Raw genomic sequence first — 122,085 nt, 5'->3', positions numbered from 1 at the left:
TCCCTTCCTCTTCCAACCCTTGGGATTCCTTGATTTTGGCACCAGGCCAGACACATCAGGGTCTGGCAGGAGTCAAGGGCTACTAGACCCAGGGGTCATGGACTGGCTCTGATGTACTACTAGCCAGCCTCCCGTTCCAGGTGTGACACTGGGATGGAGAAATGACACTGGCACATGGAACCTCTTCCCTCAGGATAACTGTAATATAAGAGGCATATGCAGGGAAGGAATAGCAAATGCCAGGGAACATCTGTACAGAGTGAAGGGAGGGAGACATCAGGGGTAAGTTTTTTTTTATAAACGCACAGAGTCATAGGGGCCTGGAATTCCTTGCCAGGGATGGTAATGGAGGCTGAAACATTAGGGGCATTTAAGAGACTCTTAGACAGGCACATGGATGGAAGAAAAATAGGGTTACAGGGTAGGGAGAGGCTAGTATATATTTTTTTTAAGGAATATATGGGCCTGCACTGAGTTCTATTGCATTTTGTCCAATTGTTTCATTACCAGTAAATCAGAGCCCAGCTGACTGAAAACATTCCTTTCATCTCCCTGCTCTGTCTGCAAACCCATTTCAAAACAATTGATTCAGTCCCCCCCCCAATCTGCTTCTCACAGTCGATGAGCCTCTCAGAAAGGATCAGCTGCCCCTCCATCAGGGGGAAATTGAAGGGGAATGCCCCCCTTTCATTGGGATCACTCTGGGAGATCTTGGACCACTGCCACACAGCTGATGGAGAGAATCGAAACTACTCTCCCTTGGAAACAGAAAAATGGGCTCCAGTAAATGAGTTTCTGCTCACTGCAGGAAGAGACAACATTCAGACCAGCCTCTCCTATCAGTTTCACCCCCTCCTCTCTGGGCTATTGATTTTCTTTTTTGTATTTTGTCTACATTTCTCTCTTTTGTATACATACCTTTTTATTCCTGAGTACAGTTCATTATAGTGTGGTATGGCTACTGCTGAGAAATGGATGGGAAATCACTCCACAAGACTAAAAGGAGTGGCAGAGAGGATCACTGGAGTCTCCTCTCTCTCCCTCCACCCCCCCCCCCCCCCCCCCATTGACTGATCTACCCAGATTGTGGTGTGTGGCAGAGATGAAAAACCATTGAGGACCCCCTTCCACCCTGTACACAGCATCTTTCAGCTGCTCCCTTCGGAGAAGAGATCCAGGAGGATCAGAGCCTGGCCACCAGGCTGAGGAACAGCTTCTTCCCACGGGCAGCGAGGATGCTGAACGACAGAAAGAACTGCTCACACTGACCCTCCAAGATTTTCATTTGTACAAAACCATATTTATTTGTACAGATGAAATATTTGTCCTGCACATGTATTGTTTGTCTGTATGTGTTATGTCTGGGTGTGTGTCTGCATGTTTTGCCCCGAGGACAGGAGAACGCTGATTCACTGAGTTGTACCTGGACAATCGGAGTTCACAGTCACCTATAAGTAGAAATTCTCCCTGGCCCACAGGAAAGAAGGGATTCTGAGGGTGGGATGTGATCCCACTCGACAATAAATCTAACTCCAAAGACACCCACCCCCCCACCAAACAGGCCATGCCCTCTTCACTCTGCTACCATCGGGAAAAAGGTACAGGAGCCTGAAGACGAGCGCTCAGCGGCACAAGGACGGCTTCTTCCCCGCTGCATCAGATTATTCCTGAATAGAACCATGGAACCGGCCCCTTCGGCCCTTCTAGTCTGTATCGAACCATTTTTTTTTGCCGAGTCCCACTGACCTGCAGCCAGTCCATTCCTCTCCCATCCACAATGAATTAAGCACAGACATTACCTCACTACTGTAATTATTTCTTTAATCTTGCATTTACGGAATTGGAATTTGTAGGAATTTTCCACCTTGTTCTGCTGCATTTTCGGGAGATTCGGTCCTGAACTGGAGGACACAGAGCGGCCGGAAGGCGGGAGACCCGCGGCCGCGAAACACTGACATGTATCAGTTGGCGCTTGACGTCACGGGGAAGCCTCGATGACGCGCGGAGGAGGGGGAAGGAGAGGGCGGGTTTCCATTGGGGTGCCTCCTCCGCATGGGGGGGGGGTGGTGGGTAAGGAAGGTGGAAACCCACCTCCAACACCGCCCACCCCCCTCCTCCCTTTCCGGCAGCTGGTGCTCTGCGGCAGATGGAGGAGAGAAGGGGATGAGGAGGAGGCGGTGAGGGAAAGAAGGGGATGATGGAGGAGGCGGTGGGGGGGGGGAAAGAAGGGGATGAGGAGGAGGCGGTGGTGGTGGGGGGGGGAAGAAGGGATGAGGAGGAGGCGGTGGGGGGAGGAAAGAAGGGCATGAGGAGGAGGCGGTGGTGGGGGGGGGGGGGGGGAGAGAGAGAATGCATTTTCACACCAGCATTCCACTCCGGTGTATCTTGCAACATCCCTGCGGGACAGGTTCCCATCACGGGGCAGCTTATCATGGAAGATCTGCGGACAGAACTGGGAGATGGGGGGGGGGGGGGGGGGGGGGAAGAGGCTGGGGTGATGTGAACGTTCTCTTCTTCCCGCAGTGAACCCTACTCATTTACTGAAGCCCCCCTTTTTCTGCTTAAGAGCCAGATTACCCCATTCTCTTCCATCAGCTGCGTGGCGCTGGTGTGTCTGCGGACACTCGGGAACCCAGAGCACGGTCCGAGATCTCCCAGAGTGATCCCAACGAAAGGGATACCCCCCCTCCCCCCACACGAGAGGTCTGCGAGAAGCCTTTCAATTGAGAGATCAAGGAAGGGGGGGGGGGGGCTTTCCTCACTTAGCTGGCTGTGCTGCAGTGTTTGGTGACACCCGCAGACGCAAGGTAATACCCCGAGGGGGAAACAGCTGCCCTCTCCTGCCGGAGTCGTTTTCCCCTGTCCACCCGAATCCACGCAGCTCCTCCTCAAACTTGGGCTGCGACTCCTGCAGGAACGGGCACCTTTGAAGGTTCCCTCCCCACCTTGCGAACCAAACACTCCCGGGATGGGGGCGTCAGTTGTACTTACATCTTAAGATGTTCCTCTGCTCCAACTCCTCCAGCGAGGGTCTCTGGCTGAGCCTCCTGCCGAACACAATGACAATGGAATAATGCACCATGTTTGTACCCCTGGGGAAGGTATCTCCTGTTCGCGGGCGATGGTGCTGCGCCTGTCGGCTTGCACTGACCTCACTGGCAAGAGCCCGCACTCGCTTTATATAACAGCGTGGCCACCGCTGCCGGAAGAACGGGAGAGGGAAGGGGGCGGAGAGGAGAAGTCTGCAGCCCTCTCGATCACATTATGTATCCGCGTGCTCTCTCGCTGTAGCTTTACTGGAATAATACGCACTGCACACCCCACCTTCACAGGAGGCTTCCAGATTATTTTGCAGAAATTCGACATTGCATTTGTTGTGACGGCGGCCACCCGTTTCAATTCCCCTGTCCCATTCCCCTCGGCCACATGCACTGCCAGACTGAGGACCACCGTAGGCTAGAGGAGCAGCACCTCACCCTTCAGACTGGGCGCCCGCCAACGTCGACTTCCCCGCGGGCACATGCAGTCGGAGCGCCTCCCGCTTCTGGAGCCGCGCTGTGGGCACCTCAGGGGCAGCTCCAGGCACCTCAGGGGGCAGCTACGGGCACCTCATTGCTGCTGTGAACTCCAGCACTAAAAAATTAGCACTACACCCCCTGGACTTCTCTGACTTTCGTTAAACCCCAACCCCACACCCCTTAGTGTCCTCTCCATCCACAACCCCCCCCCCCATCTCTCCATTCCTTGTCTTCCTTTGACAAAGACATGATCAATTCTACCTCTCCCCTAATCATATCCAATTAACCCTTTTTATTGGTCTGGATTCCTCCCCCAGCCGGCACTGTCTGAATTCTGATTATTCCTTGAAGAAGGGCTCAGGCCTGAAACTCAGCAACATATCTTTGTCTCCTATGGACTCTGAAAAGACCGGCTGAGATCCTCCAGCATTTTGGTGTGTTTTTACTACAATCGCAGCATCTGTAGCCTTTCGTGTTTCACTTTGCCCCATTGGAACAGGCTTCGTCCACTGTTGGGAGTAGGGGAACAAGGTCTGGTGGTGGGAGGAGGAGGGGGTTTACAACAAGGTTGCCTCTTTCCTCTCTCCCCACCCCCCCTTCAGAGAGGTCTGGAATCAAGGGGCGTAAGGCTCACACAAGACCTTGCCTCTATCTCCCCCACTCCTTGGCCCCTGGCAGGCAGTGTACCCAGAATATTGGTGCAGATGGCTGGGATCCTAACTCCTGCTTCTCTCATTCTCTCCGTTTCTCTGCCAAATCTTCCAGTATTTCCAGCATTTTCAAGGGCTCTGTGTCGATAATACTTATTGTCGTATATACAGATATTCCAGAATTCTTCCTTGCTTGAACCCAGGTCCCCCAAAAAGCCACGACAGGTGTACCATGGAGAGCATTCTGGCTGATTGCATCACTGCTTGGGTATAGAGGCGCCAGCTCTCAGGACAAGAAAAAACTTCAGAGGGATATTAACTTGGCCTGCAACATCACTCCATTGTGGATGTCTACATGAGGCAGTGTCTTAAAAAAGTAGTCTCTATCTTCAAAGACCCCCACCACCCAGACCATGCCCCTTCATTCTGCTACCATCGGGGAAAAGGTACAGGAGACTGAAGACGTGCATTCAGCGGCACAAAGACAGCTTCTACCCCGCTACCATCAGATTCCTGAATGATCAATGAACCCCACTCACTGCCTCACTTTGACGCTTCATGTGCTATTTTTATTTATTGTTGTAAGGTGGTTTATATGAACGTTTGCCCTGTGACGCTGCCGCAAAACAACAAATTTCATGACTTGTTCATAACAATAAATTCTGATTCTGAAAACAGCAACAGGACCATCTGTGAGAAATATTCGGCAACTCCACAATGATCATAAGACACAGCAGCAGAAGTAGGCTATTCAGCCCATTGAGTCTGCTCTGCCATTCCAATATTCTTCCACTTAGTCCCACTCCCCAGCCTTCTCCCCATAACATTTGATCCCCTGACTATTCAGATAGTGATCAATCGCCGCATTAAATACATCCAATGACCTGGTCTCCAAAGTTGCCTGTGGTAGCAAATTCCAGAGGTTCACCACCCTCTGGCCAAAGACATTCCTTCACATCTCTTTTTTAAATAGGTGCCCTTCAATCCCTAATGTTGTGCCCTATCATGGGAAACAACTTAGCCACATCTCCTCTTTCCAGACCTTTCAACATTCAAAATGCTTCCATGAGGTCCCCTCTCGCTCTCTGAGCTCCAAGGAGTACAGTCCAAGAGGCATCAAATGTTTCTGAGGTGCAGTGGCAGATTACCTACCTCCTGGGCCCAAGGCTAAGCTTTAGTAAGGCCCACCCCCCCCCCCCCCCACGACCTTGCACCCCTTCCCCATAGTCCCCACCCTTTGTTGAATAGAATAAAGTAAAATTGTTCCATTTATTGGCCTTCACATATTCCAAATCTATCCACTGGGAATGTGCAGGCAAATGGGACTAGAGGGGCCTAGATGGCCTGTTTCCATACTGTAATTGTTATATATGCTGGGAATACACTAGTTGCTGTCTGGTTGGAGGTGGGGAGGAAAAGCTTCATTAAAATCAAATAAAACTTGACCTGACATAAGCCGTCTGCAAAGTAAACCTCCCATGAGCCGGGCTCTGCTACCAGAGGTGGACCACAGACTCGCACACAAATGCAGGCACTGATTGACATTCGGCTTTGGGACCGGCGGAGACCGAATTGATAAATGGGACCGAGACCCTGCTGCTGATTGACAGGTGGACCCAGGACTAACGCGAGCCCATACTGACAAGTGGTTACACGGGTGTACCAGTGGTTGTGATGGGCCCCCTTACCTTCTGGGCCCCTAGACTTCAGCCTGCTCAGCCCAATGGGTAATCCGCCACTGCTAAAATGCTATTTCCTTCATTCCAGGAATCATTCTTGTGAATCTTGTCTGAACCCTCTCCAACGCCAGCACATCCTTAAATAACGAGCCCAAAACTGTACTCCGTACTCCAAGCGAAGCCTCACCAGTCGGTGCCTTATAAAGCCTCAACGTCACAACCCTGCCCTTGTATCCTCCAGCTATGAATGCCAAGATTACCCTTGGCTTCTTCACCCACTTCAATGACTGCCTTTCCAAACTAACCAATTGCCAGGATGGTTTATATCCAGTGAAACACATAAGTCTGCAGACTCCATGATTATAGTAAACACAGAAACGTTGGAGGAACTCAGCAGGTCTGACAGCGTCCGTAGGACCCAGCACAACTTCCCAAGCCTTGATCTGATTCACCAAGCAACCTAATAGTGAGAGGGCCCGTCACATGGTTGAGTTTGGTGAGAAGTGTTTGTATACTAGTGGAGTAAAGGGTATGAGAGGAGAACTTGGCAACATTGATTGGAAGCGAACATGAGCAACACTAGCTGGAGATTCTGAGATTTAAATTTAGTTGCACAGCACGATAACAGGCCCTTCCAGCCCACTGGTCCGTGCTGCCCAAATACAGCAATCAACCTACAATCCCTGTATGAAAGGAAACCAGAGCACCTGGCGGAAACCCACACAGACACGGAGACCATGTACAAACATCTTACGGACAGCGGCAGATTCAAACCCGGGTCACTAGTGCTGTAACAGCAACCAGAACCAACACAATATTCCAAGTGTGGTCGAATGCAGTGGTTCTCAACCTTTCTCTTCCCACTCACACCCCACTTTAAGTCATCTCTAGGGCATCAGTGCTCTGTGATCAGTAAGGGATTGCATAAGGTGGGATGTGAGTGGGAAGGGAAGGTTGAGAACCTCTGCTCTAGACCCAATTGTTACTGAAATATTTTGCTTGAGAAAAATTGCCATTGGCCCATTTCCTTTGGGGTTATGAAACCATGCACATAATGAGTCAATGAGGGACGATTAAAACAGTGGTTTTCAAAGTTTTTCTTTCCACCCACATCCCACTTTAAGCAATCCCTTACTGATCACAGAGCCCCGATGGCAGAGGGATATGTGAGTGGAAAGAAAATGGTTGAGAACCACTGCTCTAATTAGAGTTTTATAGAGGTGCAGCATTTACCTCACGACTCCTGAACTCAATCCCTCGAGTAATGATGGGAGAGAGGGTAATTATCCAATCGGAGAAGGGAAGGGAAGGGGATGGGGTTCTGGAGGGACAGCGAAAGAAAGAGACGGGAGGAGGAGGTAATCGGAAATTGGAGAAATCAATGTTAACGGCATCTGGTTGGAGAGTGCCCTGGCAGAATAAAACTTGTTCCTCCAATTTGCGGGTGGCTGTGGTTTGTCAGTGCACGAGGCCGTGGACAAACAGGCCGGCAAGAGAATGGGGCGGGGAATTGAAATGGCCGGCCACTGGGAGATCCACACTGTTGTGCCGGACAGAGTGAAGGTGCACAGCGAAGGGATCTCCCAGTCTGCGCCCGGTCTCTCCGATGTAGAGGTGCTGCTTCGCTTGGAAGGGCTGTTTGGGCCCTGATTGGTGGTGAGGGTGGAGATGCGGGCACAAGACTGGCACTTCCTCCATTCCCAGGGGTGGGTAACAAGGAGGTGATTCGTGGCCTTGGATCTTGGCACTGGAAGTATCTGGCTGAGCACCTGAAGGTCACAGACCAGGTGCTAGTAAACAGGATTGGTACAGATGGCTTCCGGCAGCCAGGAACAGGCACCAGGATTCGTGTCAGATCATAGTCCAGATTCAAGATTCCTTTATCGTCATGTAATAATACTGAACATCTAATATTACACAAAATAAAACATGAGAGTCTGCAGACACCATGGTTGAAGTAAAAAGTCTCCAACAGTGTACTTGATAAAGCAAAGATAAAGTTACAAATCCAACGTTTCAGGCCTGAGCCCTTCTTCAGGGAATAAGCTGAATGAGCCAGAAGCAGGAAATCTCAGAATTCAGACAGTGCAGCTGGGGGAAGAATCCACACAAGGGGTTCACTGGAAGTGATAAGGGGAGCGGTGAGAATTGGTGTTGTCCGTGTGAAAGGAGATGGAGAAGGGAGAGACAGAACTGGGGAAGGTAACGGGGGAAGAAGTGGGGTGGGGGGTGCTTCACGAAAATCAGAGAAGTCGATATTAATGCCCTCCGATTGGAGGGTGCCCAGACGGAAGATGAGGAGCCGTTCCTCCAATTTGATGGTGGTCTCAGTTGGGCAGTGCATGAGACCATGGACAGACATGTTGGCAAGGGAATGAAGTGGGCAATTGAAATGGCCGGCCACTGGGAGATCCACGCTATTGTGGCAGACTGCACTGGCTTCTCTTAAAACCAGCAAGGGTTTGGGGAAGATCACATGAGGTGTGGAAATGACCGTGTCCGTGAATCATCAGCCATGACTCAGCTGACACCTTAGGAGTCACATGGTATCAGCAACAGGTGATGGCTGGGAGAAAGGAGGAGAGGTCCCAGCATTACCATGCTGCAACTCTACAAATCTCTGGTGAGACCACACTTCGAGTTGTGTGTTCAGTTCTGGTCGCTTCATTAAAGGAAGGATGTGGAAGCTGTGGAGAGGGGGCAGAGGAGATTTACCAGGACGTTGCCTGGATTGGAAAACAAGTCTCATGAGGCCAGGTTAGCAGAGCTGGGACTTTTCTCTTTGGAGAGAATAAGGATGAGAGGAGACTTGATCAAGGTCTACAAGATTTTGAGAGATGTAGATAGGGTGGACGGCCAGTGCCTGTTTCCCAGGGCAGGGTCAGCAAACACCAGAAGACGTGTGTACAAAGTGAAGGGAGGAGAGTTTAGGAGAAATGTCAGAGAACCACAGAACGCTACAGCACAGAAAGCAGGCCATTCAACCCTTCCAGTCTGTGCCGACCATTATTCCCCTAGTTCCACTGACCTACCCCCATTCCATAACCCTCCATCACACAACCCTCCCCTCTGTCACATACCCCCTCCCCTCCATTACACACTCCCTCCACCCCCTCCCCTCCATGACACACCCCTCCACTCCATTACACACCCCTCTTCTGTCCATCACACACCCCTCCCCTCTGTCACAAACCCCTCCCCTCTGTCACACACCCCTCCCCTCTATCACACCCCCTCCCCTCTATCACACCCCTTCCCCTCCATCACACACCCCTCCACTCCATACAACCCCCTCCCCTCCATCACATATCCCCTCCCTTCCATCACACATCACCTCTCCTCCTTCACACATCCCTCCTCTCCATCACACATCTCTCCCCTCCATCACACATCCCTTCCCCTCCATCATACACCCCTCTCCCCCTCCATCATACACCCCTCTCCCCTCCATCACACCACCCCTCCCCTCCATCACATCCCCTCCCCTCCATCGCACATCCCCTCCCCTCCATCACATACCTCCTCCCTTCCTTCACACATTGCCTCTCCTCCTTCACACACCCCTCTCCATCACACACCCCTTCCCTCTGTCACACAGCCCCTCCCCTTTGTCTCACAGTCCCTCCCCTCCATCACACACCCCTCCCCTCTCCTCCATCACACATCCCCTCCCCTCCATCACACACCCCTCCGCTCTATCACACCCCTCCCCTCCATCACACCACCCCTCCCCACCATCACACACCCCACCCCTCCATCACACATCCCCTCCCCTCCATCACACAACCCTCCACTCCATCACACACACCCCTCCACTCCATCACACACCCCTCCACTCCATACAACCCCCTCCCCTCCATCACACACCCTCCCCTCCATCACACACCCCCTTCCCTTCATCACACCCCCTTCTCTCCATCACACCCCTCCCCTCTGTCACACATCCCCTCCCCTCTATCACACCCCCTCCCCTCCATCATACACCCCTCTTCTGTCCATCCGACACCCCTCCCCTCCATCACACTCCCCTCCACTCCATCACACACCCCCCTCTCCTCCATCACACACCCTCCTCCCCTCCATCACACACACCCCTCCCCTCCGTCACACATCGCCTCCCCTCTGTGACATCCCCTTTCCCGTCCATCACATCCCCCCCTCCATCAACTCCCCGTTCTCTCCATTGACTCCAACACATCCCCCCCACTCCATCAAACATCCCCCTCCCCTCCATTACCCACCTCCATCCCCTCCATCAAACTCACACACACACACTCACATACACACACACACACACACCATCACACACACACACAAACCATTTCACAAATACACATACACACTCACATTCACACTCGCACAGTCTAACACACACACAACTTCCCCCTCACACACAAACAAATGCAAACACACATGCATTCACTCACACACGCAAACCACTCACACACATGTTCTCTCTCTCACACACACACCCCCACACCTACACAGGCACATACAGGCAGTTGCTCACACACACACACACACACACACACACTTAGAGACACATAGACAAACACATACGAACCATGAACACGCACACAAACACTCCCACACATCGAGGAGTGAGTGTGGGAGCTCCTGGCCGCACGTGATCTCTCAGCCGATCACCACCTCATTCTGAAGACAGAATGTACCGAGGCTCGTGGTGTCAGACTGCTCAGCCCAGCTGCCTGTCTAGCCCTGTGACTCCCTGCTGTGTGAATCACCTCATTCGGGGTGGGGAGTGTGCCCTCAGACTGCCTGTGTGGGCAGATGGCAGGAAGCTGAAACTGAAAGGCTGTCAAGATGCAGCCTTGGTGATTACATGGACCTAGTTACGCTGCCTTCTCCCGAGGCGCTCTCATGCACATTATCATAATAGCAGGCATTACGTTTACAGGATGTCACTGAATCCATTAAAAGCTTGCAGTCAATCAGCCGCTGACGTTGATAGAGGCTTGACACCTTGTTCAAACCTTGCATAAAAGCCTCCCTTTATTCTTCCACGAGTGCTGTGGGTCGTAGCTCCCACTCAAAGGACTGAGTAAATTAGCTCACACTGCCAGAGCTGAGGTGCTTGCAGAGGAAGCGTTTCGTAAGGACATCAGAAACAGGAACAGGAGTTGCCCACTTGGCTCGTCCAGCCTCCACCATTATTCAGACAGATCCGTCCCTGGACTCAGCTCGCGTTTCAAGCCAAGTCAAGTCTAGTTGATTGTCATCTGATTGTACAAGTACAACCCAACGAAAAAGTGTTTTCCGGTCCTCAGTGCAAAATGATGCAGACACACAACCAGACATAACACACATCCAGTCAAATAATACATCCATAGGACAAGGAGTTCATCTATATTCATAAATACATAAATATTGTTTTGTAATTATGAGAGTCTCGGGGAGGGTCAGTGTGAGCAGTTCCTTTGGTCGTCCACCATCCTCACTGCCCGTGGGAAGAAGCTGTTCCTCAGCCTGGTGGTGCCGGCTCTGATCCTCCTGGATCTCTTCCCCGACGGGAGAAGCTGAAAGATGCTGGGTGCAGGGTGGGAGGGGTCCTCAATGATTTTGTGCATTTTCTTTAGACAATGATCCCAGTGGACCACGTCAATGGGTGGGAGGGAAACGCCACTGATCCTCTCTGCCACTCCTACGGTCCTGTGGATTGACCTCCGATCCATTTCTCTGCAGCAACCGTACCCACACTGATGCAGCCGGCCAGGACGCTCTCGATAGAGCTCCTGTAGAAGGTTGGCATAAAGGTGGGTGGTAGCCTTGCCCATTTTCAGTCTTCTCAGGAAGGGCTGTCGCTTTTGTGCCTTCCTGACAAGTGAGGAGATGTTGAGGGTCCACGATAGGTCTCTAGTTTAGTGAACCCAAAGGAATTTGGTGCTCTCCACTCTCTCTACCACAGAGCCATTGAAGTGTAGTGGAGGGTGGTCGTTCCTGGTCCTCCTGAATCCACAATCATCTCCTTCATCTTGTCCACGGGCTTTTCCACTTCCTCTCTGTCATCCTTGTTGCTGAAGAGGCCAACGACTGTGGTGTCGTCTGCAAACTTGATGACTCTATTGTAGCTGGATCTGGTGATGCTGTCGTGTAGCATGAACAGGAACCCTTAACTGCCCTGCTATGCCCAAATCGATCTATTTGAGTCTACATTTAACCAAGCGCTTGGGGGAATGGGGGGGGTTGGGGGGGGGGCGGGGAGTTGCTGATCTTCCAGTACAGTTGACAGGGAAATGCAGTTTAAAGGCAATGGAAAGAAATAGATTTGGAGTTTGAAAATTTTCAGCTGACATCAACCATAAACTCCCAGAATCCTAGAACATTACAACACAGTACAGGCCCTTCAGCCATGATGTGCTGACCTATGTGAACTCACTCCACAACTCTGGGGCGGCCCGGTTAACATAGAGGTTAGTGCAATACTAGCATTAGTGACCTGGATTCGAAACCACCACTGTCTGTCAGAGGTCACACTTAATTTTTTTAAAGTTTAGACATACAGCAGGGTAACAGGCCCTCTTGACCCACAGTCCACTCCGCCCAATTACACCTGATTCACCTACAACCCCCGTATGTTTCGAAGGTTGACAGGAAACTGGAGCCCCCCGCAGTAAACCCACGCAGACACAGGGAGAATGCACAAATGTAAAAGTGATTGGGAGGCGCGGTTAGTGCAACGCTGTTTCAGCGCCAATGACCTGGGTTAGAATCCCGCATTTTTTGTAAGGAGTTTGTGCATTCTCCCTGTGTCTGCGTGGGTCTTCCCCCGAGGGGGGGGGGCGGTCCAGTTTCCTATCACCCTTCGAAACCTACCAGGGTGGGGGGGTTGTAGGTTAATTGGAGTATTTGGGCATTGCAGGCATGTGAGCCAAAAGGGCCTGTTACCGCATTGTAATTAAAAAAGTGGGATTTGAACCCCCCTTAAATTGTGGATCATGCTCCAGGAGACTCTCGGATGAGGAACAGTTGCTCCCCCTCCACCATCAGACTCCTCAACCACAAACTCGATCAGGGACTCATTCAAGGGCTCTGACATGCATTTTATTGACTTTATTTCCTCTCTGTATTGCACAGCCAGTTTGTTGACATTTCTTCATTTGTTTACACGAGACCGCGCCCACAGGAAGAAAGAATCTCAGGGTTGTACGTGATGTCACATATGAATTCTGACATAAATCTGAATCTAACTCAGTATTACAACCTGTGACCATTATCCAAAAACAACAGGCCTCCCTCAGATGCAGGATTACAGCCACAAATTATTGCTGGACTGATCAGGGCTTTCAACCAACATCTTCAAGTTCAGGAATGGCGCTGACTGTGTACGGTGCTGGGTGTCAAAAACTGTTCAAGTGTGCCTTGTTAATACACCTGAGCAAGGGTGTAGGCCCGAAATGTTGGTTACCCATTTTAATTTAGTTTTACTTTACTTACAGCAGGGGTAGAAGCCGATTCCAGCCATTTACACTCCAATTAACATCCAACCACATACGTTTTGGAGGGTGGGAGGAAACTGGAGCTTCCGAAGGAAACCCAGGCAGGCATGGGGAGAACGTACAAGCTCCTCATAGACAGCATCGAAATCATACTGGGGTCGCTGGCTTTGTAACAGTGTTGCTCTGACCGTGCCGCCTTACTTCTCAGGGAAGCTGTGTGACCTGCTAAGTTTGTCAGACATGGCCTTGTCTCAATGTGTAGTCAGACCAATGAACTGTGTGCGGGCGGCACCATTAGAGCAATGGTTAGCGCGACGCTATTACAGCGCCAGCGACCTGGGTTCGAATCCTGCGCTGTCTGTAAGGGGTTTGTACATTCTCCCTGTGTCTACGTGGGTTTCCTCCAGGTGCTCCAGTTTCCTCCCTCCCTTCAAAACACACCGGGGGTTGTAGGTTATCGCGTGATCCCACCACTAGACACATATTCCCCTCTCCTCACCTCTCCACTTTCCACAGGGACTGCTTCCTCCATGACTCCCTCGTCCACTCCTTCTTCCCCACCAATTGTCCCCTTGCGTCCTACCCCTGTGACCGTAGACGTTTGTGCTTCATTCGGGTTGTAGGTGAATGGGGGCATTCAGGTAGCACAGGCTCCTGGGATGGAAGGGTCAGTTACTGTGCCGTACGTCTAAAAAATGCCTCCCAGTGCTGTGAATGCATTCTGTGGAGGAACGTTACCATGAAGCCACTGTCCTGTCTGCAGACCTGTGTCCCACGTGGAGCTGGGGGAGGGGTTATGCACTCCCCCCACCCACCCACCATTGCAGGGACACAGTGGATCAGGCAGCGTGTGTGGAGAGAAGCAGTCCATCAGCTCCACATAGAGACGTGGCAGGGAAGGAGCCTTACCTGTTGAGCTTGTTGCCGATCTGCTTACGCAGCTCCGTCCACTCCTCGCTGGATTTCTGGGGCAGGATGTTCTTCTCCTCCAACTCTTCCTTGGTCGGACGTCTCTGGAGTTTGTTTGCCAGTGTGTCCCTCCGCCGGGTCTTGATCGCCAGGGCACCTGCCGGATGGAGAGGGGGGAGAAGGCTGCAGTTATCCAAATAAGAGCGAGATGGGAGATCTCGGTCGGAGAACACATCAGTCGGGTGCGGGGCTGAGGCAGGGAGGGGAGGTCTCCACTCAGAGAACATGCCAACTGGGATTAGGGTTTGGGGAAGGATGGGAGGTTTGAGCTCAGAGATCTAAGTGAATGGGTGAGGCAAGAAGGTTCTAGCTCAGAGATCTGGGTGAGGGGGTGAAGGAAGAAGGTCTCAGCTCAGAGATCTGGGTGAAGGAGGAATGTCCCAGCTCAGAGATCTGGGTGAGGGGGTGAGGCAGGGAGGTCCCAGCTCAGAGATCTGGGTGAGGGGGTGAAGGAAGAAGGTCTCAGCTCAGAGATCTGGGTGAAGGAGGAATGTCCCAGCTCAGAGATCTGGGTGAGGGGGTTGAGGTAGGGAGGTCCCAGCTCAGAAATCTGGGTGAAGGGGTGAGGCAGGGAGGTCCCAGCTCAGAAATCTGGGTGAAGGGGTGAGGCAGGGAGGTTCCAGCTCAGAGATCTGGGTGAGGGGATGAAGGAGGAGGGTCCCAGCTCAGAGATCTGGGTGAGGGGGTGAGGCAGGGAGGAGAGGATTTAAAGCAAGGTGGTGGCACTGAGCCTTTGCAAGGCATTCGTTAACCCACATATAGAGTTTTTGGAGCAGGTTTGGGCTCATATTGAAGGAAGGGTGTGTTGGATAGGTGGTTTATGATAATAATCCTAGAGTTAACGTATAAGGAGCATTTGATGGTTCTGGGACAGTACTCCTGGAGTTGAGAAGGTAGGATGGGGAATCTGAATAAACATACTGAATATTGAAAGGGCTGGATGGACTGGATGTGGAGGAGATGCTTCTAGTGGTGGGAGAGTCCAGGACCAGAGGGCACAGTCTCAGAATAAAAGAACAGGCCTTTAGAATGAAGACGAGGAAAAGTTTCTTTGGCCAGAGGGGGGTGAATCTGTATTATTCGCTGCCACATACGGGCATGGAGTCCAGGTCACTGGGTAGATTTAAAGCGGAGGTTGACAGGTTCTTCAGTAGTGAGGATGCCAGATGTTGTGTGAAAAAGTCAGTGGGGCGGCACGGTTGGCGTAGCAGTTCGCGCAACACCTTTACAGCGCCAGCGATTGGGATGGGGGATTGAATCCCGCATTGTCTGTAAGTAGTTCGTAAGTTCTCCCCGTGTCTGCGTGGGTTTTCCCCGGGTGCTCCGGTTTCCTCCCTTTGTTCCAAACGTACTAGGGGTGTAGATTGATTGGGTGTAATTGGGTGGTACGGGCTCATGGGGCGAAAGGCCTGTTATGTCTAAATAAAAGGGACCAAAGCATTTACTGTTTAAAGACTCCTCGTCATCCTCTTCGTCTGAGCTGTCTCCACACTGCATGCTGTCGAAGTCACTCCCTGCCAACCCGAGATCAACCTCGTTGGGGATGAGCACCACGGATGGGGTGGGTCCCAGCTGAACCTGGCCTTCCTCCGTCTCCATGCCCAGTTCCACCTCTGGTCTCTCGCTGCTCCCAGCATCCACCACGCCGCTGCTTGGAGAAAGGCAAGGCAGTCAGGAAGGGTGAGGGAAAGGGGAAGGGTCTCAGGCAAAGGTCACATGAACAGGCAGCAGTGAGTGTGCAGAAACCTCACTAACATTGGGAGTTCCGACAGCTCTCAGGGTCCTGAACCTCCCTGCACTGCCCTCACCCTGACCATAAGCTGCAGATTTTTGCAGATTCACCACAGGAGGAGAAGCAGAGGAGGCGACCGTACAGGATGGTGACCACGGCAGTGGACCAGTGAGTGGCTCTGAATGACCCACACAGGCTGTGGGAAACTTGCGGTTGGGGTAACCTGCAAGAGTTGTAGGCTGCCAGAGACTGGCTCAAGGGAACTGGGTATCGGAACCTGTATGGGTTGACTTGCTTGGATAGCAAGCAGAACAAAGGTTTGTACTGTAACATGGTGGATGTGGCAATAAGCAACTCAATTCATAGAACATAACACGAACGTTGGAGGAGTTGTGGATGGCACTGAAGTTGTCGAAGGTTACAAGAGGATGACAGGATGCAGAGTTGGGCAGAGAAGTGGCAGTTGGAGTTCAATCTGGAAAAGTGTGAGGTGATGGATTTTTGGAGGTCAAACTTGAAGGCAGAGTATGTGGTTAAAGGTTGGATACTTAACAGTGTGGAAGAACAGAAGGATCTTGGGGTCCAAATCCATAGACCCCCTCAAGGTCTCTGCACAGGTTGATAGGATATTTAAGAAGGCCTATGGGATGCTGGGCTTCATTAATAGGGGGATTGAGTTTAGGAGTAGAGGGGTCATGCTGCAACTCTACAAATCTCTGGTGAGACTACACTCAGACTATTGTGTTCAGTTCTGGTCACCTCATTACAGGAAGGATGTGGAAGCTACGGAGAGGGTGCAGAGGAGATTCACCAGGGGGCTGCCAGGATTGGAAAATTATGAGGCAAGGTTGGCAGAGCTGGGACTTTTCCCTTTGGAGTGTAGAAGGATGAGAGGAGACATAATAAAGGTCTATAAGATTATGAGAGGCAGAGACAGGGTGAAAAGCCAGTCCCTGTTTCCCAGGACAGGAACAGTAAACACCAGAGGACGTGTACAAAATGAAGAGAGGGAAGTTTAGGGGACACGTCAGGGTTAAGTTTTTTGTACACAGAATTGTGGGGGCCTGGAATGCCTTGCCAGGGATGGTGGTGGAGGCTGAAATATTTGGGGCATTTAAAAGACTCTTAGGTATATGGATGGAAGAAAAATGGAGGGTTATGGGGTAGGTAGGATTTAGAATTATTTTTGAGGAATATATGGGTCAGTACAACTTTGAGAGCTGAAGGGGCTGAACTGTGCTGTAGAGTTCGATGTTCTATGTAATTCCCTTCTAAAATCATCTATGCTCAGAAAATGATGGTGGGCATTCACTTTATCTTGTGATTTTATAATCCCCTCACCTCAGCATCCCGCGCTTCAGAGAATAAAGTCCAACTTAACCTGGTCCTCCCCCCTCCCCATCACTCAAGCTCTCCAGTTCCGTCAACCTCTCAGTGAATCTCCCCCACTCTCTCCAGCTTAGAACCATGGAACATTACAGCACAGAAACAGACCCCTTTTGCCCTTCTAGTCTGTGCCAAACTATTTTTTTCTGCCTAGTCCCACTGGCCTGCACCCAGTCCATAGCTCTCCATACCTCTCCCATCCATGTATTTGTCCAAATTCCTCTTACGTGATAAAATTGAGCCCAGATTCACCACCTCAGCTGGGAGCTCGTTCCACACTCCCACCACTCTCTGTATGAAGAAGTTCCCCTCATGTTCCCTTAAACCTTTCCCCTTTCACCCTTAACCCATGTCCTCTGGTTTGTATCTCACCCACCCTCAGTGGGAAAAGCCGACCTACATTTACTCTGTCCCCCTCATCATTTTAAACTCCTCGATCAAATCTCCCCTCATTCTTCTACACTCCAGTGAATAAAGTCCTAACCTGTTTATCCTTTTTCTGTAACTCAGTTTCTGAAGTCTGGGCAACATCCTAGTAAATCTTCTCAGCACTCTTATTGATATCTTTCCTGTAGTTAGGTGACCAAAACATCACACAACTGCCTCATCAATGTCTTATTGATATTATCTGTGTGGCTGGGTGACCTGAGTGAACCTACCTTGACAATGCACCTTGGCCTGATGTTGCCCCATCCTGGGACGTATCCATCATTCCATCAGTGGTGCCAGGTTGGTCATGTTGGGTGGGGTCAATGGAGGGGCCACTCGCCCGCTGCTCAGGATCGGACAGCGCCGCGTGCTGGGACCTTTCCGCATCAGCGTGGTCACCGAGGTAATCTGCAGGAGGAAGCTCGACCACCTGCGTTCCACTGGAGCCGCTTTGACCTGGGTGCAGAGGAGAAGTTCGGGAAGAACCATCAATAAGGTCCGGTGCCGGGGATGGCTACGATGTCCCATGGAATTTTGGAGTTGGCCATGGACAGAGGCTAAGATGGGGGCTGGTGAGCCGATGCCAAGTTGGAGAGTTTCTCCAAATGGAAGAGCGCATCTGCAATCAGATGGGACGTGGTCATCAACCAACTCCCGAGACCCCCTCCTGCACACACAGTGACCTAGGGCATACCTGGAACTGCTCCACACCAGGACTCCACCTGCTCCAGGTATATCCACAGAATCCATGGTGACCACCAGACACACATTCCATAAGACCATAAGGTACAGGAGCAGAAGCAGGCCATTTGGCCCATCGAGCCTGCTCCACCATTTTATCATGAGCTGATCCATTCTCCCACTCAGCCCCGCTCCCCGGCCTTCTCCCCATAACCTTTGATCCCCTGACTATTCAGATATTTATCAATCTCTGCCTTAAATACACCCAATGACCTGGCTTCGACAGCATGGTAGCAAATTCTAGAGGTTCACCGCCCTCTGGACGAAGAAATTCCTCCATATCTCCATTTTAAATGGGCGGCCTTCAATCCTGATGTTGTGCCCCTTTGTCGTAGACTCCCCTACCATGGGAAAAAAACCTTTCTACATCTACTCTGTCCAGGCCTTTCAACATTCAAAATGCTTCTATGAGGTCCCCTCTTATTCTTCTGAACTTCAAGGAGTCCAGTCCAAGAGCCGTCAAACGTTCCTCATACGCTAATTCCCTCATTCCAGGAATCATTCTTGTGAATCTTCTCTGAATCCTCCCCAAATGTACCCCATACTCCAAGTGAGACCTCACCACTGCCTTATAAAGCCTCAGCTTCACATCCCTTCTCTGACATCCTATCCCTCTAGATATGAACGCCAACATTGCATTTGATTTCTTCACCACCAACTCAACCTGGACATTAAGCTTTAGGTCATCCTGCATGAGGACTCCAAAGGCTCTGTGAACCTCCAAATTCTGAATGCTCTCGCCATCCAAATAATAGTTGGCCCTGTTATTCCGTCTATCAAAGTGCACGACCGCACACTTTCCAACATTGCATTTCATTTGCCACCTTTTGCCCATTCTTCTCATCTATCTAAGTCTCTCTGCAGCCTCTCCATTTCCTCCTCACTACCTTCCCCTCCAATTCTCTTTGCATAATCTGCCAACTTGGCCTCAAAATCTACACCAATCCCATTTGGTTCCCCTCACATTCCCGTCAACTCCACCAGGTTCTCCACCTACACACTGGGGCGGGGGGGTGGGGGTTAGCATCCCGGGACCCGAGTTCCTATTCCCCTCCTGGTGCCTTGTACACACCATCCTCTGGACCTACATATATGTTCTCCTCTGGAAATGCTGTACATGCCATCCTCTGGCCTTGTGTGCACATCATTCCCCTGGGCCCGTGTACACACCACCCTCAGGACCCAAGGACTATTCTCAGGATCTGTGTACACATTAAGCTCAAATCCTGTGTACACACCACCTTCAGGACCTCTTTGATAGGCTGGGTTTCCTTTCCTGCCTGCAGTGACGAGGAGGGAACTGATTGATATCCTGGGGCACGGATCAGGTGGATGGTGGGCACTTTCTCCCTGAGCAGAGGGTGTAAAGCTGCAGGACAGTTCAGAGTAAAGGGTTGGGCAACATTCAGAGAGAATTTACTGAAGAATCCTTCTCCCGGGTGTTTAAAACTAGAACACACTGCCAAGGGGGTGGGGACAGAGACAGAGACCCTTGTGACATTTCAGAGGTGAAAAGACAAATAGAATCCCCAATGCAAAGACCAGGTTGTTGGGTGTATTTAAGGCAGAGGTTGGTAGGTTCTTGATTAGCCAGGACATCAAAGGTTATGGGGAGAAGTCCAGGCAGTGGGGCTGTGGACTAATGGGAATAGCGGGATAGACTAGATGGCCTTGATGAAGGCCATCAAGACTAGATAACTGAATGTCCATTTCTGCTCCAATGTCTTATGGACTTATCTACAAGGCATGTGCATCGTGTGATGGAGCTGTGTTCTTTATGCTGGGGGTGTGTCCCAATGTCCCGTGGGTACCTGATTGCCTCCCTCCACCAGCGCTCTCCACCACTCCAATGGCACTCGTCCCCAATCCATCCTCAAGGGGGTAGGGAGCAGGAATGCACCACCATCTGCAGGTTTCCCTCCAAGTCCCTACTCTATGGTGACTAGGTGAGATATGGCTGGCCCTTCATTGGGCCGGGGATCCTGGGAAAACCTTCAGCAGTGGTCCTCAGAGCTGGCTCTCACCCACCTTCCCTGGGGCGACAAACGCTGGAGTGGCCAGCGACACCCACGGCCAGAGGGCTTCTCTCCCTCCCACCCCACTCTTCCCTGAGCCTCCGGCACATTATGTGGGCCCAAGCCAGCGGGTCAGCTTACTCTCCTCGTGTGGGCTCCTCTGTGTTGGATTGGGGAGCGCTGGAGAGGCACCAGGATTGTCGACATCCTTTTTCTCAGCAGCACTGATTTCGCTGGAGCCATCGTAGTCAGTGGGCACCGGCGCTTGTGTTTCCCTCCAAGGGTCGCCGACCTTTCCACAAGGATCACGGTCTGATGCCCCTGCAAGGTGAGAAGGTTGGTGAAAAGAGAAATGATTACGAAAGCCAAGAGTCAAGTCAAGTTGTGCAGCATCTTCGAGAGATACATAGACCACCCCACACACTGCTAAGAATCCTGCCATGAACCACAAGTCAATTTATCCAATTGTACAAGTACAACCCGATGAAACAGTGTTCTCCGATCCTCGGTGCAAAACACGTAGACACACGACCAGACATAACACACATACAGACAAACAATACACCTGCAGGACAAGTATTTTGTCTGTACAAATAAATAAATAAATATTGCTTTATGAATATGAGAGTCTCGGAGGGTCAGTGTGAGCAGTTCCTTTGGTCGTTCACCATTCTCCCTGCCTGTGGGAAGAAGATGTTCCTCAGCCTGGTGGTGCTGGCTGTGATCCTCTTGGATCTCTACCCCAATGGGAGCAGCTGAAAGATGCAGTTTTGGTCAACTTATTATAGGAAAGATATCAATAAGACAGAAAGATTGATCCTCAGAGACGTTGACACCCAGGATTTCGAAGTTCTTGACGCTTTCTGCTGCTGAGCTCTCATTTCCCCTGACCTCCTCCTGAAGTCCACAATCATCCCCTTAGTTTTGCTGATGTTGAGGCAAAGTTGATGCCGTTACACCATTCAACCATTTGATCTATGTCCCACATGTACGTTTCCTCATTGCCGTTTGTGATTCTGAAGACAACTCTGGTGTCATCGGCAAATTTGTAGAAAGCTTTGGAATTGTGCCTGGCCACACAGTGCTGGTCGAGAAGCTACAAACTTCAGGCCTCTGTACCCACCTCCGCAACTGGATCTTTGACCTTCTCATCGGAAACCACAGTTAGAGCAAATTGGAAGCAACATCTCCTCCTCACTGATCATCAATCCAGGCCCACCCCAAGGATGCGGTGCTTAGCCCACTGCTCTACTCATTATACATGAGCGTCAGAGAATGAGGGGATAATTGATACAAGTATTAACAATTATGAGGGGCATAGACAGAGAAATACAGGTCGGCTTTTTCCACTGAGGGTGGGTGAGATACAAACCAGAGGACATGGGTTAAGGTTGAAAGGGGAAAAGTTTAGGGGGAACATGAGGGGTAACTTCTTCACACAGAGAGGGGTGGAGGTGTGGAACTAGCTGCCAGCTGAGCTGGTGAATGTGGGCTCAATTTTATCATTTAAGAGTAATTTGGATACGTACATGGATGGGGAGGGATGGAGGGAAATGGACTGGGTGCATGTCAGTGGGACTAGGCAGAAAAAATAGTTCGGCACAGACTGGAAGGGCCAAAGGGGCCTGTTCCTGTTCTGTAATGTTCTATGATTTTATGCTGCATGCAAGTAGCAAATAGGAACATAGGAAGTAGGAACAGGAGGAGGCTAAAAATGGCCCATCGAGCCTGCTCCGCCATTCAATACGATCATGGCTGATCTAAGGGCTGATCAGAGGGTGGAAGGTGGGGGGTAAGGCAGTAATTGTGGTGGGGGGGGCGCATCACTTCAGAGTTATACAGCAGAGAAACAGGCCCTTTATCTATCCAGAACCCATTGATGTCAATCCCATTCTCCAACACTTGGCCTGTAGCCACAATACAAAAAGCAGAAAAAGGCCATTGGGCCCATCAATTCTGCACCAGTCGAATCATGGCTGATATATTTTACCTTCTCCTGCCCTCTCCCCATATCCTTTGATACCCTCTCTAATCGAGAACCCATCAACCTCTGGTTCAAATCCACCCATTGACTCGACCTCCACGTCTGTCTGTGGCAACAAATTCCACAGACCACTGCCCTCTGGCCGAAGAAATTCCTCCGCATCTCTGTTCTAAAGGAACGTCCTTTTATTCTGAGGCTGTGCCCTCTCCCCCTAGACTCTTCCACCACTGGAAACAATTTCTCCACATCCGCTCTGTCCAGCCCTTTCAATGTTATGTGTTGTTTTGATAAGATTCCCCACCCCACCATCCTTAAAATTTAAATTGTAAATGTTGGCATTCAGCTCTTTCGGCCCACGAGACTGTGCTATCCAAATAGCCTTCAACCCTTGGTACATTTCAAACAGTGGGAGGAAACCGGAGTCCCCCGGGGGAGAACATACAAACTCCTTGCAGTCAGTGCGGGATTTGAGCCCTGGTCCTGATCGCTGGCGCTGTAACAGCATTACGCTAACCGTGCCACCTTTCTGAATGCTGGTTAATTTATTAAAGTTCAAAGTTTGGATTTTTTTGTCAGAGAACATACAGTGCATGGCATCACATAAAACCCTGAAATTCTTCTTTCCTGCGGGCAAGGCAGAATTAATTTCTTCTACACCCTTCCGGGCCCCGGCAGTTAGGGGAGTGGGTGTTCCTTCAGAGGTCCTGACCAACAGCCTGTCAGGCTCTCTGGGGAACCTTATTGGTTTTTTTTAGAAGTACAGTGTGGTTCAGCTCATGAGGCCATGCTGCCCAATTACACCCAATTAATCTACAACTCCCAGTACGTTTTGAACGGCAGGAGGAAACCGGAGCCCCCTCCCCAGGGAAAACCCATGCAAACACAGGGAGAGCGTACAAACTCCTTACAGACAGCGCAGGATTTGAATCCCCGTCCTGATCGCTGGCGCTCTAACCGCTACACTGTACCGCCCTTCATCAAGGTACCTGGAGGAAGGACTCAAGGTCGAAACACTGGCTATGAATCTTTATGCTGTTGACTTTGAACAATAACTCAGGAGCGACCATGATGGGAGGAAGTTACTGGAGGGTATTCCGAGAGAGGATACGCATGGACTTGGATGGATGAGGGGCCGATCAGGGATCGTCACCACAGGTTTGTATGTGGGAGGCCATGCCTCAGAAATTAATTTGAGTTATTTGAAGATGACCAAGGATATTGATAATGCAAGACCACATTGAATGCACAGAAGTTCCTGACTCTACATTTCATCTAAAACACAACTCAGAGATCTCTGGTTTAACCTTCTGCAATTTTTGTGGCGTGGGGTACAGGTGCTGCAAAAAATTGTTTTGTACCAACTGATATCCAGTGTTAATAATCGCCTTCTTGCTGTCCCGGCATATGGCGGACCAGTGTCACTCAGGAATTGTTGTTTCTCGCTCTCACTCCCCTCTCTCTCACTTTATGGAGACCCGGTTTTGGGCTCTTGTTTCACCACAGGAGATACATAACCGAAATGAATTTACACGTGATTCAGCAGCGGGGGCCTAATTTGTCCCTCAAAAAGGATCTTAATTGAAGGGAGCATGTCTTGTTTCAGAAGCTTGGGTAGAATTAGGGGACATTTTGAAAAATATTACAGGGGTGGAGTATCCGCAGGACCCAGCCTTGTTCCTGCTGGGGAATATTATGGACACGAGTCCGAGACTGTCCAAACACCAAACTCAATTCGTGAAGGTCGCCTTGGCGGTGGCCAGGAGATGCATAACGGTTACCTGGAAATCTGACTCTCCACTAAGCACAGCAAGATGGAGCGCGGAGATGCAGAGCCATGTTCCCCGGAGAAAATTACTTACAACTTTAGGGGGAGATATGGCTCCTTCATTGAGGTGTGGCAGCCATATCTGCGATATGTCGATGCGCAGGTAGGATTAGCCTTCCCAGGGCCTTTCTCAATAGGAATAACAGGCTCTCACAGGCCCTGGAAATACTGAGAATGAGGAAACAATTTGGAAGTCCTGCTGGCTCCCCCTCCCCTTTGATTTTCTCTTACGGATAAGGTAGAGAGGGTGCAGAGAAGATTTACTAAAAAGTCGCCTGGGTTGCAGTATCTAGAATACGGAGAAAGATTGAGTAGATGGGGTCTTTATTCATTGGAGCGGAAAAGGTTGAGGGGGGATTTGATAGAGGTATTTAAAATTATGAGGGAAATAGAGTAGATGTGAATAGGCTCTTCCCTTGAGGGTAGGGGCGATTGGAACAAGGGGTCATAAGTTAAAGGTTAGGGGGCAGAATTTTAGAGGTAATATAAGAGGGAGCTCCATTACTCAGAGAGTGGAATGATCTTCCGGAAGAGGTGGTTGCGGCAGGGTCAATTCTGTCATTTAAGAGGAGGTTAGATGAGTACATGGATGTGAGGGGGTTGGAGAGTTATGGACAGGGAGTGGGTAGGTGGAACTAGTGGAGATCACTAGTGGTGCGGACTAGAAGGGCCGAGATGCCCTGTTTCCGTCCTGTAATTGTTATGTGGTATTGTTATTTGTAATAATTGATTTTTATGCTTTTACCTGGGTTGAAGTATGAATAAAATTTTCAAATGCTGGAGAAACTCAGTAGGTCAAAGTGTCCTTTATAAAGGTTCCATTATTGTCACATAACACTATATTTAGAAGGGAACATACATGAAATTGTTTAACTCTTGTCGACCGTAAGGCAGCCAGAGAGTCAACACTTTGTCCAGCGCCCCAAGCCTGAGCCTGCTTAGTTTCTGAGATCAGACCATCCCAGGCGTATTAGGTGTTGATAGCAAAGATAAAGAGGTGTGGCTAATGCTTCGGGCTTCAGCCATCTTTGAGCCTTCCTAATGTTTCAAGCCAGATACATTAGTTATGTAACGAGGTAAAACACGGGATTCTGTGGGCACCGCAGTTAAATGAAAAAACACACAAATGCTGAAGAAACTCAGCAGGTCAAACAGTGCATTGACGAAGGGCTCAAGCCTGAAACGTTGATTCTGTATCTTTACCTGTGCTACATAAAGGCAGTGTTTCACCTGCAGACTTTCTCCAGCACCGTGTTTTTACTTCAATCACAGTGTCTGCAGACTTTCACTCAGACTCGAATATTTGGATTTCAGCCAAGAGATTCAAAAATGTTCGATGGCGGGGGATGCGAGGTGAGAGATCAGAATGGATAGAACATTGGCTTCCTAGGAGAGAGCGAAGCGTGATGGTGGAAGGTTGTTGGTCAGACTGGAGGCCTGTGACAAGTGGTGTGCCACAGGGTTCGGTACTGCGCCCATTGGCTGTCTGGCAGCTACATGAATGATTCAGATGAAAATGTACACGGCAAGATTAACAAGTTTACCGAAGATACGAAAGTGTCTGGTATTGTAGAGAGTGAGGACGTTTGCCAAAGATGGCAGCAGGATCTTGATCAGGAGGGAAGGTGGGCAGAGTGGGATTTAATGCAGAGGAATGAGAAGTGTTGCATCTTGGGAGGTATAAAATGGGTAGGACCTACACAGTGATTGGTGGGGGTCTGGGGAGTGTGGTAGAGCAGGGAGATCTGGGGGAATGTTGTCGAACAGAGGGATCTGGGGAGTGTTGTAGAGCTGAGGGGTCTGGGGGAATGTTGTGGAGCAGAGGGATCTGGGTAAGTGTGGTGGAGCAGAGGGATCTGGGGAAGTGTGGTGGAGCAGAGGGATCTGGGGGAGTGTTGTAGAACAGATGGATCTGGGGGAGTGTAGTGGAGCAGAGGGATCTGGGGGGGAGTGTGGTGGAGCAGAGAGGTCTGGGGGAGTGTTGTGGAGCAGAGGGATCTGGGGGAATGTTGTAGTGCAGAGGGATCAGGGGAGTGTGGTGGAGCAGAGGGATCTGGGGGAGTGTGGTGGAACAGAGGGATCTGGGGGAGTGTGGTGGAGCAGAGGGATCTGGGGGAGTGTGGTGGAGCAGAGGGATCTGGGGAGTGTGGTGGAGCAGAGGAATCTGGGGGAGTGTGGTGGAGCAGAGGGATCTGGGGAGTGTTGTGGAGCAGAGGGATCTGGGGGAGTGTGGTGGAGCAGAGGGATCTTGGGGAGTGTGGTAGAGCAGAGGGATTTAAGGGTACAGGTACATAGTACCTTGAAAGTAGTGTCATGGATAGATAAGGTGGTCAAAAATGTTTAAACACATTGACCTTCATCAGTGAGAGTACTGAGTACGGAGGTTGGGAGGTCATGTCACAGTTGTATAAGATGTTGGTGAGGCCTCACTGTGGTTTCATTTTGATGTTGTCAAGCTGAAGAAAGATGTTGTCAAGCTGGAGAGGATGTAAAGATATTTTTCCACATGGGGAGAGCCCAGGTTACCCCCATCGGATGCTGGGCATGGGTATTGACGAGCCGCAGTCTCCAGAAGGTTCCCACTCTGTAGCGGTCAGCGTCTGAACCTCTGGTTTTAGCTTTACCCATTCCTTGTGCCTCCACTGGTCCATTCCCCTCCGCTGGCTCAATTCTGACGGGTATGTCGTGCACCGTGCATCCATTTGTGAAGGTCACCTCCGAGCCTCCGGCTAACAAGAAAGAGAGGAGAGTTTAATAGAGGCTCCCCGTGACCCAGCTGAAGCCACAGGTAACAAGGCAGCGAGCGAGAACTCCCATTTACTTGGACATCACAGCAGGTAGTGTCGCTGCCGAGCAGAGCCAGACACCCAGGTTCAGTCCCAGCCTCGGACGCTGCCAACACAGTTTGCACATTCCCCCCGTGACCCCCCTCCCCACCCCAGGTTTTCCCCCCCAGATGCTCCTGTTCCCTCCTACCTCCCAAAGATGCGTAGGTTCATTGGACATCAGTAGTCTAAGTGAAGGATAGAATCAGGAGCGGGGAGGGGGTGGTGGTGAAGAAGAATGGGGGTGGGAAGTGGTGAGAAAGAGTTGATGAGAAAGTGTGGAGTATGAAGAAAGATAAATAAAGGTAAGGGCTTTGTGGTCGCCACAGATCTGATGGGCTGAATGGTCTGTTTCCTTGATGTTCAAATCACAGCAATGTCTTTATGGTGAGGTAACTGGGTCTCACAATGGAACTTTCAGGCCAGAACTGTACAAATATTCGTGGAAGGGCGTGGGCAGCAGGAATAGGATTCTGGAATGGCCAGGGAGCAGAATGACCTCTGTCCTAACCAGGGATTCTTTGCCCAAGAGACTGGGTGCCTTTCATTTCACTGAACTGAGAACCTCTCATGATTTCGACTGAAAAGACGGCTCGATTGGACAGTCACTGGGAAGCCCCAGAACAGAGACGCCCTGTTCTGAGACAAGTTTATTGTTCTCTGTGTTCTCTGGTCCTTGGTGCAAAACTCGCAGACACACAACCGGACAGGACACACATACAGATGAACAATGCATTTGCAGGCCAAGTATTTTATCTATACAAATAAATAATAAATATTGTTTCATGAACGTGAGAGTCTCAGAGGGTCAGTGTGATGTGTTTATCAGTCATTCAGCGTTCTCACTGCCCGTGGGAAGAAGCTGTTCCTCAGCCTGGTGGGGCTGGCTCTGATCCTCTTGGATCTCTTCTCCGATGGGATCAGCTGAAAGACGCTGTGTGCGGGGTGGAAGGGGTCGTCAATGATTTTGCGATCCCTCTTCAAACAACGATCCTAGTGAATCACGTCGATGTTGGGGGGAGGGAGACTCCAGTGATCTTCTTTGTCACTTTTATGGTCCTGTGGATTGACCTCCAATCTATTTCTCTGTAGCAACCATCCCACACAGTGATTCAGCGAGCCAGGATGCTCTCGACAGACCTCCTGTATAAAGTTGACATGATGGTGGCCAGTCGCCTTGCCCGCTCAGTCTTCTCAGGAAGTGCAGTCTCTGTCGCACCTTCCTGACAAGTGAGGAAGATGTTAAGGGTCCATGATAGGTCACTAGTTAAGTGAAACCCAAGGAACTTGGTGCTCTCCACTCTCTCTCCACTACAGAGTTGTTGATGGGTAGTAGAAGGTGTTTGTTCCTGGTCCTCCTGAAGTCCACGATCATCTCCTTCATCTGTCCACGTTGAGACTCAGGTTGTTGTTCTTGCACCATTTCAGGGGATTTTCCACCTCCTCTATGTCGTCATCGTGGCTGATGAGGCCAACGACTATTGTGTTCTGCGACAGTCAGCTCCAAGTTAAACCTGGAATCCAGGAGAAGTTTTCCACTGAGGTTGGGTGAGGCAAGAGGCTGAGGATATGGGTTAAGAGTGAAAGGGCAAAAGCTTAGAACAGAGACGCAGAGGTACCTTTTCAGCCAGAGGGCGGTGAATCTGTGGAATTTGTTACCATGCACAGTTGTGGAGGCTGGGTCATTGGGTGTATTTAAGGCAGAGATTGGTATGTTCTTGATTAGCTGGGTATCAAGGGTTATGAGAAGAAGGCCGGGCAGAGGGCAAATGGATCAGCTCATGATTAAATGGTGGTGGAGACTCAATGGGCAGAATGGCCTGTTTCTGCTCCTATGCTTTAATGGTTTAAGGGGAACATCTGGGGGAACTTCGCACAGAGAGTGAACACATAGCCAGTGGAGAGTAGTGATTGTAGGTTTGATTTCAACAATGAAGATACATGGGAAGAGCATGGAGTGATATGGACTGGGTGGCAGTCAGTGGGACAGGGCAGAATAACAGCTCGGCACAAACTAGAAGGGCCGAAGGGCTGTTTCTGTGATGTCGTATTTCCAGCAGAGAGAATGCAGAACTCACTCCCACTTCACCAAATATCTCCCCAATCATCGGGGTCTGGAACCCAAGTGGGTAAGTTTCACAGGGCAACAGAATCTGGGGAGAAGGGAAAGGCAGAAACAGGGTTGGATGTTATATAAGGGGGATGGAAGAGCACGGAGGGTGAAAATTTAGGACTCAAAGTCGAGCAGAGGCCCCGACTGATGGTTCCATCCCCATTCCTCATTGCCTTAGAGACACAGTTCCGAACCCTTCTATTCCCACCATCGGAAGGACCCACACACGTTGCTTTACCAGTGATAGCAAAGCTCCTGTTTCTTCCTCTCTCGCTGGATGGGTAACTCTTCCTGGCCGCTGCTCCCATTGCGTCTTGCGTTGCCTGTCCGTAGGGAATTGGCATAGTTCTCCCCAATGCCAACCGCGCCCCCCCCCCCCCCCCCCACCCCACACCCTCCTCCACTTCAGTGACCTCCTAGGGTGCCTGGATCAGCTCACAGAGGTACAAGCCAGCAGCATGGCGATGGAGGTGGGGGGGGGGGAATGGGGGGGGAGAGGACGTTAGCTCCAACGCAGCAGGCAGACAGCCACCCCACAGGAAACCTCACTCAGCAACGAAGGCTCCAGGCTTTGCCGATTCACGGCCATGGCCAGGCAGGAGTGATCATTCCATGTTGCTAAGCGAGGATTGACAGTGAATTATTTTGCACTTTAGGCCTGGTGATGCGGATGAGGTCACAATGCCTCTCCTCCGAAATCATATCTCCATCACCCAGAGCAAGGGCAAGGAAGCCTTGCTGCAGCGACATCAGACCTTGGCCCAGCCCCACGTGCAATTAAACGTGCAATTCTCGGGCACCCCATTACAGGAAGGAGGTGAGAATGGGGTCAGAATTACCACCTTCCAACAGGAGAGCTGCCCCTCAGCTCTCTTGCCCACCACTTCTCAGCTTCATCTTATCCTGAGGGAGAAGGACGGGGCTGGTCCTCGGGTTGAGATTCTAAACCGGAGAAAGGCCAATTTTGAGAAGAAAGGATCTAGGAAGCGTGGACTGGGCTAGGTTCTGCTGTCGTTATGTTCAGTAAGTGGAAGGCTTTCAAAGGTGAAATTTTGAGGGAGCAGAGTTTACATGTTCCTGTCAGGATTAAAAGCAAACCATAATAGCACAGAACAGGCCAGTTCGGCCCTACTAGTCCATGCTGTAGCAAATCCCCACCCTCCTAGTCCCACTGACCAGCACCCGGTCCATACCCCTCCAGTCCCCTCCTATCCATGAACGATCCAGTCTTTCCTTAAATGAAACCATATAACCACTTACAGCACAGAACAGGCCAGTTCGACCCTACTAGTCCATGCAGTAGCAAATCCCCACCCTCCTAGTCCCACTGACCAGCACCCGGTCCATACCCCTCCAGTCCCCTCCTCTCCATGTAACGATCCAGTCTTTCCTTAAATGTAACCAATGATCCCGCCTCGACCACGTCTGCCGGAAGCTCATTCCACATCCCTACCACCCTATACCACCCTATTCCACATCCCTATACCCAAAGTTAACAGGTATAGGGAACCTTGGATTTTGAGGGATATTAGGGATCTGGTTTGGAAGGTGGTATAGCAGGTATAGGCAACATGGAGCAAATAATGTACTTGAGGAGTATAAAAAATGCAGGAAAAAACTTAAGAAAGAAATGAGGAAGGGTAAAAGAAGACGTGAGGTTGCTTTGGCAGATAATGCAAAGGAAAATCTTAAGGGTTTTGACAGGTAAGAACAAAGGATAGTAAGGGACAAAATTGGTCCTCTTCTAGATCAGAGTGGTTGGCTTTGTATGGAGTCAGGAGAGATGGAGGAGATCTGAAATGGTTTGTTTTCATCAGTATTCATCAAAAATGTTGTTTGCTCAGTATTTACTCAGGAAACGGGCACAGAGTAGTGGGTAGTAAGGGAAAGCAAGCAGTGAGGTCAAGGAACCTGTACAGATCAAAGAGGTCTCAAAGCAAATAAGGGTGGATCAATCCCAGGGCCTGACAAGATATTTCCTTGAACCTTGAGGGAGGCCAGTGCAGATATTGCAGGGGCTCTGGCAGAAATATTTAAAATGACTTTAGCCACAGGAGTGGTGCCAGAGGATTGGAGGGGAGCACACGTTGTTCCGTGATTTGAAAAAGGCTCCAAAGTAACCCAGGAAATTATAGATGAGTTAGCCTGACGTCAGTAGTAGGAAAGTTATTGCAAGTGGGTAAGAGATCAGATATATTCGGATAGTCAGGGACTGATTAGGGATGGTCAACGTGGCTTTGTGAGTGGTAGGTTGTGTTTAACCAATCTCATAGAACTTTTTGAGGAGGTTATCAGGAATATGGATGAAAAAAAGGCTGTGGATGTTGTCTACATGGACTTTAGTAAGGCCTTTGGTAATGTCCCACATGAAGGTTAGTCAGGAAGATTCAGACACTGAGTATTCATGGTGAAGTAATGAACTGGATTCAACAATGTTGGACAGGAGAAGATAGACAGTGGAGGTGGATCATTGCTTTTTAGACAGGAGGCCTATGAGTAGTGGTGCGAATCAGAGATCGGTGCTGGGACCATTGTTGTTTGTCGTCTATATAAATAAATTGGATCAGCAAAATTATAGATGACACTAAGATTGGAGATGTTGTGGACAGTGAAAGCTTTCATATATGGTTTTTAGACTGCAGGCATGTAACAGCACAATCAAGGAATTTTGTCAGTACGTGGGCAATTTTAGTCAATTTTAGTCAATTCCTGCTCCGCGATTTATCCTGCAGGACCCCTACTATTTTTAGGGGGAAGCCTGCAGTCTAAACCGCACCGCAAAACTCATCTCATGAATCTGACGTCCAGCTGATGACTCAGGGCACGTTGCTCTACATAAAGGCACCGGGACTAACGTGTACAAGAACTTGGGGTGCAGTGTGAATGACCACAAGTTGGGTAATTATGTTAACTTATGTAAAACTGTTCACAGACTTTTCCAACATTGCTATCTAAAAAAACACTACTACTTGAAGAGGGATCTGAACCAGCTGGAAAAATGGGCTGCAAATTGGCAAATAAAATTTAATGCAGACAAGTGTGAGGTATTGCATTTTGGAAGGACAAACCAAGAAAGGACGTACATGGTGAATGGTCGGGCACTGAGGAGTGGGGTAGAGCAGAGGGATCTGGGAATAAAGATACATAATTCCCTGAAAGTGGTGTCACAGGTGGACAGGGTTGTGAAGAGAGCTTTTGGCATATGGCCTTCATAAATCAAAGTATTGAGTACAGGAGTTGGGATGTTATGGTAAAGTTGTATAAGACATTGGCGAGGCCAAATTTGGAGAACTGTGTGCAGTTTTGGTCACCAAACTACAGGAAAGATATCAATAAGAAAGAAAGAGGGCGGAGAAGATTTACTAGGATGTTGCCTGGACTTCAGGAACTGAGTTACAGGGAAAGGTTAAACAGGTTTGTACTTTAATCCCTGGAGCGTAGAAGATTGAGTGGAGATTTGATTGAAGTATTTAAAATTATGAGCGGGACAGACAGAAGAAATATAGATCGGCTTTTTCCACTGAGGGTGGGTGAAATACAAACAAGGGGACATGGGTTAAGGGTGAAAGGGGAAAAGATTAGGGGGAACATGAGGGGTCTCTTCTTCACACAGAGAGTGGTGGGAGTGGGGAACGAGCAGCCAGCTCAAGTGATGAATGCAGGCTCAATTTTAACATTTAAGAAAAATTTGATGGGGGACACGAATGGAAGGGGGTATGGAGAGATCTGGACTGGGAATAGGTCAATGGGACTAAGCAGAATAGTAGTTTGGCATAGTGGAAGGGCTGAAGGCCCTGTTTTCTCTGATGTAATATTCTCTGGCTCTACCTGGGACCTCCTACCTGTTAGCCTGCACTCATCCCCTGCCCCTCCCTCCCTCCTCTCCTCCTACTCCCACCCCTCACCTTTTTATCAGGCGCCTCTTTTATTTTGCTCACACCCGACGAAGGACTCAGGCCTGAACCATGTGTTACCCTCGACTACTTCTGGATGCCGCGAGACCTGCTGAGTTTCTCCAGCACATTAGTGTATTGCCCCTCTCCCCAACCAGGATGTTGCCTGATTCCAAGGGGATGAGCTATGGGCTGAGGTCGGGAGAAACTTGGGTTGCTTTCTTCGGAGTGTTGGAGGCTGAGGGGAGACCTGATCGAGGAGTCGGAGAGTAGCAGCAATAATACCCACCCAGCACACACTCTGTTCTCGTTGCTACCATCAGGAAAGAGGTGTAGGTGCCACAAGACTCGCCCCACCAAGTTCAGGAACAGCTGCTACCCTTCCACCATCAGACTCCTCAATGATAAACTCAATCAGGGACTCATTTAAGGGCTCTTGTGCACTTTATAGATTTTTCTCCTCTCTGTTTTGCACAGTTATTTACATTTATTTATTTGTTTACACGTGTACATTGCATACAGAGTTTTTTTGGACTACCAATAAGTGGTAATTCTGCCTCGCCCGCAGGGTAAAGAATCTCAGGGTTGTATGTGATGTCCTGTATGTACTCTGACCATAAATCTGAAATCTAAGTATAAACCTCTGAGAGGCATTCACAGGGTGAACATTGAGAATCCAACCATGCCACCTTATCCAGGCTTTCTCTCCCATCTTGGTTTGGGAATTTGAGTGGCCCAGGAAGCTCGAGGCACGGCCAAGTCCACCACAGCCTCTGACTTCCCCTGCACTGCAGACATCTAGGTCACGCACTGCCTCAAGTGTAGGCAGGCAACATCATCAAGGACCCCCCCCTCCCCCCCACCGTCACCCTGGTTGTAACCTCTTCTCACTGCTCCCTTCGGGCAGAAGGTGCAGAAGCCTGATGTCCAGCACATCTAGGGGTATGATTTTTTATTTTTTTTTACACAGAGATGTGAGTTCCTGGAATGCCTTGCCTGGGGTGGGGGGATGTGGGATGGTGGAGGGTGGAACAATAGGGGAGCATTTAACAGACTCTTCAATAGGCACGTGGATGGAAGGAAAACAGAGGGGAATATGTAGGTTGGCACAACATGGAGGGCCAAAAGGCCAGTACTGAGCTGCAATGTTCTATGGAGCAGGAAGGAGGGTGCAGTCCCTTGGACCAGCTGTTCAGAGAGGAGGTTTGGCCAGACAGGACATCCCTGTGGGGCAACCCCAGATACTTCAGACACGGCCACAGTTCAACAAGTGAACGGGCTCCCCCTTCTGCGGCACCCGCAGAAGGGGAGGGGAAGGGGGAACACACCCACCGGAAGAGACAGGGTGGATGGAAGGAGAAACTCGACGAGCACAGGAGGAGCTGGGGTGATGGGGAGTTGTCAATGCAGAGTTCCCCGGAGTGACTGACCCCCACCGGGCACCGTGCGAGCCTAGAGGAAGTCGCTGTGGCTGATCTCACTCACTCGCACATGGATCACTTCCTCAGTCAGCCACAGTGGGCAGTGTCAAAGCAGTTCCCCTTTCCCACTCCGTGCAGCCGAACATTTAAAGATACAAGAGCACTCTGGAAAGCACTTGAAACCTGTGCCACAGAATTGCGCCCAATTAACCTTACCAACCCGAAATATTTTGGAGGGTGGGAGGAAACTGGAACAGAAGAGCATAATCAAGCCATTCAGCCCATCGAGTTCGGCCTGGCATTCCATGGTGGCCGATTTACTATCCCTTATAACCCCATCCTCCTGCCTTCTTCCCACAACCCTTGTTTCGTTTCTTAATTAAGAACCCTCCATGGCCGTCTGCAGCAACAGATTCCCAACCCCCTGGGTGAGGAACTTCCTCCTTGTCGCTGTTCTAACGGGTCGTTTTTGTAGTCTGAGCTTGTGCCCTCTGGTCCCGGACTCCTCCACCACAGGAAACATCTTCTCCATGTCCACTCTGTCCAGGCCTTTCAGTGTTTGGTAGGTTTCATAACCCTTTCATTCCTGGGATCATTCTAGTTAACCTCCTCTGGACCATCTCCAATGGCAACAAATACTTTCTTAGAGAAGAAACCTAAAACTGCTCCAAGTGAGGGCTTGTCAGTGCCTTATAAAGCCTCAACATCTCATCCCTGATTTACTCCCAACCATGAACCCTAAATGAAGCGGAAACTTCTTCCCAACGTCCCATTCTTCCATTGATGGAGAGGCGGGTTCACCAAGCGCGGACCATGTTCTCTGGTCTCTTCTGTAAAAGCACAGAAATGCTGAAGGAACTCAGCAGGTCTCGAAGCGTCCAAAGGAGGTAAAGATATATCACTGAGGTTTCAGGCCTGAACCCTTCTTCAAGGTATGGGTAAAAAGCAGGCCGATGTTTGAATTAAAAGGCTGGAAAGAAGGGAAGAAATGGCAGGGGGAGGAGAACAGGACAACAGACAGGCAGGCTGTGATCATAGCAGCAGGTCTACGGCAGATGCCATCTCACTGGCCCTACACAAAGCCCTGGAACACCTGGACAGCAAAGTTGCCTACACCAAGATGCTCTTTATTGACTACAGTTTGGCATTTAACACCTTCATCCCCGCAAAACTGATCAGCAAACTCCAAGACCTGGGACCAACAACCCACTGTGTAATTAGATGGTGGATTTCCTCACCTCCAGACCACAATCAGTGAGGATGGGTAAGAACTTCTCCTCCACAATCTCCATCAGTACCGGAGCACCACAGGGCTGGGTTCTTAGCCCCCTGCTCTACTCACTTTACACCTACGACGATGTGGCTCGGTACGACAATAACACCATCTACAAATTCGCCAACGATACCACAGTAGTGGGTTGTATAAAGGATGAGGATGAGAGAGGGAGGGAGGGAGATCGAAAACTTGGCTGAATGATGCACCAACCACAACCTCGCACGTAATGCCACAAAAACTAAGGAACTGATTATTGACTTCAGAAAGGGAAAGCCAGAGGTGGACGATCCAGTGATCATTGGGAGGTCAGAGGTGGAGATGGTGAGAAAATTTCAATTCTTGGGAGTTACTATCTCCGAGGATCTTTCCTGGAGCCAACACACTAATGGCATCGTGAAGAAAGCACTTCAACTTCCTCAGGAGTTTGCGGAGGTTCGGTACAACACCGGATACCCTAGCAAATTTCTACAGAGGTGTGGTGAAATGTGTGCCGACTGGCTGCATCATGGTCTGAAATGGGGACACCAATACCCCTGAGCATAAAGCCCTGCAAAAGATAATGGACACAGCCAAGGATATCACAGGCATAAACCTCCACACCATTGAGAACATCTACAGGGAGCGCTGCCATCGGAGAGCAGCAGCAATCATCAAGGACCCACACCACCCAGCACACGCTCTGTTCTCGCTGCTGCCATCAGGAAAGAGGTGTAGGTGCCTCAAGACTCGCACCCACCAAGTTCAGGAACAGCTGCTCCCCCTCCACCATCAGACTCCTCAACGACAAACTCAATCAGGGACTCATTTAAGGACTCTTCCTTCTGCACTTTATTGATTTTTTGGTTTTCTCTGTATTGCAGTCAATTTGTTTACACTCATTTTCTGTTTACAGTTCTTTATCAGTTTACATGTATAAGTTGTGTACAGTTATTTTTCCACTACCAATTAGTGTTAATTCTGCCATGACTGCAGGAAAAAGAATCTCAGAGTTGTATGTGATGTCATGTATGTACTCAGACAATAAATTTAAAAAAGGTGATAATTGGATGTGGATAAAAGGATGGAGAGGAAAAGTGAGAATTGAGGAACAACAGCTCATTTCCCATCTGGACACCCTCCAATCGAATGGGATTAATATCGCCTTCTGCAGTTTCCCTCACCAACCCCCATCTATTTATCCCTGTCTCATTTCCCCCCTCTCTCTCTCTATTCCTTTCAATAGAACTATAGAACACTCCAGCACAGAAAACAGGCCATTCGGCCCTACTAGTCCATATCAAAATATTATTCCGTTAGTCCCATTGACCTGTACCCAGTCCAGAACCCTCCAGAATGCTCCCATCCATGTATCTATCCAATTTATTCTTAAAACATGAGTGAGCCCACATACATCACCTCAGCTGACACCTCATTCCACACTCCCACCACTCTCTGTGTGAAGAAGTTCCCCCTCATATTCCCCCTAAACCTTTCCCCTTTCACTATTAACCCATGTCCTATGGTTTGTATCTCACCCACCCTCAGTGGTAAAATCCTATCTACATTTACTCTATCCATTGCCCTCATAATTTTAAATACCTCAATCAAATCTCCCCTCATTCTTCTAAGCTCCTGTTCAACCTTCTTCTAACCTGTTTAACCTTTCCCTGTAACTCAGTTCCTGAAGTCCGGGCAACATCCTAGTAAATCTCTGCCTTCTTTCTATCTTACCAATATCCTTCATGTAGTGACCAGAACTGCTCACAATACTTCAAATGTCACTAATGTCTTATACAGCCTCACCATAACATCCCAACTCCTGGACTCAATACTTTGTTTTATGAAAACCAAGATGCCAAAAGCTCTCTTTATAACCTTATCTACCCGTGATTCCACTTTCAGCGGATTGTGTATCTATATTCCCAGATCCCTCTGTTCTACCACACTCCTCAGTGCCCGACTATTTACCGTGTACGTCCTTTCTTGGTTTGTCCTTCCAAAATACAACACCTCACACTTGTCTGCATTAAATTCCATCGGCCATTTTACAGCTCATTTTTCCAGCTGGTCCCGATCCCTCTGCAACCTTTGAAACCCTTCCTCGCCGTCCACATCGTCTCCGATCTTAGTGTCATAAGCAGACTTATGATCCAATTTAGAACCTTATCATCCAGCTCATTGACATAGAGAACAATCAGGAGGCCACACCGCTCACCAGCAACGGCGGCGAGGTTCCTACTGTGTGCCTTACCCTGACTGGCGATCTCCTTCAGAACACCCCTCTGGATCAACTCCTCTCGACTCTGCCTGGTTGAGATCTTCCTCTCCAGCACTGGAAGGGGAATGGAAGAGTATTAGTGCAGAGGTAGCTCACTGCAACCACTTCACAGGTCTCCTCTACCGCCTGCAGGGCACATGAAGCTGAAACCATGACTTGGACAGGCTTATCCTGGGAAAGTGCAGCACCCATACATGTACACACACACACACACACACACACACACACACCCCCTACACACGCACACATAAGTTCACTTGAACACACGCACATGCATATCCACACATACGTGCACATCTACATCTGCACATGGATACACTTCACACGCACGTGATTACACATATATGCAGACAGACACACATGCACACACATATGTGCACACAGGAACACCATGTACCCATCCACACATGCACATATGTGCACACAAACACACACATGCACACTGATGTGCTCAGACAAATGTGAACAGACATACATGCATGCACCATGCACGCACCCACATAGGTATACATAGATGTGCAGATGTGCACACACACATGCTTTCACACATGTTCATGCACACACAGGGTTGTGCGATGTCACATGCACATACCTGAACACACATGTAAAAATTACATGCATGTATGCACATACACACACGCACAAGCAAAAAGTTCAGCAAACTGGTTCATAGCTTTGAATGAGGATTAACTTGAAACTAATGGAATTATGGTCACTGGACCCAAAATGTTCCCCGACACATACTTCTGTCCCCTGTCCTGTCTCGTTCCCTAATAGGAGATCCAGTATTGCCCTCTCTCTAATTGGTACCTCTATATATTGGTTTAGAAAACTTTCCTGAACACATTTGACAAACTCCAAGCTCTTTTACAGTCTGGGAGTCCCAGCCAATGTGGAAAGTTAAAATCCCTGACTATCACAACCCAGTGTTTTCTACAGCTGTCTGCTATCTCTCTACAGATTTGCTCCTTCATTTCTCATAGACTATTGGGTGGTCCATAAAACAACATTTCCCCCCTCCATCCTGTTCAATCACATCTAAAGCAACGGAAGCCTGAAACATTGAGCTGCCAGCCCTGTCCCTCCTGCAATCAAATTTCACAGGAGCATAACCAGGAACCAGCCCAGCCCAACTCAGGTCAACATTGAATCTATAAGCTGCTGGAGAGACTCATTGTCTCACAGACCATCCGAGAGTTGAAATGGTCACTCAATGATCTGCATTGGACCATCTATCAAGACGAAAGACTGAGGTAATGGGATCTTGCTGTGCCTCCCATCCTGCTGTCTCGAAACCAGCTATTCTCAACCTTTTTTTGGCTAGGCCCCCTCCCCCGTTGTGTGGTATGGGCAAAGTTCGGTGATTTTGAACAGCATTGAGTCTGGACACAGGGTGAACACAGGAAGGATTTCTATTATAAGACACGTAAGGGGATCGCAACAGGGATACCACACACTAATTAATCACACAACACAGTATAATCAGTCACATCGGACTCAATACTATTGATACTAGCAACTGCATCAGAGGTTTTCAGAGGTTTGTTATAACATTGGAAACGGTCTGGTACGGGGACACCAAATACCCTGAGCTTAAAGCCCTGCAAGAGGGCGTGGACACAGCCCAGGACATCACAAGCAAAACCCTCCCCACCACTGAGAACATCTACGGGGAGCTCTGCTGTCGGAGAGCAGCGGCGACCATCAAGGACCCATGCCATCCAGCACACACCCTGTTCTCACTCCTGCCGTCAGGAAAGAGGTGTAGGTGCCGCAAGCCTTGCACCACCAGGTTCAGGAACAGCTGCTACCCCTCCACCATCAGCGCCTCTACTTCCTCAGGAGTTTGTGGAGGTTTGGTACGACATTGGAAACCCTGGCAAATTTCTACAGAGGTGTGGTGGGATGTGTGCTGACCGGCTGTGTCACGGTCTGGTATGTAAAGCCATCCAAAATGTAATGAAAACCTCCCCACCCTCGAGAACATCTACAGGAAATGCTGCCTTCAGAGAGCAGCAGCGATCATCAAGGGTAAAACACGAAAATCTGCAGACACCGCTGTCGGAAGTAAAAACACGATGCTGTAGAATCTCAGCAGGTCAAACAGTGTCTTTTATGTCGCAAAGGTAAAAATACACAACCAACGTTTTGGGCTTCAGTCCTTCATCAAGGTGTGGAAAAATGTTCACAGGCATCCAAACAAAAAAGTAGGGGGTTTCAGGTGGTCTCAAAGGCAGGAGGTGATAGGTGGAGAAGGGAGGGAGGGGACAGTGATCCACACCACCCAGCACACGCTCTGGTCTCACTGCTGCCATCAGGAAAGAGGTATGGGGGCCACAAGACTCGTACCACCAGATACTGGTAACTTACAACAACCTACGGTTATAATAGTCTACCTTACATTCCTTATCTCACGTGGCTATCTAATAGCCCCGATCCCTGTGTAGTGCACAAGACTCTTCCAGCGTTGTCCACAGCTCGTGATCGGAGTGGAGCAGGGCTCGTCTCAGGACCGAAGAGCAAATGAGGAAGAGCAACAGCATGTGGTAGGCTTTCTAGCACAATCAACTGGAGGGGCCAGCCACGCAATCACTAGGTGATTTAAAGGGGCTAGTGGTTCAGATATGCACTAATGGTTGGGTGGAGTCAAAACTTGATTGGCAGGTGATGCGACTATCGGCCAGGTTCCAGATGGAGAGATCACTTGAACCTCCACAGTCCACACTCCCACCAGGTACCAGACAGGGAGATCACGTGACCCTCCACAATCCACATTCACGCTAGGTTCCAGACGGAGCGATCACATTACCCTCCACAATCCATGCCAAGTTCCAGACAGAGAGATCACGTGACCCTCCACAATCCACATTCCCTCCAGGTCCCAGACGGAGCGATCACGTGACCCTCCACCATCTACACTTCCACTAGTGATCACATGGCCCCCCACAATCTAATCTACACTCCCATTAGGTTCCAGACGGAATGATCATGTGACCCTCCACAATCCACACAACACCACCGAGGTCTCTGCTCAAAGTTTAGGGGCCCCCTTCCCTATGAAGCCGTCGAGTGTTGGTTTATTCCGTCCTTCTCTCCAACTGACCACATAAAAACCTTGATTCTTGTGTGAGGTGGAAAGAAAACCAGGCTGTGCCCATCCCCTCACCCCTCCCCTCAACCAGGTGGCACCCATTAACATAACATATAACATAACATAACAATTACAGCACGGAAACAGGCCATTAGGCCCTTCTAGTCCGCACCGAACCAAACACCCCTCTCTAGTCCCACCTCCCTGCACAATGCCCATCACCCTCCATCTTCTTCTCATCCATATACCTGTCCAACCTTTTCTTAAATAATACAATTGACTCCGCCGCCACTATTTCTCCTGGAAGCTCATTCCACACGGCTACCACTCTCTGAGTAAAGAAGTTCCCCCTCATGTTACCTCTAAACCTCTGCCCCTTAATTCTTAACTCATGTCCTAGAAGACAGAGAGTTGGGATAAATGGCTCGTTTTCTGAGTGGCAGGCGGTGACCAGTGGGGTACCACAGGGATCTGTACTGGGACCCCAGCTGTTCACAATTTACATTAATGATCTGGATGAGGGGATTGGATGGAATATCTCCAAATTTGCAGATGACACTAAGCTAGGAGGGGTTGTGTGCATGGAAGAGGGGGATCAGGAAGCTCCAGTGCGATTTGGATAAATTGAGGGACTGGGCAGATACATGGCAAATGCACTACAATGTGGATAAATGTGAGGTTATCCACTTTGGTAATACAAACCGGAGGGTAGATTACTATTTGAATGGCAATAGATTAAGAGATGGGGAAGTGCAGAGAGACCTAGGGGTACTTGTACACCAGTCTCTGAAGGCGAGCATGCAGGTACAGCAGGCGGTTAAAAAGGCAAATGGTATGTTGGCCTTCATATCAAGAGGGTTTGAGTCTAGGAACAAGGATACCTTACTGCATCTGTACAGGGCCTTGGTGAGACCCCACCTGGAGTATTGTGTGCAGTTTTGGTCACCTTATCTAAAGAAGGATGTTCTTGCAATGGAGGGAGTGCAGAGGCGATTCACCAGGCTGATACCTGGAATGGCAGGAATGACTTAGGAGGAAAGATTGCGCAAATTGGGATTGTACTCCCTGGAGTTTAGAAGATTGAGAGGGGATCTCATAGAGACATAAAATTCTGGCAGGACTGGACAGAATGGATGCAGATGGGATGTTTCCAAGGATGGGAAAATCCAGAACCCGGGGCCATGGTTTGAGGATAATAGGCAAACCATTTAGGACCGAGATGAGGAGGAATTTCTTGACCCAGAGGGTGGTGAATCTGTGGAATTCATTGCCACAGAGGGCAGTGGAGGCAGGTTCATTAAATCTATTGAAGAGGGAATTAGATCTATTTCTTCAGTATAAGGGTATTAAAGGTTATGGAGAGAAGGCGGGGACGGGGTACTGAACTTTAAGATCAGCCATGATCTCGTTGAATGGCAGAGCAGGCTCGAAGGGTCGAATGACCTACTCCTGCTCCTATGTTTTCTATGTTAAACCTGCTCTAAAGCAGTAAAGTAGTGTTTCACTTCAGTGACCCTGCTTGGGGCAAAACACTTTGGCCTAACTCAAGCCTCTGATAAGCCAAAGCAGTAAAGCAAGCTCCCAGACGTGACCCTGCAGCCTGTAATCCTGCTTGCAGCCGGACACTCAAATCCCTCCTTTGAGACAGAGTTAATTAACACAGCATTAATTAGCCATGGCTGTGTGGGAAAACCTAATCTGCTCAACAGCAAGTTCATTTCATGTTGAAAATTTACATGTTCAGCAACAAACTGAAATAATCTGGTTTTATCTGTACCTTTTAGCATTATAATGTGACAAAGCCCTATTCTGTCAATTAATTCCATCCATGGATTATCTCTGTCTATACAGGGGGAATTTAATTTGTACCTTAAGAACATAAGACCATAAAACACAGGAGCAGAAATAGGCTGTTCAGACCATCAAGGCCCATCAAAACCAAGGAGCTGATTGTTGACTTCAGGAAGGTGTCCGATCCAGTGATCATTGGGGGGAATCAGGGGTGGGGAGGATGGGCACATTTAAGTTCTTGGGAGTCACTATCTCTAAGGATCTTTCCTGGACCCAACACATCAATGGCATCGTGAAGAAGGCACGTCAGCCCCTCAGGAGTTTGTGGAGGTTCGGTATGACATTTGAAATCTTGCCAAAATTCTACAGAGGTGTGGGTGAAAGTGTGCTGACCGGCTGCATCGCGGTCTGGGATGGGAACACCAGCACCCCTGAGTTTAAAGCCCTCCATAAGGTAGTGGGCACAGTCCAGGACATCACAGGAAAAACCCTCCCCACCATTCAGAACATCTAGAGGGAATGCTGCCGTCGGAGAGCAGCGGCAGTCATCATGGATCCAGCACACACTCTGTTCTCACTGCTGCCATCGGGAAAGAGGTGCAGGGGCCACAGGACTCACACCACCAGGTTCAGAAACAGCTCCACCATCAGACTCCTCAACGAAAAACTCAATCAGGGACTCATTTACGGGCTCTTACGTGTGCACTTTATTGATTTTCTTTTGTATTTTCTCTGTATTGCACAGTCAGTTTCTTTATATTTATTTATTTACATGTTTACACTGTGTACAGTTTTCTTTGCACAACCAATTAGTGGTAATTCTGGCGCGCCTGCTGACAAAGGAATCTTAGGGTTGTATCCGATGTCATGTATGTACTCTGACAATAAATCTGAATCTGAAATCTGAATTAAGTCTGCCCTGCCATTTAATCATGAGCTGATCCATTTCCCCATTCAGCCCCACTGCCCAGCCTTCTCCCCATAACCTTTGATGCTCTGGCTAATCAAGAACCTGTTGATCTCTGACTTGAATGCTCCCAAGGACCCGGCCCCCACAACCGCCTGTGGGAACAAATTCCACAGATTCACCTGAAGAAATTCCTCCGCATCTCTGTTCTAAGTGCCCTTCAATCCTGAAGTAGCACCCTCTTGTCCTAGACTCTCCCACCGTGGGAAACAACCTTTCTACATCTACTCTGTCTGCTTTTCAAAATGTTTCAATGAGATCCACCCGCCGCCCCCCCCACCCCCCACCCCCCACCACACCCCTCCCCCTCATTCTCCTAAATTCCAATGAGTACAGGCCAGGAACTGTCAAACACTTTCCTTATGTGACTCAAGCAAGTAAGTTTCACAGTGGACATACACATTGTACATACGTCTACGGCAATAAACACCTAACTTTCCATAACCGCGCTGTGACAAATTGTAGTGTGAAATGCTGGAGGGGTTCAGCATCATCCACAGGAGGATATAACCCAACCTTTCGGGCCTGAGCCTTTCTCAAAGGTCAGAATTAAAAAGCAGGCAGGTGCCTTAAAGGGCTCAGATTTCAAATTTATTGTCAGACATGACATCACCTACAACCCTTAGATTCTTTTTCCTGCGGGCCAGGCAGAATTACCACTTATTGGCAGTGGGAATAAAACTGGGCATTGCGTAAACAAACAAAGAACTGTTAACAGAAAACGAATGGAAACAAACCGACTGTGCAATACAGGGAGAATAAAAGGAAAATCAATAAAGTGTGCACACGTAAGAGTCCTTAATCGAGTCCCTGATTGAGTTTGTCACTGAGGAGTCTGATGGCGGAGGGGGAGCAGCCATTCCTGAACCTGAGTCTTGTGGCACCTCGACCTCTTTCCTGATGGCAGCAGCGAGAACAGAGCATGTGCTGGGCGGTGTGGGTTTTTGATGATCGCTGCTGCTCTCCGATGGTAGCGTTCCCTGTAGATGTTCTCGCTGGTGTGGAGGGATTTGCCTGCGATGTCCTGGGCTGTGTCCATTACATTTTGGAGGGCTTTACACTCAGGCATATTGGTGTCCCCATTCCAGACCTTAATGCAGTCGGTCAGCACATTTTCCACCTCATGTCTAGAAATTTGCTGGGGTTTCGGATGTCATACCAAACCTCTGCCAACTCCTGAGGAAGTAGAGGTGCTGACGTGCTTTCTTCACGATACCATTAGTGTGTTGGGTCCAGGAAAAATCCTCCAAGATAATGACTCCCAAGAATGTAAATTTGTTCACCCTCTCCACCTCTGATTCTCCAAATGATCATTTCCCAAATGATACCTCTGGTTTCCCCTTCCTGAAGTCAACAATCAGCTCCTTGATTTTGATGACATTGAGTGCGAGGTTGTTGTTGGTGCCCCATTCAGCCAAGTTTTCAATCTCCCTCCTGTACGTTGACTCATCCCTATCCTTTATACAACCCACTACCGTAGTCTCGTTGGTGAATTTGTAGATGGTGTTATTGTCGTACCAAGCAACACAACGGTAGGTATAAAGTGAGTAGAGCAGGGGGCTAAGAACACAGCCCTGTGGTGCTCCAGTACTGATGGAGATTGTGGAGGAGAAGTTGTTACTAACCGTCACTAACTGTGGTCTGGAGGAGAGAAAATCCAGGATCCAATTACACAGTGGGGTGTTGGTCCCAGGTCTTGGAGTTTGCTGATCAGTTTTGCGGGGATGAAGGTGTTAAATTCCGAATTGTCATTGGCAAGGAACATCCTGATGTAGGTGCCTTTGCCATCCAGATGTTCCTGGGGGCCTTCAAAGTGGTTGATATCAACCCCTGGTGGGGGGGGGGGGGTGCTGGGGGGGATGGATCAATGGGACTATCCAAAAGGTTGATAAATGCTTGGGGGTTGAAAGGGGGGGGGGGGGTCAATAACACCGGAGTGGGAATTGATTGAACTTCTGCGGTGGAAAGCAAGGGCGGATCAATGGAAAATATCACCTATGGCAGTGGTGGCCAACCTCTCACGAGAGGTGTCCGCCATGCTGTACTTGGCTTCGGCCTTTGAATAAGTTGAGAGTGAACTGGAGGACGGACTGAGCATAGAAGAAAGATGCATGTGTTATTTGTACCATCGGCAGCGACCCCCCCCATACCCCGTCCACTGCTGCCACCACACCCTCCTGTCCAGCACCATCAGCCCTTGTCCAGCACCACCACCACACTGCCACTCCCCATCCAGTGCTGCCACCCCCTGTCCAGCACTGCCACTCCGTCCAGTCCTGCCACCCCACGTCCAGTGCTGCCACCCCCCGTCCAGCCCTGCCACCCCCGTCTAGCGCTGCCACCCCCGTCCAGCGCTGCCACCCCCATCCAGTGCTGCCACCCCCTGTCCAGCACTGCCACCCCGTCCAGTCCTGCCACCCCACGTCCAGTGCTGCCACCCCCCGTCCAGCCCTGCCACCCCCGTCTAGCACTGCCACCCCCGTCCAGCGCTGCCACCCCCATCCAGTGCTGCCACCCCCTGTCCAGCACTGCCACCCCCGTCCAGTCCTGCCACCCCACGTCCAGTGCTGCCACCCCCCGTCCAGCCCTGCCACTCCCGTCTAGCACTGCCCCCCCATCCAGCGCTACCACCCCCGTCCAGTGCTGCCACCCCCGTCCAGCGCTGCCAACCCCCGTCCAGCGCTGCCAACCCCCGTCCAGCGCTGCCAACCCCGTCCAGCTCTGCCAACCCCCATCCAGCACTGCCATCCCCCTGTCCAGCACTGCCAACCCCGTCCAGCTCTGCCAACCCCCATCCAGCACTGCCATCCCCCTGTCCAGCACTGCCAACCCCGTCCAGCTCTGCCAACCCCCATCCAGCACTGCCATCCCCCCGTCCAGCACTGCCATCCCCCCGTCCAGCACTGCCAACCCCCCGTCCAGTGCTGCCACCCCCGTCCAGCGCTGCTAACCCCCGTCCAGCGCTGCCACCCCCCCCCCCCCCCCCCTCGTCCAGCACTGCCACCATCCAGGCCATGCCCTCTTCTCTCTGCTACCATTGGGGAGCCCTCAGCAGCACAGGGACAGCTTCTTCCCCGCTGCCATCAGATTCCTGAATGGCCCAATGAAAAACAGACACGGCCTGACTTGCACCATTTATTTATTTTTGAAACATGGTTTATCGTAATATTTTCACCTGTGATTCTGCTGCAAAACAATGAATTTCATGACAGGTTCACGATAATCAATTCTGACTCTGAACAACGGGATTTTAATTTGAAAATATGATTTGTTTGTGACAGAGGGGCGATGTTGATTTATTGCCCCCTTCCCCCTGCATATTGTACAGGTGTAATTCTGAGTCCAGTCTGCATTTTTCCATATGCTATTGTTCCTTGAATAAGCTTTTGTAAAAGGAGAAGTTCAAAGCGGGGAGAACTGAGGACGTGAACAATGATGGAAATTGGGGACACGTGCGGATAATGGTTAGAAGAACACTGTTCCCCAGAGCGAACGGGTGATTTTATTGTTGTGGATGGTAACAGCTAAAATAATCAGACTTTTATCTATTGCACAGACAGAGTTATGTCTCCATGCCAACCACCAGGGACTTTGATTGGCCACATAAATTGTTGAAACCCATCATTCAGGTCTCCCAACAGAGAGATGAATCCAGTTCAGTGGACAAACGCGCTGGAGAAACTCGGCCGAGCACGCAGTGAAGGGCGACCGACGATTCGGGCCTGAGCCCGAATCAGGAAAATCTGGCAAGCGCCTGAACATAAAGGTGGTGGGGGGAGGATTGCAGCACAGGGGAACAGACTACCAGTGGATACAGGTAGGAGGTCAGAAGGAAACAAACTGAGATATGACGGGGAGAGACAGAGGGTAGCTCGACAGGAGAAGGAAGGGAAGGAATGGGGAACAGGAGACGGGGGGTAGGGAAAGAGAGAGACTGGGGGAGGGGGGGTGGTTAACAGAAACTGGAGAAGTTGATGTTAATGTCATCTGGTTGGAGAGTGCCCAGACAGAATATTAGCACATGGATGTGAGGGAGTTGGAGGGTTATGGGCAAGGGAGTGGGTAGGTGGAACTCGTGAAGTTTCATGTAAATCAGTGGGGATTAGAAGGGCCAATTTGGCCTGTTTCTGTACTGTAAATTATTATATGATTATACATTCCTTCAATTTGTTGGTAGCCTTGGTTTGGCAATGAATTAGGTCATGGACAAACATGTGGGTGTGGGAGTGGTGTATGGAATTAATCCCTGGGAAGTACACACTCACACACACACACACACTCACTCACTCCCAATCTGTGTCCAGTCTCTCCGATGTAGAGGACACAACAGTGGGAGTGCCAGATGCAACAGACGACCCCCACAGATTCACAAGTGATGCTTTACATGGAAGGACTGTTTGGGGCCCTGAATGGTGCTGAGGGAGGAGGTGTGGGCGTGAACAGGGCATCTCCTGCAGTCAGGGGCAGGAACTAAAAGGGTAATTGGTACTTGGGGAGGGAGGAGTCGACAAGACAGTCATGGAGAGAGTGGTCCCTGCAGAAGGGGGAGAGGGGAGGTGTTGTATAAGACATTGGTGAGGCCAAATTTGGAGTATTGTGTGTGGTTTTGGTCACGTAACTACAGTAAAGATATCAGTAAGATAGAAAGAGTGCCGAGAAGATTTACTAGGATGTTGCCTGGACTTCAGGAATGAAGTTACAAGGAAAGGTTAAACAGGTTAGGGCTTTATTCCCTGGAGTGTAGAAGAATGAGGGGAGATTTGATCAAGGTATTTAAAATGATGAGGGGGACAGACACAGAGTAAATGTAGGTTTGTTTTTCCCACTGAGGGTGGGTGAGATACAAACCAGAGGACATGGGTGAAGGGTGAAAGGGGAAATGTTTAGGGGGAACTTCTTCACACAGAGAGTGGTGGGGGTGTGGAATGAGCTGCCAGCTGAAGTGGTGAATGGAGACTCAATTTTAACATTTAAGAAGAATTTGGAGAGGTACATGGATGGGAGAGGGATGGAGGGCGATGGGCTGGGTGCAGATCAGTTGGACGACAAAAAAAGGTTCAGCCAGACTAGAAGATCTGAAGGAGCTTGTTTCTGTGCTGTAATGTTCTACGGTTCTATGAGAGGGGAAGATGTGTCTGGTCGTGGGATCATGTAGAAGGTGAATCTCACAGTTGACCTATTCTGGGGATGGTTCTCTGGAGGCTTGGCCAGCAGGAGATGGCTGATCCCAAATTGGTTTAGTGGGGAGTGAGCTGAGGGTTGGAACATCCCTCCCTCAATTTGAACTCCCCTGCACCATCCCTTGCTCAGTGCTGAACCCTCCGTCAGCATCAAACCCCCCCCTCCTCCATCATCCCACCCTCAGACCTTCCCTCCAGCCCTCTCTCAGCATGGTCCCTCAGTCCCTCCACCATTCTCCCTCCCTCGGCACTAACTCTTATTCCACCATTCCTCTCTCAACTCATACAATCCCTCCATCCCTCCTGCAACATTGTCCCTCCTTCAGCACTCCACCATCCCTCCCTCAGGATAGACCCCTCCACCACCATCAACATCCCTCACCAGCATCTCCTCCATTTCCAGCTCTTCTGCCCTGGCCCCCTCTGCCCTCAGATGCAACAAACACAGGATTCCCCTTGTCCTCACCTACCATCCCCTCCCCTCCAACCAGCCCCCACATCCAACACATTATCCTTAGTCATTTCCCTCACCTACAACATGATCCCACCAGCAGACACATCCTCCCCTCTCCGGCTTCCATAGTGACCACACCCTCCTCCACTCATCCCTTCCCACAAATCACCCCCTTGGACCTTCCTCTGCCACAGTTGGAAGTGCCTCACTTGTGCCCTCCCTCACCACCATTCGGGGCCCCAAACAGTCCTTCCAAGTGAAGCTACACTTCACGTCTGTCCTCAGGGGTCATCTACTGCATCCAGAGAGACTGGACGCAGATGGGGAGATCATTTCGCTGAGTACCCTCGCTCTGTTCGCATCAGTGACAGGGATTGCCCAGTGGCCAACCACTTCGATCCTGCACCTCGCTCCTGCTCCTGCTTGTCTGTCCATGACCTCATGCACTGTTAAACCAAGACCACCTGTAAATTGGAAGAACACCACCCAACATTCCATCTGGGTGCTCTCCAACTGGATGGCATTAACAATGACCTCTCCAGTTTCTGCTAGCCCACTCCCCGTTCTCCCTCTCCTTCCCATCCCTCTGTCGCCTTTTCTCCAGCTCCTCTTGCCTGTGGATCTGTGCTCCTCCCCCTGCCACTCCATCCCTCCAAATCGCCACCCCCCCCCATTGCAAACATTTTATTCGTCCCTTTCTATATTTTGCCGATACCTTGATGAATGGATCAGGCTCAGTCCCGACATTGGGTTGAACTCTCAGTCTGTCCCTACACTGGGTTGACCTCCCTCAGTCAGTCCTTACACTGGGTTGACTTCTCTCAGTCCGTCCCTCCACTGGGTTGACCTCTCTCAGTCTGTCCTTACACTGGTTTGACCTCTCAGTCCGTCCCTACACTGAGTTTACCATTCAGTCCGAGCCTACACTGGGTTGACTTCTCTCAGTCAGTCCTTACACTGGGTTGACCTCTCAGTCCATCCCTACACTGGGTTGACCATACAGTCTGAGCCTACACTGGGTTGACTTCTCTCAGTCAGTCCTTACACTGGGTTGACCTCTCAGTCTGTCCCTACACTGGGTTGACCATACAGTCTGTCCCTACACTGGGTTGACCACACAGTCTGTCCCTACTAGGTTGACCTCACTCAGACCGTCCCTACTCTGGATTGACTTCTCAGTCCGTCCCTACACTGGTTTGACCTCTCAATCTGTCCTTACACAGTCTGTCTGCCCCTGTCAACCAGGGCATCTCTTGGCACTCTCCCCCCATTCCCAGCTCTCCACTTCCACTTAGAGATCAGAGACCTCTGCCGTTCGTAACATCCACCAATGGTTTGGTTGTGGTGGCCTCTTGCAAACAACACAAAACCTGGAAGAGTTGGGGATGGCGATGAAGGCTGTCCAAGATTTGGCAGGAAATCGATCAGATGGAAACATGAGCAGAGTTCAGTCGAGTAAGTCAAGAGTGGTTGGACTTTGCAAGGTCAAGTGCAAGGGGGAAGATACCATAAATGCGGGATTCACTGAGTCATGAGTGCGGAAAAAGAGTTATCAGGCCAATCTACTACCCATGTGTGGGTCAGAACTGAGTGAGTATCACTGGGTGAATCTGAATCAGAAACAGAATTTATTGACACGAACAAATCATGAAATTTGTTGTTTTGCGGCAGCGTCACAGGGCAAACTTTAATATAAACCACCTTAAAACAAGAAATAAAAATAGCACATGAAACGTCAAAGGGAAGCCATGTCTGTGGTTCATTAATCATTCAGGAATCTGATGGCAGCGGGGAAGAAGCTGTCCTTGTGCCGCTGAGTGCTCGTCTTCAGGCTCCTGTACTTTTTCCCTGATAGCAGCAGAATGAAGAGGGTATGGGCTGAGTAGTGGGGGCTCTTTGAGGATAGAGGCTGCTTTTTTAAGACACCGCCTCATGTAGACATCCTTGATGGAGTGAAGTCAGGTCCCAGAGATGTTTCAGGCCGAGTTAACAGCCCACACTCACATACCACTTTAAGTAATCCCTATGCCATAGGTGCTCTGTGATTAGTAAGGGATTGCTTATGTGGATGGAAAGAAAAAGTTTGCAAACCACTGATTTAATCATCTCTCATTGACTCATTATGTGCAAAGTTTCAGAACTCCAAAGGAAATGGGCCAAGGACAATTTTTCCCAAGCAAAGTATTTCAGTAACAATTGAGTCTAGAGCAGTTGTTCTCAACCTTCCCTTCCCACCCACATACCACCTTAAGCAATCCCTTACTAATCACAGAGCACCGATGGCCTTGGGATTACTTAAAGTGGGATGTGAGTGGAAAGAAAAGGGTTGAGAACCACGTCCATATCTCTCCCATCCACGTACTTGTCCAAATTCTTCTTAAATATTGAAATTGAACCCACATTCACCATGTCAGTTGGCAGCTCATTCCACACTCCCACCATTCTCTGTGTGAAGAAGTTCCTACTAACGTTTCTCCTAAAGCCAGAAGGTGTCACAGGCGGTTGGGGAGACCAAATCATTAGGTGTATTTAAGGCAGAGATGGATAGGTTCTCGTTTAGCCAGGGCATCAAAGGTTTTGGGGAGAAGGCCGGGCAGTGGGGAAATGATTCAGCTCATGATTGAATGGCAGGACAGACTCAATGGGCTGAATGGCCTATTTCTGCTCCTATGTCTTATGGTCTAAACATCCCATTTCACTCTTAACCAATGTCCTTTGGTTCGTATCTCACCTACCTCTATGGAAAAAGCTGACCTACATTTGCTCTGTCTATCCCCCTTTTAAGGTATTTTAAATACCTCGATCAAATCTCCCCTCATTCTTCTACGCTCCAGGGAATAAAGTCCTAACCTGATTAAGCTTTCCCTGTAATTCAGTTCCTGAGTCCAGGCAACATCCTAGTAAACCTTCTATCTTATTGATGTCTTTCCATTTCTCACCTCTATGAATCTTGGGTTTGGCTATATGTGGAGTTTTGTGTGTATTTTTGGTCGCCCCATTACAGGATATGGAGGCTTTGGAACAGGCACAAAAGAGGAGGTATAGCTTATGCTTGGTTTATCGAGACAATCAATCTGACATGGTGATCACTCGATCCCTGGGCCTCAGATTCCAGGCCTGGGACAGGAAAAGGGCGGACAGAGTCTCCCATGGTTGGGCCTTGGAGGGTTCCCACAGCCCCTCAGAAAGAGGAAGGGTCATCCATGGAGGAAGATCCTTTGGGGGGGGGGGAGGGAGACAAGGTTTGTGTAGGGGAAATCGGGTTTGAGGAGGAGGAAGAGATCTGTCGGGGGGGTGAGGAGACATGGGAGTTAAGGAGATCCATGGGGGAGGGGGCAAGGAGATCTTTAGGGAGGAGAGGAGATCCATGGGAGGGTGTGAGGAAATCTGAGGGAGGGGGGAATCTGTGGATGGGATGAGTGGAACTATAGGGAGGGGAGATCCATGGGTGGGGGGGGGGATCTGGGGTGGGGGAAGTGAGATCTGTGGAAGTGGGGAGGAGTTCCATGGGGGCAGGGAGATCTGGGCAAGGAAGATCAGGTGGGTGGGAGCATTTCCATCATGGGGGGGGTTGTTGAGGAGATCAGTGGGGGGAGGAGATCTGTGAGGGGAGAGATCTGTTGGGAAGGAGATCTGGTCAAGGGAGGAGATCTGTTGGGGGAGGTGATCTATTAAAGGAGGAGATCTGGAGGAGGGATTGGGTGGAGCTCCATGGGGGTATGACGAGATCCCAAGACTGCCACTGGGTGCCGGGACACTCACCTGCAGATGTCTCCTGGAACTTCTCGCTGGATTTCTTTTTCCTCCATTTCCACGGCTTGAAAATGTTGGTGATGGTGGACAACTTGCTTCTGCGCCTTGTCTCCGATACGGGAGGGTCTCCGTCCAATATCCCATCATAGTGACTTTCCTGCCTGTTACCTGTGGGTGACAATGGGGATGTGAGTGAGGCCAGAGGTGGAGAAGAGGGAGAGAAGGGGTGGGGGAGGATGGGAGAACAAGGGAGAGAGAGGAAAAAGAGGGTGAATGGGGAAAAGAGGAGAAGGGGAAAGTGAGGGGGAAAAGAGGGGAGAGGGGAAGAGATGGTGGGAAAGAGGGAAGGGGAGGGAGTTGAGGAGAGGGGAGGGAGGGGGGAGGAAAAGATCTAAAGAGGGGAGGAAGATGGTGTAAAGGGGAAGGAGGAGAGAGGGTAAAGGGAGTGGGGAGGGAGATGGGGAAGGAGAGGGGAGGGGAAGGAGAAGGGGGAGGGAGAAGGGAGAGAGAGGGAAGGAAGAGGAAAGGAGTGGTGGATGGGGGGAAGAAGTGAGGAGGGAGGGAGAGGGAAGGAGTGAGGGGGGAAAACAAAATTTTACAACAGCACCAATGGGAGAGTCCTGCATGGATGCATCACGGTGTGGGACAGAGCTGCAAAGCTTTAGACTGGATGTGAATATAGAGGGTCATCAAAAGGGCTGAGAGGATCACTGGGGTCTCCCTTTCCTCTTCTGATGACATTCACATGGAGCATTGATTAATTAGAGCTCAAAGAATGATTGAGGAGCCTTTCCATCCAGCACATCAGGAATAAAGCATGGGCGTAGCCAAATAAGAACTGCCAGGCTGGGAAATTGATTTATTGTCAGATTACAGACATGACATCATGTATAACCCTGAGATTCTTTTTCCTGTGGGCCAGGCAGAATTACCACTTTATTTATAGTGCAAAAAAATAAAACTGTACACAACACATACATGTAAACAGATATCGAATGTAAATGAATTGACTGCAATACAGAGAGAGGGAAAAAAATAAAGTGCACCAGTCCTTAAATGAGCCCCTGATTGAGTTTGTCGTTGAGGAGTCTGATGGTGGAGAGGAAGCAGCTGTTCCTGAACCTGGTGGTGCGAGTCTTATGGGCCCTACACCTCTTTCCTGATGGCAGCAGCGAGAACAGACTGTGTGCTGGGTGGTGTGGATCCTTGATGACTGCTGCTACTCTCCAATGGCAGCGTTTCCGGTAGATGTTCTCGACAGTGGGGAGGGTTTTGCCTGTGATGTTCTGGGCTGCATCCACCACCTTTTGGAGAGCTTTATGCTCAGGGGTATTGGTGTCCCCACACCAGAAAGGAGTAAGGAATCTCAGGTGGAGGGGTGTTATGTGGTATCGTGTATGTACTCTGACAATAAATCTGAAATCTTGCAAACTTGAGTCCCTTATAAATGAATCTGAAATTATCTAAATTATCTCAGAACATTTAAACATATTTTATTAAAATTCTGCTTTTAGTATGTACCTGATTTCGATGTGATGAGTGAGTAATGTATGTGTGTGCACCATGGTCCGGAGGAACGGAATATCGCCAGGTTATGTACAGGTATGTATAGTCACATGATATTTATTTAATTTTAATTTACCAACAGGCCAATAACAGGTGCTTCCAGTCTTCAAGCCCATGATGTCCAAATACCCCAATTATCCTACAACCACCACATGTTTTGAAACGTTGAAATGAATTTATAACGCAGTAGAAGCTGATCCCGGCCATTTAAACCCTTGCCACCCAATTACATCCATATTAACCTACAATGCCTGTACGTTTTGGAGGGTGGGAGGAAACCGGAGCCCCCAGAGGAAACCCACGAGAGAATGTACAAATTCCTTACAGATATTGCCGGATTCAAATCTGGGTCGCTGGCGCTAACCGAACTTGAGGCAACTGTAACACTCCGTCTTCCCGCAGTCACCCCTTTGCACATCAAGGATCCACTCACCTCAGCCTTTAAAAACACACGAAGACCCTGATTCCACCAGACTTAGAGCGAGAGAGCTCAAACATCTCACTAAGCCTGTGTAGCACGTTGAATGACTCAAAGACTTGTTGACTCAGACGAAGGCTTTTATTAACACAAGACTGGAGTGTAGTACATCAAGGTCGACCAGTCCAGATTGACCTGGGTCTGGGTAGGAGCTGCCCTTTATGGGATGGCTACAGCTCTCAGCCAATCACTACTAATATATGTAAATATATACAAATATATACATTGGTGGTAGGATCCCACACTATCACATTCACCCCTTCTTTAAGAACTGACCCTGGAGTGAGAAAAGAGGGGGGTGGGGGTTTAGCAGCCAGTGTTCTTGGGCTGCAGCAGTCAGGAGGCCTGATGGTCTGACGTGATCGCCGTGGCACAGGGATCGGGATGGCTGGCCGAGTATCATCGCTGGGATCCCCGGGTGTGGGTGCAGTTTCGCCTAGTCCACAGTCATTATCATAGGCTGGTCCGATCTGCTGCCGTCGTCAACCGTGAGGTGTTGCTGGTCCAGCTGTCCCGGCATGTAACCTAGGGGAGGATTGGAGGGAGGTTGGGGTTGGAACGTGACAATGTTAAATCCAGCTTGGGCCAGGTCCCTTATTGAGACCGTGTCCTCCCGCCCATCCGGGTATTCGATATAAACATAGTGCGGGTTCACGTGTAACAGTGTTACCCGGTTGACTAGGGGGTCGTTTTTTGAGTACTGGACATGACATCTCAGCAGGACAGGCCCAGGGACCATCAGCCAAGCCGGTGTGGTCATCCCCAATTCCGACTTCCATAGCAACAAGAACATTCGTTCGTGCGGGGTAGCATTGGTAGCAGTGCATAACAGGGACCTGATGGAGTGTAGGGCGTTTGGGAGGACATCCTGCCAGCAAGTGGTGGGGAGGCCCTTAGACCAGAGGGAAAGCATGACCGCTTTCCAGACGGTGGCATTCTCCCTTTCGACCGTTACTGCGCAGGTTGTAGCTAGTGGTCCTGCTCGAAGCAATACTGCGCTCCAGAAGGTACTGCCTCAGCTCCGCACTCGTAATCGAGGACCCCTGGTCACTATGGATATAACTGGGGTACCCAAAAATGGCAAAGATGCTGTGCAGTGTGTTTATGACTGTAGAGGCGGTCATGTCTGGGCAGGGAATAGTGAATGGGAAGTGGGAGTACTCGTCAACTACCGTAAGAACGTAGGTGTTACAGTTCGTCGACGGTAGGGGCCCCTTGAAGTTCACACTGAGATGTTCGAAGGGCCGGATGGCTTTGATGAGATGGGTCTTCTCGGGCCAGAAGAAATTGGGCTTGCACTCAGCACATACTGGGCAGGCTCAGGTCATGGAGTGGATCTCCTCAACCGTAGAGGCCAGGTTTTTGGCCTTTACAAAGTGGGCGAACCTGGTGACCCCCGGATGACAGAGCTCCTCATGGAGTCTCTGCAGTATGTCCAGTTGTACATTGATGCTTGTCCCACGGGAAAGAGCGTCAGGCAGGTCATTGAGTTTGCCAGGCCTGTACAGAATGTCGTAGTTGAAGGTGCAGAGTTTGAATCTCCACCTGGCGATCTTGTCGTTTTTGATCTTACCCCGCTGTTTGCTGCTGAACATAAATGAGACCCCGTGTTGGTCGGTCAGCAGTATAAAGCGCCTGCCTGCGAGGTAATGTCTCCAACGATGTACGGCCTCAACAATGGCCTGGGCCTCCTACTCAACAGAGGGGTTTCGGCTTTTTGGGCCCTAGGCCTGCCGGCCTGGTTTAAGGTGGCTGTCAGTGCAAAGTCGGATGCTTCACTCTCTACCTGGAAAGGTAGATCCGTCTATGGCGTGCAGAGTGGCCGCGGTGATGTCCGACTTAATGTGGTCGAAGGCTGCTCTGGTGTCCGCTGACAAGGGGAAGGAGTTGAACTTGATGAGTGGCCATGCCTTGTCAGCGTACTGTGGGGCCTATTGGGCGGAGTAGGAAATCTCCAGGCAGCGTTTGAGTGTCTTCTGGGTTTGGGGAGGTGGGAGGTCCATGAGAAGGTGCATGCAGTCGGAATCTGGTTTTACCACCCCGTTTTCCATCACGCAACCTAGAATTGCGAGGCGAGTGGTCCGGAAAACACACTTCTTGAAATTATAGGTTAGATTCAGCCATTTCGCCATTTGGAAGAATTTCTCAAGGTTGGTGTCGTGGTCTTGTGGGTCATAGCCACAGATGGCGACATTGTCCAGATACAGGATTGTGGCTGTTGGGCCGGTCTGGTCTACCATCTGGTCCATCTCTCGCTGAAAGACCATTTGTGACACCGAAGGGGACCCTGAGGAATTGATACAAATGCCCATTCACTTTGAGGGCCGTGAAAGGGAGGACCTCCGGGCGGATCGGGAGCTGGTGGTAGGCTGAACGAAGGTTGATGGTGGAAATCTGATTCACCACATCCATGATTTAAGGAAGAAGGTAAGCGCCCCAGAGCGTGAAACGGTTGATCGTTTGGCTGTAGTCAACCATCATCCGCAGCTTCTCCCCGTTCTTCACCACTACCACCTGAACCCTCCAGGGACCTGCGGTATGCTCAATGATGCCCTCGTCCAGCAGTCTGCACACCTCACTTTTAATGAATTTCCGGTCCCCAAAGCTGTACTGGTAGCTTTTAGTGGCAATTGCTTTCCAGCCAGAGGTGAGGTTGGTGAAGAATACTGGAGGAGCGACCCGGAGAGTGGAGAGGCTGCAAGTGGAGCGTCAGGGCACGGGGACTGGTGTGGGCTGTCGCTGGCAGGAGGTCTCATGGTGGAGTGGTGGCAGACAGAGAGTGGAGAGTGGGGATTCCCGTAATGCAGTGTCACTGACTCGAAATGACATTGGAAATCCAACCCCAACAATACCTCAGCACATAATTGAGATAGGACCCTGTAAATCTGATACCCTGAACTTTCAAGGTCACCACACAATACCCTTTGATGCCCGTTGAGTGGGCTCTTGTGACCACTGAAATCTTCTAGTCTGTTGGGTGAACTGCCAGCGTGCATCGTTAGACCAGAACTGGATGAATGAAGCTCTCCATTGAACCTGAATCAAACAGACAGTTAGTATATTGACTGTTCACCTTCATCGTTTCCATAGCCTTAACTAGGGGGTGTGGCTGGTCCTGGTTTAATGTCAGTGATGCAGCAATTGATACAGGGAGTGGGGCTGTTGCCTGTGGAGGGTGGCCTGATGATGTCACTTGTCGCTGGGGGGGCCGTCCGGTGGAGCCTCGCGTCACTGGAGGAGGGCCGGAGCATTGTGGAGCCTCAGCCTGGTGCGCACTACGCTCACATGGTGACGTCTTCAGGGTGGGTGGGCCATCAGCAAGCTGTGGAGGCGGCAGCACTTGTTGGGCAGGAAGGCCAACGGGGTCTGCCGGCGCAGGGACCCAGTTGGAGTCAGCAGCAAGCTGTGGAGGTGGCGGCCGTCGTGGTGCAGGTGGCGGCCGTCGTGGTGCAGGTGGCGGCCGTCGTGGTGCAGGTGGCGGCCGTCGTGGTGCAGGTGGCGGCCGTCGTGGTGCAGGTGGCGGCCGTCGTGGTGCAGGTGGCGGCCGTCGTGGTGCAGGTGGCGGCCGTCGTGGTGCAGGCATTCCATTGGGGCCTGCACGCGCGAAAGTCCCGTTGGACAGGGGGGCCAAGTCAGGGAACGGCGTCATAGCAGCGGGTGTCAGCGGCGGTGTAAGGGCTGATGGTGGCTGCGTGCCATATGAGAGCAGTGTCACAGCGGTGAGGCTGGAGTGTTGTGAGGGCATCGCCTTTCATGCGTGGTGCTTGTGTTGTGATGTCACACGTTACCTCACTCGATCGATTCCTCACTCTCATTGGATGAGAGTTCCAAGGACGAGTAGTTTGAATTTGGGGAAGGAGGGATGTGGCACTGTGCTTGACGGCGACCATTTTGAACCAGCAGACTGTGGTGAAGTGGCCGTTCTTCCCACACTTCTGGCATCAGGCCTTCCTTGCGGGGCACAGGGATTGGCCATGCTTCTCCCTCTCGCAGAAGGGGCCGCGTCGGGTAGTGTGGCAGCGGCGGTGAGGCCATCAACAGGGCGAGAGGAGGCTGTGCTAAATGCAGGCATTCTACTCACATCGTAACAGGGGCCCCAGCCCTGTGTGTAGGTGACCTGCTTAGGGCTGCAGCCTCCATCGTTTCAGCGATTTGAACTGTCTCCACCAGGCTGTCTCCCCCGTGCTCCAGTAGTCGTTGCCTCACTTTGTTGGATCGGATTCCAGCCACATAAGCATCCCAGATGAAGTCGTCGGTGATCCCGGCCACAGTTTTGTTGGTGCATGCACAAGCTCTACCCAGTAACCTCAGTGCCTGGAGGTAGGCTCTGCAAGACTCACCAGGCTACTGCCTCCTGGTCACCTGCATATGCCTGGCATAGACCTTATTCACAGGCTGCTCATAGAGTTCCTTCAGCACCGTGTAGATGGTCACATCCTGGATGTTTTCGTAGCCCCTCATGGACGCCATGGACATTGGAATTAGCAGTTTATCTGCGTTTTTCTCCACGATGGGGTCTGAGAGCTGCAGTTATGTCTCGAAGCACCTCACCCAGTGCCTAAAATCACTCTGAGTAGTAGCTGACTGCGGGTCGATGCTGAAGCGTTCTGGTCGCAGCATTCGCTCCATCCGTTGAAACTTTTTGTTAATAAATTGTCGCGCGTCGAATGACTCAAAGACCTGTTGACTCAAATCAAGGCTTTTATTAACAAAAGACTGGAGCGTATTATATCGAGGTCAACCAGTCCAGACTGACCTGGATCTGGTTAGGTGCAGCCCTTTATGGCCTGTCAGTAGGTGTGGCTACAGCTCTCAGCCAATCACTACTGCTATAGGTAAATATATACACAGTGGTGATAAGATCCCATACTGTCACAGGCTACAGAATTTTAAAAAGATTGAACTTAGACGTATATCACGGTAAAAGGCCCTTCCAGCCCACAAGCCCGTGCCCCCCCAAATACCCCAATTGACCCACAACACCCATACGTTTTTGATGGGAGGAAACCGGAGCCTCCCCCCTCCTGAAGAAAACCCATATAGACATGGGGAGAATGTGCAAACTCCTTACAGACAGTGCAGGATTCGATCCAGGATCACTGCCAAAAAAAGATGCTGTTATAACATTGTGCTAAACGCACCACCCTTGTGATCATTTAACTTGCCTTAGTTGGCTAGTACACATTTTTTTTAAAAAGCAACATGTTCTACTGCAGAACTAACATGAGCATGGTCACACTATGTTGACAAGACTACAAAATATAGCAGCAGATGTAGGCCTTTTGGCGCATCGAGTCCACTCTGGCATTCCATCGTGAGCTGATCCATTCTCCCACTCAACCCCACCTCTCGGCCTTCTCCCCATAACCTTTGATATCCTGACTATTCAGATACTGATCAATCCGTGCCTTAAATGCACCCAATGACCTGGCCTCCACAGCCGCCCATGGTAGCCAATTCCCCTCTGGCTGAAAAAATCCACTCTGATTTTTCTGCTCCTTCAAAAAGAGAAGTAAGAAATCTCATTTGAGCCGCTTGGTATGAATTGTTAAAATTAGGAAGCTGTAGGCTCAGTTCATATTTCCAGGTTAACCTTTCTATAGAAACTCTTGACATTTTTCCTTTCCAAAGAAATATCCTTACATGTTTATTTAATTCTTGAAAAAACTTTTGTAATAATAATATAGGTCAAGTTTGGAAAAGAAATTATATTCTTGGGAATATATTTACCTTAATATAATTAACTCTTCCTAAGTAAAATAATCCATTTTTTAAAATCAAATTTTTTGGGTAATGGCAAATAATTTAGTTTATATGAGATTTTTAGATTATTATCTACTCTAATCCCTAAATATTTAATCCTATCTTTTGGTCACTTAAATTGAGTATTTCTTTGACAATGGCTATAATTCCCTTCTGTAATGGGCATAATTTCACTTTTATCCCATTTTCTCTTATAACCAGAATTCTTACCATATTCTTCCAAATTAAAATACAATTTCTGCAAGGAGGTTTCAGGTGATGTAAAATATATTAAAATATCATCCAATAAATTCAGATGGGAAACCATCTTCTCCCAGAGATTTATTACTCTGTAATGTACTCATTGCCTCTTCCACTTCTAGCTGTGTAAAATGAGCACTCAATTCTGTTTGTTCTTCCATACTCAATCTAGGTAAATTTATCCGAGATAAATATCTATTTTATTTTCATCTTTTAAAGAATGACCTATAAATATAGAATAGAAATTCTTAAAGATTTGTTAACTTCTTGAGGTTTATAACTAATGACATTCAAATCATTTTTAATTATTTTCATTGTTCTTGTCACCTGTTCTGCTTTCATTTGCCATGCAAGTACTTTGTGTGATCATTCATCTAACTCATAATACCTCTGTTTGGTTCTTGTAATCACTTTTTCTGTTCTATAATTTTGTAATGTATTGTATTGAAGTTCAAATGTGTATCACAAAATAACTGAATTTGTCTCTAGTAAAATCTGTTCTATTTAATAATAATGAGTTCAATCTCCATTTATAAACTGATTTCTCTTTATCAGGCATTACAATCGTCATTAATAAAGGCAAAAGATCTGACAAAATTCTTGCTTTATATTTTGCTTCTAATATCTTACCTTGTAATTGTGCTGAAATTAAAAAAATAAATCAATTCTCGAATAGGAATCATCCCCATTTGAATAAAAAGAATAATCCCTTTCTCTGCATGAATTCTCCTCTATTAAGTTCACGTCCCTCACTAATACCAACAAAAGGTGTTAATTGGAAATGATAGGGGACGTGGTAAGAATCTATCATGTCTGTGAGAAAGGAGACAGGGAAGGGAGAGACGACGGGATGGGGGGAGGGGGTTTAAACGAAAGCCAGAGAAGTCGATATTAATGCCATCTGGTTGGAGGGAGCCCAGTCGGAAATGTTGTCCCTCCAATACATGGGTGGTCTCAGTCCAGCAGTGCACGAGACAGTGGACAGACATGTCAGCAAGGGAATGGGATAGGGAACTGAAATGGGTGGCCACTGGGAGATTCCCGCCATTGCGGCGGACGGAGCCGAGGTGTTCAACAAAGCGATGTCCTAGTCTGCCTAGCCTCTCTGACGTAGAGGAGACCACAGCGGGAGCAACAGATGCAGTAGAGTTTACGTTAATGCTATCCGGTCAGAGGGCGCCGAGGCGGAAGACGAGGCAGTGTTCTCCCGGTTTGCAGATGGTCTCGGTCTGGCATTGCATGAGACCATGGAGAGAAATGGCAAGGCCATGGAAATGGCTGGCCTCTCTCATGGGGATCCACGAGGCAACAGACCACAAATAGCGACCTGAGCATTAAAGATAAACAGAATCGCCGTGTCTTTGAAAGTCAGAGACGTCCATTGCAATAAGGTAAGAATTTAACAAATCCAGTGGTCAAACAATAATTCTCCTTCGTGTTGACTCAAGGGGAATTCTACCAAGTAAGACAGCCGCTTTAATCATTTACTACACAGGAAGGTTTGTTTGGCGATCAGCTCCTTGCAATATTTGGTTTTCTAATCAGCACCTTTCAATGCAGCCAACCGATGGATTTACTTAGCAATGATCAAGTGTGACCCCTGCACTCACTCCAGTTCACAGATATTTACCGCATCCGGTGCTCCTGCTGAGGCCTCCCCTACATCGGAGAAACTGGGAGATCGCCTCATTGAGCACCTCGGCTCTGTTCGCCGCAATAAAGTGGCATTGGCCAACCTTTTTAATTCCGCACACCATTCCCAAAGCGACGTGTCCGTCCATGGCCTCGTGCACTGACTAACCAAGGCCACCCATTAATAGGAGGGGCAGCACCTCATATTCTGTCCTGGCAGGCTCCAACCAGATGACATTAACACTGAATTCGACAATTTCCCTTAACCCAGTGATTCTCAACCTTCCCTTCCCACTCACATCCCACCTTAAGCAATCCTTCACTAATCACAGAGCCCCGATGGCCTAAGGATTACTTAAAGTGGGATGTGAATGGAAAGAGAACCACCATGTTAACCCCTTCCCCTGAGTCTCTCTCTTTCCCTACCCATTTTTCTCCATTCCTCAAACTCCCCACCCCCTACCTCTTCTCCGATCAGCTTCTCCCTCATCTACCTGCATCCACCCATGATCTCTTCCCCATTAGCCTGTGATCCACCCCCTTATTAATTCAAGCACCCAAGGGGAAAGAGAAGTTCAGGGGGGGCAGGAGCATAGGCTGATAGGTAGTCATAGCTAGGGCGGTACTGTTGATATGGGGGGGTTACAGTGCCAGCGATCGGGATCAGGGGTCATATCCCACACTGTCTGTGAGGAGTCTGTACGCTCTCCCTGTGTCCGTGTGGGTTTTACCTGGACGGTCTGGTTTCCTTTCATTGTTCTAAACCGTACGCAGGGAGTTGGTCAGTTGGGTGTAATCGGGCGGTGTGGGCTTGTGGGCCGAAATGGTCTGTTACCGTGCTGTATGTCTAAATTAAAAAGGCTGGCTGTTTTCACTTATCCCTGACACAGGTTCCAGGCCTGAAATGTTGGTTATCTTTTATTACCTATTGTTTAACAATTTTGTATCTATAAAGCTGATGCAAAATGAATTTCATGTGCGTGGTCAAGACGACAAATTCTGATTCTGACGCTGCGAGAACAGCTGAACTTCTCCAGCGCGTTTGTGCATTGTGTGGGGGCCACAAGACTCGCACGACCAGGTTCAGGAACAGTTGCTCCCCCTCCACCATCAGACTCCTCAACTACAAACTCAATCAGGGGCTCATTTAAGGACTTACTTGTGCACTTTACTGATTTCCTTTGTTCTCTCGCTATTGCACAGTCAGTTTGTTTACATTCGTTTTCGGTTTAAAGTTCTTTATTTGTTTACATGTTTACACCGTGTCGAGTTTTTTGTTGCACTACCAATTAATGGGAATTCTGCCACGTCCGCAGGAAAAAGGAATCTCAGGGTTGTATGTGATGTGTGTACCCTGTCAATAAATCATGAGCTGATCCATTTCCCCACTCGGCCCCACTGCCCGGCCTTCTCCCCATAACCTTTGATGCTCTGGCCAATCAAGAATCTGTCAATCTCTGCCTTAAACACACCCAATGACCTGCCCTCCACTACCGCCTGTGGCAACAAATTCCACAGGTTCACCTGAAGAAATTCCTCAGCATCTCTATTGACTCTGACAATATATCTGGAAATCTGAAATACTCCCAGCTCCCAAAATCTCGACTCACAAGAGGAACAGACCGCCTTCTCTGACAACACTAGGGCAGCATGGTAGGCGTAGTGGTTTGCGCAATGCCAGCGATTGGGAACAGGGTTCTAATCTTGTGCTGGTTATAAGGAGTTTGTACGATCTCCCAGTGCCTGCATAGGTCTTCCCTGAGGGCTCCAACTTCCTCCCACTGTTCAAAGCGTACTGGGGGTTGAGGGCTAATTGGGTGGTACATCCCAACTCTTGTATTCTCTACTCTGGTTTATGAAAGCCAACATACTAAACGCCTCCTTCACCACCCTGTCCACATGTGATTCAACTTTCAGGGAATTATGTACCAGGACTCCTAAATCCCTTTGTTCCACTGCACTCCTCCATTGTCGACCATTTAACGTGTATGTCTTATTTTGATTATTCCTTTGTGTCGCCTCAGAGTTAATCAGCAGATAATGATTGGAAGTGGAAAGGATCAACCTTGTTGAATTTTAGAGTATTGTGTTCAGTCTGGTCACCTCATTACAGGAAGGATGTGGAAGCTGTGGAGAGGGGGCAGAGGAGATTCACCAGGATATTGCCTGGATTGGGAAACAAGTCTTATGAGGCAAGGTTCGCAGAGCTGGGACTTTTTACGTTAGACCATAGAAGGATGAGAGGAGACTTAGTAGAGGACTACGAGATTGTGCGAGGCATAGATAGGGTGGCATTGACGTTTTTAAGTCAGATTTATTGTCATCTGATTGTACAAGTAGAAGCTGACGAAACACTGTCCTCCGGTCCTCGGTGCAAAACATGCAGACACACAACCAGACATAACACACATACAGACGAACAATACATACGTAGGACAAATATTTCATCTCTAAACATCAATAAATACATATTGCTTTGGGCAAATGAGAGTCTCGGAGGGTCAGTGCGAGCAGTTCCTTTGGTCGTTCACCATTCTCACTGTCCGTGGGAAGAAGCTGTTCCTCAGCCTGGTGGGGCTGGCTCTGATCCTCCTGGATCTCTTCCCCGATGGGATCAGCTGGAAGATGCTGTGTGCAGGGTGGAAGGGGTCCTCAATGAGCAGCTAACAGGATCAGATGGCAGTAGTGGATCAGGCTATGATTGAATGGCAAGACTGAATAGCTTATTTCTGCACCTGTAGCTTTATGGTGCTATCAGTTTTAAAAATCTAGTAAAGAATGCGATCCTGCACACACCAAAACAAACTGGTCACTGTTTACACAACCAGGAGTGAACAGAAGAAATCGGGTCATGGCTGATCTGATCATCGACTCAACTCCACCAACCTGCTTTTTCCCCATATCCCTTAATTCCTTTTGTATGTAAAAATCTGTCCAACTGAACCTTAAGTATGTTTAATGAAATCGCCTCAACTCCTTCCTGGGCAGAGAATCCCATAGATTCATGACTCTCTGGGAAAAAGAGTTTTTCCTCAACTCCATCTTAAATCTACTCCCCTGAATCTTGAGGCCGTGTCCCCTAGTTCTGGTCTCACCTCCCAGTGAGTTGATTTCATCTTAAGTGAATAAATGGATTTACCTTCATCCCGATCAACATTAAAAAGGACCCCCATCACCTTAGTCACAACCTCGTCCTGCTACCTTCGGTCAGAACTCTGAAGACCAGCATCTCTAGGACCAAGAACAAGTTTCCTTCCAACAGCCATCAGGTTCTTGTTACACAATGTTGTTGAACAGGAAAAGTTGGCAGACACTGACTGTGGTTTACATAAAAATGCCAGAGAAACTCACCAATCTTTATGCCTTAAAGATAAGGCTCCATCACCAATGTCCAGGCCTCAACCTTTCGTCAAGGTACGAGCAAAAAGCAAGCAGGGGGAAGGGGCAGTGGGAGGAGCGTTGGTGAACAGGCCGTTCCCTTTCCTGTGCGCCTAGTCATGGCCTTGTGCACTGCCAGACTGAGACCACCTGCAGATTGGAGGAACAACCCCTTATTTTCCATCTGGGCCACCTCCAGCCACATGGCATGAACATTGACTTCACAGCTTTCCATTAAACCTGCAGCCTTCACTTCCTCCTCCCCCATTCCCTGTCCTTCCAGTTGGGCCACCCCCCCCCCCCCCCACCATTACTGCTGTCCCCTCCCTCCTTTCTCCTATCATCTTCTCTGTATCTTTGCCTTTGCTTGAGCTGCTGAGCCTCTCCACCATTTTGTATTTTTATTTCGACCACTGGGTCCATAGATTTTTGTGATTTATTCCTGTTTAACTCTGGGGGGGGGGTGCAAAGGGGGGACTCCCTCCGACATCAACCTCTGCCCGCCTCCTCACCAAAAGTCATTCTGAATCCCGTGCGCACGTTCCTGGAGCAAGGTTCGTACCACACAGCACAGCCCAGCACCCCCCCCAACCCCCCACCTCAGCTCCTGACTCAGAGGTGAGAGCTTTACCCACTGAGCCGAGCATGACAGCTAACCATTAAACACCTCCTGATTCATTCTCACCTGCAAATTCGTAAGTGAGTGCTGCTCTCATAACGAGGTGATATCGGAGTGCAAGGCGAGGAGTCAGAAGGGCTGGCTGTCAAGTGAAATGTCAAAACACCAGTCACGCCATCAAGGCACTCAAAACCCATCAATGCTGCTGGTGGTGAACATCCCAGGCCCTGTCTTTATGCACCATTCCCTGACAATATCCTTCCCAGGACAGACTTTGCCCATAAATCCAGGCCAATCCTGACTTCCTCACGGGGAAGGGGGAGGGGGAGGTCCCACAAACTTTGATCAAGTTGGGGGGCATAGCCAAAATAAAGGTGGAGAATAGCTGCTTCTAAACCATCCTGGTGAACCTCTTCCGTGCCCTCTCCAGAGCTTGCGCACCTTTCCTGTGATGGGGGCAGCCCGAATTGTGCGCAGTACTGACTCCACCGTGTCAGTATTTAAACGGCAGTGAGTTGTTCTGGGCTGGTGAGAGGTGTGGGAAGTTATTTCTCTGAAAGCACTTCGAAGCTTGTAACCACAGTCTGCCCAAATTATTGTTCGGCTTTGAGGAGATTCGATAGGTCACCAAAGACTCTTGTAAACTTCTCCAGGTGGACCGTGGAGAGCGTTCTGGCTGGTTGCATCACTGCCTGGTACAGAGGCACCAACTCTCAGGACAGGAATAAACTTCAGAGGGTTGTTAACTTGACCTGCGACATCACAGGCACCGGACTCCACTCCATCAAGGACATCGACATGAGGCGGAGTCTTAAAAAGGCTGCCTCCATCCTCAAAGACCCCACCGCCCAGGCCATGCCCTCTTCACTCTGCTACCATTGGGAAAAAGGTACAGGAGCCTGAAGACGAGCCCTCAGCGGCACAAGGACAGCTTCTTCCCCGCTGCCATCAGGTTCCTGAATCATCAATAAACCCCAGGCCTTGCCTGACCTTCTCTTCTTTTGGACTAATTTATTTATTTTTAAAAAGTAATTTCCAGCAATGTTTACTCTGTGATGATGCCGCAAAGCAACAAATTTTGGGACGTGTTCATGACAGTAAATTTTAAATCTGATTCTGAATGCTCAGAGGAGCATCTGGAATGGGACACAGAGAACCTCCACTGTTATGAAGCCTAAGATTAGGCTAGTGGCCCACATTCATAGAAGACCTCTTGGTTGGCATGCATGCGTTGGGCTGAAGGGCCTGTTACAGTGCTGTACAACTCCAAGTGCACCTCCTCACAAATGACCCCACCCAGTCAGTCAGCTCCTACACACCTCCCCGCTCCCCCCCCCCCCCCACAGCACAGTGTGAGGACCGCACAACGGCCTCTCAGAACCCACAAACCTGCGGTGGAAGGAAAGAGAGAGAGAGAGAGCGCTACATAAACACAGCTACATTCAGACATCCCACATCGCCTTCCGCAGGACGCGTACTGAAGCAGGGTGTAGCACTGGCCCATCTCTGCACGATCCAGGACAGTCATCCCTGCCAGAAGAATGTCCTGTTTGTACGGGGTGGGCAAATCCGAGGGGAAATTATACAGTTAATGGCAGCGCTGCTGTGCAGGGTGATCCGGGGGTCCAGATCATGGAACAACAGAACATTACAGCCTCGAAAACAGGCCTTTTGGCCCTTCTATTCTGTGCCAAACTATTATTTTTCCTAGTCCCATTGGCCTGCCCCTAGTCCATACCCCTCCCAACCACTGCTCAGTGGCTACATAAGGTGTGGCAGGGTTAACGTAGCTGTTAACACAACGCTATTACAGCACCAGTAGGCTGGATTCAAATCCGGTGCTGTCTGCAAGGAGTTTGAACGCTCTCCCTGTGTCTGTGTGGGTTTCCTCTGGGTTTTCCAGAGTACTCCCACCCTTCAAAAACACATGGGAAGGGGTTATAGGTCAATTGAGGTATTTGAGTGGCCAGAAGGGGCTGTTACTGTGCTGTATGTCTAAATTTTTAAAACTTTAGCATTTAAAACATAAAAATTGGGTGGTAAGGAGGGGCACAGTGTTCTCGACTTCACTGGGCAGAGCATAAGGAGTTAGACTGCACGGAATTCTGGCATCCCATTACAGGATGGATGGGGAGGCTTTGGAGAGAGTGCAGAAGAGAATCACCAGGATGTTGCCTGGATTAGAGGGGGTGAGTGTTGAGCTGTTTTCTTCGGAGCGTCGGAGGCTCTGGGAAGACCTGATCGATTGAAGCTGCCTCTATTGTGTAATAAATCAGGTGGTATAGTACACAAAATTGACTTTAGTTTGCTGTGAGGCAGACAAAGATTCACCATCAGCAGGAATTGCATGGCACCCCTTACAGTCGGAGAAAGAGAAGCAAACGAGAGCCCCCAGAGCCACTGGGTGTCTATGGATTTACCTTCCACTCCCCCCTTTGCTTTGACCAGATTCCCTCCAGCAATAAAGTGGTGCCATCCCCAACACTGCTGTTGACCCCAGTGACTCAAACCGGAATGGAGTCTCTGGGGCAGGGCTGGAGACAGGGTGCGTCGCTGGGACAGAGTAGGGGAACATCTAAATGTCTGTCAATGTCGTGATTGCTGTAAAGACACAGAAATGCTGGAGGAGCACAGCAGGTCTCACAGTGTCCACAGGCAGTAGAGGTATATTACCGATGTCTCAGACCTAAGCCTTTTCTCAAGGTGTGAGCAAATAAAGTAGGCAGGGGTCAGAATTAAAGGGCTGGGGAAAAGGGAAGGAAAGGTGGGGGAAGAGAACAGCTCCACAGACGAAAGGTGCTAATTGGATAGGAGGCAAGGGGAGAATTGATTGGGGGTTTTCGGAGGGTGGGGGGTTGCCTCTGTGAATGCAGAGCTGGGGGAAAGGAGTCAGAGGGATAAGGGAAGAGAGGTAGAAGGACAGAGTTTGAGGAAGGGAGACATGGGGAGGTGGGAGGGGCAGGCTAACAGAAACTGGAGAAGTTGATGTCAACACCATTCGACTGGAGGGCGCGCAGCCTGAAGATGAGGTGCTGTTCCTCCAATTTGCGGGTGGTCTCAGCAAGAGACAGTGGACAGACATGTCAGCAAGGGAGTGAGACAGGGAATTGAAATGGGCGGCCACTGGGAGATCCACATTGTTGCGGCGGACAGAGCTGAGGTGCTCAACAAAGCGATCTCCCAGTCTCTCCGATGTAGGGAAGATCACAATGTGGGCAACAGATGCAGTAGGCGACCCCCGCAAATTCACAAGTGAGGTGTTGCTTTACTTGGAAGGACTGTTTGGGGCCCCAAATGGTGGTGAGGGAGGAGGTGTGGGCGCAAGTGGAGCATCTCCTGTGGTCACAGCGGTAAGTGCCAAGGGAAACATTTGCTCATCTAAAAGTGACTTGTTGAACCTTCCAAGATCGTCTCCAACCCACTGACCTTCTTCAGCATCACTGGGCCATTTGCTCCCATAGACATCTATCTGCTCTTCCACCTTATCCTTTGTCTCAAGTAAAACCTTCAAAAACGTACGGGGACTGTAAGTGTATTGGGGGGAGCACGGATGGGCCCTTAACTGAGCTGTACGTCCAAATTTAAATTTCAGTAACAAGCATTTTCTCATTACAGGAAGGATGTGGAAGCTACGGAGAGGGGGCAGAGGAGATTTACCAGGATGTTGCCTGGATTGGAGAACGTGTCTTTTGAGGCAAGGTGAGCAGAGCTGGGACTTTTCACTTTGGAGCGTAGAAGGATGAGAGGAGACTTGATAGAGGTCTTCAAGATTCTGAGAGGCATTGATAGGGTGGACAGACAGCACCTGTTTCCCAGGGCAGGATCAGCAAACACCAGAGGACGTGTGTACATAGTGAAGGGAGGGAAGTTTAAGGGAGACGTTAGGGGTAGATTTTGTACACAAAGAGTGGTGGGGGCCTGAAATGCCTTGCTGGGGATGGTGGTGGAGGCTAAAACATTAGAGACTCTGAGAGACATGGATGGAAGAAAAATAGAGGGTTACAGCGTAGGGGAGGTAGAAGAAGAAGAAGATATAGGTCAGCACAACATCATGGGCTGAAAGGCCTGTACAGTGCTGTTGTTTTCCACGTTCTATTTTCTCATACCTCATACATTCATGCAATGTACAAGAGTCCATTTGGCCTCTTGAGTCTACTCTGACCCTCATAGCATTTCCATCAGTCCCCTGACTTATTTCCCAAAACCCTCTGCTCTCTCACAAGCTACAAGACGGCAGCACCACTGGACATTCCTCCCTTCACTGGTCCCAAGCCTTGGCTACGCCATTCCAATGGAAGGCGAGGTCTTCACCTGCCTTCTCCATCCCCAGCAGATGCTGCCCGACCTGCTGAGCATTGCCAGCCTTTACCAGAAACCATCGGGGGGCACTGGCTCGACTGAAGGGAGTAGCTGATAATCACTGACAAAGCCAAACAGGTCTGCAATGATGGAACACCATCTAGGTCACTGATTCCCCAGAAAGGAAGAAGCTGGTGACAAATCATGGCAAGTCGCGAGGAATCGTTACCAAAGCAACAGTCCTTAGACTCTTGGAATTGTGAGCAACCTTCGCAGGCAACGAATTCAAACACCAGTTGCTCCATCGAAACAAGGTCAGGCTCTCCTCCGAAACCCTGCCTCACGCAGTGCATGGGTTTCCAGTACACGAGTCTGCAGACAGACATTGAAGCACAGAAATGCTGGAGAAACTCAGCTGTATAGACGACACTTTCCAATTTCTAGTATTTCCCGATTTCAAAACACGTCCTCTTCACAGAAACATCAGCGACGATATTCCGAATTACCATCTTATTAATTCAATAAATCAAACTTCCTGGTTGCAGCTGTAAGTAGCTTTAATTTGTTGATAAAATGGAGAAAGCATTTGCATAACTTCGCTTTGAGATTTTCATAATGATGAGTAAATATATAAATGATATAAACGATATTCAACTTTAAACAGATAGAAATAAACAAAATATGATAAAGACAAATTCAAAGTATCTTGAGCTCACATCTGCCATGATTCTTCGAAGAATGAGATACAAACTCCCCGTACGCCCAGATATTACGACGTAGTAACTTTGGCAACACTACAAACAACAATTTTCCTTCAAGGGATAGTCATAAATTTAACAAAAATCCAAAACACAAGGTTTTAACCTTAACAAGCCGGCCTCACTGCAAATTTTGCGACACATTCTCATGGCAGTCAACCCGATTCTGACAACGAGTTTATTGTCATACACATTGAACAAGGCACACGTGCTCCAAAATTCTTACTTGCTGCAACTGAACAAGTACCTAGTTAAAAAAAAGACCTGCAATAGAAAACCAATCTAGTTAAAAGAGACAGCAAATACATTTAGATCATAAACGTTCTGAGTAATTTCTCATGCAAAACACAGACAACAGTGCAGACAGTCCCTTTGTGGTGTTGGAGCAATCCTTGATTACTGTAGCAAGCAGAGGTTCAAGAGCCTGATCGTTGGTGGAAAGAAGCTATACCCTGTTGAAGGGCTCAAGCCTGAAACGCTGGTTATACATCTTTATCTCTGCTATTTAAAGCACACCTTTCGACCTGCTGAGTTTCTCCAGCATTGCGTCTGCAGATTTGCAGATTTATGTACTCTGGACATCACATACAACCCTGAGATTCTTTTCCTGCGGACGTGGCAGAATTACCATTTATTTATAGTGCAAAATAAAACTTTACACAGCGTAAAACATGTAAACAAATAACGAGTGTAAACAAACTGTGCAAGACAGAGAGAATAAAAAAATAATCAATAAAGTGCACAAGTTCGAGTCCTTAAACGAGTCCCTGATGGAGTTTGTTGTTGAGGAGTCTGATGGTGGAGGGGGAGCAGCTGTTCCTGAACCTGGGGGTGCGAGTCTTGTGGCCCCTACACCTCTTTCCTGATGGGAGCAGCGAGAACAAAGCGTGTGCTGGGTGGGGTGGGTCCTTGTTGATCGCTGCTGCTCTCCGACGGCAGCGTTCCCCGTAGATGTTCTCGATGGTGGGGAGGGTTTCTCCTGTGATATCCTGGGCTGTGTCCGTTACATTTTGGAGGGCTTAACACTGGGGAGTATTGGTGTCCCCATTCCAGACCGTGATGCAGCTGGTCAGCACACTTTGCACCACACCTCTGTAGAAATTTGCCAGGGATTCCAATGTCATACTGAGTCTCTGCAAACCTCCTGAGAAGCAGGCTGACGTGCTTTCTTCACGATGCCATTAGTGTGTTGGGTCCAGGAAAGATCCTCCGAGGTAGTGACTCCCAAGAACTTAAAAATTTGCTCACCCTAGTGGTCCCAAAAAGGTCTGTGGTCAGGATTGGGGTACGACGGAGAGGTTCAAGAGCCTGATAGCTGTTGGTATCAGCGAGAAGAGCTTGCGATCAGGGAACGGCGGCCGAGCCCACAAAAGCAGTTATCACAAGGTCAAGGTGACAGCTATCCTGCAGCCTGGATTAAGGAAGGAAAATTTGTTCCCAGGGCCAGCATCTTGTCATAATTCCATGCAGAAAAACTATTGGGTTTCACAACCTTTGCTGTTAAAGGAATGATAACAAATCACCTATCCCTCTACCACTCCCAGTTTCTCACACCACCTTGAAGTTCAAGTTTATTATCATCTGTCTGTGCCCACACAACAGGTGAAACAGTGTTTCTCTGGTCCATGGTGCACACCCATACACAGTTCACAATGGTCACTGTACAGAAAAATAACATAAAATAAATATGTACGAATTTCATTTATAAAAAAGACCCAAGGTTATAGGGGTACCGTCCATCAGTCTCACAGCCTGTTCTCCAGCCTGGAAGCCCTGATCCTGATGCTCCTGTGCCTCCATCCTGATGGCACTGGGCCAAAGACACTGTACGCTGAATCGCAGGTGGACCCCGCTTTATGAAACTGGAGCGTTCCTAGGAAACCTTTCGTACGCCAAAATGCGGCAAATCGAAGACCCATTCACTAATATTGAAGGGTGTTTTTGTAAAAGCGAAAACCCATTCAAATCCTTTCGTAAAAGCAAATTTTTGTTATTCGAGCATTCGTAAAGCGGGGCATACCTGCATCAATTATTGCCTGGGCCCTATTGAACCAATGCTCCTGGTAAATGTTGATGATGGAGGAAAGGAAGGCCTTTCCAGCCCAATGCTTGGCAGCTACCATCCCACACAACAATGCAGCCGGACAGGACACTCTCGACTGTGCTCCTCAACCTCGATAGGAAATGCAGCCACACCTTCCTGACTAGTGGGGAGGTGCTGCGGGTCTTAGTGGGAAGAGACTGACCTGGCGGCACAAGGCACACGGTGCGATCCCGTGGAGCACAGCGAGACAGGTCAGCTGCCCATTCACCGTCTTGTAGGTGGGTGAGGAGGAGGGGGGGGGGTTGTGGGAGGATGTTGTCGATGGAGGAGCAGTACTGGGAGAAGCCTTCCTGGTTTGCCTCGTTTCTGATCCAATAACTCTCCCCTCTCCACTCTCCCCTTACTCTCTCCTCCCCTCATTCTCACCTCCCCTCTCGACTCCCCTACCCTCTCCTCTTCACTCTCAGCTACCACTCCCCTCTTTGCATCCCCTTCCCTCCCCTCTTCTCTCCCCACCTCCTTTACCCTCTCCTCTCCCTTCCTCCCACTCTTCGACACCCTCTTTTCTCCTCTCCTCTCTCCCCATCCCTTTTTCTCCCGCCTTCTACCACCCCCTCCCCAAATGCTGGTTTAGACATTCTCTGTTCTGATCAGCTGTATTTCCGGGTCCTAAACCCCTGGCTCGGAGGTGAGTGGCTGGCTGCCAATCCAGAGCCAAACAGGAAGTAGGCAAAACCTCAGTAGAGTCAACTGAGCAAGATGCCATCGATAGTGGGGGGGGGGGGGGGGGGAGAAATGGGAGGAGCCAAGGAGATTCTCCTTTACAGTGAGAGGGAGGTGGGATTCAGAGCTTGCAGCCCCCAGGAGATGGTAAATGGGGAAGAGTTAGGAAGGATGCCAGAGTGCCATCAGTGCTCTGTGATTAGTAAGGGATTGCTTAAGGTGGGATGTGGGTGGGAAGGGAAGGTTGAGAATCACTGCTCTGGACCCAATTGTTACTGAAATACTTTGCTGGAGAAAAATTGTCATTGGCCCATTTCCTTTGGAGTTCTGAAACCGTGCACAGAACAAGTCAATGAGGGACGATTAAAACAGTGGTTTTCAAACCTTTTTCTTTCCATCCACAACCCACCTTAAGTAATCACAGAGCACTGATGGAGTAGGGATTACTTAAAGTGGGATGTGAGTGGAAAGAAAAAGGTTGAGAACCACTGGATTAGAGTATTGTGTTCAGTTGTGGTCACCTCAGTACAGGATGTGGAAGCTGTGGAGAGGGGACAGAGGAGATTCATCAGGATGTTGCCTGGATTAGAAAACAAGTCTTATGAGGCAAGGTTGGCAAAGCCGGGACTTTTCTCTTTGGAGCGTAGAAGGATGAGAGGAGACTTGATAGAGGTCTACAAGATTATGAGGGGCATAGATAGGGTGGGCAGCCAGCACCTGTTTCCCAGGGCAGGATCAGCAAACACCAGAGGACGTGTGTACAAAGTGAAGGAAGAAAAGTTTATTAGAGACATCGGGGGTATGTTTATTTTACACCATGAATTATGGGTGTCTGGAATCCTTGCTGGGGCGGTGGGGGTGGGGGTGGTGGAGGCTGAAATATTAGGGGATTTTAAGAGACTCTTAGACAGGAACACGGTGGAAGAAATATAGCGGTTTTTGGGGAGGTATATATAGACCAGTACAACATTGTGGGCTGAAGGGCCTGTATGTGCTGTTGTATTCTATTTTTTTTATATCAAGTTGTATTGAAGCCTCCTTTCCCGGACGTTCTATTCCCTCTGCTAAAGAAGGCAAGTCTTCTTCACTTACCAATCGACCTGTACTGTTCTTCGATGTACAATGGCTCCTCAGTACTTGCTGGGACCACCATTCACGGTGGAGATGGTTTGTTTGGAAGGTGCTGTCTAAAAGGTCTCGGTGTATTACTGCTTTGGACAAGAGGGCACAACCTCAGGACTGAAGGGTGTCAGCTTAGTACAGAGATGCAGTGAAATTTCTTCAGCCAGAGGGTGGTGAATCTGTGGAATTTATTGCCACAGGTGGTTGGGGAAGCCGTGTCATTGGATGTATTTAAGGCAGAAATTGATATGCTCTTGACTGGCCAGGGCATCAAAGGTTATGGGGAGAAGGCTGGGCAGTTGGGCTTTGTGAGAAAATGGATCAGCTCATGATCAGAATTGATTGGCTGAATGGCCTATTCCAGCTCTTGTGTCTTAAAGACTTAGGCTTGTCTTGTAGACAGCACAGACTGCTGCTACAGTGAAGTGGTGGACACCCCCCCTCCTCACCGCCAACCCCCCCCCCCAGATACCAGGCCCCGACGGCGTACCTGGCAAGGTACTGAAAATCTGTGTAAACCAACTAACTGGGATGTTCACGAACATTTTCCACCTCTCACTGGTGCAGTCAGAGGTTCCCACCAGTTTCAAAAAGACATCAAACATCCTGGTCCCCCAGGAACAGCAGAGTGAGCTGACTCAAGAACTTTAAATTCCTGGCTGTTTTCCAGCAAGTGGGAGGCATTCAACGGTGAGGTGTTGAGGCTGCAAGGTTTGCACGTTCCTACCAGGATTAAAGGCACATTTAACAGGCGTAGGGAACCTTGGTTTTCAAGGGATATTGGTGATAGGATTAGGAAGATAGAGGTGTATAACTGGTAGAAGCAGCAAGGAGTAAGGGAGGGACTTGCAGAGTTTGGAAAATGTAAGAGAATAATAAAGAAGGAAATCAGGAAGGGAAAATGAAGGCACAAGGAGGCTTTGGCAGATAGTACGAAAGGAAATCTGAGGGGTTTCTACAAGCACATTAGAGTAAGAGGATAACAAGGGACAAAATGGGTCCCCGAGAGGATCAGAGTGGTCAACTTTGTGGAGTCTCACAAAATGGGGGAGATCTTAAACAGTGTTTATTGCATCAGTATTTACTCATGAAACTGGAAGAGTGTAGAAAGGAAGGAAGGGAAACAAAAAGAAGGGTCATGGAACAGATGGGAGATTAAGGAGGAGGAGGTGATGCTGCCTTACACCGAATAAAGGGAGACAAATCCCCTGGGACGGATAGGATATTCCCTCAGACCTTGAGGGAGACAAGTGTTGAAATTGCAAGGGGCCCTGATGGATATATTCACAATGTCTTTAGTCGTGGGAGAGGTGCCAGAGGATTGGAGAGTAGTTCATGTTGTCTTACTGTTTAAGAAAGGCTCAAGAGTAAACCAGGTAACTACAGGCCAGTGAGCCGGACGTCAATAGTAGGTAAATTATTGGAAGGAGTTCGGAGAGACAGGATATCTAGGTATTTGGACAGCCATGGGCTGATTAAGGACAGTCAGTATGGCTTTGTGCATGGTAGGTCATGTTTAATGAATCTTGTAGAGTTTTTCAAGAAAGTTACCAAGAAGGTAGATGAGGGAAAGTCTGTTGAAGTTGTCTACATGGACTTCAGTAAGGTCTTCAACAAGTTCCACATGGGAGGTTAGTTCAGAAGGTTAAGACACTAGGAATGCATAGAGGGGTTGTAAACTGGATTTGAAATTGGCTGAGTGAAGAAGACAGGGAGAGGTGGTGGATGATCTTCTCAGACTGGAGACCAGGGATGAGTGATATGCCTCAGGGATCAGTGTTGGGACCATTGTTGTTTGTTGTCTATATCAATGATCTGGATGATAATGTGGGAAATTGGATCAGCAAGTTTGCAGATGACACAAAAATCGAGGTGTAGTGGACAGGGAGGAAGATTTTCAAAACTTGCAGAGGGATCTGGACCAACTGAGAGACTGGGCCAAAAAATGGCAGATGGAGTTTAATGCAGACAAGTGTGAGGTGTTGCATTTTGGAAGAGCAAACTGAGGAAGGACATTCACAGTAAATGTTAGGGCACTGAGGAGTGCGGAGGAGCAGAGAGACCTGGGGATACAGGTACATTTTGAAGGTGATGTTGCAGGTCGACAGGGTTGTAAAGAAAACTTTTGGATCTTGACCTTTATAAGTCAAAGTATTGAGTACAGGAGATGGGATGTTATGTTGAAGTTGTATAAGACTTTGGTGAGGCCAAATTTGGAATATTATGTGCAGTTCTGGTTGCCAAACTACAATTTACTAGGTTGTTACCGGGTCTTCAGGAGTTGAGTTACAGGGAAAATTAGACAAGTTAGGACTTTATTCTTTGGAACAAAGAAGAATAAGGGGAGATTTGATAGAGGTTTCCAAAATGATGGACAGAGTAAGTGCAAGTGGGATCTTTCCACTGAGGTTAGGAGAGATAAATACAAGAGGACATGGCTTTAGACTGAAAGGGGAAAGGTTTAGGGGGAAGTTCTTCACTCAGAGAATGGTGGGAGTGTGGAACGAGCTTCCATCTGACTTGGAGGGGGCGGACTCGATCTGAGTTTTAAGAATAAATTGGATAGATACATGGATGGGAGAGGTTTGGAGGGAGAAAGTTATTGGGACTAGCTAAACAATAGTCAGCGCAGACTAGAAGAGCCGAATGGCTTGTTTTCTGTAGCATTCTATGGTTCAACATCTGAGTATCTGTCCTGGGGCCTCCATGTTGATGCGATCATGAAGAAAACTCGCCAGTGGCTGTAGTACATGAGGTGTTTGAGGAGAGTCACCAAAGACTCCGTAAACTTCCAAAGATGGACCGTGGAGAGCATTCTGGCTGGTTGCATCACTGCCTGGTACAGAGGTGCCAACTCTCAGGACAAGAAAAAAAGCTCCAGACAGTTGTTAACTCGGCCTGCAACATCACAGGCACCAGACTTCACTCCATCGAGGACATCTACATGAGGCGGTGTCTTAAGAAAGCAGCCTCTATCCTCAAGGACCCCCCACCCCCCCACCCCCCACCAACCAGACCACACCCTCTTCACTCTACTACAATTGGGAAGGAGGTACAGGAGCCTGAAGATGAGCCCTCAGCTGCACAAGGAGAGCTTCTTCCCCGCCTCCTGAATAATCAATGAACCACAGACACTGCCTCACTTTGACTTTTCGTACACTATGTTTATTTATTGTTGGAAGGTGGTTTTTATTAATTTTTGCCCTATGGTGACGCTCCCTACAAAACAACGAATTTCATTATTTGTTCATGACTATAACTTTTGGTTTTGAGGTATTGAAACAAGAGCATTGTCATTTCCAACTTTGCTGACTGGTTAATTTTGACAAATTAGGAAGTCCTTGCCTCAGCAATGAACATGGTCACATTGGCAGACACAGCCATGGGGTCATAGGAGCTGAGGCCAGGGTGTTGATGCAGCTGAGAGGATGCATCAGAACCGTCACGAGTCTGCCTCACGCCCGAGTTACTAATTCGGCCTGACGTTGCACTGCAGTATCGAAGGCCTCATCTGCTGCGGCTAAACAGGAAGCCCAGGGTCAACTGCACCCATCAACTGGCCCTCCTCAAATTTAAATTCCTGCAGTCACCATCTAGGAGGACATCTCCTGGACCCAACACATGAACGTCGTTGTGAAGGAAGGACATCAGCAACTCTTACTTCTTCGAGCATTTGTGAAGGTTCAGTATGACAGCAGAAACCTTGGTGTGTTGGAAAGCGAGCTGAATGCCTGCATCACGGCCTGGAATGGGGACACCAATACCCTGGACCTTGCACACAAACCCTTCCCCACCAATGAGAACAACTACAGGGAACGTTGCCTTCGGAGAGCAGCAGCAATCATCAAGGGCCCACACCATCCAGCACACGCTCTGTTCTCACTGCTGCCATCAGGAAGGGGTAAAGGGGGGCCACAAGACTCGCACCACCAGGTTCAGGAACAGCTGCTACCCCTCCACCATCAGACTCCTCAACGACAAACCGTACGTATATTAAGTACAGTTGTTTTTATTACCAATAAGTATAAATTCTACCTGGTCTGCAGGGAAAAGAACCTCAGGGTTGTGTGTGAGGTCACGTATGTACTCGGACAATAAATCTAAACTTTGAAACGTTACCCCTTACTGAAAAATACAAATCATTTATTCACCGGTCTGACTTGGGATCTTGCTGGCAGTGAAAAGCAAATTCTTTCTCTGCAATCCACTGACGATTCTCCATTTTACACTGGGCATCACAATCTTAAACCACAAGGAGAATAACAACCTGTCTCAGTGGGACCAGCTGCTGAAAAGCTCCACGGGTCAACAGAGCAACTTTCCACAGGCATTAGACTCCAAGTATAGAGTTGAGATGTGATGTTGAAGTGGTATGAAACTTTGAAACACGGAAGTCTGCGGACGCTGCGATTGTGGTAAAAGCACAGAAATGCCGGAGGAGCTCAGCAGGTCTCACAGTGTCCATTGAAGGACCATCGGTAAAATATCTTTATTCATACCTTGAAGAAGGTCTCAGACCCAAAATGTCTTTACCTCCTATGGACACTGCAAGAGTTCCACTAGCATTTCTGTGTTTTTACTGGAAGAGACATTGGTGAGGCCAAATTTGGAGTATTGCACACATTTTGGTCACCAACTATATAATCTCTACAAGATTGGTTAAACATGACCTACCACCCACAAAGCCAGATTGACTAACTATTACCAGTCCTTATCTATCCAAATCACTGGAGATCTACACTTAGAATATTTTTCAACATTTTCCCCACTACTGGCGTCAGGCTTACTGGCCGATAATTTGAAACTTTAGCTATCCCCCAATCCTCCGGCACCTCACCTGCTACTGTTAGGGCCACTACAATTTCTACACTCATCTCCCTCAATATCTTGTCAAGCCCTGATAATTTATCCACCCTTATTTGCCTTAGGATAGTATGCACCTCCTCCTCTGCTTAGCCATGGATACCCGCATGGGCCCCAGTGACGCCTACTTTTTGTTGGCTGCATGGAGCAATCTATGCTACAAGACAACACAGGCAAGGCCCTACAACTCTTCCTCCGCGACGTCGGTGACCACCTTGGTGCTGCCTCATGTTCCCACGAAGAGCTGGTTGACTTCATCCACTTTGCTGCCATCTTCCACCCTGATCTCAGATTCACTAGCCACATACTCTCTTTCCTCGATCTCTCCATCTCGGGAGGTAAACTCTCGACAAACCCACCAACTCTCACAGCTACCTCAACTACACCTCTTTCCACCATGTGCCCTGTCAGGATTCCATCCCCTTCTCTCAATTCCTCCGTCTCCGTCCATGCCAGATCATCAGGCGAGGAGGAGGTTGTGCGTTGGCTGAGCAATGGGGCGGGCAAGTGCCTAAATCTTATTTACTGGTCAGGTTTTATTGGTAAGGGACCTATAAAAAGAGGGGAGGGACAAGGAGCGGCCCAGCGAGTGAGCGGCGCAGCAAAGGAGTGGGACTTCCAGGCTTTAGCTCAACAGGCTTCGGCGAAAGCAGGCGAGGAGAAAGGAAAGCTGAATTATTTGCCTTTCTTATTAAGTTTAATAAAGAATTCAGAGTCCTGCCTATGGGGATAGTGCTCTGTTCTGTGTGTCAGATGAGGGAACCATGGGTGACTTCCATCCTCCCTAGTGGCCACATCTGTGCCAGGTGCACCGAGATGCAGTTCCTTAAAAACAGAGTTGGGGAACTGGACCTGCGGCTTGATTGGGAGAGTGAGGAGGAGGTGGTTGATAGGAACTTCATCCTCCCCAGTGGTCACACCTGCACTGGGTGCATCAGGATGCAGCTCCTTAAGGACCAAATTAAGGAGATGGACCTGAAGTTCGTTAGGGAAAGTGAAGAGGTCATTGACAGGGAGCTATCCCAAGACTAGAGGTATTGGGCAAGTGGGCAACAGCCAGGGGAGGGAGGAAAAACGCCGGGATAGTGGAGAGCACCTCTATGAATGACTATTCCTCTCAGCAAAAGGTATATTGTATTGGATGCTGTTGGGGGGGGGGGGGGGGGGGGACCTGACAGAGGATGGCCACAGTGACCAGGTCACTGGCACTGAGCCTGGCACCATGGCGCAGAAAGGAAGGAAGAGGACTGCAGTGGTCATAGGGGACTCCATCGTCAGGGGGACAGACAAGGGATTCTGTGAGCCTGAAGGATACACCCACATGTTGTGTTGCCTCCCAGGTGCCAGGGTGCGAGATATCTCAAATCGGGTCCAGAGTATTCTGAGAGGAGGGGGTAAGCAGCCTGATGTCCTGGTACATGTGGATACCAGTGACATAGATAAAAAAGGGGAGGAGATCCTGAAGGGGGATTACAGTGAGTTAGGATAGAAGCTAAGAGACAGGGCCTCCAGGGTAGTGATCTCGAGATTGTTACCCGTGACGAGTGCAAGTGGGGGCAATAATGGAAGGATCAGATGGATGAATGTGTGGCCGAGGGGCTGGTACAGAAGGCAGGGGTTCAGATTCTTAGACCATTGGGATTAGACTTGACCTCTACAAGAAGGACGAGCTACACCTGAACCCAAAAGGGGCCAATATCCTGGCAGGCAGGTTAATCGAGCTGTTGGGTATGGTTTAAACTAATTTGGTGGGGAAGGGATGGGAACCTGAGTGTTAGGGAAATGGATAGGAAAGAGAAAATAGGAAAAGTTTGGATAGGCAGTGAAATTAAAAGGGCAGAAGGAGTAGAAAGGGATTGGAGAGTGTGGCCAAGTGCGTTAGGTAACAAGGTGAGGGGTGTGGGGAGTAACAGATTGAACACATGGAATACAAGGAATAAAATGAATGGGCTGGAGGCTCAACTGCATATTGGAGGGTATGATGGAGACATAGCTCCAGGAGGGCTAGGATTGGAAAATTAATACCCCAGGGTATACTTCCTATTGAAAAGACAGACAGGTGGGTTTAGGGGGGTGGGGTGAGAAATAATTTTCAGTCCCTTGAAAGGAGCAACATAAAAGCAGATGGAGAAGAGTCTGTTTGGATAGAGTTGAGGAATTGAAAGGCCAAGAGGACCATAAAAGGAGTCATATACAGGCCCCCAAACAGTAGCTCAGATATAGGAGGCAGAATAAATCAGAAGTTAAGATTGGCATGTCGGAATGGTAATGATACAGTTGTTTTGGGGGATTTCAACATGCAGGTAGACTGGGAAAATCTAGCTGATGCGGGACCACAAGAAAGTGAGTTTATAGAACGTCTCCTAGATACATTCTTGGAGCAGCTCATGATGGACCCCACCAGGGGGAAAGCAATTCTGGGTTAGGTATTGTGTAACAATGCGGATTTGATAAGGGACCTTTGATAAGTAGGGGAGCCATTAGGTTATAGCGACCATAATATGGTGAGTTTTAATTTGAAAGGGAGAAGAAAGTGGGAAAGTATTGTTATAGATAGAGAATTTAGGTTAAAATGGCTTAAGTTAAAATGTGATGATTAATCATAAAAAGGGAAGCCAGAACGGACAGGGAGCTTACTAGCAGCCAAGGACAAAAAGTTCAGCTGGATATGTTTTTTTTAAACCTATCTTTTCATGGTCATAGTGAGAGACATGCAGGAGACAAAAGATTGATAAGAAGGGTGAGAAACAGAATTTAGTGTATGTAGAGTTCGCAGCGTACGTAACGAACGTGATAATTAAAAATGCAGTTGTACTTAGAATGCTTTTGCAATACTAACCAATTAAAACAGTATTAATAAGAAGGGGAAGGGCAAACAACAAGAGTATAAAAATCAATGCACTGTATGTATCGGGGCTTAACTGGTGAGAAGCCAGTTGAGTCCAACTCTGCAGACTTGTAAATAAAGCTTGTCGTGTCATCAGTTTTAAAGAGACTCATGTGTGAGAAGTTTTATTTCTGACAAATGGGGGCTCGTCCGGGATCTACACTCCGGCCGTGAGGGGAGGCGAGAAGAGGGACATCGGAGGTGGTGCACCCCGCTGAGTTCAGCGGCTCCTAGTCCCTTGCTCGTCGCTTCGGGCGGCTTGAGCGAGTGGTATCCGGACAAGGTGACACGACAAGACGGAGAGGAGAAGGGTGACAGTTCAATCCCCGAGAAGACACCGGTAAGTGACGACTTACGATTGTGGTGTGGGGATTGGGTAACAGGTGTAACGGGATACACCTGTTTGGATAAAAAAAACCTAACGTAATAGATCAGGTATAGAGCTTTTGTCATGGCGTGAGGACCCTGTCCTGGGACTCTAGGATAGACCCCAGGGAAACCTCGGCGGTAACCGAAGGAGGGACAGCACCTCCGACGAAGTGCCGAGAAGAGAGGGGTCGACCCCAGGGAAACCTCAGCGGTAACCGAAGGAGGGACAGTATCTCCGACGAGGCGTCTGAGAAGAAGGGAGTAGGGTCCAGAACGAGAGGGTCCTCAGCAACGATAAACGGATCTAGGTGGGAAAATGGGAGGATCAAAATCTAAGGGCTCGTCTGAAAATTCAGGACAATTCCTGGGAGTTCCCCTTGACAGCCCTTTGGGGAGATGTTTGAAAATTGGGATAGTAAAAGATATCGAGACAAAAACAAGAAAAAGATGGTTCAATATTGTCTCCTTTGGTCGAAACAACCTATTAAAGGTTCCTCGGTCTGGTTGCCGAAATTTGGATCTGATGAGGATTGGGTTAGACAAGCATTAAACATATATGTAAATTCGAGACCAAAGGTGAATCAAGAAGAGTCAGCATATGCATTTTGTTGGGTTCCCTGGCCAGGATCCTTAACAAAATGTTTTAAATTGAGGGTAGCGGGAGAAAAGAAGTGGGAACCTCTGGACAACCTTCCCCCTCCTTATATTCCCCCGGTGCCTACTGCGCCCGAGAAAAGCTCATTACCGGAGGGGAAAGGTGATGAATCTGATTGCCCCAAAAGGGGCCGGGAAAAAATGAATGAATTAAGGGAGTCGGACCCTAAACTTCCACCGGTAAACCGACCCTGGACAAGATCCCAGACTGGTCCAGGACCATCAAAGTTTTCAGTAAGCCTAAATCCCCTGAGGGAAGTTCCTATGGGAGGACCGGGAGGGGGAACGGGATATGTGAATGTTCCCCTAACTAGTACAGAGGTGCGGGGATTTAAGAAAGAAATGAAAAAGTTATTGGAAGATCCTATAGGACTGGCCGAACAGCTCGACCAGTTCCTGGGACCAAACACATATACCTGGGAAGAGATGCAGGCAATAATGGGAACATTATTCTCACCCCAGGAGAGGCAGATGATTCGACGGGCTGCCCTCCTCATGTGGGAATATGAACAACCTGGGGACCCCAGAACCCATGAACAAAAATATCCCTTAAATGAACCCAGGTGGGACAAACGAACACCCGAGGGATTGGCAAGTATGAGACAATATAGAGAGTGGACAATTAAAGGGATACGGGAGGCTGTGCCAAAGGGTCACAATTTCACCAAGGCATTTGGGAACCACCAGGGGAAAGACGAGTCCCCTACTGATTTCTTGGAGAGGGTGAGAAAGAATGTCCAACAGTATGCGGGCGTGGACCCTAGTACACCAATGGGTGAACAGCTTATTCGAATTGAATTTGTTTCCAAATCATGGCAGGACATTAGAAAGAAACTAGAAAAGGAGGAGGACTGGAGCGAAAAACCCCTAAGCGACCTGTTAAAAAAGGCGCAAAAAGTATATGTGCAGAGAGAAGAAGAAGATCAAAAGAGGGCGACAAAGGTTATGGTACAGACTATCCGACAGATGAATGCCGAATCCAGAGGGGAAAGAAAACAAAACCTTCCTCTAAACAATCCAAGATATCCAAGAGAGGGAAGACCCCGGAGGTTCGTTAAGTGCTATTACTGCAATGAGGAAGGACACTTTAAGAGGGAATGCCCCCGATACAAGAGGGAATTGCGTGCCCTCGAACTTATGGAAGAAGATTAGGGGGGTCAGGGGTTCCAAATGTTGGGGACCAAGTATAAGAGGGAACCCCTGGTAAAACTAAAAATTGGTCCCAAGGGAGAAGAGGTGGTGTTTATGGTGGACACAGGAGCGGAACGAAGTAGTGTAATAACTGTGCCAATCGGGACTGAAACTGTAAAAAGTAATTTGAAAATTTCTGGGATAGAAGGGGCTCCCAGAATGGTATCAATAATTCCCCAAGTAACAGTGAAACTGGAAGAAAGAGAAGGGGTACAAGACCTCTTGTTGTTACCGTCGGCTGGATTTAACCTCCTAGGAAGGGACTTACAGGCTCTCCTAGGTTTGGGTGCTCTCCCTGTGGACGGAGAAGTGCGAGTCCACCTCTGTGCTCTAAAGGAAGGGGATGAACGGCAGATTGACGAGAGAGTCTGGTATAAGGAGGGAAATCGAGGAGGTCTGGGCATCCCACCTTTACATGTCACATTAATACCAGGTCATCAGCCGGTAAGGAAACGTCAGTATCCTATTTCTTTGGAAGGGAGAAAAGGGCTACAGCCGGTAATTGAGACTCTAATACGAGACGGACTATTAGAAGAATGCATGTCACCTTATAACACCCCTATACTCCCAGTGAAAAAGTCAGATGGATCCTATCACCTAGTTCAGGATCTAAGAAGTTTGAATGCTATTGTTCAGACCCGCCACCCAGTGGTGCCTAATCCCTATACTATTATGAGTCGGATTCCCCCAGACCATGAGTGGTTTAGTGTTATCGACTTGAAGGATGCCTTCTGGATGTGTCCATTAGAAGAGGAAAGTAGAGATATGTTCGCGTTTGAATGGGAAAATCCATGGACAGGTAGACGGAGACAGCTTCGGTGGACTATATTGCCCCAAGGGTTCACTGAATCTCCGAACCTGTTTGGACAAATGCTAGAACAAATCTTGGCGGACTATCAACAATCTGATGATTCCCAACTAATGCAGTATGTGGACGATTTACTATTATCAGGACCCAAGGAACAAGAAATGAGGGGAGATACAATTAGACTCTTGAATTATCTGGGGAAAAAGGGTCTACGGGTGTCCAGGAACAAGTTACAGTTCGTTGAGAGAACTGTGGTATATCTGGGACACCAGATAAGTAAAGGACAGAAACGGATTACCCCTGAACGGATTGCGGGAATCACTAGAATGCCGTTACCCCGTAATAAGAAGGAAATAAGACAATTCCTGGGACTCTTAGGTTACTGTAGGTTATGGATAGAGGACTACTCAGCGTTGGTGAAGTTTATGTATGAAAAGCTGACAAATGAAAATGAATATCCATTGAAATGGACCCAGGAGGAGGAGGGATGGTTTGAGGACTTGAAGCATCGCCTGACACGAGCCCCGGTACTCACTCTGCCCTCTTTAAAACAGCCCTTCCAGCTATTTGTCACTCATAACCAAGGAACAGCTGTGGGAGTTTTAACACAGGAAAAAGGCGGTCAGCGACACCCAGTGGCTTTCCTTTCCAAAATGATGGACCCAGTGTCTCGCGGATGGCCGACGTGTATCCAGGGAGTAGCGGCTGCTGCTCTGTTGGTAGAGGAAGCACGTAAACTTACTTTTGGAGGAAAGATGACTGTGTACACCTCCCATTCTGTGAGTGTTTTATTAACACAAACTGCCCATCGATGGCTGACAGATTCTCGCATATTAAAGTATGAAACCATTTTAATGGTCGGAGAAGATCTACAGTTTGCAAAGATTAATAGCTGCAACCCAGCTCAGTTTTTATACGGCAGTGAAACAGAGAGAGAGGTGGAGCACGACTGTGTCGAGTTGACGGATCTTCAGACCAAGACCCGAGAAGACCTTTGCGATACTCCTCTGGGAGAAGGATATGAATTCTACATTGACGGCTCCGCCAGATGTGTTGACGGAATGAGAAGAAGTGGGTATGCTATAATAGAAGGAAATACTTGGAAAGTAGTAGAATCCACGAGACTACCCGGAAGCTGGTCAGCACAGTCCTGTGAACTATATGCCTTGCAGAGAGCCCTCAGAATACTGGCAGAGAAAACTGGAACGATTTACACTGATTCCAAATATGCATACGGGGTAGTGCATACCTTTGGTAAGATCTGGAAGGAGCGTGGTCTAATTACATCAAGAGGAAAGGAATTGGCACACGAACAGATGATTACTCTGACTTTAGAAGCCTTGACATTACCCCAGGAAATAGCAGTGGTCTACATACCAAGCCATCAGAGGGGAGATACCCCGACAGCAATTGGAAACAGACTGGCTGATGAAGAAGCCAAAAGGGCAGCCATGCAACAAGAAGTCCGTTTGCTGACCTTAATCCCAATAAGACAAGGCATAAAGAAGGCTCCCATTTTCACTGCTAAGGAAGAAAAGGACATGGCTCAGCTGGGTGCAAGCCAGCTGCCTGATGGAACATGGAAGACACCAGATGGAAGAATGGTTCTAAATAAAGAAATAACTCGCAATATTTTAAAACACCTGCATCATCAGAGCCACTGGGGCACCCAAGCCTTATGTGACACAGTGCTTCGAGAATATGTGTGTAAGGGAATCTACACCTTGGCCCAACAGGAGGTGCAGAATTGTCACCTATGCACAAAAATTAATAAGAAGGTAATGAGGACAGGGACCATGGGAGGTCAACCATTAGCCATACGCCCTTTTCAAAGTATCCAGATCGACTTCACAGAGTTACCTCAAGTCCAAAGATGGAAGTATCTGTTGGTGGTAATAGATCACTTTACCCGATGGGTGGAAGCCTTCCCAACAGTAAATGCTACAGCCTCTACAGTAGCTCGCCTCCTCCTAGAGCAGATAATCCCCAGATATGGTATAATGGATTCTATAGACTCAGACAGGGGTCCACATTTTTGTTCAAAAATCCAGCAATTGATTTGTAATGCATTACAGGTCTCTTGGAAATTGCATACCCCTTGGCATCCACAAAGCTCAGGGAGGGTTGAACGTATGAATGGAACCCTAAAAATGCAATTGACAAAATTAATGGTGGAAACTAAAATGCCTTGGATAAAGTGTCTGCCCCTGGCTTTATTGAGAATTCGTACTGCCCCACGAAAAGATGTAGGGTTGTCCCCTTATGAAATGATGTTTGGGCTTCCCTTCTGGAGTACAGTTGAGGGGTGTCCCACCTTGGGGGAAGGGGATATATTTGTTAGGAACTATTTACAGGCACTGTCACGCTCTCTTACAGATTTACGAAAGAGAGGACTATTGGCACAAACACCGCCTCTAGACTTTTCTTTACACAAAGTGGAACCAGGAGACTGGATTCTCATCAAGACCTGGAAAACTGAAAAACTCCAGCCCCAGTGGGAAGGTCCATACCAAGTTCTCTTAACTACAGAGGCTGCAGCACGAACAAGAGAGAAGGGGTGGACACACGCATCCAGATTTAAGGGACCTGTAGAGGCGCCTCAGGACCCTGATACGAACTCAGATTGGACTTGTGTTCCTGGAGAAAAACCTCTTACCTTGCGATTTCGCAGAAAGACTTGATTCACAATGTTATTGTTATGTTCTTTGATTTTTCTTAGTTTGCCTATGTCTTTATCAGGTGTGAAATGTAAGAAATGCAGAGACACAGCGGTCCTGTTTCAGGACCGCACTTGGGGAAGAAAGCTTAATTTGACTAACTGCTGCTTACAGATTGATGATAATGGCCAAGCCATTCGAAAAATCGCTGATAATATTCGTACTTTGTCCCATGTACCGGTTCAAACCTGGCATCCTTTTGCAAAATTAAATTGGATGGACAAATGGTTTGGAGGAACCTGGTGGCGTACCTTATTGTGGGTCATCGGAGGTATTTTATTCCTCCTACTTGTTTTGCCCTGTATTATTCCCTGTCTACGCAGCCTGGTGATTTCCATGGTCCAACAGGCTATGCAACCAGGGGAACTGGGAGACCCCGTTAGAATTATACTTCAGCACGAAATTAATTTATCATGAGACGTTTCTCTTCCCCGAGTTAAAATCCCCATTCATATATATATAATACACACATTTTAAAGAGAGAAAGGGGTGGATTGTTATAGATAGAGAATTTAGGTTAAAATGGCTTAAGTTAAAATGTGATGATTAATCATAAAAAGGGAAGCCAGAACGGACAGGGAGCTTACTAGCAGCCAAGGACAAAAAGTTCAGCTGGATATGTTTTTTTTAAACCTATCTTTTCATGGTCATAGTGAGAGACATGCAGGAGACAAAAGATTGATAAGAAGGGTGAGAAACAGAATTTAGTGTATGTAGAGTTCGCAGCGTACGTAACGAACGTGATAATTAAAAATGCAGTTGTACTTAGAATGCTTTTGCAATACTAACCAATTAAAACAGTATTAATAAGAAGGGGAAGGGCAAACAATAAGGGTATAAAAATCAATGCACTGTATGTATCGGGGCTTAACTGGTGAGAAGCCAGTTGAGTCCAACTCTGCAGACTTGTAAATAAAGCTTGTCGTGTCATCAGTTTTAAAGAGACTCATGTGTGAGAAGTTTTATTTCTGACAGTATCAGAATTACAGTTGAATAAAGGGGATTATGCAGCCATAAGGGAGGAACTCGCCAAAATACAATGGAAGGATACCCTGGCTGGGAGAACAACGGAACAAAACCAGCAGGGATTTCTGGGCATTTTTCAGAAGGTACAGGACCAGTTCATTCCAAAGATGAAAAAAGGTTCTACGGTGAGGAAAGGGCAACCGTGGCTGACAAAGGAACAGTATCAAGACCAAGGAGAGGAAGTAAAATATAGCAAAGAGGGGCAGGAAGCTCAAGGATTGGGATTGGAATTGATGGAAATCCAGATTCGGAAGCATGTGGTCTTGAGTAAATTGAATGGACTTAAGGCTGATAAGACCCCTGGGCATCCCAGGGGACTTAGGGAGATTGCTCTGGAAATTGTGGACATAGCGGTCGACATTTTCCAATGTTCTATAGATTCAGGAGAGATGGCTGTGGATTGGAGGGTGGCAACTACAGACCGGTTGGCCTGACATCAGTAGTGGGGAAGATATTGGAATCTATTATAAAAGAAGAAATAACAGCACTAAGACAGAAATAATAGTTTCATTACAAGTCGGCATGGATTTCTGAAGGGAAAATCATGCCTGACTAATCTTAAATTTTGAGGAGGGTGGGCATGGAGAGCCAGTGGATGTGGTGTACTTGGACTTTCAGAAGGCTTTTGATAAGGTCCTACACAGGAGATTAGTAGGCAAAATCAGAGAGCATGATATTGGGGATAGAAAATTGGTTGACAGACAGGCAACAAAGAGTTGGGATTAACGGGTCACTTTCAGGATGGCAGGATGTGACAAGTGGGGTCCCTCAGGGCTCGGTGCTGGGTCCTCAGTTGATAAGGGGATTATAAATAACATTAGCAATTTTGCAGATGACACGAAACTGGGTGGCAGTGTGAAGTGTGGGGATGTTGTCCAGAAAATGCAAGGGGACTTGGACAGGTTGGGTGAGGGGGTGGATGCATAAAGATGCAGTTTAATGTGGAGAAATGTGAGGTTGTCCTCCTTGGTGGCAGGAACAGGAAGGCAGATTATTATTTAAATGGAGTCACATTAGGGAGTGGGGAAGTGCAACGTGATCTAGGTGTACATGTACATCAGTCACTAAAAACAAGCATGCAGGTTCAACAAGCTGAGGAAAAAGGCATACGTCATGTCGGCCTCATCACAAGGGGATTAGAGTATCGGAGTCGAGATGTCCTTCTGCAGTTGTACAGGGCCCTGGTGAGACCACACCTGGAGAATTGTGGCCAGTTCTGGTCTCCAAGTTTGAGGAAGGGCATCCTCGTGATTGAGGGAGTGGAGTGTAGATTCACAAGGTTAGTTCCCAGGATGGCAGGATTGGCATATGCTGAAAGGTTGGATAAACTGGGGTTGTAAATGTTGGAATTTAAAAGGATGAGGGGAGATATGATTGAGGTCTACAAAATTATTAAGGGATTGGACACGATAGAAACTGATTACATGTTCCCGATGTTGGGGGAGACCAGGACTAGGGGCCTAGTTTAAGAATACATAGAAGGCCCTTTAGGACAGAGATGAGAAAGAATTTTTTTTACCCAGAGATTTGTTGGTCTGTGGAATGCTTTGCTGCAGAGGGTGGTAGAGGCAGGTTCTCTAGATAAGTTCAAGAGGGAGTTAGATAAGGTTCTTGTGGACAGGGGAATTAAGGGTTATGGGGAGAAGGCAGGGACAGGGTACTGATAGTGGAAGATCAGCCATGATCTAATGAATGGCGGTGCTGTGTCAATGGACTGAATGGCCTACGACAGTACATATTGTCCTTGTCCTCCTTCTTCAAACAACGTGGCTTTCCCTCTCTCACCATCAATTCGGCCCACACCCGCATCTCTTCCATGACCCACACATATGTCCTGGCCCTTTCCACCTCCAAGGACAGGATTCCTCATCCTTACCTACCACCCCACCAACCTTTACATTCAACACCATCCTCCTCCGTCATTTCTGCCACCTACTGTGTGATCCCACCACTAAACACCTATTCCCCTCTCCACCTTCCACAGGGACCGTTCCTTCCATGACTCCATTGTCCTCTCCTCCCTCCCCACCAATCAACCCCTTGGGACCTACCCCTATCACCACAGGAGATGCTCCACTGGCACCCACACCTCCTCCCTCACCACCATTCAGGGCCCCCAAACACTCCTTCCAAGTGAATCTGCAGGGGACATCTTCTGCCTCCGTTGCTCACGCTGTAAACTCCTCTACATTGGAGAGACTGGGTGCAGACTGGGAGATCGCTTTGTTGAGCACCTTGGCTCTGTCCACCACAATGGCGTGGACCTCCACCCATTTCAATTCCCCATCCCACTCCCTTGCTGACATGTCTGTCCATGGTCTCATGCACTGCCAGTCTGAGACCACCCACAAACTGGAGGACCGACAACTCATCTTCCAACTGGGCACCCTCCAACCGGATGGCATTAACATCGATTTCTCTGGCTTTCGACAACCCCTACCCCAACCTTCCCCGACACCTTCCCCATCTCCGTTCTCTCCCTTCCCCGTCTCCTTTCGCACAGACATGATCAATTCTACCTCACCCCTTATCGTATCTAATAAACCTTTTGTGTGGGTCTGGATTCCTCCCCAGCCGCAGCGTCTGAATTCTGAGATTTCCTGCTTCTTGCTCATTCTGCTTATTCCTTGAAAAAGGGCTCAGGCCCGAAACATCGACAATGTATCTTTGTCTCCTATGGGCGCTGAAAAGACTGGCTGAGTTTCCTCCAGCATTTCTGTGTGTTGAGTCTGTGCCTGTCTCCTGATTAAATCCCAATCCCTTTTGGCTCATACAGAGCCAATCACTCTGATCTTCAAGAGACCAATTGTGTCCCTTGTTAGAAATTTAAATTTAGATATACAGCACGGTAACAGGCCATTTCTGCCCATGAGTCCATGCCACCCAATTTTACACCCATTATCCTACATCCCGGGTATGTTTTGATGGGTGGGAGAAAACCGGACCCCTCAGGGAAAACCACGCAGACACAGGGAGAACATACAAACTCCTTAAAGATAGTGCGGGATTTGAACCCCGGTCCCGATCAAAGGCATTGCACTAACTGCTTTGCCAACCGTGCTGCCATCATCCATCTGTGGAAGTCCTTGGGATTTTCCTTCACCTTGTTTGTCAGAGCAACCTCATGCCTTTTTTCAGCCCTTTTGATTTCCTCGGGAGTTTGCTTACAATTCTTATAATTTTGCAGGACCTCGTTTGTTCCTTGTACATTCTCTGTACCTCCTTCATCGTCTTAACCAGGCGCTAAATATCTCTCAAAAACCAAAGTTTCTCAAAGCGTCAATCTCATCAAAACAACCTGCCTCAATCCACACTTGAGAGATCCTTACTAGTTCCACCAGACTTGGTCTTTCTCCAACTGAGAACCTCAACCCACAAGAACCAGACCAGTCCCTTTCTAAAATTATTGCTTTATGATCACAAGATCCAAAGTTCTCCCTTACACACACTCTTCCATCACCTGCCAAATCTCATTCCCTGACAGGAGATCCAGTATTGTACTCGCGTTTGTACCTCTAGATATGAAGCTTTCCTGAACAATCTTTAACCTCTCCAGTCCCACTCAATACGTGGTGTGATGGGGATATTATATCTTATAGTATATATTGATATGTCTTTAAAAGAGATAGATTGTGGGGGGTTTAGTGTGTAGGTCACTTCACAAACAGACATTAACACTTCACAAAATACATCTCATTTAAAATGCAACAGCTTTGCTGAAAGTGAGACATTGAGGCACCAGTGCCTTTGCAAAGACAATGAAATTGCTTTGGAAGGAAGTTCAAAAACAGGTGCAAAATGGAGGAGTCCAGGCTCAAGTGCTGTTAAGATCATTGAGAGTTTGGGTTTGGAGTCTTGGGAGTGGTTGTTTGGTTTTCACAAGCAGGGGGAGAGGGGGAGAGGGGGAAGTCAGTTTTGCAGTAGCTTTTGGAGGCTGCAATATGACAAGCTAGCAGCTTGTGAAAGACCCCATTTTGAAGACAGGTTGTGAGTTCTGAGTTCAGCCTTGTTGTCCTTACAGGAGGAAACGGCTGGTTAGAGCGCTTCTCCTGAAACAAGAGGAACTCTGTGGTGACCTGGAAGAAGAGGTTATCATTTGGAAAACCCATGATGGGGCAAGTTTCTTTGCCAAGATACTGAAGTGGCTGATTGGAGGGAATCAGTTTGTGACCAACGAGCAACAAATCTCTCTCTCTCTCTCTCTCTCTCTCTCTCTCTCTCTCTCTCTCTCTCTCTCTCTCTCTCACATACACGTGCACTTTGAATTAGAAGGGGGTGAAGTTAATAGTAATAAGTTCAAGTTTGATCCTGTTTTTATGTTTAAAGATAATTAAAAGTAACCATTTGTCTTGGTGAATTTCTATTGCTGCTGGGTTTTGGCGACCTCTGGGCTCGTAACAAAAGAAATGTAAAATAATCTATATTCACAATCTTGTGCTTCATGCAACTATCTGCTCTCTCTTATCAAATGTGCTCCTCCAGTTCTCTCTGATGGCTGGGAGATAGAACCACAGAACCTGGGAAATAACTCCTGGGAAATAAATGCTGGTTTTGCAGTGATATCCAAAGTACAAAAGAATGAATTTGAAAAAAAAATCCCAGTGAGGTTTAAGCAATTTTTTGCCCACTAGATTTAAAACAGTGCAGAGAAGATTTAAAAGGATGTTGCCGTGATTTCAGATACTGAGTTGCAGGGAAAGGTTTATTTGCTGGAGCATCTGAGAATGAGATTTGATCGAGGTTTACAAGATCGTGTTATATGGCGAGCTCTCCACTGGCCACCGTGACAGAGGTGCACCAAAGAAAAGGTACAAGGACTGCCTAAAGAAATCTCTTGGTGCCTGCCACATTGACCACCACCAGTGGGCTGATATCGCCTCAAACCGTGCATCTTGGAGCCTCACAGTTCGGCGGGCAGCAACCTCCTTTGAAGAAGACCGCAGAGCCCACCTCACTGTCAAAAGGCAAAGGAGGAAAAACCCAACACCCAACCCCAACCAAGCAATTTTCCCCTGCAGCCGCTGCAACCGTGTCTGCCTGTCCCGCATCGGACTTGTCAGCCACAAACGAGCCTGCAGCTGACGTGGACTTTTACCCCCTCCATAAATCTTCGTCCGCGAAGCCAAGCCAAAGAAAGACAAAACTATAATGGGTGTATTTTGAGTAAATGCAAGCTTTTTCCACTGTGGTTGGGCAAAACCAGAACAGAGGGTGAAAGGTTTAAGGGGAACATCTTCATGCAGAGGGCAGTGAGAGTGTGCTGGTAGCAGAGGTGATGGATGTGAATTTGATTTAACTTAAAGAAGTAAACAATACCGTAGGGGTGTAGGTTAATTGGGTGTAAATTGGGCAGCATGGACTCACGGCCTGAAATGGCCTGTCTAAATTTGGAAAAAATTAAAAGATTTAAATTTAAAAGTTTGGATCAGTCGGGGCATGGAGGGCTGCGGGTCAATGGGCAGAACAAATATTTCAGCACAGACTAGATGGGGAAAAGAGCCTGATTCAGTGCTGGAGCGTTCTCTGGCTCCAGGAGGTCGTAGACTTTGCTTGCAGGCCTTTGCTGAAGGATTGTGCACGACTCCGGAGATTCACTTTGACGAACTCAACATCCCAAGTACCGAGAAATAAATATTCAGGATTTTGGAGAGAAGAAAAGGAAAAATATCTTGTGGAAAAAACCTTTCCCCCCTCCCGTTCCATCAATCACACTATAGAAATGGGGCCCAGTAGGAAACAGTTTGGATTGGCCACAGAGAGAAAAAAACACGGACGGCTCCAAAGGCAAAATCTGTTCCTGCCACAAGAACGTACCCTTCTCTTCCCTACTCCAGCACTCAGACTTGCTGGAGAAACTCAGCAGGACATGTAGCATCCGCAGGGAATGAAAGGCAGGCAACGTTCCAGGCCTGAGCCAGGAGAGCCTGCCTTCCCAACGAGAAACGGTCTACAGATGCTGAAGATCTCCAGCCTTTCTGTATACTGCACTGGACCCCAGCGCTTACCGCTGTGCTGCACTCAACCCCCCCCTCCAATAATGGCTCAGAGTGTACCTGCTTTCCCACGAGGTGAACATCATTAAAAATGCCAGCATTTAATGTCTAACCCTCATTCCAGAAGAGAAGGAGCAGCGATGGGCCAAGCCATTGATGGATCTGCAGTCACAAACACAAACCTGAGACAGATTTCCTTTCCTGAACCAAATGTTCTTTTTTTAAAAAAAAATATCAAAAATAGTCACCACAACAGATTTATTTCATTACTCGAATTTCAATTCCCCAGTTTCTGTGGTAAGGTTTGAACTCCTGCCCTAGATCAGTGAGTGGTAAAGAACCTTGGCTGCTCAGCCAGGCAAACTGTTACTGGCATCAGTTCTCCAAAACGCTTCACACGTGAGCAGTTTTGGGGTCCTTGTTTTAAGAAAGAATGTGCTGCCTTGGCTCCGTCCTTGGCCATAGCCTGGATCTCCAGTGGCCACCCATTTCAATTCCCCGCCCCTTTCCCTTGCCACGCACTGCCCGACCGAGACCACCATGACTTGAGGAACACCCACTGGATGGCATTAATATCAACTTCCCTCATTTCTGTTCACCCCTCTCCCCCCCACTTCCGCTTCCTCTGTCCACTCTCTCTCTATCTCTATATCTATCTCTCTCTCTCTCCCTCTCCCCCCTCTCCCTCTCCCCCTCTCCCTCTCCCTCTCCCTCTCCCCCTCTCTCTCCCCCTCTCTCTCCCCCTCCCTCTCCCCTCTCTCTCCCCCTCTCTCTCCCCCTCTCTCTCCCCCTCTCTCTCCCCCTCCCGCTCTCTCCCTCCCGCTCTCTCTCTCTATCTCTCTCTCTCTATTCTCTCTCTCTCTCTCTCTCTATTTCTCTCTCTCTCTCTCTCTATTTCTCTCTCTCTCTCTCTATTTCTCTCTCTCTCTCTCTCTCTATTTCTCTCTCTCTCTCTCTCTCTATTCTCTCTCTCTCTCTATTTCTCTCTCTCTCTCTATTTCTCTCTCTCTCTCTATTTCTCTCTCTCTCTCTATTTCTCTCTCTCTCTATTCTCTCTCTCTCTCTATTTCATCTCTCTCTCTCTATTTCTCTCTCTCTCTCTATTTCTCTCTCTCTCTCTATTTCTCTCTCTCTCTCTATTTCTCTCTCTCTCTCTATTTCTCTCTCTCTCTCTATTTCTCTCTCTCTCTCTATTTCTCTCTCTCTCTCTATTTCTCTCTCTCTCTCTATTTCTCTCTCTCTCTCTATTTCTCTCTCTCTCTCTATTTCTCTCTCTCTCTCTATTTCTCTCTCTCTCTCTATTTCTCTCTCTCTCTCTATTTCTCTCTCTCTCTCTATTTCTCTCTCTCTCTCTATTTCTCTCTCTCTCTCTATTCTCTCTCTCTCTCTATTTCTCTCTCTCTCTCTATTTCTCTCTCTCTCTCTATTTCTCTCTCTCTCTCTATTTCTCTCTCTCTCTCTATTTCTCTCTCTCTCTCTATTTCTCTCTCTCTCTCTATTCTCTCTCTCTCTCTATTTCTCTCTCTCTCTATTTCTCTCTCTCTCTCTATTTCTCTCTCTCTCTCTATTTCTCTCTCTCTCTCTATTTCTCTCTCTCTCTCTATTTCTCTCTCTCTCTCTATTTCTCTCTCTCTCTCTATTTCTCTCTCTCTCTCTATTTCTCTCTCTCTCTCTATTCTCTCTCTCTCTCTATTTCTCTCTCTCTCTCTATTTCTCTCTCTCTCTCTATTTCTCTCTCTCTCTCTATTTCTCTCTCTCTCTATTTCTCTCTCTCTCTCTATTCTCTCTCTCTCTCTATTTCTCTCTCTCTCTCTATTTCTCTCTCTCTCTCTATTTCTCTCTCTCTCTCTATTTCTCTCTCTCTCTCTATTTCTCTCTCTCTCTCTATTTCTCTCTCTCTATTTCTCTCTCTCTCTCTCTATTTCTCTCTCTCTCTATTTCTCTCTCTCTCTCTATTTCTCTCTCTCTCTCTCTATTTCTCTCTCTCTCTCTCTCTCTATTTCTCTCTCTCTCTCTATTTCTCTCTCTCTCTATTTCTCTCTCTCTCTATTTCTCTCTCTCTCTATTTCTCTCTCTCTCTATTTCTCTCTCTCTCTATTTCTCTCTCTCTCTATTTCTCTCTCTCTCTATTTCTCTCTCTCTCTATTTCTCTCTCTCTCTATTTCTCTCTCTCTCTATTTCTCTCTCTCTCTATTTCTCTCTCTCTCTATTTCTCTCGCTCGCTCTATTTCTCGCTCGCTCTATTTCTCGCCTCGCTCTATTTCTCTCGCTCGCTCTATTTCTCGCTCGCTCTATTTCTCTCGCTCGCTCTATTTCTCATCGCTCGCTCTATTTCTCTCGCTCGCTCTATTTCTCTCGCTCGCTCTATTTCTCTCGCTCGCTCTATTTCTCTCGCTCGCTCTATTTCTCTCGCTCGCTCTATTTCTCTCTCGCTCGCTCTATTTCTCTCGCTCGCTCTATTTCTCTCGCTCGCTCTATTTCTCTCGCTCGCTCTATTTCTCTCGCTCGCTCTATTTCTCTCGCTCGCTCTATTTCTCTCGCTCGCTCTATTTCTCTCGCTCGCTCTATTTCTCTCGCTCGCTCTATTTCTCTCGCTCGCTCTATTTCTCCTCGCTCGCTCTATTTCTCTCGCTCGCTCTATTTCTCTCGCTCGCTCTATTTCTCTCGCTCGCTCTATTTCTCTCGCTCGCTCTATTTCTCTCGCTCGCTCTATTTCTCTCGCTCGCTCTATTTCTCTCGCTCGCTCTATTTCTCTCGCTCGCTCTATTTCTCTCGCTCGCTCTATTTCTCTCGCTCGCTCTATTTCTCTCGCTCGCTCTATTTCTCTCGCTCGCTCTATTTCTCTCGCTCGCTCTATTTCTCTCGCTCGCTCTATTTCTCTCGCTCGCTCTATTTCTCTCGCTCGCTCTATTTCTCTCGCTCGCTCTATTTCTCTCGCTCGCTCTATTTCTCTCGCTCGCTCTATTTCTCTCGCTCGCTCTATTTCTCTCGCTCGCTCTATTTCTCTCTCTCTCTCTCTCTATTTCTATTTCTATCTCCTTTCACAGAGTCCAAACCAATTCTCACCTCTCCTCTTAGCAAAGGGACCATTCTTCATCCTTTCTGTCCTTTGCTTATACCTTAAAGAAGGGCTCAGGGCCAGTACGTCAGTAATATACCTTCGTATGGATCCTGGGAGACCGGTTGAGTTCCTCCACCATTTCTGTTCGTTATTTCTACAATTACAGTATCTGCTGACTTTCTTGGTTCATTGACGTGGAGACGGTTCAGAGGTTCATGAGGATGATTCCGGGAATGAAAGGGTCATCATACGAGGAACGTTTGACAGCTCTTGGCCTGGACTCGTTGGAATTTAGGAGAATGGGGGGGATCTCATTGAAACCTTTTGAATGTTGAAAGGCGTGGACAGAGTCGATATAGAAAGGTTGTTCCCCACGGTGGGAGAGTCCAGGACAAGAGGGCGCAACTTCAGGATTCAGAACAGAGACGCAGGGGAATTTCTTCAGCCAGAGAATGGTGAATCTGTGAAATTTGTGGCCACAGCGGGTTGTGGAGGCCACTTAATTGGAGTATTTAAGGCAGAGGTTGATAGGTTCTGGATTAGCCAGGGCACCAAAAGTTATGGGAAAAGGCCGGGCAGTGGGCGGAGTGGAAAAATGGATTAGCTCATGATTAAATGGTGGGGCAGACCTTGATGGGCTGAATGGCATATGTCTGTTCCTATGTCTTATGGTCATTAAGAAAGGGAAACATCACGCAACATCACAGAAAGACATACCTCCATCCCCAAAGGCTCTCAATCAACACCACCACCCCCTACCGAGCCCCATCATGTGCCTTTTCCATTGAACGTGCAGGAAAACTGGAGGGTATGGGTGTGAAATATGGAAGGTTTGGTTTGTTCAGTTGGTGGTGTGGGTCGGCACAACATTGTGGGCCAAAGGGCTATGTTCTATGCTCAATGTTCTATGCAGCAAAGAAACAGGCCCTTCAGCTCTTCTAGTCTGTGCCAGACGCTTATTCTGCCTAGTCCCATCGACCATCTTTTAAACCGGTGGTTTTCAAACGCTTTCTTGCCACTCACATCCCACTTTAAGTAATCCCTATGCCATAGGTGCTCTGTGATTAGTGAGGGATTGCTTAAGCTGGGATGTAGGTGGGAAGAAAAAGATTGAAAACCACTGTTTTTAATCGTCCCTCATTGACTCGTTATGTGCACGGGTTCAGAACTCCAAAGGAAATGGACCAATGACAATTTTTCTCAAGCAAAAGATTTCAGTAACAATTGGGTCTAGAGCAGTGGTTAGAAATAAACACAAAAAGAAAAAAAAAAGATGACATAAAAATCAGACATATCCCTTCCCTAATCACAGAGCACCGATGGCAAAGGGATGACTTAAAGTGGGATGTGAGTGGAAAGAAAAAGTTTGAAAATGACTGCTTTAAACGTTCTGACTCGCTCCACCTCTCTCAATATTCTTTGGAGTTATTCGCCAAAAATGTTACTTTGTGCAATTCCACAAGTACCAGCATTTCCAGAGAAACTCTACATTATATTATTTTAACATATTGTTAAGATCTCTTCCCGAATATTAAATCGGTTATTATTCTCATTAGTAGAAACACAGCAGGTTAAACAGTGTCCTATATGAAGGCAGGGGAAAAGAAGAGCAGAAATCGGCTTGAGAGTGGCCAGATGGAAAACCAGGAGCTGCTCAGTCCATCGACCGATGAGAGGGTGGGACACAGAACTGAAATGGTTGGGCACTGGGAGGTCTCTGTCACTGGTGCGGTCAGAGGGGAGGTGCTCCTTGCAGATACACAAGTTTTGCTTCATGGAAAGGCCTGATTGGGGCCCCGGACTGTGGTGAGGGAGGAGGTGTGGGCAGGTGATACCTCCTGCGGTCACAGGGGCAATTAGTAAGGCAATTCTCATTGTAGGTGAAATGTTGCCAGTTGAGTACAGGGGAATGGAGGGCCATCAAGGAAGGTGGTTCAAATGAAAGCTCGGGCAGGGTCAGGCAGACTTCGTCCTGTCCTGGGAGGGTCAGAACCTGGGCAATCAAGCGGGCAGCCATCCGAGGGGGTATTGACATTCATTTCACTCACAGACACTGACTTCTCCCAAAGCGCAAATAACAGCAGCTGTTTTGTTGTAGTCCGACAGGAAAAGGCACTTCGGATCATAGAGTTGTATGTCATTGGAATAGCCCTTCGGCCCAACTCCATCCAAGCTGAGAGGGATGGAGAAGATGTCTGTAGGTCATCTGTGTCCCGAGATGGTGGCAGAGTGATTTAATTAGGTGATTATGATACAGTAACAGCCCATGATCCCGTGCCACACAAATACACCCATGTGACCAATTAACCTACTAACCCCGCACATCGATGGAACGTGGCTGGAAGCCCATGCGGGTCACTGAAAGGACAAACAAGAACATACCCTTCAGGAGGACCAGGAATGACCACCCTTCACTACACATCAACAACTCCGTAGTGGAGAGAGTGGAGAGCACCAAGTTCTTTGAAGTTCACTGAACTCGTGACCGATCCTGGACACTCAGCATCTCCTCACTTGTCAGGAAGGTGCAACAGTGACTGCACTTCCTGAGAAAACAGATGCGAGCAAGGCTACGGGCCACCGTCACGTCAACTTTCTATCAGAGCTCTCCCTCGAGACATCCTGGCTGGCTAGTGTGGTACGGTCGCTGCAGAGAAATGGATCGCCAATCAATCGAGAGGAGCATAAGAGCGGCAGAGAGGATCACTGGAGTCTCCCTCCACCCCGCCCCCCCCGCCACCTCCCCATTGACATGATCTACTGGGATCGTTGTCTAAAGAAAACGCACAAAATCATTGAGGACCCCTCCCACCCTGCACACACATTCTTTCAGCTTCTTCCGTTGGGGAAGAGATCCAGGAGGATCAGAGCCAGCGCCACCAGGCGGAGGAACAGCTGCTTCCCACGGGCAGTGAGAATGCTGAACGATCAAAGGAACTGCTCACAATGAGACACTCGTATGTACAATGCAATATTTGTAAAGATGGAACATTTGTCCTGCATGTGGATTATTTGTCTGGTTGTGTGTCGGCATGGGCCAGAGAACTCTTTCATGGGATTGTACTTGCACCATCAGATGACAATAAGCTTGACTTGATACTAACTCCTTGCAGAACAGTGGCGGTTCCGAACCACAGTTACCGGCATTACAACAGTGTTTCGCTGACCGTGTCGCACACTGAGAAAATGGAGAGTGCTGCCAGAGACAGACCAAGTGAACACAAGGTCAGGGCGTCCATCCACACTAGTTCTACTTGCAAGTTTGGCTTTGACGGCCAAGACAGTGGCGTCAGTAGGGTTGGCGTCACCCAGTGCAGTAAATGACGGTGTCACCCCTCCCCCCCCCCCCCCCATGGACCTGCCTCCTGTACCAGAACCCTTTAGTAATGTATTTTGTACTAACGATACTCATATATCACAAATACTAATGACCACAACATTGTAGCTAAAACACAAGAAATTTTGACAAAAGCAGCAACTGTAAAAACACCAGCAGCAATGAAAACAACAGCGCTTGCTGATGGTGCGTGGTGACGAAGCCACGTGATTCTAAGCGTCATTGTAATTGGATAATAACGACGGCTCTGACCTGAGCACATTAGAAGGTTCAAAAAGTAAATGAGCATCGACTTTTAGCCTCGTAGGTATATTGATACATGTAAGCTGGGCTTACGAGAGGTGTTTTTGTTGTTATAACTGACAGGGATATTTTTATAAAAAATAATAAATTTCTGGGGAAACACTATACAAAAATTTTATAGACAGTCAATGTGGTGTCACCCCTTCTGATGGTGCCACCCAGTGAGGTCCTTGTGACGCCAGTGTTCCAAGCTTCTGTCTGAACGTCTTTTAAACATTGTCATGGTGCCCAACTCTATCACTTCCTCTAGCAGCTCATTCCACTGTGTGAAAAAGTTGCCCTCATGTTCCTTTCAACCTTTTCCCCATTCACTTGAAACCGATACCCTCCAGTTTTAGCAGTAAAACTCAAAAGTCTGCGGACACCGATACCATCTAGTTGTAAATTCCTCTACCCTGGGAAAAAAAAGATTGTCACTATTCACTTCAACCACACCTCGACCAAGGGCTCTGGCTTGAAACATCGGTTATTCATTTGACCGCCGATGGACGCTGCAAGACCTGCTGTTCTTCCAGCATTTTGCCTTGATGAAGGGCTCAAGCCCGAAATGTTGGTCATGTATCTTTCTTTATATTTGCCTCATAAAATACCATGTTTGACCTGCTGAGTTTCTCCCGCAATGTTGCAACTCTACAAATCTCAGAGCATTGTGTTTGGATCTGGTCACCTAGGAAGGATGTGGCAGCTATGGCGAGGGGATGTTGCCTGGATTGGAAGGTTAGCAGAGCTGGGACTTTTCTCTTTGGAGCATAGAAGGCTAGATAGAGGTCTACAAGATTATCAGCCAGGGCCTTTTTTCCCAGGGCAGGATCAGCAAACACCAGAGGACATGTGTACAAAATGAAGGGAGGGAAGTTTAAGGGAAACGTCAGGGGTAAGTTTTTTTTTATTTACACAGAGAGTGGTGGAGGCCTGGAATGCCTTGCCAGGGATGGTGGCGGAGGCTGGAACATTATGGACATTGAAGAAACTCTTAGGCAGGTGCATAGATGGAAGAAAAATAGAGGGTTATGGAGTAGAGAGGATTTAGTACCTTTCTCTAAGGATCGACACAACATTGAGGGCCAAAGGGCCTGTGCTGTGCTGTAGTGTTCGATGTTCCATTGTGTTTTTACTTCAACTAAGGAATCTGCAGACTTTTCTGTTTTACCTGCTTTCCTCCAGCATTTTTGAGTTTTAAAACCCACTCAACCTCCCATGCTCAAGGAAAAACAGCTCGTCCCATCCAGCCTCGTGTAACCCGAGCAACTTCCAGCCCCAGTCACGTCCCTGTGAATCTTTCCTGCACCCTTTCCAGCTGTGCTCCATCCTTCCTGCAGCTGGAGTGACCAGCGTGGTGAACAGGATTGCAGGGCGTCGGCTTCCAACAGACCCAGGCCAATTTCTTCAACCTGAGGGCAGTGAATCTGTGGGATTGTTGCCATGGGCCGTTGTAGAGGCCGGGTCATCAGGTGTACTTAAGGCAGAGATTGATTGGTCTTTGATTAGCCGGGGCATCAAAGGTTATGGGGAAAAGGCCGGCCAGTTCATGGATCAGCTCATGATTAAATGGCGTGGCAGATTCAATGGGCTGAATGGCCTATAGCTCTTGTGTCCTATGGCCTCACCAATAAGTCTTTTCTACCTGGAGGGAGAGTCTAGGACCAGAGGGCACAGCCTCAGAATAAAAGAATGTCCCTTTAGAACAGAGAAATTTCTTCGGCCAGAGGGTGGTGAAGGTGTGGAATTTGTTACCACAGACGGCTGTGGAGGCCGGGTCATTGGGTAGATTTAAAAAAGGACGTTGATAAATTCTTGATTACTGCAGGTGTCAAAGGTTATGCGAAGAAGGCAGGGAAATGGGGTTGAAAAGAACATTACAACGGACATGATTTGAATGGTAGAGCAGAGACGATGGGGTGAATAGCCTTATTCAGCTCCTGTTTATATTAATCAGCATGAGGAGCCAAAGGGCCTGTCCTGTCCTGTAATAGTCTAGATGATTCAAGTGCTCACTCGGAAACTTCTCAAAAGTTGTGAGGCTCTACTTCCACTTCTCCCCACAGCCATTGCATTCCAAACACCCGGGGTGGGGGGGGGGGGTGTGAAGATTCTTCCTCAGTTAACATTCCCCCCCCCCCCACTTTACTACAAACATTCTGGTTTTAGACATCCTAATGTGGGGAGAGTTTCTGTCCACACACCAGTTCCTCACCTCTCTCTCTCTCTCTCTCTCTCTCTCTCTCTCTCTCTCTCTCTCCTCTCTCTCTTTCTCCGTCACTGAAACTCTCTTTCTCTCTCTCTCTCTCTCTCTTTCTCCCGTCACTGAAACTCTCTCTCTCTCTCTTTCTCCGTCACTGAAACTCTTTCTCTCTCTCTCTCTCTCCCCGTCACAGAAACTCTCTTTCTCTCTCTCTCTCTCTCTCTCTTTCTCCGTCACTGAAACTCTCTTTCTCTCTCTCTCTCTCTCTCCCGTCACTGAAACTCTCTCTCTCTCTCTCCCATTACTGAAACTCTCTCTCTCTCTCTCCCATCACTGAAACTCTCTCTCTCTCTCTCTCCCATTACTGAAACTCTCTCTCTCTCTCTCCCATCACTGAAACTCTCTCTCTCTCTCTCCCATCACTGAAACTCTCTCTCTCTCTCTCTCTCTCCCGTCACTGAAACTCTCCATCAGGCCACATTCACAACTGGATTTTGTCCACTGACATGGAGAGGCTAACTATAAACTTGAGGAGCTACACAACATCTTTCTCCTGGACTTTAATGCAGACAAGTGGGAGGGGTTTCATTTTGGAAGGACAAACCAAGAAAGGATGTACATGGTGAATGGTCGGACACTGAGGAGTGGGGTAGAGCAGAGGGATCTGGGAAATACAGACACATAATTCTTTGAAAGTGGTGTCACAGGTGGATAGGGTTGGAAAGGGAGCTTTTGGCATATTGGCCTTCATAAAGTATTGGAGAGGGGAGTTGGGATGTTCTGGTGAAGTTGTATAAGACATTTGTGAAGCTAAATTTGGAGTAGTGTGTGTAGTTTTGGTCACCTGACTACACTACAGAAAAGCTATCAATAAGATAGAAAGAGTGCAAAGAAGATGGACTTGGATGTTACCTGGACTTCAGGAACTGAGTTCAGTCAAACAGGTTAGGGCTTTATTCCCTGGAGTGTAGAAGATGGAGGGAGATTTGATTGAGGTATTTAAAATGATGAGGGGGACAGACAGAGCAATTTTCCACTGAGGGTGGAAACCAGAGGAGATGGGTAAAGGGTAAAAGGGGAAACTTCTGCCCACAGAGGGTGGTGAGAGTGTGGAACCAGCTGCCTGCTGAAGTGGTGAATGTGGGTTCAATTTTAACACTGAAGAAGAATTTGGAGAGGAATGGACTATGCAGTGGATGCAGGTCAGTGGTTCTCAACCTTTTCTTTCTAACCCCCACTCACATCCCCCACTTCAAGTCATCCCACACTAACCCCAGAGCCCCCATGCCATGGGCGCTGTGCAGGTGGTCCTGTGAGGGGGAGCAGACCAGCACAGGCTAGAAGGGCCGAAGGGCCTGCGTATCCGTTGCCCGACGATTCTAATGAGGTTTTAATTCCAAATGAGGCCGATTTAAGTTCCCCATTTACTCTGGTCGAGGGCCTGGAGCCCCACAGAGGAGATCCCCTCGGAGGAGACTCGCCCCGACAGACCACAACCCCCCCCCCCCACTCTCCCGTGTCCAGCAACAAGGGTCCTGGCCCTGAAGCCCCAGGGTTAAAGGGTCTGGGCTGAGGGGGGTGGCCCGTGGAAATGGAACAGGGGAAGTTCTGCTCGACCCGACCGAGAAGCCACTTTAGGGGGAAAGTGGTTCCCTCTGCGGGAGGGACCCGACGCACAGGGGTCCCGAGAGTTGACTCACCGCCGCTTGCAGGCTGCGCTGCGCCCTGACCCATCCCGTCCCGTCCCGTCCCGTCCCGGTCGCTGGCAGCTTGCGGGCTCTGCCCTCTCGCTCACACACACACTGCCCCGTTTGTTCCTGCTCCGCTAAAGTACTATGCAGATTAACTCCGAGAGGTCAGGGGGCACTGGGAGGGCTGGTGAGCTGGAAAACTTCGCTTTCCCTCTCCTTGAAGACTCAGATCTTCCTTCTGGGGGTGGGGGGAGAAGACCCCAGGGGCCGGATGAAGACCAACTGATGCCCCAGACACAGCCCAGCAATGGTTCCCCCTCGACCTGACTGACAAGACATGAAGACTCAATCAGGGCTGAGTGTGAAAGAGATTAAAAATTCAGTTTTCTTCCAGGACAGTCCCTGTGGTGGATTTACCATTAGGCTGAGTGGGCTTCAGCCTCCCAAGAGCGGGGTGGCCGGGCTCCCGGCAGAAGGGGGACGTTGGGATCCTGGCATGAGGAGGGGGGGGGGGGTAGGAGCAAGGACCTCAGGCTCCTGGCAGGAGTGGGGACCTCAGGCTCCTGGCAGAAGTGGGGACGTTGGGATCCTGGCATGAGGAGGGAGGGGGGGGGTAGGAGTAAGGACCTCAGGCTCCTGGCAGGAGTGGGGACCTCAGGCTCCTGGCAGAAGTGGGGACGTTGGGATCCTGGCATGAGGAGGGAGGGGGGGGGGTAGGAGCAAGGACCTCAGGCTCCTGGCAGGAGTGGGGACCTCAGGCTCCTGGCAGAAGTGGGGACGTTGGGATCCTGGCATGAGGAGGGAGGGGGGGTAGGAGCAAGGACCTCAGGCTCCTGGCAGGAGTGGGGACGTTGGGACCCTGGCATGAGGAGGGGGGGGGGGTAGGAGTAAGGACCTCAGGCTCCTGGCAGGAGTGGGGACCTCAGGCTCCTGGCAGAAGTGGGGACGTTGGGATCCTGGCATGAGGAGGGAGGGGGGGGGTAGGAGCAAGGACCTCAGGCTCCTGGCAGGAGTGGGGACCTCAGGCTCCTGGCAGGAGTGGGGATGTTGGGATCCTGGCAGGAGCGGAGACATCGGGATCCTGGCAGGAGGAGGGCATCAGGCTCCCAGCAGAAACAGGGACCTTGGGCTCTACAATCCCTTCGACCCCAAAAGTTCAAATGATTTCCCCCCCCCCCCCATCACCCTGGGCCTTTATCCACCCCCTGGTAATTTTTGACCCCTTGGATGGTCCCGATAGTGCGTAGAATGACTCAGACTTATAGATTCAAATCAAGGCTTTTATTACCAAAAGACTGGAGCATAGTACGTTGAGGTTGACCAGTCCAGACTGACCTGGGTCTGGTTAGGTGCAGCACCTTATGACCAGGCCAGCAGGTGTGGCTACAGCTCTCAGCCATTCATTAGCACTCCATACAAATATATACAGAGGTGATAGGATCCCACACTTTCACAGTTCCATCGGTCAACTTTGGAGACCCCCTAATAAAAGTTATTTAATGTAACTTAACGACACTTTATTCTATTCAATGAAGGGTGGGGCAGGAGGGCCCAAGGATGGGTGGTGGGGGGGGGGCCTTAGCTGAGGGGCCCAGGTGGTAATTAACACTCCACTAAATATAACCTGTAGATATATGGTTTTTTAAATTTCATATGGGGCCCATCTTTGTTGGGCCCCAGTTCAGCTGCACCCTGGTAAATTGGCACTAGAAAAAAGGACTCTGCGGTGCCCCTTCCCTCGGCGCCCAAGCACGTGCTTATTTTGCTTAATGGTTAATCCAGGCCTGGGATAATCTTATCCGTTGGACTCCAAGTCTGGGCTTGTGAGGAGGTGGGGCTTCTGTGTAGGTGAGGAGAGAGGGGAGGAAGAAGATTGATGATGGGCATTCCCAACCAATGAGAGATGTGGAGGAAAAAGCACGGTGCCGGAAAAGCTCAGCAGGTGAAGCAGTGTCCTTTCTATGGCAAAGGTAAAGATACGTAACCGAGACTTCGAGCTTGAGCCCTTCATCAATTAATGGAAAGATGTTGGCAAGCATCTGAGCAACAGGGGTGGGGGGGAGGGGAGGTGTGGTCGCAAAGGCAGGAGGTGATAGTTGGAGGAAGGGGACAGCAGAGATTAAGGGGAGGAGGGATGACTGGGTGAAGGGACGGGGAAAGGGGGAGGAGAACTAGAAAGGGGAAGGGAAAGAGGGAGGGGGAAGAGGAAAACAGGTTAGCAGAAACCTGAAAAGTCGATGCTAATGCCATCTGGCTGGAGAGTTCCCAGATCAGGGGTTGTTCTCCCAACTTGAGGGTGGTCGTCGTGGGACAGGTCATCAGGCCACGGACAGACATGTGAGTGTTGGAGTGTGACACAGAACTGAAATGGTTGGCCACCAGGAGGTCTCTGTCACTGTAGAGAAGGCCACAACGGGAACTCTGGATGCAGTAAATCAGTCCTGCGATACACAAGTGAAGTGTTGCTTCACTTGAAAGGCCTGTTTGGGGTCCCGGTCCTTGGTGAAGGAGGAGGTGTGGGAGGAATTTCTTCAGCAAGAGGGTGATGAATATGTGGAATTTGTTGTCGCAGGTGGTTGTGGAGGCCGGGTCATTGGGTGTGTTTAAGGCAGAGATTGACAGGTTCTTGATTAGACAGGGCATTAAAGGTTACGGGGAGAAGGGTGGGCAGTGGGGCTGAGTGGGAAAATGGATCAGCTCATGATCAAATGGTGGGGCAGACTCAATGGGCTGAATAGCCTATGTATGCTCCTATGTCTTATGGTCTTATGGAATCCAGGCTCCCAACTACTGTAGGTTCAAGATGCAGTTTATTGATATGTAATAAAGACTTTGCAATATTACAAGGAATTTGTTTTCGTCTGCCATGAAGCAGACAGATTTGCCATCAACAGAAATTGCCTGAAGCACCTCTGACAGTCAGATAAAGAGAAGCCAAAGAGATTTTCCCCCAGAGTCACCGAATGTCCATGGATTCCTACAGCCTCCGCAATCACACACAGTCCAGACCATCGGCGACCGGAGCTCCAGATCCCAACCTCCAAGAAGATCAAGAACCCTTCAGAGCCCTTGCCCCCTCTCGGTCCAGACCACAGACCCAGGCTGAAATTCTAGCTCACAGATTTTCACAGCATGGAGACAGGCCACTCGGCCCAACTTGTCCATGCTGGCTAACTTGCCTACCTGAACGAGTTCCATATCCTTCTAAACCATAAGACCACAAGGCAAATGAGCAGAAATAGGCCATTCAGCCCATTGAGCCTGCCCCCTATTTTAATCATGTGCTGATCCATTTTCCCAGTTAGCCCCACTGCCCAGGATTCTCCAGTGCGAGAAGAGGCAACCCCTCCCATACTGTCCACATTATACCTCCACTCTCTGTCTTGACAAAAGGTTCTAACCTAAAATAAACCCCATCACATACATCACTGACTCCAAGAAACCCTGCTCCCCTCTATTGACTCTATAACAAACCCTTCCCCTACGCTGACTCCATCTTACTCCCTCCCCATCAACTCTTTCACGCACCCTCTCCCCTCCATTGACTCTATCACACCCCCACCCCTCCATCACACACCTCCGTCCCACCATCACACACCTCCATCGACTCCATCAGACACCCTCTCCCCTCCATCAATCCCCACCACCCAGGCCATGCCCTCCTCACTCTGCTACCATTGGGAGAAAGGTACAGGAGCCTGAAGACGAGCACCCAACGGGACAAGGACGGCGTCTTGCCCGCTGCCATCAGATTCCTGAATGATCAAGGATCCAACAACACTGCCTGACTTTGACTTGTCGTTCACTATTTTAATTTATTGTAGGAAGGTGGTTTATATGTTACGAGCCATGTGTAAACAAGCAGCAATAGACAAAAAATGAGATAGTTTAATTTTAAAGCACTAATTTTATTTTTACCTCTTAAGCTATAGTCTTAACTTTTAAGCTATCCTTAATATGTGTGTGTGTGTGTGTGTGTGTGTGTGTGTGTGTGTATGTGTGTGTGTGTGTGTGTGTGTGTATGTGTGTGTGTGTGTGTATGTGTGTGTGTGTGTGTGTGTGTGTGTGTGTGTTCGTACCCAAACCGGGAGAAATAGTGGCGGCGGAGTCAATTGTATTATTTAAGAAAAGGTTGGACAGGTATATGGATGAGAAGAAGATGGAGGGTTATGGGCATTGTGCAGGGAGGTGGGCCTAGAAAGGGGTGTTTGGTTCGGTGCGGACTAGAAGGGCCTAATGGCCTGTTTCCGTGCTGTAATTGTTATGTTATGTTATTACAGTCCAGGCCAAAATCTAGAAAGTTACTTCAAAAAGTTCAGTCTTTTGCATTCAGTGTTGAAGCGTCGGCCTTGGAAATTTGATGCCCAGAGTTAATGCTGAACTGTTGGGGAGACTGGAGTTGTCGCTGCTACAAACTCGTGAATTCTCTTTGCGTTGTCTTTGATGAAATGTCCATCCACACGAGATGTGGTCAAAACACTCCTGGTCCTTTTGTAGGCGAGACTTGAACTGGGCGGCTTCCAAGACCCTGGCACCGGACTCTCCAAGTGACTTTCACTGTTCGTCACATTGAAAATGAGGCACTTTGCTTCCCCGAAAGACCCTCCTGGCACAGGCCAACCCACCAAAAAGGCCCAGTCTTTCACAGAACATGCTTTGCTCTGACTTCCACAAAAAATGGCCACAAGAGCTCCTTCAAAAAGCTGCCTTCTCTCCAGCCGTCAGAATGGTCTCCCTGTGCAAAATGTCTTTGCAAATATATTGGATCTGGAACAGACTGTGACAAACCTTCCCTCAGCTCTTCCAATGCACCGAATTGTCTCTGGGCTGTGACTTGCGTTGTGCTGTGTGAACTGTTAAATGTTAACTGTTACCATTCAGTCCCTCCTGTCTGTACTATCCCTTACAGTGATAATCGCATTTTACTAAAATGGGAGCTTGTCATATACATTTATATGAATATTTACATTGTGACGCTGCCGCTAAACAGCAAATTGTGAGGCTTGTTCATGACAAAAACTCTCATTCTGATTCTGAGTTTATTTCTTTTCTTGCTCCCGATTTCAGCGTCCACGGCCTCCCGTGGGGCCTCCTTGCCCTCGTTTGGTTTATATTTCTGAAACGCAAAAGTCTGCAATCACTGAAATTGTAGTAAAAGCGTAGAAACGCTGGAGGAACTCTGCAGGTCTCCGCCGTGTCCACAGGAGGTAACGAGACATCATCAACGTTTCAGGCCCGAGGCACCTCTTCAAGGTGTGGGCACAGGGCCTGAATGGTCGACTGTCTAATTTTAGCTCCTATGGTTGCTGCGGGACCTCCAGCGTTTCTGCGTTTTTACATTTCGATTCCCTTTCTTTCCTCCTTCTCTTCAACGTACACTCCTCTGGAGTATTTATGTGCTCCAGGCTAGCTCAGCAGAAAGCTACTTGGCAGGGAAATCACACAAAGAATTTCCAGCTTGGTCTTGCAGACAGCTGCCTGTGTGGAAGGCAAACAGTTGCAGAGCCAGGCAGAACACAAAAGGCATTGGGGAGATTTAATTAATCCAGATCCATGATGGTAATGGAAAACACTGTGGAACAAATATCCCTGCCAGTCAATCCAACAATACCAGCTGCTAGGTTTGATGTGGCCTGAACTCATCTCAAGGAAATGTCTAAAAAACAATTCAGCAAGGTTAAAAGAGGTGGGGGGGGGGGGGGGGGAAATCCAGGAGATTCACCTGGAATGGAGAACATGTATTGTGAGGCAAGTTTAGTAGAGCTGGGTTAGCATAGACAGTCAGCACCTTTATCTCGGGGAGTGAATAGCAAACACCAGGCACCCAGAGTTTACCCCTTGATCTCTCCTCCTTTCACTTTGTAGAGATGTGCTCTGATGTCTGAATGCATCAGTCTGTGGGACGGAAGCTGCAAAGCATCAGATCAGAAGTCCATACATACAGAGGATCTTCAAACCAGCCAAAAGTGTCACTGAGTCTCCCTTAACTCCATAGCTGACATTATTTGGGAGTGCTGTCTTAAGAGGGCTCAAGGAAACAGAGAAGGGCCTTCACATCTATCAAACAATCCATCTTCAACCCAGCACCCATCAGAACTGCTGGAGACTGGCTGAGAGAGGCAGCAGGTATCGGAGCTGGGATTTGAGAGGGTGCAGAGAGTGAGAAAGGCTCCCGAGGGGCTTCGGACACTGAAGGCTTCAGAAGCAGAATTTATCGTCGTGAACAAGTCACGAAATTCGTTGTTTTGCAGCAGCGTCACAGGGCGAACGTTCATATAAATCACCTCACAACAAGAAATAAAAATAGTGGATGAAAAGTCAAAGTGAGGCTGCGGTTCATTGATCATTCAGGAATCTGACGGCGGAGGGGAAGAAGCTGTCCTTGTGCCACTGAGTGCTCGTCTTCAGCTTCCTGTACCTTTTCCAGATGGTAGCGGAGTGCAGAGGACTTGGTGGTGAGGGTTCTTGAGGATAGAGGCTGCTTTCTTAAGACACCGCCTCATGTAGATGTCCTTGATGGAGTGACGTCTGGTGCCCGTGACGTCGCAGGCTGAGTTAACAGCCCTCTGGAGTTTATTCTTGTCTTGTGTATTGGCACCTCTGTACCAGGCAGTGATGCAACCAGCCAGAATGATCTCCACGGCTCCACCTGCATTGAATTTGCCCATCGTTATTGAATGAAGATCTAACCGGGACCAATGCCTGAAGAGGGTGCACAAAATCAGGGAACCGGTGCGGACTCGAAAGGCCAACATGGCCTGTTTCCGCTCCGTAAATGGTTCGATGGTTATGTACTGAACCTCCTCATACATCCTCACAAAGTCGAGCCGCTGGCGAGCCTTCTTTGTGATTCCATCTCCTGATCGCGTGGGAGGTTCAGATCTGGAGTCCGGGTGGCCGATGGGTCGAAAAGGTGCCCGTGCGTCTGCAGAGGCTGCAGGAGCGCTGGAGGCGAATCCACGGACACTCGGTGACTCTGAAGGGGATCCCTTTTTGTTGTCATTCTCTCGTACTGTAAGGGGCGCCGGGCAATTTCTTCTTCTGTGAATCTTTGTCTGCCCTACGGTGGACTAGATACAATTTTGTGTAATATTTCATCTGTTTTATAACATGGCCAATTAAGGAATCTGGGTTCTTGAAGGAGCATCCAAATCAGGACGGTCAGGCTGGGGAATAGCTTCTTCCCGCAGGCTGTGAGACTGATGAACAGTGTCCTGTAACCGTGACTCTCATTCCAGATACTTATCTTATTATTTATGTCCCGTGTGTCTTTTTGTGCATGTACCATGCTCTGGAGAGATGAGGTCTCATTGGGTACAGTTAAATGATAGTAAACTTGAATTTTTATTTTTAAAAATGTTACTTTTTTTTAAAGTTTAGACATTCAGCTCGGTAACAGGCCCTTTGGGCCCACGAGCCCGTGCCGCCCAATTTACATCCAATTAATCTACAACCCCGGTATGTTTTGAACACGGGAGGATTTAATAGGATGTTGCCCAAACTTCAGGAACTGAGTTACAGGGAAAGGTTAAACAGGACGTATATTGAACCAGCTCATACACCTCCCTGAACTGTAGAAGAATGAGGGGAGATTTGATCGAGGTATTTAAAATTATGAGGGGGATAGACAGAGTAAATAGGTCGGCTTTTTCCACTGAGGGTGGGTGAGATACAAACCAGAGGACATGGGTTAAGAGTGAAAGGGGAAATGTTTAGGGAGAACTTCTTCATACATGGAGTGGTGGGGGGGGGGGGGGGGGTGGAACGAGCTGAAGTGGTGAATTTTCAAGATTCAATTTATTATCATAATAATAAAACAGTGTCGTATTATATGAAATTTTCTTTCTCCTGCTGCAAGACCGACAGATACGTTACCGGCAGGAATTGCCTAAGCGCCTCCTTCAGACTTGCAGTCAGAGAGAGAGAAGCAAAACAGTCACCGAGCGTCCGTGGATTCACCTTCCGCAGCCCCTGCAGCCACACAGAGTCCAGTCCAAATCATCAGTGGCCCGAGCTCCAGATCCAAACCCCACCCCCCGACATGGTCAGGGACCCTCCAGCACTCTTGGCACCTCCCGGTTCTGATACCTGGTACTCCTCCAGCGAGTCTCCCGACGGCAGCCCACAGCTTCCGCGGGTTCCTCGCCTCGGGCTGCCAGCAGCCCATCGCACGCACTGGTCCATCAGCCATAGACCCCCCCCCCCGCCCCCCACCCCCACCCCGTCACTGGTCCTCTGCTGTGGTCACTGTCCCCGCAGGTCATCTCCTCTGCTTCGCCCTCTCAGATGGGGTGGTGGGGGTTGATCCTCTGGTGCCCTGCTCCATTCCTCCGCTTCCCCTGACTCTGCAGCCCCCTCGTGACCACCGCCAGTTAACAGGTGCCGCCATCTTGGGCACAGACCCGCGGACGTGGGATTTCGACTAAAACCACTGTTGGCTCCCTTAATGGGCCGCTCAAAGCCCGAGGGGACTGGGGGGCTGGAGCCAGAGGGAGCGTTATATCTCCCCTCCCTTGCTCTCCGCGGGTCCGCACCATCGGAGGTGCTGCCGCTACCATGGCTCCATCAGCGTTGCCATCTTCATACATTTCATTAAGGAAATTTTAACATTTAAGGAGAATTTGGACAGGTGAATGGATGGGAGGGGAACGGAGAGCAACAGGATTAGGCAAAAAAAGGTTCAGCACAGACTAAAAGGGCCAAAGGGGCCTCTTTCTGTACTGTAATGTTGTATGGTTTTGGACTTGAGCCCTTCACCAAGGTATGAAAAGAGTAAGCAGGAGCCCAAAAATAGTGGGAGGGGGTTGGGTTGGGGGAGGAGCATGGACCCATGGGCAGGAGGTAATAGATGGAAAAGGGAAGGAGGGCACGGCAGGAAACAGGGGGAGGGGGGACGGCCCTGTAAATAGAGAGGGAAGGGGGTGGAGGGCTGGAGGAAAGAAGACAGAGTGATGGGGAAGGGAGGGAGAATGGGGAGAGGTCCGGCAGGAACCGGAGAAGTCGCTGTTAGTGACGTCCCGGTTGGAGAGTGCCCAGACAGATAATAAAGGGTTGCTCCACCAATTGACAGGTGATCTTGGTGGTATAGTACACGAGGGCCATGGGCAGACATGCAAGTGTGGCAATAGGGCACAGAATTGAAGTGGTTGGCTTCTGGGAGATGCCCGTCACTGATGCGGGTGCTCAGCGGAGTGATCATCCAGTCTGCGCCCAGTCTCTCTGACGTAAAGAAGGTAAAAACCCCAAACTGCTGGAGGAACTCATCTGGTCTTTACAGCATCCATAGAAGACAAAGATATATCACTGATGTTTTGGGCCTGAGCCCTTCCTCAAGTTAAAAACAGAAAAGTCAGAAAGAATTCAACAATGGGGGAGGAATCCAGACCAACTAAAGGAGTTAAATGGATATGGTCAGGGACGAGGTTGAATTTATCATGGCTATGTGAAAGGAGACAGGGAAAGGAGAGATGGTGGGGGAAGAAAGGGGAGGGGGTTTTAATGAAAGCCGGAGGCGTCGATACTAATGCAGCCCAGCTGGAAGATGAAGGGCTGTTCCTCCCATTTACGGCAGTGCATGAGACCATGGACAGACATGTCAGCAAGGGAATGGGGCGGTGAATTGAAATGGGTAGCCACTGGGAGATCCACGCTATTGCAGCAGACGGAGCCGTGGTGCCTGGCAAAGCGATCTCCCGGTCTGCGGCCTGTCCCTCCGACGGAGAGGAGACCACCGCGGGAGCCACCGGGTGCAAGATGCTCTCGGGCCTGTGCGTCCTCGCGGCTTGTGCTTTGAGCAATCCACCCCCTGAGGAATCCCTTCACTCCATGCTAGAGACAGGCGGCGGTGAGCCGTGCGCGGAGATCGCAACATTGGTGGGCCGGGTTGGGGGGTGGGGAGGTTCAGGCGAACGAGGATCAGGACACAGCCCGGAGCAGAGAGGAATGCTGGGAGCCTCCTCCTGCCCCTCCTCCCCTCCAAGCCTCTCCTGCAATGGTAGCAGTGGTCGGGAATCTGAGAGCACATGTAATTTTTACTGTACACTCAAACGGTACCCTTTGTGTTTTGGCAGCAGGAAGGATGGTGTTTTCAAAACAGCCCTACCCTCACCTGACACTAACACCACTAGCTGCTTTTCCCAGACATTCTTTATATAATTTTACATACGTCTTTCCATTATCAGTTTGACTTCGTAAATTGGTACATTCTCACAAACCTGCACCCTGAAGCAGAAGTACTCAGGTCTAAAAAAAAAACCCCCCTTCTGGTTCCTTCTGTTAAAACAGCAATGGTTTCCTGACAGAGGTTTTATGATATCATCGCCAATGGGCATCCTGATTGCTCCAACTCAAATAGAATTTTAAACATTAATAACATTGAAATTTAGACCTACAGCATCGTAACAGGCCCTTCTGGCCCATGGGCCCCTGGGGAAAACCCATGCAGACACGGAGAGAATGTATAAGCTCCTTACCGACTGCGTGGGGTTCGAACCCAGGTCCTGATTGCTGGCTCTGTGAAGGCGTTCCGCTAACTGCTACACCTACTGTTCCGCCACAGACACAGACACAGAGTACAACAGCACAGAGCAGGCCCTTATGTTCCTTAAAAAAATCTAAACCCTCCCTACCCCATAAACCTTCACTTTCCTTTTATCCGTGTGCCTGTCTGTGTCTCTTAAATGCCCCTAATGTACCAGCCTCCACCACCATCCCTGCAAGGCATTCCAGGCCCCCACACTCTCTGTGTAAAAAACTTACCCCTGACGTCTCCCCTAAACTTCTCTCCCTTCACTTTGTACACACGTCTGGTGTTTGCTATTCCCGCCCTGGGAAACAGGTGTTCGCTATCCACCCTATCGATGCCTCTCAGAATCTTGTCGACCTCTATTAAAAGTCTCCTCTCATCCTTTTACGCTCCAAAGAGAAAAGTCCCAGCTCTGCTAACCTTGCCTCGTCATCTCACACAAGTCCCACTACTCTGTCAGACCATAAACCGAATCCCTCACCCCATCCCTGAGTGACCCTCCTCCACCACCCCTCCCTGAGTGACTCCTCGCCCCCCACCCCCTCCCTCAGTGACCTCTCCCCATCCCCTCCCTCAGTGACCCTTCTCCATCCCCTTCCTCAGAGACTGCTCTCCCCACCCCCTCCTTCAGTGACTCCTCTCCCCACCCCCTCTCTCAGTGACCCCCTTTCCCCCGCACCCTCCCTCAGTGACTCCTCTCCCCACCCCCTCCCTCAGTGACCCCTCTCTCTCACTGTTCTGTTCCCTAACGGTACAGGGCTTTTCCCCTGGTCTTCGCCTTTCACCCCACCACCAACCAATCATCCCCTGCACCAGACACATCTACCCCTTCCCATTGACACATCTACCACTGCCTCTGTGACATCCCTCCCCACCCAACTCTCCCTGACCCTGGGCACCTACCCAGGCACCACTGGCTCCTGCACCCTCCTCCCTCCGATGTGGCATCCCCAATATTGGAGAGACCTGGGCAGCATGGTTCGCGTCGAGCTTAGCACCCTGTTACAGCACCAGCGACTGGGGTTCGAATCCCACGCTGAGTGAAAGGAGTTTGTATCTTCTCCCCGTGTCTGAGGGGGTTTCCTCCAGGGGCTCCAGTTTCCTCCCACCGTTCTATACGTACTGGGGATGTAGTTTAATTGGGGTGTAATTGGGTGGCACGGGCTCGTGGATCGAAAGGTCCTGTTACTGAGCTGTGCGTCTAAATTTTAAAAATTAATTTTCACCTGAGCTCTGTCCACAGGGACCATCCCGAGATGCTCACACGATTCCATTTCATCTCCTCTTCCCATTCCATCCTTGGCCTTCTCTACTGGGGTGAGGCCCAATGTCAAGTAGACGAACAGCACCTCGCTGTTCCCTACTCTCTCTCTTCCCCCTCTCTCTCCCTCCCTCTCTCTCCCTCCCTCTCTCTCTCCTCCCCTCTCTCCTCCCCTCTCTCCTCCCCTCTCTCCTTCCCTCCCTCTTTGTCTCCTTCCATCCTCTCTCCCTCTCTTCAATGCCAATCAACCATTCTCTGCCCCTAACACTTGCCACTCCAGCCCGTACAAAATGAATGCTCACAGTCTTTCTCCCAGGGGAGGTGATTCTCGGACGAGAGGACACAGGTTTAATGTGAGAGGGGAGAGGTTTCATAGGGAGATGAGGGTAACTGTTTCACTCAGAGAGGGGTCCGTACCTGGAATGAGCTGCCAGAGGAAGGTGTAGAATTACAACATTCAAAAGGCATTTGGACAGATTTGTGCATTGGTAGGGCTGAGGCCAAATACAGGTCAATGGGACTAGCCCAGAATATAAGCTTAGATGGCATGGGCGAGTTGGGCCAAATGCCCTGTTCTGTGCTGTGTGTGTAATCAGTCGAAGGGGCATGGACTGAGCCTGCATGCTGTGTTGGGTGTGGGTCAGTGAGGTGGATTGGTGGCAAGTTGGCAGGAAGTGTTCACGTTGAGTGTACAGGAGTGGCTGGAGCATGCAGAGCTCATGACATGCTGGGAGAAACAGGAAGCAATCTTGCAAATTTAAGACTCTTTAAAATTTCTACCAGTGTACTGTGGAGAACACTCTGGCTGGATGCATCACTGCCTGGTACGGAAGTGCCAATGCTTAGGACAGGAATAAACCTCCAGAGGGTTGTTGACTCGGCCTGCGTAAATCACAGGCACCAGACTTCACTCCATCTAGGTCATCTACATGAGGCAGTGTCTTAAAAAATCAGTCTCTATTCTCAAGGACCCCCACCACCCAGGCCCTGCCCTCTTCACTCTGCTACCATCGGGGAAAAGGTCTAGGAGCCTGAAGACGAGCACTCAGCGGCACAAAGACAGCTCCTTCCCACTGCCATCAGATTCCTGAGTGATCAATTAACCACAGAAACTGCCTCACTTTGACTTTTCGTGCACAATTTTTATTTATAACCAGATAACAATTACAGTACAGAATCAGGCCATCTCGGCCCCTCTCGTCGGTACCGATTTAAGTGATCTCCTCTAGTCCCACTTACCCGCTCCCTGTCCATAACTCTCCATCCCCTCATATCCAGGCACCTATCCAACTTTTCCTTAAATGACCACATTGACCCTGCTGCAACCACCTCTTCCGGAAGGTCATTCCACTCAGCCGCCCCTCTCAGAGTGAAGAAGCTCCCTCTTATGTTACTTCTAAACTTTTGTCCCTTAACCCTTAACTCATGACCCCTCATTCCAATCTCACCTACCCTCAAGGGGAAGAGCCTATTCACATCTACTCTATCAAATCCCCCCTCAACCTTCTACATTCCAATGAATAAAGTCCCAGTTTACTCAATCTTTCTCCATATTCTAGATACTGCAATCCAGGCGACATTTTAGTAAATCTTTTCTGCACCCTCTCTACCTTATTGATATCCTTTATATAATTTGGAGACCCCAGAACTGCACACAATATTCTAAACTTGGCCTCACCAATGCCTTGAATAGACTCAACATCACCTCCCAGCTCCTATATTCTATACTATGGCTTATAAAGGCTCCTGAACCTTCCTTACCAATCTTCCATGTGGAACTTTATCGAAGGCCTCAATGAAGTCCAAATAGACCTCATCTACTGCTCTACCTTTATCATCCTTTCTAGTCACTTCCTCAAAAATTCAACAAGATTAGAGGTTTATACATTTGATAGAGGTGCATAAAATTATGAGGGAGATAGATAAAGTAGATGTGAATAGGCTCTTCCCCTTGAGGGTAGGAGGATTGGAATGAGGGGTCATAAGTTAAGGGTTAGTGGGCAAAAGTTTAGAAGTAACATGAGAGGGAGCTTCTTCACTCCGAGAGTGGTGGCTGAGTGGAATGACCTTCCGGAAGTGGTGGTTGCAGCAGGGTCAATTTTGTCATTTAAGGGGAGGTTGGATGTGCATGGATGTGAGGGGGCTGGAGGATTATGGAGAGGGAGTGGGTAGGTGGGACGAGTGGAGTTTCATGTAAGTCAGGCCGATATGGCCTGTTTCCATACTGTAATTGTTACATGGTTATAAGATTTGACAAACATGACCTTCCCGCACAAACCCATGTTGGGTGTTCCTGATCAGTCCCTGCCTCTCTAAATACTTATACATATTATCTCTCAGAATATTTTCCATTAGTTTACTGACCACCGACGTCAAACTTACTGCCTATAATTGCTGGGCCTCCACCTGGAGCCCTTCGTAAACAGAGGAACCACATTCGCGATACGCCAATCCTGCGGCACCATGCCTCCCTCTAGTAACTTTTGAAAAATCACTGTCAGACCCTCCGCTATATCCTCCCTGACTTCTTTCAAGGTCCTGGGGAAAATCCCATTGGGACCCGGAGAGTTATCCATATTTATGTGCCTCAAATGTTCCAACACCCCCTCTTTCCTAATCCTTAGATTTTGCACAATCACCCCTTTTGCTTCTCTTCTACACGATTCCATATTCTTTTCCCGAATGAATACCGAAGAGAAGAACTCGTTCAATATCTCCCCCATCTCTTTCAGATCCGCACACAGTTGTCCGCTCTGATCCTCTAAGGCAGGGGTGTCAAACTCAAATTCACGGAGGGCCAAAATTAAAAACTTGGACTAAGTCGAGGGCCGAACTAAATATTTATTGAAAATTTTCAACAACATCTGCATGTTTTCTCTTCTGTCAACATATGTAATGTTAAACTTTTTCTTATTAAAATAAATGTTTAATAATAGTTTTGGATAAACTCTTTCATTGTCATTGTCACTGGCCCATTTCCTTTGGAGCTCTGAAACCGTGCACATGACGAGTCAATGAGGGATGATTAAAGCAGTGGTCTTCAAAATTTCTTTCCACCCACAGACCACCTTAAGCAATCCCTTACTAATCACAGAGCACCAATGGCACAGGGACGCGAGTGGAAAGAAAAAGGTTGAGAACTGTTGTATTGTGGTAACTCCACATCTGATTAGGTTAATTGTTAGGCAA

At 48.8% G+C, this 122,085-nt stretch overlaps 1 protein-coding gene across 3 annotated transcripts; it reads right to left on the bottom strand.

Annotated features, from left to right (window-relative positions):
* Positions 1-1,804: 1,804 nt before the first annotated feature.
* LOC138760296 (phosphatase and actin regulator 2-like) lies at positions 1,805-107,228 on the bottom strand. Of its 3 annotated transcripts, none has more exons than XM_069930680.1 (10): positions 107,120-107,228; positions 53,416-53,574; positions 38,144-38,224; positions 27,010-27,114; positions 20,718-20,897; positions 18,051-18,276; positions 15,719-15,921; positions 14,214-14,370; positions 2,992-3,047; positions 1,805-2,137 (listed from the first exon to the last, which is right to left on the bottom strand). In XM_069930680.1, coding segments are annotated over exons 1-10 (1,203 nt in total). In that variant the 5' UTR covers positions 107,154-107,228; the 3' UTR covers positions 1,805-2,135. The 3 variants fall into 3 exon arrangements, with proteins under 3 accessions (XP_069786781.1, XP_069786780.1, XP_069786782.1); XM_069930679.1 differs by lacking the exon at positions 1,805-2,137 and adding an exon at positions 2,181-2,452; XM_069930681.1 differs by lacking the exons at positions 1,805-2,137; positions 38,144-38,224; positions 53,416-53,574; positions 107,120-107,228 and adding exons at positions 2,193-2,452; positions 29,562-29,966.
* Positions 107,229-122,085: the final 14,857 nt, after the last annotated feature.

The sequence above is a fragment of the Narcine bancroftii genome, chromosome 4 (genome assembly GCF_036971445.1).
Source record: "Narcine bancroftii isolate sNarBan1 chromosome 4, sNarBan1.hap1, whole genome shotgun sequence".
In the NCBI taxonomy this organism is placed as follows: Eukaryota; Metazoa; Chordata; class Chondrichthyes; order Torpediniformes; family Narcinidae; genus Narcine; species Narcine bancroftii.
This window is presented reverse-complemented; position numbering and strand designations above follow the sequence as displayed.

Coding starts and splice junctions, on each gene's coding strand:
- LOC138760296 (XM_069930679.1), bottom strand. CDS start 107,153: ATGGGTCAGGGCGCAGCGCAGCCTGCAAGCGGCG. Junction 15,922..18,050: donor GGCCAAGGTGCATTGTCAAG/GTAGGTTCACTC, acceptor TTCTCCAAGCAG/CGGCGTGGTGGATGCTGGGA. Junction 14,371..15,718: donor TGACGAGGAGTCTTTAAACA/GTAAATGCTTTG, acceptor TCCATCCGGCAG/GTGCCCTGGCGATCAAGACC.